This window comes from Anastrepha obliqua, chromosome 3 (assembly GCF_027943255.1).
Source record: "Anastrepha obliqua isolate idAnaObli1 chromosome 3, idAnaObli1_1.0, whole genome shotgun sequence".
In the NCBI taxonomy this organism is placed as follows: Eukaryota; Metazoa; Arthropoda; class Insecta; order Diptera; family Tephritidae; genus Anastrepha; species Anastrepha obliqua.
The window spans coordinates 93,091,156-93,235,334 of NC_072894.1; the positions used below are offsets into that span (position 1 = coordinate 93,091,156).

The following is a 144,179-nucleotide window of genomic DNA, read 5'->3' on the forward strand; positions in this document are numbered from 1 at the left end:
ATGGAAGGAAAGGGAAAAGAAATAAGGGTTTCTGAGAGGAAAATAATTATAAAAATGTGGAAAGACGGAAAAAGTTTCCGAAATATTGGAAAATCTATTGGGAGAACGTATTCCTCTATTCAGCGAGTTGTAACAAATTTTCGGCAAACTGGAATTTTTACATCTAAGCCCAGGTCAGGGCGTCCGAAAAAATTATCGACCCGGGAATAGCGTTCTATAATCAACTTGGCAAAGGTTAACCTCCGGAATACATCCTCAAAATTAGTTGAAATCATAAATCAAACATTTTAAAAAAGTACAGGGTGGCGCACGAATCGTGCTACAAAAACAAAACGTAATAACTTTTTTTCTAATCAATGTATTTAACTTTTTGTTTTTTTATTGTATAGATAATTCAATTTTATTTTATGTAACTAATTAGTTTTGAAAATAATAGAACGTAAATGACCTCCATGCTCATTCACGCATATGCGACACCTGATGAGAAAATTGTTCATTGCGCACTGAAGGGTTGAAGTCGGGATCGCCTCAATTATTGTTGTGATGGACTGCTTCAATTCAGTCAAATTACTTGGTTTTGCTTTATACACCTCTTGTTTGAGATAACCCCATAAAAAAAAATCTGGTGCAGTGAGGTCAGGTGACCTTGGGGGCCAGCAGAAAGTGGAATTTCTGGATATCAATTTATTTCTAAATTTTCGTTGGAGCTCCTCCATAACCGGTCTGGCTATATGTGCAGTCGCTCCATCTTGCTGGAACCAAATGCTGTTAAAAGGGATACGTCTTCGCCGCAGTTCTGGATAAAAAAACTCCTTCAACATGTTTAAATAACGGTCCCCATTTACAGTCGCTGTTACACCGTTTTCTTCGAAGAAGTATGGCCCGACAATGCACCTTGATGAAACTGCGCACCACACTGTGACTCGTTCTGGGTGCAATTCCATCTCATGGGGTATTTGCGGATTTGATTGACTCCATATACGGCAATTTTGCTTGTTTACATTGCCGTTTAGATCAAAATGGGCCTCATCAGACATAAACAAGCAATTTATGAAGTTGTTGTCTTCTTCGGCCATTTCAATAATTTTTTGGCAAAATTCCAGGCGAATAGGCAAATCCAGAGGGTTTAATTTGCTTGTGATTTGAACTTTGTACGGAAACAAGTTTAAGTCATCATGAACTATCCGCTGCAATGACCGTCTGCTAACTCCAATTTGCGCCGACAAGATACGAGTCGAAACTCTTGGATTTGCTTGAATTGACGATGCTACAGCCGCGATTGTGGCTTCGACCCGAACATGGGGATCTCGATGGTACGGTCTGCGTGCGATGCTTCCAGATTCAGCAAACATGTTCACCAGCCTCATAATGGTCCATCTGCTCGGGGGAGTGCCGCCAAACTCCCGCCTAAATTCCCTTTGGACGGAAATGATGGACTGCAAAGCATGGTACCGCTGCACTATCCAAATCCTATTTTCGGTATCCCAAGCCTCCATTTTTTGTAAATATAAATACTAAATTGCAAAATAAAAAAAAATAAAAAGCCGATTACTCACACAGAAAAAAAGTTATTACGTTTTGTTTTTGTAGCACGATTCGTGCGCCACCCTGTATTTGCGCTGAAACTGCCAGAAAAGTTCTACGTCAAGCTGGATACCATGGTAGAGTCGCCCGAAGAAAGCTTTTCATTTCTCTTATGAACAGACGTAAACGCATTGAGTTTGCTAATGAGTACATAAATAAGCCTTCCGAGTTCTGAAAAAAAGTAATATTTTCAGACGAAAGTAAATTTTGTATATTCGGAATAAAAGGCCGTCAAATTGTTTGGCGAAAACCTGGAACTGCTCTTGAAAAGCAAAATCTTGTTGGCACGGTTAAGCACGGAGGTGGCGGGGTTATGGTTTGGGGCTGCATGGCGGCAAATGGGGTGGGTCAGTTAGTATTTATTGATTCGACGATGGATAAATGGGAATACTTGAACATAATAAAACGGAATTTAAAGCAAAGTGCAGAAAATCTCGGCTTATTAAGAACAATTTGGTTTCAACAAGATAACGACCTGAAGCACACAGCCGAGATCGTACAACGACCCAAAACAGCTTAAAACACCGCCACAGTCCCTAGATCTTAACCCCATCAAGCATCTGTGGGATCTATTGGAAAAAAGAATTCGTCAGCAAGTGATTACTAGTAAAGAGGTTTTGCGGAGTGTCATGCAGGCAGAATGGAGGAAGATAACGGCAGAGGAAACAGCGAAACTAGTAAGTTTAATGCCAAATAGGCTGAGTGAAGTCCTGAAGCAACGTGGATATCCAACTAAATATTAGATTTAATTTCCGCACATAGCATATAACGTTTTTATATTAGACTTTAAGACTGAACACAGACTTTATGGTCGCTTTATTTACTTGTTACAGCATTTATTCACCGTTATCTAAAAACTTACGCAGACTTTGTGGGGCATGTGTATATGTAACTGGCACTTACTCCCTTTTTAGGTGTTTGGCCGAGCTCCTCCTCCTATTTGTGGTGTGCGTCTTGATATTGTCCAACAGGTAGAGGACCTACAGTTTTAAGCTGCAGATATTTTTATGAGGAGCTTTTTCATGGCAGAAATATGCGCGGAGGTTTGCCATTGCCTTACGCACCAACCCATTTGGCTACGCCGGCCGCCATGTAGTGAATATGGCATTAACCCATTTTCGGCAGCTGGTCGATTTTTCGACCACCAACTTCGGACTCCAATATCTCAGAAACTAAATGTAAATTTATTGATCAGTTTTCACAAGTTTTAAATTTGGAATTTAATTAATTTCCAGAGCATAATTTTTTAAGAAAAAAAGCTTTAGGGCAGATTTTTGTAAAAGAATGAAATTATCACTATTTTTACGTGTTTTTTGTGCAGATGAAAAAATAATGAAAAACAAAAAAACAAATAATTGTTACTAATTTATTGTGAAGAGAAAAGATGAAATTGAGAGAAGCAAAAAAGTAACATATCGATATTGCAATAATTTTTACTGTTTCATGGACGTAAACTTTAGTGGTCGAGAAATCGACCGCTGGCCAGGAACTGTCATGTAGGTTAAAACAAAATCTAGCAATATTTTTTTCTTATTAAAAGAGATGGAAGTGATTATCTTTGTGGTATAGGAAAGGTACTACCCCTGCAGGGAAAATCACTACTAGTGAACCAAAATTCTAGTTCAGCACTAGTACCTTACCTCCAAAATCGAACCTGTCCTATATTGGATGGTACGGGACTATTAGAAAATACCTACAAATCGAACTAGTTCTCATTCGTCTAATATCGAACTAGGGCGGAACTATCCTAAAAGGGATGCAGCGGTGGAATGTTGGCATTCCGCTAAGATTTTTAGTTCTAGAGTTTTTCGCTTGAGTAAGTCGGATTTTGCCCGTCCCATATGGCGAAAACCCAGAGATTTTCAATACACAAGGACCGCAATTAATGTGGAAGCAATCAAATTGGAAGAAATGTTTTCAGAAGTTGGTAAGCAATCAATCCTTTTTGTAAACGTATATATAATTGCACTATTTTGTAGGCTCAAAATCCCCCTATGATCTCTTTACATTGTTTTTTGATCACAAATATTACCACTTTCACAAATGAGTATGCAAACCAACACAATGCTCCAATTAACATCACGCCAATCGAATAAGTAGGTTTATTGGAATATTGTACCTATCGGGGTACCATACTTTGCCACACATTGACCACTACTGGTCTGTTCGACCGGGCATGGGAGTTCCAATTGTGAAGCAGGCTGTGAGTCGTAATTGGTTTAAAAAAGTTAAGCAGTTTTTCCATCTCGCTGATAACACGAATTTAAACGCAGCAGACCGTTTTGCGAAAGTTCGTCCTATTACTGACGCTCTCAACAAAAAGTTTATGCAGTTTGGAGTCTTTAGCCATAATCTCTCTATAGACGAACAGATGATTCCATACTTTGGACGCCACACCTGCAAAATGTTTATCAAGGGAAAGCCAATCCGGTTTGGGTTTAAAACATGGTGCTTGTGCTCTGAAAGTGGGTACTTATTTTCTAGTTCATTTTACGGGGGAGCAGCAACCCCTCACGATAAAACTATTGGTCTAGGCGCACAAACAGTCTTAGACTTGCTTGCCAACGTATCTGACACTGAGTGCCACATCATTTTCTTTGATAATTTTTTTCTCTTCATACCATCTAATGTGCCCTCTGAACGAACGTCGATTTTTTGCAGCTCGTACTATACGCGATTCTCCTTTAAAAAAAGAAATACGAGGAACATTTGACCAACTACTCGATCATCAGCAAGAAATATTTACTGTTCGGTGGAATGATAATGCTGTAGTCAATGTTATAACTAATAACTCCACAGTCAATCCAATTATTAGCACTAAAAGATATTGTCGGAAGAAAAAACAAACTTTCACTATCCCGCAGCCAAAAGCTATTCAAGAGTATAATTATGGCATGGGTGGTGTGGATCTCCATGATAATGCGGTGGCAAATTATAGAATAAAGTCACAACAGAATTATTGAATTACGACAAGGACGAGGACGAGTATGAAAACGAACATGGAGATGAAGGTCCATCGAACCTTCCTCGGATCAATGAAAGGGTACACGCCGTCATGAGAAGCATTGAAAACAAATTTTGGCGGTTTAAATTTTGCAAGAAACATACTATTTTTACTTGCAAAAAATGCAATATTCCTTTACATACTAAATGTTTTGATGATTATCATAAAAATTTGTAAGCTGACTTTTCTATCAATAAAACAACAAAAAAATATTTGTATTTGAAATAAAATGAAATAAATTGACTTCGTGTGCTAAATTTTTTTCATAAATGTTGCATTTTTTTTAAATATATTTGTCGGTTTTTGGCCAGTGGTCGATTTTTCGACCAGTCCATATCTAAAACACCGATGGTCAGAATTTTTTTTTTTTTTTAATTTTTCTTGATTATGGTCCTATAAGCACTGACTAAAAAGGAATTGGAAAAATTATGTCGAATTCTTGTAGCGGCCGAAGATGGGTTAAAGAGTGTATTCCTATAAAGACAAGCAACTGCAAATGTAGATAATGAAAGCTTTTGCGAGTAAAGACCGTTCAGAGTAAGAAGCAGCCTTCTTCTTGGATTCTAGATAAAATATCTAACCAAGAGTTGAAAACAGTCGAATGGTTTCAGGTAGAAAGACAAATCTAAATGATGAAATTAGTAAAAAAGATTTTATATAAGTAATTCTACAAGAGCCTAGAGAATGCATGAATAAAATATTGATAATTGTAAGGTTCCATACAATTAATTACATGAAATCCATGTGAAGAGAAACGAATAACATGATTAGAGCAAGCACATGACGTAAGCTTATTGCTCGTAATGTTAATGTAAATAAATTTAAATTAGCCAATATACATTTTGCGGGCTACGTATAATTTTTTTTGTGTTGGTACACTCGTCTCGAAGATAATATATGTTAACGGTTTTAGCCATATACTCGTAGCATGTGGAGTGTACTTCACTTTAGTTTATTAGAGGAATAATATAACAAGTGTTTTGCGTGCTCGGCGATTTTCTGCTATCGACTCTTGGCTCTCTTCCATATACTCGTACCAATGATTCGTTACCCGTTATGACCCTTTTAAGCAAATCTGGATCATCGTTGACGTCATTCAACAATTCCTGAGCGATGCTCATGCGTGGTTGTTTTTGGTCAAAATCCAGCAATTCTGGAACGAACTTCGCTGCCACACACTTCATGCCCAAAAATTCCAAAGAGATTGCATGGCATGAACCAACCGATATGCCGAAATGCCAACATCCTCAGCAACTACTTAATTGTGGCTCGATAATTCTCCATAACAATTTTCTTCACTTTCTCAACATTTTCACCGGTTGTTGATGTGCTGGGCCATCCAGAACGAGCGTCGTCATTCACATCTTCTCAACCTTCTGCGAAAAGCTTGCACTACTTGCAAACATTTTTTTGACTCAGAGTACTTTCACCGTATGCCATAGTCAATATCTGAAATATTTTGAAGAAAATTGAAGTCTTCATCTTATTTTGTGACCAAATTGTTAAACAACATACTTAATGTCAATGAACAGATGTATAAAATAAGTGGGGACAAATAAAAAAAAACAATTTTTTTTAACACACCTCGTATGCATGTTTCATGGCATTGTGATACATCTGACAAAATATATATTATTTTTTTTTTATTTTAGTGGAATCGGATAAATAATACAAAAACAAAACAAATATTAAATACTAAATAGGCCATCATATATGTATAAAGGATATAAGTGGCTTAAAATTGGAGGGTAACTAGCATTTATACTAGAATTAATACATACATCTGCCATGAAAAAGCTCCTCATAAAAAATATCTGCCGTTCGGAGTCGGCTTAAAACTTCAGGACCCTCCATTTGTGAAACAACATCAAGCCGCACACCACAAATACGAGGAGGAGCCCGGCCAAACACCCAAAAAGAGTATACGCGCTAATTATAATATATGTATATATATGTATATAATACCTACATACAATACCTTACATAAACTTGATTCATTAATGAAATTTTGATATCAACCCTAGAAAAAAACTGTAAAAATCTAAAAGTACATAAATTAATATTGGGTAGTCGAAAAAGTCTTTTCGTATTTCTAATCAAACTTCAACTCATTTTTTTTATATTTATAAAGAACTTTATTAAACCGAATATGTACCATTTTGGTCGACCACTTTTTGCCATTTTTCTTCTAGAGACATCATTCCATCAGTGTAAAACTTTTGTGGTTTTTCGGCGAAAAACTGCGACAAGAAATTTCCACAGGCTTCTCTTGAAGCCAACTTTACTCCATTAAGGGAGTTCTGCATTGACCGAAACAAATGGTAGTCCAATGGTGCAAGGTCAGGGCTATATGGTGGATGCATCAAAACTTCCCAGCCCAGCTCTCCCAGTTTTTGCCGAGTCATCAAAGATGTGTGTGGCCTAGCGTTGTCCTGATGGAAGACGACGCCCTTTCTGCTGATCAGTTCTGGCCGTTTTTTTCGATTGCTTGCTTCAATCTCATCAGTTGTCAAGTGTAGAATCAATCGTTCGAGCAGGCTGGAGCAGCTCATAGTGGATGATTCCTTTCCAATCCCACCATTTACACAGCATAACCTTTCGAGGCGTCAATCCTGGCTTTGCGACCATTTGTTGAGCTTCACCACCCTTGCACCATGATCTTTTTCACACATTATTGTCGTATTCGATCCACTTTTCGTCTCCTGTTACCATTCGCTTCAGAAATGCTTCGATTTCATTTCGTTTCAGCAAAGAATCGCAGATGTTAATTCGGTCCATTAAATTTTTCACAGACAATTCATGTGATACCCAAACATCGAGCTTCTTTTTGTAACCAGCCTTTTTTAAATGGTTCAAAACCGTTTGATGATGAATGTTTAGTGCCTTGGCAATGTCATGGCAGCTTATGTGACGGTCCTGGTCAATCTTTTCCATAATTTCATCGACTTTTTCAAAGATAGGTCGACCGGAGCGAGGTGCATCTTTCACATCGAAATTTCCAGAACGAAAGCGAGCGAACCATTGTTATGCTACACGAACTGATACAGCATCGTCTCCGTAAACTTCACAAATTTCATTGGTGGTTTGCGTGGCATTCTTCCCTTTTCTATACAAAAATTTCAAAATATAGCGAACTTCTTCATTATTTTCACGCATTTTTGAACAGCTATAACTTTTTTTCAACTTCTCGGAATTTAATTTTTTTTGGTTAAATGAAGCTTAAAATGTCACCTTTCTAACACCATATGATATGACACAATGGTAGCACTGGAGATAGATGACTCCAACGACATCTATTGACAAAATACGAAAAGACTTTTTCGACTACCCAATAGAACAAGATTCTATTTTACCTCTTTAAATTCGGCTACCCTCTTGAAGCTTTCGGGCCAAAAAATTTAAATTGACTTATTCATATTTTTTATTAAGAGCTTTTTCGTGGCAGAAATACACCCGGAGGTTTGCCACTGAATTAATAAAAATTTACTTCATAATAAATAATAATAATAGTAGCGAAATTACCGTTTTCTTGTATCAGGGTTCAATTCCTTTTTTTGTATAAATATCATGGAATCCATAAATATTTCTTCGTAACCCTGTTTCACACACATTGTTCATTATTGCTTTCCTACCTAATTTGCCTATATTTTAATGAAAAAAAATGTTTGAGTAAAATGTTTGTTTTAAGTCAAATACAAAAAGTTCTAAAAAATGTCAACAAAATTATTATTGATTTTTAATTGTACTTTGTTAGCCTCTCATACTGGTCCTAACTTCCAATTTTCATCCAACTTGCATCGCCCATCTTGGCGTTCATTTCACGCTTGTATTTCTGTCCATCAACATCAACGCAAAAATGTATTGGCTTTTGTCAGGCCATCTACCATTCAAGGCAAGAACAGATCAAACTCCAACAATTGGCAAAATAATATGAAACGCAGCAATGAAGAGCGCAAAACTATACCGAAGTTAGTATATTTGCATAATCCCTGGAAATATTTTTTGACGAAATTCAATTTGTGGAAATTACGTCTGCTTTGGGATCGCCAGTTTAAAGAGCAGGAATTCCTTCACGGATCAAAGCAGGTAATAAATACTTTAAGCCGTTTAAGTACTAATATATTAACTGCTTTGAATATTTTGAAATAATTATAATTAAATTATAATACACAAGCAATGGATTGTTGTGGCAACCACGCTTAATATCACTGTAATTGCATACAGATTTGCCAAAAAAAGCTCTACATGTTACTGGAGTCGGAGTCTTTGGCTGAATATAATTAATACCGGGTGTCCAGTAGCAGAATTTAGTTTTAAGTTTAAAGTCTCCCAAGTCTCTGTGGTTATTTAGTGAAGGTGTCGCAGGCGACGGGTGAAAAACCTGCGTTCACAACCGAAGCGTTATTCAAGGCCAATGATTTGTGTGCAACTATTCGTCGTAGATTTCGTTCACGTTACAATATTCGACGTTTAACTGATGTTTTAGGTAAAGTTTTGTTTCGTTCGTGAGTGCGCAGGTTTCGAGCAACAAGTTCGCGGGCAAACATCTCACGGCCGTGCCCAGCCGGGCATCGAGGGCAAATGAAAATATTGAAATCGACGCTTTAAGTTTGACGATAATCAGCGTCAGTCCATGCGCAAGAGAGCGATGGCCCTGGAACTTCCGAAAACAGAATATGAAATATTGGGAAAGAATCTTAGTAGGGATTATTCACAATTCAAATCATGCACGAATACGATTTGCGTAAAAGTTTCTGCGAGACAATGTCGGAGCCATTTCGTACTGTAAACACTATCTTTTGAAGTGAGGAAGCGCATTTTCGCTCAAATGGATTGGCGTTATTGGTTACCTAAATTACAGAACCCACTACTAAAACATGAACAGCCACTTTACAGTCCCAAAGTGACAGTTTGCTGTGCATTGGCAAGCATTGAAATGATTGAAGCATATTGTTTTTTTTGAAAATTGTCGAGAGAAAGCAATTTCTGTACGCATTCTGAACGATTATTTCCTGCCAATAATAAGAGAACATCCTTTCTTTAGCACACTCCCATGGTTCCAGCAAAATAACGTTACGCCGAATACGGCCAGAGGGACCATGGCGATACTGGGTGATTTCTTCCCGAACAAACTGATTAGCCCTTTCGGTGGCATACCCTGGTTACCCAGCTCGCCCGATCTTACCACCATGGACTTTTTTCTGTGGGAGTACCTTAAAAGTAAAGTCTATGAAACAAATCCAGCGGCCATCTTAGTACTAAAGGAAAATCTCGTTCTCGATTTTAATGACATCCCGACATCACCTCTCCAGCAAGTGGCACTGAAAACGTAGGCCAGATTCCAAGGGCATATCGGATGTAAGGGTAAACATTTAGAGGAAATCGTTAAACAAATAAAAATAGAGTCCCCACTTTTATTCTTTGTCATAGTTATTGATATAAACTTTATCATTAGTAATTATTTTTAATTCAGTTTTTTTTTGTGCCACCGCACATCCTGTATGTGTGTACGTATGGATCACAAGACATGTAGGTATGTGCATATTTCTAGGTTATTTCGGTAGCGTAGCGTTCCTTGCCTATGGGCAAACGATTTCCTATAACTCCTTATAATTAAGTCGTGGGTGTTTAGTCTTCCAATCTATATTCCATCTCTTCACTTACATGGACTTGTTGGTTAACCTCGTGCAAGTATCCACGGTTAGAGATTTCTCGGCTGTTCTGTTCTACCAGATGAATATTAAGGTGTGATTAGCTTTTTTAAAGAACTTGAAAATTGAACGGGTTAAAGCATTTAAATCTTGTTTACATGATGCCCTCTTCGTCAACTGAAGCGCCCTTCTGCTCAAAATTGGTTTAAGTTGAAATTCTCTGCACGCGACCAGTTTTTTGACAAAGTCTTAAATTTATTGGATGACGCGATTTTAAGTCGCCGAATTGCGACTAAGTTTTTTTCACACCACCACTTGTGATTTAGAGAACACTTTCGATTGCTCAAAGGTGCAAAACAAGAAAACACACTTACAACCCAGATGCTTGGGCTTACTCCCGTTACTATGTTACTTAACCTAAATACTGCGAACATTTTGCGCGATTAACATTTGCTCGAGACGAGATTTTAGTAATGAATATTTGGGTAAAATTAACACATTAATAAATTTTAAATCAGAAACAGTGGCTAGTTACTAAAATATACTTTCTTCCTTCATCACTCAATTTGTTCATGTCGGGTTTTCACAGTTTTTCGCGAAGGAAACGTCAAAATTTTAATTGCTCGAACGCTTGTATGTAATATCTATTTTACCTCCTCTAAATTGATTTTGTACGCCAATGATCCGAAAATGTATAATACTGACTTATTCTGACTCTGTCGACTTTCCCACGGGTAGCGAAAACATTGCACCTTCTCCAGTAAACCTAAAAAAAAAAAACAAAAAAGACCATTTTATAATTAACGAAGTTGATATCATTCCACAAGCAACGTTTCATAATAGTTAACACCCTGTGACAGAGAATCTCCAACACTGGTTGTTGCCCTAGTTTACATCCCACATATCTCCAGTTATGAGTCACCATGGTTAGTCATTACACAAACCAAAGAGGTGAGTTTACACACACACACACACACACGCTCACTCACAATGGAAAGGCATACAAGCCAGTTCACCTCAATGCCTATACTTCACAGCTCAACTGCAACTTTTATACTCGGAAGCAGTTGTATTGTATTGGGTATTATAATTTTGTTCGCTATTGAAACTTTTGTGCGCTATTTGAACATTTTAACTAAATTTTATTAAGTCATTAATTTAGCATTTCAGACTCTGAAAATCAAAGAGTTAGTACCATTTTTAATTTTTTGTTCGACAATTGTTCGTCATTATTGATTTTTAATTTCGGGTTACAATGTGTTTCATATAAGAAGTCTAATGTTACCCGAATAAAATTTGGCAAACCAATCAGCAAAATACACTAAGACACTTAATGTTTCACCCTGTCTGCAATGGCATAGTTCCATGCTCGAACTCGTAAATAGGAGAATTTCAGATTGTTCCATTTTTGAAAAAGTGTATTTTTAAAAAGATTCCTATATAAATATTTTAGAGAGATTCACGGTTTTCGATGCGAGTAAATATTTGAACAATGGCAAATAATTACACTGTGCGACAGTGAAATTATACTTTTATGGAGACTTGTAGGCATAGTAAAGCTAAGAAAAATGGTATAGGAGAAATTTCGAATACACCCCCAAAATCTCATTTTATGGCCATAAAACCGTTTTTCAGTAGGTTGATGTGAAGAATAACTCCTAACTTCGCCAATTTCCATCCGATTTCGAATTTGCTTTTTTAGTTCGAAAGAACAAAAACAAGTCTTTTTGACAGTGTGTTGACAATTTTTCTGAAATGACAGCTGACGAGACTGTAGGCGGAAGTATTTGGATTTTTTTTATTTTTTCTCTATTTTTTCAATTTTGACATAATTTTTACGATATTATCCGATATTGAGGATTTTTTTTAGTACCCTACTGTTATAGTAAATTTAATTTTGCGTCAAATGAGCTATATTTGACTGTAATTGAATTAAAATTAATAGAGTTGTGTGAGTTTTAAGATTTTATTTTTTTTTTTTTACTAATTTGGTATGTAGGTATAGCTTACGCTAAATGGGAATAAGGATGTGTTTTGATGCGTTATTATAGATACGTAATATTTATTTATTAATTTTAATTCAATTACAGTCAAATATAGCTCATTTGACGCAAAATTAAATTTACTATAACAGTAGGGTACTAAAAAAAATCCTCAATATCGGATAATATCGTAAAAATTATGTCAAAATTGAAAAAATAGAGAAAAAATAAAAAAATTCCAAATACTTCCGCCTACAGTCTCGTCAGCTGTCATTTCAGAAAAATTGTCAACACACTGTCAAAAAGGCTTGTTTTTGTTCTTTCGAACTAAAAAAGCAAATTCGAAATCGGATGGAAATTGGCGAAGTTAGGAGTTATTCTTCACATCAACCTACTGAAAACGGTTTTATGGCCATAAAATGAGATTTTGAGTGTGTATTGGAAATTTCTCCTATACCATAAAAGTATATTTAATTTTTTTTTTGTCACACAGTGTTATCTATTAAACTTGGCGATATTACATAAAAAATGTTTTCACCAGAGTATCTTAAGTTCCTAATAAATTTTCTTTCTGTCTGCTCTTTAGGCTGCCATTGTGATCACGGATATTATTCGCACTCAGAATACAGAAAAAATTAACAAATTTACGACACCTGTTGGTTTTCAACAAATTACACGTGATATGTTGCTCTCCAGAAATGACACACGGCTGAAATTGGTGAGATTCGAAATGGAGCACTTACGCAGAGCGATACCAATGAAGGTGTCGATACGAAAAAATTTCGGTAAAAACAAAAAAAAAAAAAACAAACAAACAAAAAATCTTTGGTTGGCAATTTTCACGAATTTTTGCCCTCACCAGAGTTTGTTGGGGCTTTGGGGTATGGCAACCGGTCCAGAGCTGTGTGGAAGCTCAACTGGTGGTAGTCTTGGCTACGACATCTGGCTGAAATCTGACTTAATTCTGGTGCCACGAGGAACAGGAGTCCTCGGACTTTGCTCCGACCTGTTGGTGAGGAGGGCCCCTCGGGGAGTATCGTGGTTGTTGTGGTCTAACACCCAAACGCGGGTAAAGCCTTTTTGGCTCGATGTGGAGTTTCGACAGAAGTTTAGATAGGTTCCGAGCCCCACCAAGCTAGTATATCCATTCCACACTACCAATTGGCAACGTACATGCTTTGAGCGTTTTGGGGCGCTAATCAACGCTGTGATTTGATCCCCTGTGCTTTTGAGCACCTTAGGGTAAGGCCGACGTCGGCAGGTGCCCACGTAAATTACACCGGATGTTTACGAGAGTTTTGGACAGACTCGTAACATTTCCTCATAGTCAGTCATAGTCGTTTCTAGCTTTCAGCAAAGATGAGCGAAAATGAAGATTTTTTTATTGATTAAATTTTTGCTAATAAGTGGTAGGAAAATAGAAAATGCTGGCAGTGTTGCTAGCTTTTGTGTTTCAAAACGCACTGAAAATTGGAAAAAAAGTTATGCTAATCATAAATAGAATATTTTTTTCATAACAATTTGTGTTTAAGCGAAGTAGAAAAAAAACTTGTAATGTATTATGATTCAATAGTAAAAGGTTTGCCCAGTCAGCAGCTTTCTCGTTCGCTCTTAACAAATCGACTCCCGTAGCAAGACACTGTGTTGCGAAATCTAGAGATTTTGAGTAAAAGTGGATAAAAAGTAAAATTTGAAAAAGCGTATTTCATTCTCAAAATCGTGTGCTTACGAGCAACAACTCGCTCAAGAGTTTGTATTTGTATATCCAGAACTATTATGATATGAAATACATCCAGGCATACTGGTTATGTCAGAACATCGTAGAGTCATTGGGGCAATGGGCGCGAGAAGTGGACTTTTTGACCATCCGAAACATATGCATTTGGTGCGCTTAGCAATATGTAATTCATCACAGTGCGCAATACCACATGTTTTGCTACCCATGGTAAGGTACAAACTAATGAAACGAAGTGGCTTGTGTTTTTTTGCATTCTAAGTTTCAAAAAGCAATAAGTTGACAACCACGCATGCTGAGCACTGATTTTCCACAAGCCTCACATTGAAATATGTTATTTACATTCAACTTCATATTTCGTGGTTATACATACATATACATATACTAGCTGACCCGGCGAACTTTTTTCCGCCCTAGAGGCAATAAAAAAGCAGATTTTTGATTTTATTAAGTTAATTTTTTATGAAGTCTTTTAAACTCAAACGGAAGGTCGGTTAAGATCATCGGGATCCTCGGAATGAAAACTTCTTCACCTTCGAATTTTCCTTTGAGTATCGTCGCATAAATCACATTGTTCATCAATTTATTTACCACCAAACGCCTACCGTTGCAAAGTTTTGGTGGGCTTATGTTTCGAAGCATGATTACTACAGAGCCAACTTTTAGGCGTAAATTGTGCGGTGGTAAGCCAGACACATCCAAGGAGTTTAAAAATTCAATTGGATAGTTGGTGGCTTCATCTTATTTGTTACACAGTCAATGGATTTGAATGAATGCATTGTTCCAATGATATCATTTTGAATTATGTAGTTTAGGTCATCTACATCTTTATTCTTAGCCGCTAAAATTGCTCGCTCACTCAACCATTCATTATTTTTGTAGTTATTAATGATGTTTGGGAAAACTTTATTGATAAGTTCGTCTTTCGATGAGACAAAGTTACAGACATTCTGAGGAAATGAAATCAATCCGCTCGATTCGTCGACAGGTACTCGACCATTACCGATAGTCAGTAATTGCTCAGAGAAATCTTCAGTAGATGTATCATTAAGTAATGCAACTCTCATGTTTGTCGTCAGCTGAAGTTTCTTCACATAGCGCCATAGATTCGATGATTTGAGGCAAGCAGCCGTTGATCTTGGAATCACTGGCAGGGTTTGGCGGAAGTCGATAGACAGTAAAATCATTGCACCTCCAAAAAAGTCAATAATGGCAATTTCACTCTTCTACTAAGGCAGCACAATCCGGGCGTTTCTCCGGAAAACTTCAATGCGCCACAATACTCGCAAACAACGTTCATTGGCCCAATGCAAACGCTAGGATGCAAGCAGTAATCAGTGTTGCAATCATATCGAAACGCTGCTCGATTCAAATCAGTACTTGATAATTCTCTTCTTGTGTGTCGAAAATGATCTACTTGTTGATCTCTGTTATTCGCTCGACGATTTCGCATTACCAACCTAGCCGTTTCACGGGCTGCCTCGCTTTGCTCTTGTGATTGAGAAGCACAAAGTCGAGCTATACTAACGCGGCGCTCTTCACGGGCAATACCTTGCGCTTCTTCAGTCGTTTCATTCGCAATGTTTCGTATACTTTTCGCATTACGGCTTTGTCGGGAAAGATTCGATCGTCTTGGTCGCGGCATTGATAATGATGACTCAAAGAGAATACAAATTACTGTGATTATATATTACTGACAAAATTTATATTATCTAATTTTCTACTTAACCATAGACAAAATTACGTTTAGCTGCCATTTGCGTTTTGTTATTCGATATCAGATGCGTTTTTGTTATACCACATTTTATAGTGACTTCACGGAAACGCGTTCGAATGGGATAAAAAGTATCCTATGTTCGTCTCCTGGTTCTAAGCTACCTCTCCACCAATTTTCAGCAAATCGGTTCAGCTGTTCTCGAGTTATAAATAGTGTATCTAACATGGCTTTCTTTTATATATATATTTATCGTGCTGGTATATATTTATCGTTCGCAGTTTGTTTCCATTTAAGTAAAAAGCGCTCGTTAGCTACTATTTTTGCAAAAAGGGATTTCATTTTTCCACTTTCTTCGCCCCTCTTAAGGGGGACCGCTCCTCCAGCACTTTAAAATTTTTAATCTTTTTTTTTTTGCTATAAAAATTCATTTAGAATCTAAAGAATATCTTTTCAATGTTTTCCGCCCTGTCAAATATAACTCAAAAAGAAATCAAGATATCAACTTAAAATTTTACGACGATATTCTTAAACATATTGGTTTGTGCATGTCACTTAAATATTGTATTAATTATCCCTAAAAATATTGTTTTGATTAATTTGTTTGTAAAAAAAATATGAAAAATTCTTTATTTTTCTTTCTTTTTCGTTAAAAACAGATAAGTGCAAAGCGGAATAGCTTATTTTAATAAAAAAATGTTGAGTGGCTGATTTCAGTTGATAACAAGAGGCTGTACATTTCACGGCGCAAATTAAAGAATTATATATTCATTTATATATTCATTTAAGCATGAATATCAATATGCAATTTATTTTAAGATAATGAATACTCTCAGTTTTTCACAAAGAAATGATTGATAAACTCGTTGTTTGGAGGACATGCCCCCTTACTTTTTGTAAGAGAGTGTCAAAATTCTTATGTCACAAGTGAGCAAATCTGTAATAATTGAGTCATGGTAACGTATCACATAATTCAATAACACAAAATCTATGCGTCTGTAATACAGTCTGCTTCAGAAAAAAGGAACCGCGATTATTCATGAAGTATAAAATATATAGGTATAGTTAAAATTTGTTTACATGAAAGTATGTATTAGCTGCGCAACTAAGTTTTCACTGTTTTTATTATGAAAATACAACTTTATTTTGAAAAAATGGTTACAAGTGAATCATTGAAAGTATTGCTTATCGCTGGCTACTACTTTTTCCCATCTTTCTGGTAGATCTCGTATACCGTCGCGGTAAAACTGTTAATTTTTGAGGCTATCCACGGGTCAAGCCGTTTTTTGATGTCTTCATATGAATGGAACTGCTGGTCAGCTAGACCATGTGCCTTCGATCGGAACAGGTGATAATCAAACGACGTAATATCTGGAGAATATGGCGGGTGGGGTAGGATTTCCCATTTTAGTGTTTCCAGGTAGGTTTTAACGGGTTTGGCAACGTGAGGTCGAGCATTGTCATGCTGCAGAATGATTTTTGCATGCCTTTCCCCGTATTTAGACCGTTTCTAGCGCAGTGCTCGGCTCAATCGCATCAATTAAAGTCGATACAGATCTCCAGTGATGGTTTCGCTTGGTTTTAATAGTTCATAATAAATAACACCAACTTGGTCTCACCAAATACATGGCATAACCTTCGCAGAGTTAATATTCAGCCGAGGCAACGACGTAGAAGCATGACCGGGCCGTCCTCATGACTTTCTTTCTTTGGATTGCTGTAATGAATCCATTTTTCATCATCCGTCACGATGCGATGAAGAAAACCTTTTTTGCCGCTAGAGCAGTTGTTCACAGGCGAAAAAACGATGTTCAACATGCCTTGGTTTTAATTCATAAGGAACCCAAGTCCCCTGTTTGTGAATCATTCCCAAAGCATGCAATCGCTTGGAAATGGATTGGCGGGTAACTCCTTATACTGCACCAAGCTCTACTTGCGTTTGACACAGATCCTCATTGAGCAATGCCTCCAATTCAGAATCTTCGAAGGTTTTTGGCTTTCCTTCACGCGGACGGTCGTTAACATTAAAATCACCGTCTTTGAAGCGACGGAACCAATCTCGGATTGTTGTTTCACTTTAAGCAGCATCTCCATAAACTTTTTGTAGCTCTCGATGCGCTTCAGCCGCCGTTTTTTTTCGAATGAAAGAGGAAAATCAACACTTCCCTCAAATGACGATAATTCGGCACAAAATGAGATATTTTCACAAAACCAAAAGTGTATGATACCAAAACAAAATCTGTAATGTGTCGAAGCAGTTTGTTTACCATATGTCTAAGCTTGGTTTATGACGTTTAAGTTATGTTAGAATCGAATAGCACACACCACTGACGGCATCTATTGACTATTGACAAATAGCAGGAACTTAGTTGCTGACCATTACAAAACTACGAGCCGCAATTACTCAATAAGCCGTGTAGTCCTCATCGTTGTCGAGTATTGCCTGGCATCTTCTTCATGCTTTGAACCAGCTTTTCTGTGTAGCTCGTCGACAAATAGGACCAGATTTTGCTTTAAATCAGGAACTGGCCTTCCGGCAATAGGCGTTATAATTGTCACAACAACATTTTTTTTTCTAATCCGTTTTTATGTGGAGAGATCGGCTACGAACTTACGTTCTTAAAAGTATTCAACGAGCTTAACTTCTGCATTTGAGTTCAGAAAAAGCACTAAAAAGGGCACAAAGCACTAAATCATTTTGTTGGCATTTTAATTTTCAAAAAGCACTAAGTTGACAACTATGCCTGCTGAGCACGGTTTTCTACAAGAACGATAAAGCAAATACCTATTACTCCAAGAATTGTCTGAAAACTCCAAAACAGGATTTAGATTATATAATGAAGAGGATAGAAAAAACTACAAACCAGCGAGAAGATTCAGACCGTACTTTATTATTATTAATATTTACGCACGAGCAATTAAGGCTATTGGTTTTCGAGCTTACAATACAAACTGTTGTAGAGTTCATTATGTGTTAATATTATTTGATATTTACTATATGTACATAAGTAAGTTTAGATACAATACTTAAGATTAATTCTGTTTATAACATGTAAATAATATTGATATGATAGTCACTAGGTTTGCTCAGAATAGAGAGTGGGGATGGATTTTGAAAGATGGCAGAGAATGCTTGTGTAAGACTGGGGCACAAGGATAGGAAGTGGGTGATGTTTAGTGGGGAGATAATACAAAAACGACAGATCGGCTGCAGTTCTCGTTTTATGATGCAATTGAAGGTAGCCTTAGAGGAATTCCATTGGGGTTTATTTGCTTCTAACACTGATTGTAGTCGAATCAGTCAGAGGCAATTTTTTGTTTAAATTTATTAAGAGAGTTGCTGGTAAACAGCTCTTTAGAATTGATACCAAAGTTATGAACAAGCTGCAGGTATTTGAGTTTGGTTGTTCGATCGGCGTTTGCATCCCCTTGACCATTTGATTATCCAGGAATCCACATAAGATTGGTTTTGCAATATTTGCGATTAGTTTATCTTTTATGTCCGGATGTTATCCGGATGTTTTGGCTTCGTGTTATGGCATATATTTAATGCACAGAAGGCAATTTTGTCTCGGCATTAAAAACTGATTGAGAGGCGATTAATATGTATACCATGAGAAGTTGTGTTGCAATTGCTATCTACTACCGTTAAAGTGAAATATAAGTACATAAAACTCTAATTTTCATTTTTAAAAGGGTGTATTGCTTCCAAAAAGTGTTGGGCGTATGATGATGCAGTAGTTTCCGGTTTTTTTTTTTATTTATATTAGTAAAAACATTAATGAATGAGGTTTCAGTTAGTTTTCGTGGTGGGTGAATCTGCTTTTTTGACTGATGTTAGTAAGATAAATTTAAACTTTATAGAGAAGAAATAAGAAGTGAGATTGCTGAAGATTTTTTCATGCGGCTGGTTCTCTTATTAGTAGTAGTACCCAGTTATAGAGAAGACTTGGGATGGGGTGAACTTTATATATCCGCGCAAAATCAATTATTATTATTTTGGGCTGGTTGTTAATTTTTGGAATCAAACAAACTTTTAACCAATGAGAGTTACAATTTTTTTTTTTTCAATGGAAATACTTTATTTGCAATCTATCTTAGAGTACAGATATTCAGCAAAGAAGATCTTATTACCTAATGACAGCATAGTATTTACACTGGTGCAAAACTACATAGAAAACTATAGATTTTTTTCTTTTTACAATTCTTTTGCATATTTTATGTCATTAGATTTAATTTTTAATCGAAAATTGTATAACTTACTTCATGTATAACTTATATTAGAATTTTAAAATTTATTGGAGCATTTTAACAATTTCATATTTAGCTCTTTTTTTTTGTTTTTTTTTCTTTTTTTTGGCTTGTTTTTTTATTATTATTATTAAATTGACAAATTTAAAGGAATGGCAAGTCTAAGACATGATTGCGCTTTAATCGTCTAATTTCATTGGTTGTGTCCAACAAGCAAATAGGATTTGTGTTTACATGATTTGACAATCGTTCAATGTATCTCTTAGAATATACTGAGATTTCTCTCTTAACAAATGGAATAGCTAGATCCATGTGCATGGCTTCGTTTGTGATAAACCAAGGTGCATTAACAAGTGTTCGTAAGGTCTTTGACTGGTAGCGTTGCAAAATCTCCACATTGGACTTACTAGCAGTTCCCCAAAGCTGTATACCGTAGGCCCATATAGGCTTCAATATAGCTTTATACAATCTAACCTTGTTTTCTAGACTAAGTTGAGATTTGCCTCCAAGTAGCCAGTACATTCTTTCGGTTTTATTTTTAAGCTGTTGATGCTTAGCTTTAATATGACTTCCATGTGAGGCGTCCATCAAGATGCATTCCCAAGTAGTTGACTGTGTCGCTAGTAGGAATTTGATGACCATTTAAATACACTGGAGGACATTGTTCTCTTCTTAGTGTAAATGTAACATGAATAGACTTTTCATGATTAATATTAATTCTCCATTTATTGAGCCAAGTTTCCAAAGTGTGTAAGTGATTTTGTAGCAGGGAGGAGGCCTCTGCAGGGGACTCACTAGATGCGATGAAGGCTGTATCATCAGCAAAAGTCGCCACTTCTACCTTTTCTGTTGTCGGCATGTCGTAAGTAAATATCGTATACAAGACTGGGCCTAAAACGCTACCCTGAGGCACACCTGCGTTGATACTATATACTTCAGAGTTATATATAAATATTCAATTCAATTCAGTTTATTCCCCCATGACATTAATTAGTCTTACGGACTAAATGCACAGAATGATAATTCTAAGTAAATTATAAAGAGACTTCCGCCATAACATACATATTTACATATTCTCTAGTCAAATGACTACTTAACGCCTAATGCAAATTGACGACACATTCAATTGCGGATTTAAATACAAATCTTGGTAATGAAAAATCAATATAACCTTTTCTTAATTTTTTTTCTATAATTCTGAAAGTACTTTAAAGTTTGGAACTATTGTAAAATAATTAGTCTGGGCAACTTAGAGATAAAATGGATGGACGTCATGTTTCATCGTTTCTATCGTGTAAAATTGTACATAAGTCTACTTCACAAAAGGTCAAAGATGACATGAAAAAAGGTGCCACTTTTGAAAGACCCTTAATTTTTCGTATTTTCATTTTGTGATCTCAAGGCTGGCATGGATTAGGTTAAGGTGGTTGCCACTCTCCATGAGAATGTATTGCAGGCCAGTTAGATCTGGAGGTGGATGTTTGGCCTCATATTAATTATGTGCGTCTTGATATTTTTGAACGAGTGGAGAGACCTACAGTTGTATACTCAGGATAGCAGATGGTTTTCTATGAATTTTTTCATGACAGAAATGCATGCGGAGGCTTCCCATTGCCTTGCGAAGAGCGAACTCTTTTAGAAAAAACTTTTTCTATCATTTGGTGTTTTATACCTGATTAACTTATTATATTAACTTATTTCAACGCTCGAACTATTCTGATGGGATTGCGCTTGCTCTGGCACGCCCTTTGCTGCCAAATTACAATATTATCTCTCGCTGTGAAACAGTTGAGATCAGCATTTTGTCAAAATTCACTTACACCGTAATCCATTTATATGATTGATTTCTATATTATTTTTCCTTTCACACTTTAGGACGCCGTTATTGTTTCATTGATATGTTATTTGTTGGCCTGCGAAACACCAAGGACTTTGAATCTACAGAGGAGTTGGTGGAAATTAACGAAGTGTTGCGTAAACTTGACACGGATATGCGCACACCCATGGAAGTTATGGCAGTGCCACATCGCATTGTTTTTGCTGAGATTTTTATGCGCTTCCGCCGGGACTACACACCTCCCACGGACAATCCATCGAACAATGTGCGAGACAAGGACTGGTCGGTGTCATTCTACAAAATCCTAACATTCGATGTACTGAACTATAGTCCTAAGTCATAATCAATGCAATACTAATATTATTTTCCAATACATAAAGAAATAAACTAGGCTGAGAGTTTCCAAAATTACTAATATATTTTTCGAAAATAAAGAACGAAATTGTCTATTTAAGACTTCTATGTGAGACATATGCATGCAAACACTTATCCGGGGTTCCAGGTAATAAAGGAGTCACAGTCAAGGCTTTCAACATATCTTCAATATTTTCCCGTTTGCTCATTAGCTTTATAAAATCTATATATTTTTTATTTTCTTCTAGTAATTCACGCTTTTCCTTGGTTAGAACAAGATTTTCGGTGGTGGCAAGCGCCTGACGATGCCAAAAATTGTGCATGAGCTCCATTTGCCTTAAAAGTTCCTACGAAATACATATGTATATAGAAAATATATTGATAAGCTTTGTATTCCTTTTTATTTTTAAATCTAGTAATCACACTAGTGAAAATGGTAAAATTATAAAAATTAATTCTTTACGCCAACAGACTAATTGTTTTTCGAATAAGACAAATACTACTTTATATCTACCTCTTCGGTCATGTCCACATGCGATTCTAAGTTCAGCGCTTGCAACTGGAATGCCATTTGCTCCTCGGAGATTCTCTTCTCATCCGTGGGTGCTACAACTTTTTCTGATTCTGTTTGTAATTTACGGCAATTGGCAGTGAGCGAAAGCAGCAACTCGCCATACTTCAAAAGCTTCTGATAGTCCTATGCATTAACAAAATAATTAGAGAAATAACAAATGAGTGGCTATTGCAACATAACCACTGCTTCACAAACCTTCAGCATGCCATAGCATTCGCCAGACACAGTTTGCAACTTCTCGAATGTTACGCGCCTATCGCGTTGGATGCTTCGTTCGATTCCCTTGCGCACCTGCATAAAATATTCCTGCTCTAGTCGTAAGTCGGTGAGTCGTCGCTGCGCCTCAATTTCACTGTGCAACATATCGCGTTGCAGGTCGCTAAATGTGCGCGTCAGATGGAATTCTACGTCATTTAGTTTCCTCGATTCGATGACGAAATTACGCTGTCGCTCCATTAGCATATGTATGTGCTCATACTTTTTTGGATCCAACGAGGTATTCATCTGTGAGTTAATAAAGTCAATGAGCTGTTTGTGTAATGCCTTCATTTTTGCAATGACGCTGTCTCGTATTTGAAAACGTTTCTCAATCTCGGTATTCACTCTACTATCTTGTTTGTCCACAAATATATCATAGTCGGTGAGCATTTGATTTTCCACTACTAAATTTGTGGCATGCATGATATTTTCGCAATTGCTTCGAAAGCCATTTTCGATCTCTTTTCGGGAGTTTAGTTCTTCCTGGAAATCTTCAATAACTTGCTGTGCCTCTGTCTCATAAAGTTGCTTAGAAACTTCAATTAAGGTGTGGTAACAACCTTTTTGGGAGAAAGTTATTTTTAAGTAATACTTGCAGCTTTCAGGTTGCGTATGTGTGTTAAACTTACTAATGGTAAAATCCAGCACCTGTAGATGACGCTCGAAATTTCTTTTGTGCATCTCTTGTGTGGAATCAATGTCTGCCAAAAGACTTTGAACTTTTTCATCTTTTTGTTGCATCACACGTTGGGCTTTCGTCTGCCACTCCTAGGCAAGAGGAACAAGAAAAAGGAATTGAAGTTGAAGTTTTTTTCGAGTTACTCTGACACTTGAAGTTCTATACATACCAGTACTTCTGTTTTTAGTTCTTCTATTTTGATCGTCTGGCATATTTCTTCCCAATCCTCTTTGCCTCTTCTTGCAGATCGCTTGGATAATTCGAGCTCCCGTTTTAAATGTTGCTAAATTTAAAGTTTCATTTATTACCCATGTATAAATTTATTTGCTTAAAAATCTGCCGTCTGCGATACATACAGTTAACTGTAATTTCTTAAACTCGATCTCTTTTTTCAATCTTAACTCTTTCTTTTCAGCTTTGGTTAACTTCTTCTTCTTCTTTTTGGGTGGAGCTACCGGCGGTTGTGACAACTCAGCTTCAATATTAGCCAGGTAATTGTCATCAAGTACCGTTACACGGGGGCCTTCTGGACCAATTTCCATGTTTGGTTTATATAGTCTTTGCAAATACTCGTTAGGGTGGATAAGAAATAATTAAGAAATTGAGAAATATTTTTATACGAAAACTGTGACAAATGTTGTATGAACAATGAAAAATTTTCAAAAAGGTATTGATGTATGTGTGCGTGAAAGTGTTATCTTTGTTTGCTTGATTAATCAGAACTGTACTCGTATACTCTTTCTGTAAAAAATTCAATAATATCGATCCCAACCGTGGTGGAAAACTATATACGAGTATGTAGAGGAAGTTGGGGAATTGTGGGACATGGGGAATTCGTCCACGTATATGACGCGAAAGATCGAGTCGCTGTCATCGTTTTGTCTCATTAATATCTTAATTTTCAATTGATGACATATGTGCATGCATTGGTTGCGCTCTTCAAACATCACGTAAAATTTTTTTCGCAAAAAATGTTTTCGGCTATTTAATTTTAAGTATCATTACTGGACAGGAATCGTATATGAACATTCGTCGTGTTTCCAATTCGTATTCTCAATTGCGAAATTAGAATTCTAATACTCCCTTGCAAAAGATTGCATTTAAAAAGGTTGGAGAAAGGCGAACACTCTCGTTTACTTAGGTTAGGTTAACCTTGCTGGCATTAAGCTACGCATAGACCTTTTGGGCCCTAGTGATACCAGATGGAGGGCGACCTCTATGAATACTGCAAGTAGACATCGTGCAGGATGTCACCGTTTTTGGCGAATCTAAGCAGAACTGGGAGATCCGCTTTTGAGACGTCCTCCAGACCCTCAAACAGTGGGGCGCCCAGGCATTTTGAACGCGTTTTTAATAATGCTGGCCAAGCGCACTGAAGGGGTTCTAAAGTTTCCTCAACATCCTCTCTGCATTTCCTGCATTTGTCCGTGTTAACAATCACTATCTTGTACACATGTGCAGCCAATAGATTATGGCCCGACAGCATACCTATGATAGTTCTGCAGTCCTTTCGCGAGATCGTAAGTACGAATTGAGTCAGTTTTTTGTCGTTAGTTCTACACATAACTTTTGCTGTTTGGCATGTGGTCAGATAAGAGCACCTAGCTTCCACTCGCTTTGTCATATAGTCGTCCATTTCATTGTATACAGTATTTAGCTGGTTTTGTATGTCACTTTTTGCCATCTCATCTACTATTTCGTTTCGCAGCACTCACTAACCTCCCAACCTTCGCTGCCAGATTTTCCGTTATAAGGTCAATAGATGGTATACTGAGTATCATTTCCAGCGCCGCTGTTGGAGTGGCGAGCCGAGCAACGAGCCGCTGAATCCTTTCCAGTGCCATTAAGTATGCCAGTTTTCTTGTCGCAGTCCACCATACTAAGGCCACATACAGAAATATCGGTCTAACTACTTTCTTGTAGCACCAATGCATCAGTGAGGGTGATAGACCACAAGTAACGCCTATCATTCTATTACATGCATACAGCGCATTACTGGCCTTTTTCACCCATTCCTCAACCTTGTGCTTCCACAGCAATTTACTCTCTAGTATTACTCCGAGGTACCTCTCATGATCTTTGAGAAGTAGTTCATTGTTGCCTAGCTTCCGGAGGTTCCACGCCAGGACCTTATGCTTCCTGGTAAAAAGTATCATGTCCGCATTTATCCCTAGCCCTGCGCGAGATGTCCATTGGTGTACAGTACTAAGAGTGTTGTTCATCACATTACTGATGGTGTCCAGGCACTTTCCCGTAACTACTATAGCTATGTTATCTGCATATGCCACTAGTTTTGGTGCCCCTCCTTCAAATTTCTTGAGCAGTTCATTTGCTACAAGTAATCATAATGGCGGCGATAGTACTCCACCTTGCGGAGTACCTCTGCATGCATATTTGGTAACGCTCGTATCGTTCCATTCCTCCTTTTTCCTCAGAAATCCTAAGGAATCTTAACGCACTTTTATTAATACATAGATCCATATGTATCTTGGGACTGCCTCAAGTCCTTTCTGCAGAAGCTGTCTGGAGCATGAGGTAGAATCATCTCAGCAGCGCTGCTTTCGTTGGGCTAAAATTCAGACATCTGGGCTCTCACTTTTTTGTTACAGCTGCGGATAGAGCAGGTTTAAACATTACGCACCTAGTGAATTTCTTCAGCAGATTGAAGAGGTTAACGCCATGTAATTAGCCGCCATATGGTCGTCACCCTCCATTCGGGTTGCCATCTGTTTGTTCCTATATATGGGATTACAATTTACGAATTTGACTCTCTATCTAAGTGAGCCCTCGCTTAGGAAGCCACATACGTGCGATTATAATGCAACTCCGTTCAAACTTCAAGCTATTTTCAAAAATTCACTTACACTCGTCCATGTACAAAACTATTCTTATATATTGAAAAATCAATATATTTATTGTAGATATTATAGAAAGAAGATAAAACTAGCCGTATTAATACAGCAAAACAGGCTTCTGGCTCTCTCAAAGCTGTCTGTGATACAACAAAACTAAAATCTTCAATTCGAATGAGAAGTTCAAGTTACTGTATGACTGCAAAACTAAAAATCTTGTACTCTGCTTCCAACCCCATATCCAACCAAAATCTATGGGTTAGCACAAACTAAAATCCAGTGCGAACGGAAGTACTCAAAAAAAAGTGGCGGTGGCGTGATCACATTTCAAGAAGAAAGCCGAACGACATCATTTGTACTTCAATCGACTAGAACCTGCAAGAAAACCGGCACAGGGGTGGATCCTCATTAACCTGTAGAAGAGCCTTAGAAACGGCGAAAGCAAGAACAAACAAAAGTTGGAATGAATTTAGGTGTTGGCCTCTGATAGAAGTGAAGAGACCACTTTAGAGAAAGTGTAATATATACACAAAGTTGCATTGAAACTAACTTGGGAACTAATTTGTATTTAGTCAGTATTTTTGGAATTTTAAAATTACCGATAAATAATAAAAAAAAAATTCTGAGTTTAATTGCATTGTTCAGAAAATATAATCATATACCGAGTTTTTTTTTTTTTTTGATTTTGTTTCGAGTGTAATTGTTTTTTGTGCGATAAAAATATTTCATTATTTGTTTAATTTCATATTTTGTATCTAAATAAATTACTACAATATTTTTTAGTTTTTTTCCTTTGATCGAACAGAAAACTCATTTCCTGGGCACTATTTTTCTCTCAGTCCAATTTTTTTTATTTTTTTGGCAGATCGAGAAACTGAAAATGCCAAACCTCATCTAAGCTCACCTCGAATTTCAAAGTCGTTTTCTTCAAGCACTTATTTTGCAACTGGATTCTTTTTAGGGAGTATTTTGAATTCGGCTAAGTAGCTCATCCCTGAATAAAATGCCGAATATAAATAAATAACTTATTAACAAGGATTTTTTTTAAATTGTACTTTGAATTGGCAACTATTCGCTTTGATTCAAGGGTAAGGAAGATCTTGGATAGCAATTATTTGTGAAAGATTTTTTTTTATGTTTTAAACAATTGAGGCTTACAGGCATTGGGAAACTTAATCATGCAGCCATACTCAGTTGATAAAAGAAAAAGTAATCCCATTGTCCGTTGTCCAGAGTTGAAGAACGAACGAATTAGACCAAACAGTCGTGAAAAATTTTGATATGCGCTTCCTGCGTTGCTAGAAGAGTCGTAGTGGTCAATTAACAGACTAGAAAACCTTTTGAAATAAAAACAATAGCAATTTCATCAAATTTTATTGTGTTATTGATAAAAGAAAATCTGTAGACGTATTGATTCACGCTGCATATTTTTTTCAGGCTTGTGTTTGCAAACGTACTCGTACAACACGCGACAAAACGACAGCACATCAACATTTTGACTAATTTTACTATTTTCTTTACTTTTTTCAACTTTCATTTTTTTTTAATGTAGCTGATTGCCTAACAGAAACCACATAAACTCAGTTTTGAAATTTTTTTCAAAAATTAGAAACATTTCTCGAACTTTTCATTCCAACTTTACAGTTTTTATTTTGCATTACTAGAAACATTTTTAGTACGCAGTTTTATTGCATTTTAGTATAAAAACTATCTTTAATTTTTTATAATTTTTTTTCCTGAAGATTTTGCGCATTTCCTCCATATAAAAAATATCGTCAATTTATTAAGTGGGTAAAAGCGCAACATCGTGAAGTAAAAAAATGTATCAAAAACCAGCAAGAATTCTGAGACACTCGAAACTTGCTATACCTTAATTTAAAGGGGCGGTAAAACTGCGTAACCATTTTTCTTATTCTAATTAAAAAGTTTGAAGTTTTGCTGAAAATTTGTTGAATTTTAACGAATCTTGTTCAAAATTATAATATTATGAACACGATTATAATATCACAAATACGCGCCGATATAAAAAATTAAACCGACTTTTCTGTTGGTACGAATTCAACACTTATTTTGCCATATGTAGAGTCATAGAAAAAGGCGAGAAGGAAGAAAGCTAGTAAAAGGGATATTTTTTTACCAACCTCATGTTTTATTGGCCATCCCGCAGAAATGTATGTATGTATATATAAGTATATGTCATATAATATTAATTTGTATATTAATTTTAGTCCAATACCTTAAATCCAAATAGGCAGAGTTTCATGTAAAGTAGAATTTTTTTATTCTTGTGGCATTTCCTATACGAATCGCGCTATTTTATCATCTTGGTTTGTGGACAGAATTAACCGAGGCGCATGAATTCTATAAAACACTAATCTGTTTATCGTGAACAATTCATACCTTCCTCCATTCAAGTATTTTTTAGCAATAAACCGTCAGGGGGTAAATATCTAAGATTTGTTTTACTATTATAAGAGTATAAACCAAATATCTACAATGCACTCGTACACACTTCGACACTTTCACCCTTTTCAACACTTCAACCTTTATGATCGCAATTAGTTAATAATCAGTTAATACCGAACGTGTGCGTCTGCTGATAAGGCTCATACGCCGTGGCCTTCTTGACACACTAGAACATTTACTTACTAGGATAAATTCTGATAAGCTTTACGAACACATTTTGCTCTGTATCAGATTGTAAAACTAGCATAAAGAGATTACTTATGGTAATGAGTATCAATAAAAGTGGTTGTGGGGAGTTCAAGCACAAACCGACATGGCGAAAAGAAAGTTGAAGGCAATAGTTTGATACGCCCGTCAGTCGATTTTGTAGACTCAACTGCTAAAGGCTGTGTGGCGCGGCGGTAACTGCTGATACAAATTGTAACTTGTAAGACAAGTCCGCAGCACATATTCATTTCATAGTGGTAAAAAAGTGAACGCAACCGGAATTTAATATTAAATAAAATAAGTCATAACAGCACTGTGAACGGTCTGCAGCGAAGACCATCAATTGTTGGGTAATTTCGGAGATTGGTTGCCATACACAGGTATATTTACATTCGCGACTACGCTTGTACTGCTTGGAGTGCCTGTGGCTTTTTACACTCCGGCTCATTTAGAAATTTTTCGCGAGTGTAGCTTGGCCGATGGCAAGTATGCTTTTTCAGCAATCAGTGCACTCGCACAGCTGAGCCGTGGCAAACGTGTTTCGTTTCAAACAACAGCAGTTTAGTCTACAGAAACAACGATTACGACCATTTGATTATTGCAATGCGCTCGCGGTTTGACTTTGTTTGAATCGAGTTTGGCGGAAAAGTAACTGCTCAGTCGGATTCGCGTGTGCTTATTTTCTTTAAAGACTTGAAAAACGAGTTGTATGCAAAGGAAATATATTTAAAACAAGGTCTTAAATCAATATTTGAGTATAAAGTATTTAGCTGAATTAAGGAAAGAATATTGTGCTTAAAGTGCTTGCAAAATGCGTATGTATATGTATTGGGGGACGTTTTGAATTATTAGTGAAAAGAAATTAACTTTGCGTAAATTCAGGCTAATTTGGGAGAGAAAAGTAAGCATAAATACAAATTGTTTTACAGAAATTTCTGTCATAGAGAAAGAAACAATTTTAATCAAATCGATAAATAATCTCATGCATATAATATGATGTATTATATGTACTAAATTATCGTATTATATTAAGGTAGGTGTAGCCTAGTGATTTTGATGGTGCTTATATACATTAGCGGCCGCCGTAGCTGAATGCGTTCGTGTGTGACATACTAGCAAGAGTTCTGCGTTTGATCCTCGCTGTGGGGAAAATATACTAAAAAGTTCCTCTTACATAACTTGCAAAGCTTTACTTAAGAATAAATCAGCTTTCGTTCGGAAGAAGCATCGACAGAGGGTCTTTCTATTTATAGAGCAACGTTAAAGTACACACCACAAATTGGAGGAGAAGATCGCTCATAAAATGCCGTTTAAAAGACGCATAAAAGAGGTGTTAATTAAATGAATGGTTTTAAAAGTGACATTTAAATAAACATAATAATCGGATAAACTTCGGGGACTAAAATTATTGAGATTTGTGGTGACCATATAAGGGCGTTGGCCAAGATCTTTGTCGAAATGCGCCACAATATGGGCATTCCTGTGAATGGCATGAAATTTACTGACTGCTTACTTCTGCAAAAACATTTAAAAGTGAAACTGTTATTAATGCGCTGTAACAGTTATGAGCAGCCCACCTGGTAGGTGGATTATTACGACCGACTTAAGAGGTCCCGGTGGTCTAGAGCTCGAAAATTTAGGGTAGTTTCAGGATTTTTTTTTACAATAAAAAAATTAAAAATGTCATTTAGACTTTTTATTTAACTTCTTTTACATTCAGATATGAAGACTAAATTTTTTTTTATTTTAATAATTTAAAAAATCGCGCTGAAGAAGACACTCCCGAAAAATTGGACCTGGACGGTGTTGCCCTTCTATTTATCTGAGACAACAAAAAAATTAGTAATCAGTATGACTGTAGCTAGCGGGGCATAACTATAATAGAATAAAAAAAAATTGGCAAAATGGAGCGGTTTTGAAATTCACACTCTAAAAATCGGGTTATTTTTCAGCTTTTTAATCGAAAAAATTGGAAATAATTGAAATAATAATGTAATTCTAGTACGGGCGATAGCCATTGATTATGTGAACAACATTTTTTTTGACAACTCCAGACCGAAAAAAAATCGTTTCCAGAAAAATGAGTTTAAAATTTGAGGCACAGGAGCGTGCGGACCGCTCTCTACCTAGTTAATGGGCTGTAGAAGCTATAACATTGGGAATTTCCGCATGAAAATTTCACAGTATATTCTAAAGATACTATACTTTCGAAATATCGAAAAAACAAAAAATCAATTTTTTGAAATTTCTAGATCAACGGGTCCTCTTAAACAAGTTAAGTTGGGAGTCACCGACTCAAAATTTTGGTAGTAGTTTTAATAATTTCCAAACGTTGCTCACTACAAGGTGGGCAAAATTTATCATCCAACTTTGTACTTGGATAACTTTTTTATTAAATAAAAAAAAATGATTAGTGATGGATACCTTTATTTTGACTTTGGCGCGCTCCATACCGCAGCTATCGAGTTTACAAGGGTCAACTATGATTGGCGTATGACGCCATTTGCAAAAATTATAAATCTTTCGATAGGGTCATTAATTTTGTGTCATCTTGTATATTTATAATTGGCGCTTACACCCTTTTTCAAGTGTTTGACCCTGCCACTCCTTCTATTTGTAGGAACAAAAAAAACTAACGTTTTTGCAAAACAAAAAAAAAATTAAAGTTTTATGTTAGAACATTTTTTTAAAAAGTAATATACCTTTTTTTTAAATAAAATAAAAGATATTTAAGATTTTAAATATGTATATCTGAAGATGTTTCACTTCACCTGAAAATAATATAACACATTTTTTTAAATGCTCTTAGTTATTCTTCTTCTTATCACACTCAAGCCTACAAATAAAGTCGTTTTCAGACAAATGTCCAAAATACTTAAATCACTTGGCATGGAACAGCTCTTGTGCTAAAAATTTAAATTTAGAGCCTTCCGATTTTACAACTTAACGTGTGCTATATAAATACGAGTATGTAGGCAAATATAACTGTACAACTAATATAATTTACACCAGTTGTCTGAAGTTTATTGGTAGCAGCTTGTATTTATTGACATTTCTCGGCAAGCAATGAACTTTGGTGCATTTTGATACTCGATTTGCTTGTATATATATTGTAAATTGTAGGCATGTGTGCGTAAAATAAATTTAAATTTACTTTATACTCATATGAATGTTTAAAGCTTTTATAAAGCTATACGACAATAAAGATGAAATTTTCAGAATTCGCGCGAGCTCATATTAAAAATTAAGCAAAAATCTTAGCCAGAAACGTTAAAACTTCTTGGAGTAAATAATATATTTATGTACGAGTATATGGTATATAAAAGGTGCGTACGGTATTTGAGGACAACTTTAGAGCAAAACTAATTAGCTTTTATTTTGAATAAAATTTAGTGAAACTTCACAAATTTTTTACACAACATTAACTTATATTATATTCTACAAAATCATGAAATAAAATTGCCATTAGCAGCAATTATGATGATGCTTATTAGTTTCACGCTCAACTACGCCCCATACTTAGTAATCCGGGGGATAAAAGTCTAGGGAGTTCGGCGGCCATTAGTTCAGTTTTATGTGATCATTGAAATTTTCAGCCACACAATTTGTTGCTCACAACACTTAAACCTATAATTGGAAACTCTCTCTACCACTTTTGCGGTTGGTCTTTTGGTGTTGGTCAAAACTTTTTTCGTCAGAAGAAGTCGTTCAGAGGATGTTTTGTTCGGATAACTCGCTTTTTCGTGCTTGCTTCGAAATAAATTGTGTTCTGCGCATAACGTAGGACTTATACTAGAGATCTTCATGTGCAATGGATAAGACTTTAGAAAGAATAATCTCCCTCGCAAGGGTTCTCATTGATTTTGAAGGGTTTATGTCAATTGTCGTGTTGTCCCGACAATTGGCGGCCCGCAATAAAACCATATTTAAGTCCTTTCTAAGGGTAGTGGTGGTTTAAATCTTTATTTAATACAATTGTGCGCTCTTGAACAATCCAGAAATCAAATGGAATAAATTTGTACTTGCGAATGAGGGAATGACAAATATAAGAGTGCGATGGGTTGCCACTTTTTGCAACAAGCGTCAATGTAAAAAATTATGAATGAAAATTGAACTGTATCATACTAAAACTTAATAAACTTTAAAACTTCATAGCGAAAATCTTCCAAGAAATTCTTATTCAAAACGCGGAATTGTAATGAATTAATAATCGCAACATGCCGCTTGCAATTGTTGAATAAATTCTGCAGATCGGACAATGTCAGAACTTTGCTCGTGTATTTTACGTATGGTGTGATTTGCGCGTATGGCAACGATAACTCCATGTCTTATCTGAAAAAGAGCAAAAAGAAAAATAATATAAATAAATAATTGCCACATATATGTATGTCCTAACTAACACACACACCCTGTATATTACTGATACTTGTACTCTCTATTTGGTGTTTGGCCGAGCTCCTCCTCCCATTTTTGGTAAGTGACTTAATATTTTTCCCAAAATGGAGAAACCTACAGTTTCAAGCCGACTCAGAACGGCAGCTGGTTTTTTACGAGGCAAAAATGGCAAAAATACACTCGGAGGTTTACCATTACCTGTCGAGGAGCGACCGCTACTAAAAAATCTTTTTCCATCATTTGGCATTTCATAGATTTGAAACTATGCACTTCCGAATGTTAGTTAGTAAATAAGAAGTACTTAAATTCAAACTTTAGTACTTGAAGTAGTATTGTACCTCTTAAGCCTTTGAAACTGAGCTTTTCAATTCCACCTATCAGCTAACAAATTTAACTAAAGTAACTTTTAATATTTAAACACTGCACTGGGATTGATCGAAATTAAAAAAGGTATAATTGGATTTGTTATATATGTATTCATACATGTATTATAATTTAGTTTAAAAATAGTAGCAAATATGTACAAAAGTGCTTCGGCTGAACCGAATTCTATCTACCCCACATTTATATACCATTTAAAATGTCAAGGTTAAAGATCAGTTGATAAACTGTGTAAGCTTTCCTTGCACCACTTCCTTTATCTCTTTTTAAAGGTACCAGAGTCTTTAAATCAAAGCTCTTATTAGAAAAGGCCAAGTTCTATGCATATTATTTAAAATTTTAAAGAAATAAATCTAGTGTGAAAAAAGTTCCTTCTTGATTACTGAGATCCAAGGATTAGCTATTGAGTGCTACCTTTCCGGTGCTAGTTGAACTGTGTGTATTTGTAAACTAAGTGTGATCCCGCAAATGAGGCGGTCAAGCTTAGTTTAATTGGAGCGTAGTTAAACTAGCACTGGCCTAAACTAAAACTGGTCACAAATAACGGCATTTTCGATGTTATAGAAGATGTAGCCATGCACCAAATGCCAGCGGCGACTAGCTGTTTCGTACTCACATGAGGTTTTTTTTCCGAAAATAAATAAAAATAAAAAATATATTTTTTGTTGGATTAGCCATGAAATTCTCACGCTCACAAGAATTTCGCAAAATATATGTACCTATTAACAAATGGAATACCGTTGAAAATGAGTCGAACTTACTTGAAAGTGTAGAGAACTTCCGAGGAGCCAGCACTTTTGTACTTAAATGCATATAGCCCTGAAACGAAAAGTCAATCGTGCAATTTCACGTGAGCTAAAACAGCTCCAAAGAGAGAAAAAATAGTTATGATTATATTTCTTTGATATTCACTTACCAAAAATAGTTCATTCGGCATTATCTGCCAAGTGGCTTCCAGCTTACGGCCTATACCCTGAATCTCCTTAGGGTGAAGTCTGCATTAAGTAAAACAATAAGGGGGTTTGTCCTAGCAGTGAAAGGCAAAGTGGCATAGGTTTTGAAGGAGCTAGAAGTAGACGACTTCCAGCATAGTTCAGATGAAGCGCTGTCGGGGTAAACGAGCGATGTATATTGAAGTTGATAGTTGAATTAAATATTTATGCAATCGAAATAAATAATAACTGCACCTCATTACGATTTAAAAAATTAAATCAATAAATAAATAAAATAAATACAGCCAGATTTTGTTTCATTTAATTTAAAGTGTCTGATGCTGATATGGTTTTTCAAGAATTTTTGTAGAACTTCGAAGTTTACCTACTTAAATATCGTACTTTTAGCATATTTCAAAATTAGTTCATATATCCTAAGTTATCTGAATTCCTACCTGAGCTATCCCAGGTACCACAGATGTGGCCAAAACTATCCTATCGGCCAATCTATGGTAAACATCTCGATTATGTTAGACAACCCTAGTGTAGCTGTTGTAACGAGTTTTCAAATAGATATTAGAAAAATAAAAATTTATTACGATATAAATTTAGTGTTGCTGGTGAAGTAAAGAGTGATATACTGTAAATCAAACAATAAAATACATACATATAGTAGTGTATCTGAGTCATCGCTATGACAGGACATGCATTTTATAGCGCTCATGCGCAAAACTTCAAAAAAAAAAAGTGAGTTTAAGAGGTTCGACGATGGGTACTACCTGGTTAAACCTCCAATTTTATGAGAACCTCTTTCTTTGGCAGAAGTGACTGGGAGATTTGCCATTGCTTGCCAAAAGATTATTCTATCAACCAAATGGTAGTAATGCGCTACGACAGCCAAACGAAACTTTACCGTGACTTTGAACGTAGTGGAATTGTGGATGGCCGCAACTTTTTCAAAGCACTAAGTAAATATTGGCATTACACTTAAGGCCAAGCGATAAAATTTAAAGGAGTAGGGTGGGGATGCAGATTATTTTATGAATCCTAGCAGTTCCGCTCTCAATACATCCTGCTCCAAAAATATACCATGTAAGTCTGGGAAAAGCTAGACAGTGGCATAAAGAATGTTCTGTACTATCTTCATACTCCAACTAAGATTTACACAATGATCGTCAATGGTAACCACATGAAATTCCCATAGATGGTGGCTCGTAATTAGCTCACTCATCCTCAATCAAGGGTTCCCTTTATTATTATCATTATCACTGATGCGTACGACTATTCCCGCTATAATTGCTCCTAAAATTGATTCTTGCCCCAATTGAACACTCCAAGAACAGCAGTTTGCTATGTCAGTTTGTCAGCCAGTTCGCTGAATTATAAATCACAATGTCCCGGTACCCACATCTGTTCGAGCTTATTTCGGCTTCTAATAGAGTTTAGCCTCCACATACAATCCAGAACAATTTATGAAGCGGGCGAGTTGTTTCTAAGCCGTACATACCCTGTTTTAATACCCCGCCACTTTTTGTCAGTTATCCCGTTTCCTACTTAAAGTATGGCAAAGGCTTCTGGTTTAAAGACCGTTGTCATCATACCTAAGGCAGTAAAACATCTGTAGAGTGACTGGATCTTTCTTTGGGCATGAAATTCTTCCACAAGAAATTCCAGAAATTCCAAAAACTGCTCGTGCAACCTTTAAAATAACTCCCTTTGTAAAGCCATCATATCGTTTTCATTGCCTGATATTAAATCGGTATTCTCAAAACTTATAGCTAAGTACAGTAGAAAGTAAGATAAATAAGTAATTATATCAGGTAGATTGCTCACAGATGTGATATATTATATTATGAATTTTTAAGTCCAAATAAAACCTATACCATCTCTGAAGTAAAAATGGCCACAATATCAAGAGAGGCACGTCAACGTTATTCTCTAGAGTGATAACGTGCTGGTTCTCATGTTCAAAAACGGTTAAAGACGCAATTAGACGTACTAAAATGTTAGGTTTTAGGTCATACGCTACTTCCTCTAACTATCAGCATTTCTAATGATGGTTCATGGATAATCGCAGCTATCGCTATTGCTGCATGTTTCTATAAGTAACTATTATCGAGAGGGCACTGTATTTATAAACGATACAAATCTTCAACTTTTACAATTCGAAATTATGATTAACGAGTTTTATAATTTCTATTATGGCTAACGTCGCACGATTAGCTGTTTGATAAGATTTTCCCAATCGCTTGAAAATAAGTAAGCAAATATGGCTTTTTGCATTTACAAAACAGTGCATTAGTAATTTTTTGAAATTTCCAAAACCTTCAGCACAATTTCGATTTGATTATTGGATTTCCGGGCACACTTTTATAAACTTTGTTTTTGCGATAAAGGGTGAAATAAAAAAACTATTACATTAGAAGATTTCTTATCATGGCAGAGAGTAATAGAAATAAATTGAAGGTTTGCCTGCCAGATTTGAAGAGAAAATAGGTCCCTTATCTTAGATATACTTAATAAGACGGCGATATTGATTTAAAAAGGCTGATGAAATTCAAGAGAAACTAGCGAAGGCTGCAACGTTTGCAACCTAAATCAACTTTTGACTTTAAATTAAAATAATTGAACAAACATGTAATGAAGGCTAAATTCGGTACGGACCGAACTTTATATACCCGCGCTCATTTTAGCAAAATAAGTTTGTGCTGGTTGTTAATTTTGGAATCAAACAAACTCATAAGCATTGAGAGTTATAACTTGTACAATAACATCAGAGGGACGGATGGAAATTAAGTCTTGCATATAAAAGAATGGGACCATCTTAATAATAATTCTGGCCAAATGAGATGGGGTGCAATACGTGTCCTCATTTTGGGTGAGTCCTTTTAAGTCGTTATCGAGATACACGCATTTACCCAAAAGTGTAGTACTATTTATTTCTTCTAATTTTATTTGCGTCGTCTTGTTTTGTTTTGGTTCATAATTTGCACCAAATTTGAGAAAGTGTGCTTCTTGAAAATTATCGCTATGTGACAGGCGGGCTTAGCTACTGACCATTTTCTATACCAAACTACCTTAGATAAAGAGTAATGTGTGTACCAAGTCTCATCGAAATATGCAAGGTTGCGCAAAATTATTGACTCTATTGGAAGATTTATAATTTGGAAATGGCGTCGTGAGCTTCACAGCTGCAGATTTCCATCACTCTAAATATTTTTATATATTTAGTAAAAATGTTATTCAAAAACAAAGTGTATAAATTTTTGCAAAATTTTTCGCGCACGGATAACAGACGAACAGACATGGTCATATATAGTGGTACATATTATATATATCTATATGTGTCTTAATTCCTTTACAACTTTACATACAGCCGCTAGTGAACAAAATTGTAATACCCTTGTGTACAAGTGCTAGGAAATAATAACATAATACAGTCACCTCCTGCAACGGAGGAAATGGAACCTGAGACAACGTCAGAAGAACGGCGTATATCACTTAAACGTATGAAAAGTACCAAGGCCCGGAGAAGGCGGTCTTACTGTTGAGTTACTAAAAACCTTATGTGACTATGAGTTGCAAGTTGCAGGAGTGCCATTTTAAAATGTCATGCAGGGTCAAGGCGATACCGTATCCACGTCGGTCTTCAACTTTTTATTACATTTTGCTATAAAAAGGTAAATAAAATCGGGAAACATTTTTAGCAGATCAGCTCGCAATAAAAAATACCTTTCCGAAATCTTCGAGGATATCGAACTAAGCACAAACAATGTCAGTCTGAAGATAAATGAAAGTAAAATGATGCACCTAAATCTTTCCCGATGCGAAAGGAATCACCGTCCGGCAAATATACTATCGGCATCTATTGTTTTGAAAAAGTTCAGCAACTTAAATACCTCTGTGTTTTACTAAAAAACGACAACAATATTCACGATGCAAGACTAAATTGTGGCCTCAAATAAAAGTTACTTTGCCAATATATTTAAATATTCTAAAATCAAAAGTTCCTACACGTGGGTGTAAGCTAAGCAATTTCCAAGCGGTAATAAACCTCGTTCTTATTTATGGTTGCAAATCATGGACACGTACCAAAGTAGATTAGCAATGGCCAAACATTTTCGAACGTAAAATAGTCAGAAAGATCTTTGGACCACCCCGGGAAAGTCATGGCACTTATAGAATACGATACAACGACGAACTTTTGTCTTTTGGTAGTGTTTTGGTTGGTAGTAACGCACCAACCCATTCCGCTACTGCGGCCGCCTGAAAGATGCCTGGAAGAAAACTGTGAATGAAGCTAAAGCTCACCCCGAGCTATAACGCTGCCTGATGATGATGATGTTTGCTTATTTGTTTAGCTGCTGCGGATGACCCGTTGATGTGAATTTTATCGTTCGAACCAATGGCGTTGTGATTTCTTGCGTCCTGCATTTTAAAATTTTATAAAATTAGTGACTTAAGAATGTTAGAATTAAAATACTCATAAAAAATATTAATTCGAACCATTCAAGAGAACTTTCTATAATTGGGTAATGAAATTAAGTCATTTGATGAAAGCAGCCCTTAGGTGAGTAGTGAAAGCTAAGATTTTCTGGAATAGAGGAAAACTATCAATTGTAGTATGACCCAAAGAATATAGAATATACGAGTATAAATAGATATGGTTAGAAAAATATACTCGCCTTACTTTCAACACTACTTTGGCTTTTTGGTATAACAAATCGATGTGAATTTTCAACGAGTGACTCTAATTAAAAGCAATAGACTTTCTAAGGGGTATTTAAGTTGATTACTGTGTTCAATCTAATTTAACTCACACTCATCACCCCCCAAAGTTTGCTTGCATGAATATCTGGTTTTAATTTTGTGGACTTTTCATCATATGCAAAATAAAGTAAAATTCCATTAATATATACATACATATGTGTGTGTCTCACACACGTTTCAAGTTAATTTTAAATAATTTTATAAACAAATATTTGTTTTTCTAATGAACACAAGGTGCACATACATGCATATGTATATGCATGTTTTTATATAAACTTAGTGTATTAGGCTTCGAATTATACGAATTTCTGTTCATTATTTTAAAACAATTTTATAAGGAAGATGAATGCGGTTGGGTAATAGTTTCAGTATGCATACTTAAATTTTTTTACCTATAAATAAGTAGAGAAATTAGTGAAATGGGACATATGTAAGTACGATTGTAAACGCTTGCAAACAAATTACACACAAATTAAATACATATGCACATTTTATACAACAATGGCTTAAGTGGCATTTGTGTTTGTTATTTGTTTTTTTGTTCCTGCTGAGCACTTAATGAAATTGCACTAACTATGTGAATGCGAGTGAGGCTGTGAGTGTTCGTGAAATGAACTAACTGACTGCACTTGCAGTCGTAATCGCTCTCATCCTTATAATATTTTATCTACGTATTGTGATTTGCGAGCAAAATGTCAATAGCGATGTTATAATTTCGAAAGACATGCAAATTTATGTATTTAATTTGTTTGTGCGCGCGTGTCGTTGGTTGTTTTTTTCTGTTTTCTTTTTTTTTTTTTTGTTTGTTCTACTATCTTGCGTGATTTTAGTGTTAAATTTCGTTTACTTACTGATAAGTACTACGAGGCTTAAGTTAAACACAATCGGCTGAAGGAAAATTTTAATTTACAGTAGCAAAATATTTCCGTAATTCAGATTGGGAGAGTTGGCAATAGTAATACTTTCAAATAAGCATACTGGTTAGTACAGCTTTAAATATTTGTTTACGCACAAATTTAGTGCAGTAAAGATATGAGAAATTAGGTCTGTGCTGTTGGAAATATCCATCACGAAACTCGGTGCCAGCGAACTGACTAATTTTATTTGCCCCGCAGTTGTTATCGGAATCGTAGCAGATATTGACCAAATTTCCCGAAATGGAGATATATAGGGTCCGCCATCTATCGTTACGGATTTGAACTTAGCTGTCATCTGATTTGACAGAAAATTAGTTTTATTCTTCCGCTGAACGAAAATGGTTGTGTATACGCTCAAAGAATGCTGAGAAATATTGCGACATTACTTTGAAAATCATGGTAATGTTGCAGAATGTGTACGAAAATTACGTACGGTAATGGGAAGAAGAAAAGCACCGAATGAAGCGTATGTGCGTTACTTTGCGAAAAAAGTAAGAGAAACTAGATTGCTTATTGACAAACCAACACGTGACCGACCAGAAACCGTGCGTACACCCGAAAATATTGCTGCTGTGGCCGCGAGTGTTCGTGAATCACCAGGAACATCAGTTCACCGTCGTTCTCAACAATTGGACATTCGGAGACATCATTGAGACGAAGTTTGCGTAAAGACCTTGGTATGATGCCGTACAAAGTCCAAGCCAGGAGCCATATGAATGAAGTTGTGTTCCATTATTAACCGGAAGGATTGTACTTCAAAATAAAAAAAAAACAGTTTGGAAAAATATTGAGTAGTTTCTTTTTTATAGCATTTTTAATTCCGTAAAGTTATATGGCGGACCCTGTATAAGTTTAGTACCTATGTAAACCGATATAGAGAAGCAGAAAAAACGTCAACACCCCGTTCGTGCAGTTGTAAGGTGTAGTTGTAATAATTGATTTGTAAATACAAAAGCTTTAAAAAACATCACTGAAAAGAAGATTCTTACATATATGTACATATAAAATAATAAAAAATAAAAACCACTGAATTATACCACTGAATTATTTGGGGATAGGGGGTTGTAAAACCAGTTGGAATCCTACATCCATTAACTTTCCGACCACAACTGCTGAGGTGAGAGATGGTGCGTGATCGTGATGAAAAAGGGAAATGACTTGACTTTCTCGGTTCATACGAATGACAAACACAAAGAAATAGACCGATATGGCTGAAACTTGGTGCATGTTCTTTTAAGATATGCTACTAACTAAACATAGCCTCGATATGCGCCAGTATCCTCGTATGCACATAAATATGTTGTTCTATTGGTATCTACCGAATTGCTCACACATATTCCGATTGAGCTATTGCATATTACAGCAGCCACTTTTAGGTAGTTTTAGTGTAATTTGGTCCTCAACATTTACGATGGGACTTGCATCAGGTGCTTGTGATGGTTGTTGCAAATTGATTACGTCAATTATTCTCGTTTTGGTGTACCATATTCCCACTAAAAATTCTACGAAATTTTGTAAGTTTCTCTGATATTTCACTCAAATACCTTCGAAATATTCTAACATGTTTTTGAAGACTTACACCGAGTTAACGCCAGATTTTTCTTACGCATTGCGTTGAATATCGAGTGCGAGATTCATTTCATCAGATCATCTTAGGTATTTTCTGATTTAGATTTTTTGCACTGCTTTTTTTTTTAATTATATTCAGAAATAACATTTTCCTCTAAATGAGAGAGTTACCTACAACGCATTACTTAGCCTATTTTCGGTAACTGTAACAAAGAAACCACATAAACATCAACGTAAATTCCATCAAGAAAAACGCAAGCATTCCAAAATAGGACAATTTCAGCGACAAACTTTGCTTTCTTGCCGGTGAGTATTTTTCTTTGATCTGCGAACAACCAGTACTCATTGAGAGCCAAATCTAGTGAATATGGTGGATGTGGGACGAACTCGAAGTTCAACACATTCATGTTTGAACAGAGCTTTCTCATAGTCAAATGCTCATGCAATATAAAGCCAATACGTCCCACATACCGGTATTTTGATTATCTAGGGTGTATTTTGTCGCGCGTATCGGAGAGTTTTGAATGTCTTTTAATACTTTAGAAGCATCTCTCTTTCCACTTTTGATTAATTCTACTGAAGCAGCATGCATAATCAAGTTTTTGTCCTTTACTGTAGATCTGAGTTCTGCAGTTTTGCGTCTTTTAGAACTTTCACCTGAGTCACTGAAATGTTTCTGAGGACGGCCACATCGTTTCGGTATTGCTGCAACAGTTAATTCAAAACCTCCTTCCAACCAAGACTTGTACTTTGATAGGAAAACATCTTCCTTTTTATGTACTTGTAGCCACTTTTTCTTGATTTGTGATTTAAAATGTGAAAAATTGTGCTTGAGAGCTGATATCTATTCGTCAGAGTATTTTTCACTTGACAAAAGCTCCTGTTGTAAAGAGTTTAATTTTTCGTCCAAATTTGGTAAATTCTGAGCTTGCATGCGGTCGAATAGGTATTTTCGAGTTACAATTCGAACCCCTGAAGTGCCTTGAGAACCTTAAACAAACCAAAAAATAACAAGTATAGAAAACGCTTTTAAAAAAACTTGTCCCATGAAACTTTTGAAAATCCACAATTAATTAATCTGCGGTTTTCTGCGGCTAATTCTACTTTATTCTATATCTCAAAGCATATGTACACAATCTGAAAAAAACAAAAAATTCAAGCTTGGACGGACTTGGAAGTATCACTTTCAGCTTAACAAATAAAAAAAAAATATGTGAAAAAATGCACTATTTCTCCTTGTACGGAATTCAATAAATTACGTTATTAATGAACAAAATCTATAAAATATTTATTAAATTTGAAAAAAACATATCTGAAGCTTCAATTTCCATCATTAAAACGAGACATATAACTTTAAATAAGTTAACTTAACTTTTTTGAAGATTTGTTGCTTGCCGAACGCCGAGCGAGATATGTGTAGTGTGATCAGCAATGAACTTTTGACTGCCAATAGAATACTCTATTGTGTTATCTCTCTATTTTATTCATTATTAAAATCAATTAAAGCATTTTACAAAATTGATTTTTGGCCGCCTAGATTATCGAAATACCGGTATGTGCGTCCGTTCGATATCTTTACGATATCATCTAACTCACGCAACTTCACGCAACACGATCATTCAAATCGATTTTATGGATTTTTTGATGCTTTCTGGTATGACCATCATCTGGTTGTGCATCATCGGTGTCTCTACGATCACGTTTGAAGTCACCAAAGTATCGTTTTATTGTTGTTTATGATGGAGTGGAGTCCCCATAATACTTTTCAGACCATTGCTTCACTTGAACGGTATTTTTCCCCACCAAGAAGCAGTGTAAAATTAAAACACGAAATTCTTTTTGATCCATTGTTTTGAAAATAACAAAAGTAGCATCACTCTTAGCGCAATAACTCACGAACTAATGAATAGAATATCGTGGAATTTTAGCAGCTGTCTTTTTATGGTTAGTACTAACTAAAAAGGGGGGAATGCAATACAACTAGTGCCATATATGTGTTAGGCCGCTACTGTTTAGCCCACGTGCTAGTGCAATTTTCTCCATTGTTCGTTTGCGGGGAACTAATTATAAAAAAACATTACTTGGCGGTAAAAGTTAATTTTATGGGAAATTAAAGTAAAGTTCATCCCACTTTACATTTTTGAAGAATGTAGGACAGATAAGCACAGTAACAGAGACCAAACTAGTTAAACTTATTCTAAAAATGAGAGGGAGAGTGAAACTGAAAGTTACAAATACATAACTTATATGCAATATTTCACTTATATGTAAGTCATCCCAACATCCCTCATGTGAGATTTCGTACACATTTTTATAGTACAACAACAACAATTAAATAATTGTTATGAATTAGTTAATTACTCACACACGCCTGTTATATGTAGACGCAAATAACACTAAATAAAAAAAAAAACTTCGCAACGGAGATAAATATAAAGAGACAGGGTTACAGGCAATTAGTGAAAGTTATAGCACGTGCACAAGTATAAATTACAGAAAATATGGTTTTACTAAAACTGCTGCTCATTCGACTGTTGTGGTAATTTGTAACTTTTAGTAGGAGGGCGACACCAAAGGCAGGGGCAACACGCTTTGTTTTCTCATTCTTCTCAATGTTGTTGTAGACTAAAAACAAAAACAAACGCAAGCAACTCGATTAGCCGTATCTTACTAGTACTCATTAAGTGCTTCAGCAGCAAAAATTAAAATAACAGACCTTATACAGGGTGGGCCATAAGGCGTTTGTTTTTTGAACCACCTATTTTTTTGAGAATGGTAACACAAATGACTTGCTAAATGTATTCATAATTTATTTAAAGGTTTGACATTTACGAAATAGGACACTATACGCTTGAACAAAATTGGGAAATATTGAAAACCTATTTCCAAAGTGTGAGTCTTCTACTCAAACTGTGAAAAAAAAAATCAAAAAAAAAGGTTTGCCAACAAGACAGTTTGTGGATCAATTTGTTAATCGTGTTCGTGAAAGTGGATCGTTAATGGATAAAACAACATGTGACCGTGCTCCTACAGTGCGTACACCCGAAAACATTGCTGCTGTACCCGAAAATGTGCGTAAACAACCAACAACCTCAACTCGTCATCGTTCTCAAGAATTGAACATTTCACGCACTTCTTTGAGGAGAATTTTGCATAAAGACCTCGGTATGAAGGCTTACAAAGCTCAATTGGTGCAAGAACTGAAGCCTAATGACCATCCAATGCGTTTTCGGTTCACTCCATGGGCAGAAAATCGTTTGACCGAAGATGAGCAATTTTACCGAAAAATCATCTTTTCTGATGAAGCTCATTTTCACATCGGTGGCTACGTCAATAAGCAAAATTGTCCGATTTGTGGCTCAGAAAATCCACATGTTACGGTAAAGAAGCAAATGCATCCACAACGAGTCACTGTGTGGTGCTGTTTTTGGTCTGGCGGCATCATCGGGCCATTTTTTTTTCGAAAATGAGCGAGGAGCCGCGGTTACAGTAAATGGCGAGCGTTACCGTGACATGCTCAACGAGTTTTTGTTTCCAAAAATTGAAGAGGATGACATGGACGATATTTGGTTTCAACAGGACGGTGCAACTTGTCACACTGTCAAAGTTACACTCGAACTTTTGGCTACCGTTTTTGAAAACCGAATAATCAGCGGAAATTCCCATATCAATTGGCCGCCTCGGAGCTGTAATTTAAGCCCGTTGGACTATTTTTTGTGAGGAGCCGTTAAGGACAAATGCTATGCGAACCATCCAGACACTTTGATGCTTTAAAACACGAAATCGAAGTTGCCATTCGTGATTGTAGCCCAAACAATCGAAAATGTGCTTAAAAATTGGGTTGATCGAATGGCCTACTGTAAAGCCAATCGTGGCAGTCATTTGAACGATATTATTTTTTATTAATAAATGACAATATTCAATCTTCAAAATAAAAAAAAAGTTTGAAAAAATATTAATTAGTTTTTTATTTTTATAGCCGATTCAAAAAGCAAATTTTACATGGCCCACCCTTTATTAAGTGCACACTTCGTTTATCTAAACTTAATACGAAAATTTTGAAAATAAAAGATGAAGGCTTTATGGATGCATATACACTTACACGTTCTTACACTAAGATCCATTTATAAAAACTTTGTATTTCTTTTTTCAGTTTGTTACCAACAACGCACATTTAACAGTCATAATATCTCGTGCTCGTAAATATTATATTTGTCAAGCATATCCGCTACTTTTGATATTGTTTTGATTAAAATCTGTTTCGCAAAATAATGAGAATTTTTCCAATTAATGAATAAAAAACAAATATTTTCCAATAAAAATGCACTAATGATTAGTTTGTTACCTGAAAACAGCTGTGCAAAGATAAGTCACGCGGTAAGTATTTATTGCATTGAAGCAAACGTTCAGTAAGCAACAGCAATACATGGGCGATTCCAAGTAAAACTTACACTTAATTTTGTTTTTTGCACGTTTTTGCAACTTTTTTCCAAACACTCTAAAAAGGATGTAAGTGCCAATTATATATATGTATGTATATACATATGGTATATGCAACTCATTTTCAACAGTATTTCAAGACGTTTACAAATTGATGTACAAATATCACCATCCTCATAAAAAATATTGTATACAAATTGCCATTTAATATCGATTCTTAAATTATTTATTATAATTTTTAATTGTTTATGAGGGTACGCAATTGTCGTAAGCCTGATTCGACCGGGTCCAAATAATATAAACTGTGAACAGAGAGCGAGAACTATACTTACATTTTTTTTATGGAACAATTTTTAACGCCCCTTTTGCAAACTAATATAGTAATGATTGCAGAGACTGAACAAATTTTGTCAACAAAAATTATGGTAGTTCCAAATTAAAAAAAAAAAACATATTTATCATTTGGGAAGGTTTAAAAATACTCCTAGCGACATATAATACGACTAATAGCTGAAAATCTCATTTCGTAGGTATCTACCTGGTATATATTTTTTATAAATTTAATAGTTTTTTATTTTTTATTTAGGGAGTCAAATTAATTTATTGTAGTGCTAATTTAAACGCTGAGAAAAAGTTTTAACTTTTTTGTGGTTAATTATTTTTTTATAAAGTATTTGTTTATTTTCTTACTAAAAGTACATCAGAGGTGCATATTTATATTTTGGACGTGTAGAGTTTGAGAACTCACAACTCAGAAATTTTCCATAACACGTCGAAATAAAAAATGTTCGGGGATCAGTTTTAGATGAAATCATTTGTACATTATTACATTATGGGTATATGGTTTGAATGGGAGTATAGTTACATTTGAAACTGCAATTAGTCATTTATGCATGTTTGTTTTCAAAAAATGTAATTACAATTGTTTTCTTTTTGTTTCCAAATGCGAAGTAATTAGGAATAAACTTTGCTGTACACTCAGCAATGTAACATATTTTCATTTAGAGAAAATTATCTGATCACATTATAAACATCCTTCAGTCTCTCATAAGAAATGTTTCTATTTTGAATTTTACTGTCTGGCGAAAAAAAGAATTTCAGCAAAGAATACTCCGATTCACACATATGTACTTTTTTATGTGTGTATTATAATTTATGGCGGCCGCCGTAGCCGAATGGGTTGGTGCGTGATTACCATTCGGAATTCACAGAGAGGTCGTTGGTTCGAATCTCGGTGAAAGCAAAATTAATAAAAACATTTTTCTAATAGCGGTCGCCCTTCGGCAGGCAATGGCAAACCTCCCAGTGTATTTCTGCCATGAAAAAGCTCCTCATAAAAATATCTGCCGTTCGGAGTCGGCTTGAAACTGTAGGTCCCTCCATTTGTGGAGCAACATCAAAACGCACACCACAAATAGGAGGAGGAGCTCGGCCAAACACATAACAGAAGTGGACGCGCCAATTATATATATATATATATTATAATTTGTTTATTGTAAAAGTATAACTCATCATCATCAGGCAGCGTTACAGCTCGGAGCCAGCTTTAGCTTCATTCACAATTTTCTTCCAGGCGTTACGATTTTTGGCTGTTTCCCTCCAGTTATTTACAAGCATCCTTTTCAGGTCAATGATGACTTGGTCTAGCCAGTGCACTTTTAGGCACATTTATCATCTAACCATTAACATCTATGAAGTATTAAAAACTCAAAACTCAAGACTACTTTCAATATAAAGCGTCTCCATTTTAAAGCATTACATAGTGAATGTCATTGAAAATCGTTATTATTTCCAATGTTTTGAAAGATTTTCCCTTTTAATCTTATATACGTATGTACTTATGCGTATGGATGTAAAGAATAAAAAACGTAGACAATTTCTTCGAAAGAGCATCGGTCTATAACTACTAATCCAATGTTAACTTGCCGTTGGAATGGCTATTAGCCGTTGATGGTTCGCGTGCAACACTTATTTTAGCTAGGTATTGCCACCTATTTGTATCAAAAAACACTTAATACTTAGGTGCAGCATGGATATTCGGCAAATATTTTTTAGAAAAATATATTCAAAAAACAAAAACAAAAAAATTTTGGTAGCGTTGCCAGCTAATTTTTTTTTTGCAAAAATATCAATTTATTACATTTTTCAGTTCCCTATTAAGATATGGATACCAAATGAAGAATGATCAAGCAACGGTAATTAAAAAAAGATTGGGTGGTGTTGCCACTTATTTTTTGAATTTAAGTAATTGATTGCAGTAATATATTAATTGTAAAAAAATATACATATACCAAAGCTAATTCTCTTATATTTTTAAAAACGTTGCCAACTTATTTTAATAAAATATTTAAATTAAATGCAAAATATAGTTGGAGATTAGGGTATGGGTGTCAAACAAAATGTGTTCAAGAGAATGTAAAAAACTTTAATTAAAATTGTCTTCTAAGTCTTAGGTATAAATAAAAAACAGTACAGATTAATTAAATATTAGGAAGTAAACATGGGTATTTTAAAACGTATTGCAGTTGCCTTATAAGGAAAAGTATGCATCGGGTGTTTTTAACAGCTTGAGAATTTGAAATGATTATTGTTGGAATGGAATTTTTTTATATTATAATCTGGTAGATAATTTCGTAACACTTATTTTCTGAATATGATATCCGTCATATGTTTGCCCCGGCTACGAGTTAGATGGTCCATTCGATCAGGCCAATTTTTGACAACTTTTTCAATAAATTTGACAGTATGGCGTGGACAATGGTTTGAGTATTACAATAAATCCATTGTTAAGCGCGTTGAATAGCGAGTTGCCTCGTCTTGTTGGAATCAAATGTCGTCGATGTTCAGTTGATTAATTTTTGGAGACAAAAATTCATTCAGTATGGCTCGATAGCGCTCGCCATTCATCGTGACGGTAGCTTCTTTCTTATTTCGAAAGAAATAAGTACCGATGATTCTGCCACGGTACTCTACGAACTTCGCGAATAGATGTATGTTTTTTTAAGTAAATTTCCCCAATTTGAAAGCGTTGTTCTAGCGTTTATCGATTCATAATGCCTTTCCAAACCTTACTGAACTGAAATGTCAAGCTATAGTTATCAATATCGATAGTTCTCATGCAACTAAAAAAAACCCAAAACATTAAATAAAAAATGTCATCTAAAAATAGAAATTATTTGCCTTTAACTTTCAAAACAAAACTGCTGTTAAGTGTTTATGTATATATAAAAACGCGACATCAAAAACTTTAGTTCTTTTATATATATATATATTAATATATATATATTACACCCTTTTTGGGTGTTTGGCCCAGCTCCTTCTCCCATTTTTGGTGTGCGTCTCAATGTTGTTCCACAAATGGAGGGACCTACAGTTTCAAGCCGATTCCGAACGGCAGATATTTTTTATGAGGAGATTTGCCATTGCCTGCCGAGGGGCGACCGCTATTACAATTTTTTTTCTTTATTGTGGTGTTTAAATACAATAGTAAGCAACTGAACTTAAACTTTTTACAAAGTTATATTTAGATAGAGTAAAACAAGACTAGAATTGTATAATTAATTATAGTCTCTAAGTGCGCGAGCAATGGATGCGTAACTCGCAAATTTAGTCTTAAAGTTTTACCCATAAAAAGGGAAAACATTGCGAAGATTTCTTTGTGGAACATTAAAGTTTATCCCCTCCTATAGAACTGGACAGTGAACAATGCCACTGACAACACTGAAAATAAATGAAAGTGAAAGGCGGCCGCCGTAGCCGAATGGGTTGGTGCGCGACTACCATTCGGAATTCACAGAGAGAACGTCGGTTCGAATCTCGGTGAAAACAGCAAAATTAAGAAAAACATTTTTCTAATAGCGGTCGCCCCTCGGCAGGCAATGGGTGTATTTCTGCCATGAAAAAGCTCCTCAAAAAAATATCTGCCGTTCAAAGTCGGCTTGAAACTGTAGGTCCCTCCATTTGTGGAACAACATCAAGGCGCACACCACAAATAAGAGGAGGAGCTATATATTATATATAATATATAAAGGTCTGTTATTCTCTTTTCTAGAGACTCTAGTTAAATTAGCTTTTGCCGAGCATTATAGGTAGAGAGCGTAATGCGAGCTTAAGAAATAAGGAAATTATTTAAATAACTATTTTATATATTTTATTTTCTTGCAAATAAAAATTGTCCATTGCATTCATTTTTACTTTGCAGATTCATTTATATTCAGATATCTTAGAGTAATTCTGAATATGAAACAAATGTGCTCATAGATGGATTTCTGCCGAATATCTAGCGTTTATTACCAACACTTTTAACACAGAATGTGCACAGCTGATTTGTTGAACTATTTGTTCGTTGTTTGCTAGACAAGCGTTACTCAATATACATTTTGATTTTTTATGAATGAATGCTAAAATAATTATCTTGAAATCATATGAAAAGAAGCGTATGAAAAAAAAAAATCAATAAATACCTACTTTATGTTCGCCGGTGACAATGCCGTTATAATTGGCATATTGACAATTACGTGAAAAATAGAAGCACTCCCTTGACTTATACATTTGATACTGGGAACTCCAAACTTCTAAAGTGTGTTTAAAAATTGACCCAAAGCTATTTAAGAACAGCCATTACATCCATTAAAAAGATGAGGCTGGCACCAATATATCAGTGAATGGCGAACGCTATCGTCCCATGATAAAGTGGTTCACATCGGTTTTTAATCTCCTTAGCCTTGGTGTCTATTACTATTTTTATATTGTTATAGATAACTTGGACCAACTTATCAATATTTTTGTCGATTCTTCTCTTCTTAAGGGGTTAGGGGTAGTCAGAGGCCCGAAAAATGATGATTTTCAATAATTTTTTTTGCTGGTCAATTGCTTTATTTTATAAAAATAAAAACATAGCATTAATACACCATGTTTCAACTTGACTTTAGCAAAATTTAAAAAAAGAATTATAATTGTAAAAGCTATCGCTGTTTGTGTGAATCCCGTTTCTCCAGAAGTCCCTTGCGATGATCATATCAAGTCCTTGCAGATTCATCTAAAATCAATCGGACAAGAGAAATTAGTTTTATTAATAGACAATATTGTGCCTGATCGGAGCTTTTTTTTCAAAATTAACAATATGGTTGCCTCAGGAAATATTTTTCAGATTTTCAAGAAAAACCCGACAATTACTTGTTAAAAAAAAATCGAAATTAAAAAAAAAAAACTTCGATCAGGCATGAATTTATTATGTTTTTCAAAAGCAGTATACATTTTATGCTTCTAAGCGGTTTTTAAGTTACAGTGATCACCAGTTCAAAAAACATAGTTTTGAGAAAAACGCATTTAAAGTTTTGCTATCGGCAGCGGAGCGCCCGAGCGCCCTTTGTTAATTGTTGACTAACTCGAAAACTATTTGTCGGATTCACTTCAAATTTTCACTCAATATTTTTAAGATATTATACTTTAAGATACTGCAAAAAAATCAATTTTTTTGAAAATTCTGACTACCCCTAGCCCCTTAAACCAATCAACTAATGTTTTTAGCTCTAGTTGTCAATATATGTATATACTCGTATATAATTGGCGCGTACACCCTTTTTGGGTGCTCCGAGCTCCTCCTCGTATTTGTGGTGTGCGTCTTGATGTTGTTCCGCAAATGGAGGGACCTACAGTTTCAAGCTAACTCCGAACGGCAGATATTTTTATGAGGAGCTTTTTCATGGCAGGTTTGCCATTGCCTGCCGAGGGGCGACCGCTAAATATGTTTCTGGTTTTTATTAATTTTGGTTTCACCGAGATTCAAACCAACGTTCTCTTTGTGAATGCCGAATGGTAATCACGCACCAACCCATTCGGCTACGGCGGCCGCCAGTATATGATTTGTAAATAAGCAAAACCGCACTTTATCTTCTAAAAAATTATATCACATGTTTCGATTGAAAGATATGCAGTTGTTTCTTACCTGCTGCTTTTTTAGTGATTATCGTTGTTGTTTTTGTTTTTCCATTTAATACATGGTGAGATGTAATCCGCCTTTATAGTAGCTAAAATTAAAGATGTGAGTTTTTAGCATATTAGCCTTTTAATCATAAAACGAGCTTGTTATTTGTTAGCAATAAATAACTTTGGTAAGTCACTAGCAGAAAATTAGGCAAATCGCATAGTTCATGTTTTGTTTCGCCATCCATCCATCAATTACATTTTATAATGTTTTGTTTATTTTTGCCATTTTGCAGGAAATGCATTTTAAATGAATAACTAAGTAAAACTTAAAACTCGCGCATCAACGTTTGCCAATTGCTGAATATCTTCAGTTCTAAAGCGCCAATAAAGATAAACCACAAATTCAGTTGAACTAATCCAGGCCATTGAACTACAATGGAGGGCGGTTTAAAAAGTGAAAAATTCAATGGACACAAGATGGAGATAGCGCACCATGACCCGTAAGTATAACTCATAAATCTCTTTTATAAAGTATATATTACATTAAGCTTATATGTATTTATGAATGTATGCATGTATTCTGTGACTCCACACATCAGCCGATCTTCAACCACATTTTCCACTTTCATAATAATTTTATTATTACTTAATATCTGCTCATTTGAATTCCGCAACCTAACCATTAATTTTTAATTTTAAAAGTTGTTTGACGAGAAAACCAACTTATCTCAACACACCTTCCAATGAACCACAAAAAAAAAAACAGACACAATGTTGACCAACATTTGCTTTGCACAGTGTATTAATTATGGAATTTTGTAAGAAACATTGATAATTCCATTCCTTTTCCCTTCTATTGTTTTTTCCTTATAACTGACTTTATTATTTAATATTCTACTTTTGTGTCTTAAGCCATTGCCCCCTGTGGTCTTCAATTATGGGTATTTCTCCTTTTCGCTTTATTCTTGTTTGAGCCCAGTAAGCTTGTAAGATATTTTATAAAGTGTATTTATGCTATTAAAACAATGGAAATGTGTTTCCGGGGCCTTTGAAGTTTGAAGAAAGAGCCAACATTACTTCTCCGGCATTGATAAATGTTTTCCCTCGAATCCCTTTCATTCTTTGAATCTAAAGTAGCCAAATAAGTCCACGTACTACTACAGTAAAGGTGTTTACGCAGCCACACTTGTGAAGAAAAGTGGTACCTTTGGTGCCAAAGGCTATCTATCTTAAAGAATGCTCAAATGCCAACAAATTCACTTTCAAATGTACATCTTTCAAGGTTTGCGACTTTTTCAACAACTTTAGAGGATGATGACGCAATCAGCCATGCGCTGATCGTCTCCAATTGACTCTCCACTTTGCTTGAATAGACGCCACTTATTAGTAATTTTATTTTCTAAAAAAGAGACCCCATAAACCCTTGGGGTGTGTTTCTTTGCTAGATGAATAACTAAATCAAAGTTCGAAACTCAATTTTCTCGATTGGTGTTATTTTCTTCCCGACGGACTCGGTTATTCAGCGGTCTCTCAAAGATTAGTTATAATAAGACGACAAGTATACGTATGCACATGGTGGACATATTCTTTGTTACATGTTTGGCCCAGCTTCTGCTTCTGTTGATTTTTTTATGGTAGTGTACACTCGAAGATTTTATGTTGCCTGTGGAGGTGCGACCGCTAGTGGAAAAACCATTTTCTATGATTTGTTGTTTCATGTCCGCTTTTTCATGGCAGAAATACACTCGGGGGCTTGCCATTGCCTGCCGAGGGGCGACCGCTATTAGAAAAATGTTTTTCTTAGCCAACGTTCTCTTTGTGAATTCCGAATGGTAATCACGCACCAACCCTTTCGGCTACGGCGGCCGCTAAGTAATTAAAGTAAAATTCCCCCTGCCCTTTCCAAACCCACCATTCTTAGCCATTTTTGATCACCCCTCGTTGGTATACCACATCCCTGGTCTCGAAGTAGTAAATCTGATTCACAATAATTACGTTTTATGTAACTTAAATCAGCATTCCTATTTGTGACTTGCCAAACAGTTTTGTTTGTTCAATCGAACTTTAAAATAAATATCTGGGTATGATTGTAGCACTATTTCTTAGCTTTATTTTAAGTCACGATTTTTGTTGTAGATAAATGATTACATGGCAGCTGCGGAAATTCACATTTTCTGTTACATCACCGATAGAACTCAAATAACGGTATTAATACACTGTGCTTTGAAAATGTATCTACATATGTAAGCAAAGAGCTATGTGATGTTTGTACGAAACAAAACAATTTAATGGGAGCTTGTGTAAAAGTAGTTAGATAGTACATACATATGTACAGGGTGGTCCATACGGTGTGCTTTTTTTTTAATCATATAGTATGTTATTTTGACAGTGACAGCTCTTTCCCGATGAAAGATTTGAAAGTCAATATAATGTCTCTGCCGAACGAAATAAATCGCTTTACGCTTAAACAACGTAAAGGAAATATTGCAAACTTAATTCCTAATCAATGTATACCCTATACAGGCGTTTATTGATAGGAAGTCAAAATTATCATATCTGGTTGGTTAGTTAGTTGGTTAAAGTGGTGATTCTTACAGAATCCAACTAGCGCCATCATATTTGACTTAGCATACTTTTATTTCGGTGGGTATATGAACAAGGAAAAATTCGCACTTGATCGTCTAGATCAATACATCAATACATCTTCAGAGAGTGGCACATCACACTAAAGTGTGAATTTTGGAGTGGTTTCAGCTTTGACCCATTTTTCTTTGATAAAGCTGATGGAAACGCCGATTCGATTCGATTATTTGTGGCCGGAAATTGAAGACGTGGTTTTGAACGACCTTTAGTTTCTGCATGATGGCGCGACATACGACATAGCCCATGCCACAATCGATATTATGCGCGCCTAGTTAGGTAATCATGTAATCCGCTGCCTTGGCAAAGTCAATTATCCACCTCGCAGCTGCAATTTGGCGCCTTTAGATTTTCAAAAATCGTTACCAAGGTGTTTAAACCGGGATATGCTACTTCGAAGCCAGCCGATTGGGGAATGTTTATTCTTTTAAATAAACTAATAAAGTACCAAAAAAAAAATGTGTTTGCTTATATATTTTTTTTAAAGAAACCATTGCATGCACCCTGTATTTTCAGGTACACATATACTAATGTTTAGAAAATGCAAGTGGAAAAATCGAAGAAAACCAGTTAATACTCGAAAACTAGGCTTGAGCTTGAGTGAGAGATACCCATTGTCTTGACGAAAGCGAAAGTTAAACACATTTACTATTTTAACTATTGACGACAGCAAATAAACAGTGAAGTCTGCAAGCAAAAAAAGAAAAAACAAAATGTAAGTGTAGCGTGCGGTAGGCAGTCGGCCTTGAGTGCCGTTCCTGCTGATTAAACTGGGTTGCTTGGTATGCGCTCAATTGACTTCACCATCACGTAACAAAAGCGGCTGGCACATATTTATTGGATATTTACACATTTGTTCTTTGACTCAGCTGTTCTGATGCTTTGTACATATCTGTGTGTATTTAACAGAACACCTTAAATCGAAAAAAAAAATTTTAGAAAAGTTCTCAATCCAGAGAACTCATAAAAGGTTATCAATTTAGAGGTGTCGCATTATAAAGTGAAATAAAACAACAAAAATTCACCTACGTATAAAACGCTAAAATTTTGTTTTCTTTCAACAGCACTGAAATAGTTGAAGCTGAGCCACTCTCTTGGAAATTTTGGAAGAAACGTCGTTATGTTGTTGTATTGTTGGCCTTCTTGGGATTCTTTAATGTTTACTCGCTGCGCGTAAATCTTAGTGTGGCCATTGTGGCTATGACGGAAAATCGCACAGTCATCGATGATGCTGGTAATGTCTCATATGAACAAGATTTTCCATGGGACTCCAAGCAAAAAGGTCTCATATTGAGCTCATTCTTCTATGGTTACATAACGACACAATTTATTGGTGGTTTCATTGGCGCAAAAATTGGTGGTAACATTGTGAGTGAAGACGCTAAGTTATTGAGTGGAACATAAATGTAATCGCATTTGTCTCTTTTTTAGGTCTTCGGTTTGGGAATCGGCACAACTGCATTACTAACACTACTCACGCCATTGGCGGCTAAACACAGTCTTGAAATGTTTCTCGCCGTGCGCATCATCGAAGGTGTTTTTGAGGTAAATTTGTGGTTTTGCAGGAATGTTAGTAATTAATCACTGTAAATCACTATAATTTAAAAAATTGAAGCAACATGATAAAATAACTTTTTGTGGTTAATTTTAGATATTATTGTATCCAATTTCATAAAATTAAGTAATTAGCAATTAGTATCGTCTGCAAATACAAGTTTCCATAAATTCGTTGCTATTTGTAGTTATTGTTGCTGTGGCAACATAAACATTTCCCATACATATTTTAGGAATTCTGCTGCAGTGAGATTCTTGGCCGGATATAAATCCGGGTGATTCCGATTACGTAGAACCGGTGGCCGTGGGGACTGCGCACCATATCATGTGCCGCAAAGAGCTGTTAGAGATGTGTCGAAGATGCATTCCAAAAGCCAAGTTGAGTACAATGAAAGCCATCGGTAGCTTCGCTTGAAAGGGAATCTGCCTAAACCTTGCGACCAAGACAAAATTACTGTGTACTAATTTTGAACTGAAATGATTACGTAGCGCTCAGTGATATACCTCCTATGGATGGAGGCTAAGAGTAGAGACTAAAACTCGGACAACGCATTGATAGCACCTTATTCCCAATATAAGCTCTTAAGCAAGACGGCTAACCATAATTTACTGTCTTAAATACAAATATCTAACTTGCCTCGAGAGGGTAACAGGAGTTGATATGTGACTGAATATAGTCCCAATTGTGATAAATAAGAGTTGAACAAATATTTATTCGCAAATATTTTTCCATTTCTGAAAACTTCATACAAGCTTTGCACATTCTTTGGATAGTAATATGTTTATTTCAATAACCTTAAGACAGTCTTCACCCAAATCTATGTTTGTATATCAGACCGTACGTAGTGAACTTATCTACAATTCGAAAATTTCCTATGGAAAGATAGTGCAGTAAAGAATTGACTTAAGGCGTTAAATACACACAAATTTTTTACATTGTTCATTAGTACTTAAACTTTATAAAAAAAATTTGTTTCTATTTTTCTTTACAAAAATTAGTATATATGTACAAAATTACGTGACCCAAAGTACAATAAAAAAAAGTTGCTCCACGGTATCCATCATTTCTCCTTGAGATATTAATGGATCTGTACAAGTTAAAAAAATTCTTGTAAAATAAGGTTGTAGTTACAGTCTGTCGAGCGAGATTTTAGAATTTTGAAAAATTTTGCAATTTACGGCATTTAAAAAAAATGCGTTTTACGTCATACGTCACACTTTAATTATGTTTATAAAATGTTTTAATAAAAATATCAAAAATCCGGTTCGACAACTATAGAGAAAACACTTTCGAATTAAAAAAAACCGTATCAAAAAATGTTAAAAACTGTATGAGTTATCATGCAGACTGTGCCGGAAAAAGTAGTTTTGAGGAAAAACTAGTTTAAACTTTCAAGTGCATTTCGCTCGACGGCTACCTGTGCGCATGAAACTCTCGTCGGGCAGTTACATTTTCTACCACAACTTTGTATCTATGGGGAATTTTTACAATCGACTTCCACAGAAATACGCCTAAAACTATAAAGAATAAAACTCTGTAATAAATTTTTTGAAAATTGTGGACGTACATATGTAACCCCTTAACTAGTGAAAATGACGTTATGAAAATATATACCATGGAGGGAACGGCCTTTGAACTTCTCTACTTCTGGTAATGCTGAGCCGCCGGTAGTGTTAAAATTTCTTTGGTTGTCAGCTATCTATCCGACTCGAAGGCCAGTCCAAATCTATGGATAAAATCGTACAAGGAATTTCATATGTATTTGTATTTCGAACTCGTAATCGAAAGTAACAGGCATTAACGAGCTCGTATCGGGCTCACACTCACCTTTTTCCATTGAACACCACGCCTTTGCGGAGATCCAAACGCATTCAAGGGGTGAGAGCTTTTCAACTCCTCAGGTGAGAGTTTTTCAGCCCCGAATACAGGAGCGCCTCTTACCAGGTTTGGCTGAGCCTCCAATTCTCTAACCAGCATCCCAAATTGTGTGTTAATAGTTTCTTTAACACTGAAAAAAGCGCATTTTATTAACACGAAAAAAAATATTTCTTGAAATTTTTGTTGTATTAGGGCCTCCGCACACGGGTCGTATCATCATCGTAGCGTATGCGACAAAATGTGCGCGAGGCGTACGCTTCGTTGTCGCACACTTGTGTTCAAATGGAGCACCGCATACGGGTCGTCAGCTACTCGTACTCGTCACAGCAAGCATGCAGCACGACGCTTATCGTACAGCAGAGTCGTCAAATATCCTGTACGCGTGTAATTTGTTTTTGATTTTCAGTGTTAGTATTTTGTTTTAGAATAGTCGGCTTCAAAATTTCTACATATAAGGAAATTGAGGAACTTTAAAGAAAGATTGAAAATGTGTAACCAATTTTTTGTGAAACGATTTAATATACATATGTACGACTCTGTTTTTGTCTATTTGCAGGGCGTCACATTCCCGTGCATACACGCTGTCTGGGCACGCTGGGCTCCTCCACTTGAGCGCTCGCGCATGGCTTCCATTGCTTTTGCTGGCAACTACGCTGGCACTGTTGTAGCGATGCCTTCATCGGGTCTATTGGCTTCGGCTTATGGTTGGGAGAGTGTCTTCTACGTTTTTGGAACTATTGGTTTAATATGGTTTATTGTGTGGATGTTGATGGTGCGTTCAGGGCCAGATCGTGATCGTTATTGCTCGGACGACGAACGTGAATATATACAGAAGAAGATTGGATATACTGGCAGTATGACAATCAAACATCCATGGAGAGCGATATTTACCTCCAAGCCATTCTATGCAATCGTAGCATCGCACTTCTCCGAAAATTGGGGCTTCTATACGCTGCTTACTCAACTGCCAACGTTTTTAAAGGGTACGGAAATCTCACATTGATTATGACTACAAACTTGTAATTATGTCCCTGAACCCTAGTGTACTATAGTATTATGCAATAACTTTGGCCATTACGGTTGTTTATAACACCATAATGGAGTGTGAAAATTGGTGGAGTGGAGAGATGTATCGGTTCAGACGTACCTGTCTACATACATTTTCACACGATAACTCTATTAGAATTTTAGATAAATTAAAAAAGTAGTTCTTGCTCTAAATGAGGTTAACTTTGAAGATAGGTAGCTCAGTTTCATGCCAATTCTATATAACGGTAATTTCTCAACTTACACAAAAAATACGATACGATCTGTATATAATGAAGGTAGTTTGCAATAATTTTGTATAGGCGAGGATATCAAATCAAATTTAAAATTCGCGATAAATAAGCGTATCGTCACCTTTTTTGAGTATATTGAATTATTTCAGAAACAACGACACCCCATTGTAAGATTTATAATTTTTGCAAATAGCGCCATACGTCAAACATATTTGACACTTGTGAACTAAACAGCTGCAGGATACAAACACACAAGCCATAGAGCGCGTCAAGGCCAAAAAACGATTTACATCGCCGGAAATAATTTTTTTTATTTAGTAAAGATGTTATTCAAAAACAAAATTGGATGATTGATTGTGCGCCACCTTATACTTCAAACTATATACTAGTGCATATGAGTACAAATAACTCCCAAATAGAGGAATACTCAATTTTCCGTTCCCTCGTAACTTGCTCGTTTTAGACACTTCTTAATTGCTTTAAGTAATTCCATTTTTCAATTCCAGATACCCTGAACTTTAACTTGGATAAAACTGGTTTCATCTCTGCTGTTCCATATCTTGCCATGGGTATCCTCCTGGGTGTCTCCGGTTACTTAGCCGACTGGTTGCAGATAAAAAAAATACTGACCACATCACAAGTTCGCCGGTACTTCAATTGTGGCGCTTTCCTCGCGCAGACCACTTTTATGATTCTGACCGCCTACCTCCTGGACCCAACATGGTCGGTAGTTTGTATTACTACTGCTGTAGGCTTAGGCGCCTTCGCGTGGTCCGGCTTTGCGTGAGTACCTTGAGTGTCAACCAAAATTCTCTCTTGCAAATTAATATTTTTTTCCTTTAGTGTGAACCACCTTGACATTGCACCCCAACATGCCAGCGTTTTGATGGGCATCGGCAATACATTTGCCACTATTCCCGGTATTGTCAGTCCCTTGCTAACTGGATACCTGGTGACAAACCAAACCGCGGAAGAGTGGAAAGTGGTGTTCTTCATTTCTGCTGGTGTTTACCTTATTGGCTGTCTCATCTATTGGTTCTGGGCGTCGGGTGAGCTGCAAGAATGGGCCAAATTACCGGAACAAAAAGCTATAGAGGCGGAGCAAAAACAAGGTGCTCTAATGACAAATGCCACTGGAAGGGAAGGCTATGTGAATGCTGCAGTCGATCTGAAAGACCAGTAGCATAATTAGCCTCCGTTCGGAATTTCACAGGGTTTATATACACACAGATATACACTAAAAATCCATGCATAGGTATAAATAAGAATAAAGTTGTGATACAAAGCGTTAGCAGCATAGTGACGGATATTCAAAATCCCTTCCCGTATTTTGCCGTGTTGTTGTAGTTTTATTTATATTTAGTTAAGTACAGTATTTAAATGAACAATTAAAATATGAACGGATTTAAAAACTATTTTTAACAAAAAGTTTTGTATAATTTATTTAAAAGCCAAAAAGTATGCAACCAAAAACTGTTTCTGACGTACTTTATTTATTTGTGTTTTTTACACATGCACATAAACATCTGTCTATGGCTCTGTACTCTCTTTGCTGTGAAAAGTCTCATTACTGAGCACACATCCCGGCTACCCAAGCAGAGAGCATTTCGAATTTCTTTTGGTGTTTTTGTTTTGTTATCTCTTTCACATTTTTTTCGACGATTTTTGGAGTGTTGAGCGTTATTGCTTATTTACGGGCGCAGTTTTTGAGTATTCATCTAACGGAGCCTTAGGTGGATTTGCAGCAGCGTTTTGTCAAGTGAACTTTATATGAATAGATTACCCCTCTATGGGCCCTACGTAACTTTCAAGTCACAAGCGACATCCACTTTTTTCAGTTATTTTTCTGTTTTTTCTCACAAGGTAATGTATTATACAATGCTTTTGAAATAAGCAAGACCAATATTGACGGCGGTTGGCAGCACCATCAACTTAAAATGCCAAAATCAATACCTTGCAAGTTATCTGCAAATAGAAACCAAAGGGACAAACTTATGCAATTAAGATTATTTGAACTTTTGTCAGTGTTTACTAAATAAAAAAACGTTCGTAACAGCTCTGGGTTCATACGATACTCTTTTGTATGTTTCAGGTTACATTGAGCTATTGTGGCAGATTTGCGCACACTTCGGATAATTGTTTAGTCGTGTGCTTGCTAAGCAGTGAAATCAAGCGCCGCCTCCCAAAGAAAACTACTGATGCTTAGTGATCCCGCTGAAATCTTTATTAAATTTTAGTTTATTTATTTATTATACAAAAATATAGAAATATGCTTACATTGGTAGCGTTGTATCGAATAAAAATTCGATCAAGAAAATGGCACCATCGTATAATGTTTCATCTAGTAGATTTAACGGTAGTGAATGCGTGGCTTTTATATAGGAGAGATTGTTCAACGCTTTCTATGAGCCCCAAGTGTCAATATTCTTTATTAGAATTGAAAACTGATAGTGCATAGGAGCACAAGGAACTCGTAGGAAAAGAAGACGTCCTTATGTAGATAAGCAATTAGAAGAAAAATAAAGGACACCGAACGCAATACTTCCAGCACAAAACGCGCAAAAACATAAAGTAGCACATAGGCCAATTTTTTTTTTTGGATAACAGAAGGCGCTCCAAGAAGCCGTGATGTAAAGGAGTTACAAAAGTAAAATGTTCCAAATGCAACGCACATCTACATATGTTTTACGCCAAATTCAAACTGTTTTATGGAGTTTCACGCTTAAGGATTTATGCACGGAAGTGGAAATATTGACATTCTATTCCTTATTTCTTGAATTACTGTGCTAAGAGAGACGCTATTTTTGTTATTTTCAAAACAATGGATCAAAAAGAATTTCGTGTTTTAATTTTACACTGCCTTTTGATAGGAAAAATACCATTCAAGCGAAGCAATGGTGTGAAAAGTATTATGGGGGCTCTGCTCCCTCAGAAACAACAATAAAACGATGGTTCGGGGACTTCAAATGTGGTCGTAGAGACACCGATGATGCGTATGTCCAAATGAGGCAGTCATACCAGAAAACATCAAACAAATCCTCAAAGTCGTTTTGAATGATCGAAAAGTTCCGTGAGTTAGCTGACATCGTAAAGATATCAAAAGCTCGTGTCACCTTTATATTGCATGCGCATTTTACTATGAGAAAGATCTGTTCCAAGTGGGTGCCTCGTTTTCTCAAAAACAAGAGCATGTTGATGATTCTGAACAATGGCAAAATTACATGAATTGAACTTCCAACTGCTCCCACATCCACCATATTCGACAGATTTGGCGACTACTGGCTGTTCACAAACCAAAAAAAAAAATACGCGCTGAAAATATGGCCTATTTTGAGGTAAATCGTTCTACAAAAGTTGTATTGAAATGACTGCGATGTTCTTGATGGAAATTACACTAATGAATAAAGCTAATTTTGAACAAAAAAACATGTTTTCTTTGTTAGACTCGGCACATTTCAGTCCATGCTAGGCTTTATAATAATAGATTTTTCGTTGCCCATTCAGCCCATAGAGGGTTAAATCAATCCCTGCGTGTTCCAAGCGCTTTCTTTTTTATTGTGAAAAAAAAAAACAATTGAATAACTATATTTTAAAAGATTTCATTTAATGTTATGAATTTATAAATTTATATTTTCATAACTTGAAGTTTGCAATGGTTTTTTCTTAAGCCAATTTCGGTAAATTTTTCATAGGAATGGTTATATTTTATTTTTCATTTTACGCATTTATTCAAAAGAGTACACATACATATGCACATATATAGAATACATTTTATTACTTTCTATTTATAATTCATTTTTTATTGAGGATAAAGGGATGCCCACGGGCAGCATTGACTGATTCTGCCATAAGTTCCAGCTAATTCGCGATGCAGTTTCCAAGAATGTCTCTGCGTTCAAGAAACTGTTAAGGTGTAAGGCGCACTATTTAGTGGGCTCATTTAGAATAGCTCTACATTCAACTGTTTCTTTAAATTAAGTATTTTTGCACTGTACATATTTTATAGCAGCTTGAGTGTCAGAGTAGATCGTTTTTGTTGTGCTGGAACAGGCGAGCCCGTAACCAACATTGCAGCTTCTTTTAAAGCTATAGGGCTTTTATTAAGTTACTAATCATAATTTTACTAAAAATGGATACTAAGCATAAACTTCATGTTGGTTGGAAGATCTAACTATACATTTTACGGCATGATCGGATTCAGTAAGACGAAAGTACTATGAACCAAAAGTTGTATTCATAAACATTCCCCCTACATGTAGTACGTAGAATGCTGCAGGAGTGCCAGTCTTTGGCCGGATATAAATCGGGGCCGTTCCGGTAACTTAGAACCGACTGTCGTGGGAACGTAAATTGGAGAAGTTCTTCCAAATTTCCGCTTTAAACATTGCCTTTTTGACCACTGTGAGTCGGTTAAAGACCACTTAAGGAGTAGGGGTAGTCAGAATTTTCAAAATAATTTCTTAAAGCATAATATCTAAAAAATATTGTGTGAAAAGTTGAAGTGAATCCGATAAATATTTTTTGAGTTATTCAACAATAAACAAAGGGCGCTCCGGAGCGTTCGAGGGCAAGTAGCTAAACTTAAAATGCGTTTTTATCAAACTATGTTTTTTACGCTGATGATTACTGTATCTTAAAAACCGCTTTGTAGATTTCAATAAAATTTATACTGCTTTTGAAAAACATACACAACCTAAAAACATAAAAGGCCTGATCAGAGGATTTTTTTTTTCAAAAATTTCGATATTTTTAAACCATTAATTGTCGATTTTTTTCTCGAAAATCTGAAAAATACTTCCTGAGTCCGCCATATTGTTACTTTTCTCTAAGGACTTGTGATGATCACCGCTAGGGATTTCTGGGGAAACGGGCTCCACACAAACAGCGATAACTTTTACAATTATTACTTTTTTTGTTTGAAATTTTGCTAGAGTCAAGTCGAAATATTATGTATTAATGCTATGTTTTTATTTTTTGGAAAATATAGCAATTGACTAGCAAAAAAAATTATAGAAAACCGTCATTTTTTCGGGCCTCTGACTACCCCTAACCCCATAAGAGGAAAAAAGTAAGGAGTTTAAAATCTGAGTTAAAGGAATTTTTTTCGCCCTCTACTGGGCCAAAATACTGTTACTCTTACCGTTTGCATTGCATATTTTATATGTCCAGACTTATAAAGTACACAAATTCGACAAAGAGCCGAAGATATTAAATATAATACGAATTTTAATTTTCTTTTAATTCATGCCGATTGTCAATAAATATGAAAAATACCATTTGGATCGCAGTGGTTTTAAGACTTATTTTCAAATTAGACACTTAAACATCAGCAAGAATAAAAAATCAACAGCCCATATTAACGATTTGAGTGGAAATAGCCAATAACAAAAGCAAGAAGGTAAATGAAATCGCACAAAAACAAAACTAGTATTATACATACATACATACATATATATGTACGTGTATAACAACAAATCACAAAGGCCAATACACTCGGTTGGCGCGAAAATGCCGTAAAAAAGAGTTCATATTTACAAATTCAAGAAAATTTAAGCGCAGCTAATAAAAGTTCTTACTACACATAAACATATGTACGTGCACATGCTACGTTTACAAAAATACAATACGCACATCTATATTTGTATACACATACCGATATACTACAAGTACGAGTATAAATAAAAATTTAAGTCCAAAACAATTCGGTATGCGGATGGTTTTTGGCGCATTGCCAACATTTGCAACAACAAACATTTTTATTGAAATTAATTGGGAAATTTTTGGAATTCCGATGCAAAATGAGCGAAACAGTGAGATACATATCATCAGCTGAAATGAGTTGGAACAACATAATAGACCCAAAAGGTATGTACATACACACATATGAAGGGTGTTGAAGGGTGGGAATGTGTTGACGGACATTGTAATCTTGTAATGTACAAAATTAATTTATTTTTGCCAATTTGTGTGGGATGCTTATGGGGGACTTTGAGATAATAATATTTATAAATAAGTGTGTAATAATAGCACCATCACTAAAGTGGACCGATGCTTTCAAAAAATAACATAGTTTTATTGACACTTTATTATATACTCGTATGTAGTTCAAATGAGTACTGGCAAAAGAATAGCTAAAAGGCCAAAAGGAATGCCAATGCTTCGCCTACGATATAAATATTTACAGAGTAAAAAGATTAGCGCAAGGTTAGGCTAGAAGGGCAGTTTTAATTGCGCCTTCATGGCCGATACGGCGTTTATGCAGAAAAACGTCCACCAGCAGCCACTTTATAGATACATATGTACCTAAATACATATATACGTATGCATTTTACATTAACATGTAATTATTCGCATACTGAATGGTTCACACCATATTTACTTGAAATCTGGTATAGGTATAGGTCAAATACGAGTATGAGTATTGAAATAGTAGTATATGAAATACTCAAATAGTTATAATACGAAGTGGAAACACCTCATAATGAGGACTTGAATATTGACGGTTGTATGCACTGAATTTTCCAAATACGTAGTTTGTAAAAGTTCCTTTCGAAATCACAGGCCGTTAGTACTAAGAGCTTTTTTCCGGTTCAATTAATCGCTTTATACTGTGGGCAAAAAGTAAGGTGAATTTGGTTGTAAAATGAAAAATCTTTATTTATTCTTGTAAATCAATTTCATCCCCTTCAAGATAATCCCCTCTCGATGAAATACACTTATACCAACGATTTTTCCAATGCCCGAAACATGCCAAATAGTCCATTTCCGGTATAGCCATCAGCACCTTCTTCGATTAAGCTTTTATCTCCTCAATCGACTCGAAACGCGTTCCCCGGGCTGATCTCTTGAGTTTTGGGAATAGCCAGAAGTCACACGGAGCCAAATCAGGCGAATACGGTGGTTGCGGAACGATATGCGTGGAATTTTTGGGGAAATGGTCACGAAGAACGAGTGCAGTGTGAGACGGTGCATTATCGTGATGCAAAAACCAAGAGTTGTTGGCCCATAATTCTGGTCTTTTTAGACGAATTGCTTCACGTAAACGACGCATAAAGCTCAAATAATATTCCTTATTAACAGTTTGGCCAGGTGGAAGGAATTCATAGTGCACCACACCACGAAAATCGAAAAAACTGTCATCATGACCTTTATTTTTGAACGATTTTGACGTACTTTTTTCGGTCTGGCCTCTTCTTTAGCACGATATTCTCTTGATTGGTCGGTTGTTTCAGGGTCGTAAGCATAAGGCCAAGTCTCATCTCCCGTAATGATGCATTTGAGCTTGTCCTGATAGTCTCAAAGCATTGTTTTAGACACATCAACGCGACGACTTTTTTCCAAGAAATTGGGAGTTTTCGGTACCAAACGAGATTTGACTTTTCGTAGGCCCAAATGGTCTTTCAAAATGGTTTTCACAGATCCTTCTGATATTCCGATCATATCAGTAAGGTCTTTAACAGTCAACCGACGATTTTTGAGCACTAACTCCTTCACTTTATTGACGTGTTGGTCATCTGTTGACGTCGATGGTCGTCCGGAGTGCTCCAAGTCATCAACACGTTCTCGACCCTCTTTGAAGTCTTTGTACCACTTATAAACATTTTTCTGCGACATGGTCGAATCACCAAATGCCTTCTGCAACATGCTAAACGTTTCCGCAGCCGAAATTTCATTCCGCAAACTAAATTTGATGGCACTTCTCTGCTCAATCAAATCAGACATTGTAAAAATCGAAAAATGCACTCTTGGTCGTTTGGTAAACACAAGCGTAAATATATTACTGATAATGACATTCACATGAAAGTTGGCCCAGATGTTATTAAAAGTGCTGCCAACTCATGAAAAGAATAACTAGAGCGAAATTTTAAAATATATCCTTGATCCGACCAAGCCACATGCTTCGGTTGAAAAGAGTGGAGTTCAGTCTGATGAAAATGAGGGGGAGGAGATGATGGAGTTTGAGTTTGTAAAATCTTCGAAAGACTCCGTAAAAATGCATAATATTTGCAATGCTGAAACTGGTACAGTTAAAAAAAAGGAAATGGCAAAAAAATTCAGACTGATAGCTCCGTTGACTATACATCCAATTTTATTGGCTAACCTTTTCATTTGGTAGACACCTCAGAGTGTGACCTATTTAAAAATATTAAAATTAGAAATGGCATGAGTCTATATCAGCATATCCGCCACTTAAAAATACAGGATATCGATATCATTGAAGCATTTGGTGTCACCTTATATATAAGGTGTTCTTCTTCAATCCCAGATCGGCAAACAATTTCGTCACCAATAATGACATTCTAAAAATGAAACTAAAGCCTTTCATTCCCAAAACGGCCTTTAAAACGTATGGCGTAATTCGAGGAGTTGCCCTTTAATTTTCAAATGAAAAAATCCTGAAAGAGTTAAAGTCTACTAGCAAGGTAAACTTCGTACAACGTTTCCTTAGACGCGATCCGGAGTATTCAAACAAATTTCTCCCAACCTTCTCAGTTAAGCTGGGATTTTTGGGCAACAGCCTACCTAAGGATGTCAAGCTTGAATGTACAAATTTTCAAGTAGAACATTACTTTCCGTCTGTTAGACAATGCTACAACTGTGGAAGATTGGGACACACACAAAAACGTAGTAAAGTAGTAAACGCTGCTTGCTCTGTGGTAGTACAGAAGTCTGTATACCACCCTGCAACATAAGTCAATGCATTCTATGCAAAGCTAAGGACCATAAATACTCGGAGAGAGAGAAGTGTCCAGTACAGAAGAAGTAAAATGAAATAAATAAACTGAAAACCGTAAAAAAGTTATCTCGAAAAGAAGTGCTCAATACCTTCAACAACATGATCGACTCTAATGAGGTCATAAATCCTTCCTTGACCAAAAAGAAATATAGTTCAGTTGTCAAGAAGGGTGCAATTCCCAAACAGTCTTCTCTCAAGCCTGATAAGGAGCTAGTGAAGATAGCTAAAGCTACTTGTGTCAGACTTAATGATACTGAGACCCTTGCCTAGGTCACCAAACAGAGCAGTATGAGGGATCAGGTTTTGGCTAATCGAGACGTAGCACTTTTTAAGTGCGGTTCGTCATCAGTAAATTCTTGGTTTTATAAAGCTTCCTTTTCCATATTCCGGCACTCTTACACTTCGAGTGTTCAAGACTTTTCCATGACCAAGTTCAGACTTTTCCATGACCGAAATACTCTCGAAGGTTTGCTATTATCTGCCGAGGAGCGATTGGCATTAGAAAAAACGAAGATTTGAGCCTGAGCACTCCTGAATTCTAGTAACGCACCAACCCATTCGGCTACGACGATCGCCGTAATTTGCCTCAATTACGTGTCTGGAAAATGTAGTAGGTTAAATTCTTACTTATCCAGAATCAATCTTGGCATACTCAATATATCATATATCCGGCATGTCAAGGTACCCCGCACTATACTAACGACCTATTCAATGCTCTCTTAAACCCACTCTCCTAACACACTTCTCCCCCTGTGCCCAACCCGTCAACAGCATGTTTCTTCAACGGTGACTTCAAGGCACTGGCAGGACTTTATAAACTGCTACAACTAAAACAAAGACCTAATCTGAAATTACACGACATCTAATGGCATACTCAAATCCTACAACCTGCTCTTGCAACCCAAACATAACAATCACCATCCTCCGTATCCTCCAAATCGGTATGCTATGCATTACGACATTTTTATCAAACCCTTCCGCTAATTCTATGTATTCACTCATTATCCGAATTTCTAATATGGACCAACTTTTACCACCAGATACAGTCCAGATACAATATTTATATTTTTATTATTATTTATATATTTATTATTATAATAAATCAGAGAAAAATTAGGGTATTTATTTCAAAATTTTAGATCTTTTTAAGAAATTTCTCAGAAAAACAAGCTAAAAATTACTCTAAAGAAAATAGATATTTTTTTATTACAATAATATTTTCATTTATAAAAAAACATAGCAATACAACCAACGGGAAGGCGTTACAAACAAATTAATTGTGCAAAAGAAACCGCAATGCAGAAAATATTGGCAACCACTGCTGTTTTGCATTATGCATTAGACATTTCTTATACGCCACGTAACACCGGCATATGGCACGGCGCCTGCATGCTGAAAACTTCAAAGAAACCTGTGAAAAAGCATTTACGAAACATTGTCGCTTTAATGCACAAGAGCCAAAGTAATTGGTAGTCATCGCAAATAAAAATATAAAAATGGCAAAATGAAAAATTAAAACTCTGAATAAACACCAGCAACACCCTTTCGTTCATCAACAGTTTGGCTAACAGCAACTAAGAAAAACTTCTCGCTACAGTAAATCATGCAAGTGGCGCCAGCTGCCTCAAATATTACATTGCAACAGATGCGTTGCAATCACATGTGGTTATTGGACACAGATCTATGCGGTGCAAAACGAATGGCAGATTGCATAGAGAAAATTTCTGAAGTGTGTCATTCACTCAAAAAATGTCGCAGCAACAGCATAGCGCCAACTATGCCTCTAAGTTGTTGTTTTTATTAAAAACAGAAAACAACAACAAGCACCGCGCTAATGCAACAAAATGAAGCGAGTAATGGGTGTCACCCGAGAGTTGTCAACAGCAACGCCTGTGCACTCTATGATGTTGCTGATAGTTTTGTCGCCTGTGGATTGACATTAAAAAGAAAACACAACAGCTGGCTCTTCTGAGGTAAATTTGTCGAACAAAAATGTGTGTTTCGCTTTTTTCATATAAACCATTATTTTCTGTTCTGTATTTAATTTACAAATTTGTTGGGACATGTGAAATGTAATGTGCCAATGCTAATAGTTTTCAGCCCCCCAGAGCAATGAAAAAATTCCAAAAATTTGGTTTTAGTTCCGTCGCGCCTACAACTATTTAGAATGCAAGAAAAACAAAACTCCACATTCCAAACTTGCCGAAACACATATATGTACATACATTACATACATAATGTGTTAATTTTCATGTGCATTAGCATTGGTAATATTGGCATCTCTCCCAGAAATTCCGATGCCATTCGAATGTTCCTTCACTGATTCTGCACAGTGGTTTGATTTTCTATAAATAATGCATTGATTTATTTTTATTCTAGGAATTTGCAAAACTATATTATTTAATAATTCATTAATCAAATTGTAACAAGGTGATAACTCTATACTTTCTTAAAAGAAAATAACCGAAGTTTTTGAAGTTATTTGCCAAATGTTCTCAATAAACAAACCCCAAGCCAAATCAATAAAAGTCAATGAATTAAATAATTAAAGTTTTTTTTTTTTTGTTTTTTTTTTTTTTTTGTATTGAAACGTTATAAATATTTAAATACATTTCATCTATTACACCTAGTTCACAGCTATCAAGTAATATTAATTTATTAAATTCGACAGTATTTACAGGAAATACGTATATAACTGGAAGACAGCTGGCAGATTAATTCTGGAGAAACCGTAGTTTGCGAATGGTCATATATACATACATACATATGTATATAGTAAGTTACCAATTATAGAGTAAGTTGTACAGAGTGCATCCCAAAGTGATTGAATTAATTATTCATTAAATATAGGGAATAACTTTATTTGAACGGCACTAGAGATCGGGCCCGGCATTTTTGCTTATTTTTAAATAAATAACAAATTGGTTTTTGTTGTTGTAAATTTTAAAAAGCCCAATTTATTTTGGAACGAAATGTGTGAAATTAGCGAGTTGATTCCAATTATAAGCGTTCTCTCTAGGCTTTATATACTTATTTGACCATTGATCTGGTGAACAGACAGGAAAACCTTTTAAGCGGCGCCAATTAAACGGGGATTACTGTGTACTCTTTGCTGACCCACTGACCGCTCTCGTCATTCCACATGCCAAAAAATCACAAACGCTCTGTGATCTATTTGCACACATACATATCTCAATTGCTCATTCTCTTTACCCTTCGAGATTTCCTTCCTCTTGAAAGAGTAAACGAAGAAATATTTCACTTAAAGCGATCAGGCGACCTTCGGTCAGCGATACTGATTCAATGATAATAAAATTAGAAATACAAAAATAATCGATTACAAAATTGTGGTTTTTTTGTGTCTCTTTTTTTTCTTTTTTTGAGCATTTTTTATACAGTTTCCATTTTAAAAGCGACTGCGTGTATAAAATTTATTCGCATTTTGGCAATGAATTAAAAGAAGAAAATGCGGTAATCGTGTTGAATTGTTGACTAACAGCTTAACAAATTTGGGTGGCACTAGTTGGCAAACGCAAAGATAAACCACTAAGTTGACAAACAAACAGAAACTTTGTTGATTGAAATGCATGAAATTTCCTTTGTTGTAGGCAACACCTGGCTCTCTACTCAGGCGACATAGTTCTTAAGCTCAAAAATAACAGGGTGGTACTTTGCTGGCTGGAAAGTAAATTGCTCTAGTGACGGTCTCAAGCCCTGAGTTTTTAAGGAGAAGGTTTAACTACTGAGCAGCCACAGAGATAGCAAAGGAGAAGTCAAGCAGCTATGGCGAGGCCACTCTGGAGAGCAAAAGTATATAGTCCGGGAGCCAGGGGTCGATTTTGGACTGCGTTTTTATACCGTTAATTTCTTGACTATACTTGTGATTTAGCATTCATGAATAACGAAAGTGAACATCAGCTGGCGCACCCGCGGTGGGTGTGATTGTGGGAGGGTATGAAACGTGTCGAAAAATAATTTCTACCAACTCATTTAATACCGGCTAAAATTTTTGTTGCGTATTGTTGACATTTATATATATGTATATATATAATTAGCGCGTACACCCTTTTTTGGGTGTTTGGCCGAGCTCCTCCTCCTATTTGTGGTGTGCGTGTTGATGTTGTTCCACAAATGGAGGGACCTACAGTTTCAAGCCGACTTTGAACGGCAGATATTTTTATGAGAAGCTTTTTCATGGCAGAAATACACTCGGAGGTTTGCCATTGCGTGCCGAGGGGTGACCGCTATTAGAGAGATGTTTTTCTTAATTTTGGTGTTTCACCGAGATTCGAACCAACGTTCTCTCTGTCAATTCCGAATGGTAATCATGCACCAACCCATTCGGCTACGGCGGCCGCCGAAGCAAGAATGTATCATTGCGTTCATACATCTCGGCGGCGCGCGCAATTTTCAATGCTTCGGCTGACGGTCTTTCCACCGCTATAAACGCAGCTGACTATCATTATTATATTTTGATATGTGTCCAAAATTATGTAAAAAAAAATTCAATCGGCATAAAGTAGTTTTACTCTTTAATTTATTTTACAAGTTCGCCAGTTCAGCTGACATATTTTCCCCCCTCTACGGCGCAGCTAATTATTTTTTTTATTCTACTAAATGTCAACAATACACAAAAAAAATTTCAGCCGGTATTAAATGAGTTGTTAAACAATTTTTTTCGACACGTTTCGCAGCATCCCACGCACGTACCCACCGCTACTGGACCAGCTAACGGTTGGTTTCGTCATCCATTGGATGGCGTCTGCCTTCAGTATTAAAATCAGTCGGCATGGAATGATGAAGTCAAAATCACTCCTGGCTCCCGGACTAATACGAATACGTCTGAAATGAGCGGGCACAATTCTGCTATCAAATCCGTTATGACACGGCAGCCGAAGTTACTATCACAATTTTGCTTCGGATGGCCAAACCTGTAATCCATCTCGGCAAATGTAAAACTGATATCGAGGCAATAAAAACTTTGACCCACTAGCAAGAACATGGTCGGTGGACGCCTGGATGTGATTTGATTTTTTAGAAACATACTGCTTAGAGTTATGTCAACGGTCTAAAATGCACCATGACGTCCCAGAATTAGTCAGAACCAATGAAGTTTAATAAATAGTTTGATCACGGGGTTTATGCCTCTAAATGAGTACCTTCACAGTGCATTGGTTACAGACTCGGCTTTGCATGACACATGCCACTTCTTATATGTACATTTGGTCGGTTTGGGTATGCATAAGTACTTCAGAAGGATTATTGTCTGGAACTCGGATTTTATGGAGCTCAACCTAGAGGATCTAAGGAAATCTGCATTTAGCCGAAATGCAAGCATTAAAAATGTAGTAGCTTTCGTCTCTATTCCCCTCCCGCTTGCCTTAAGGGATTGTGCTGACAACAGCAATGCTTGTATCGCAAGAGAAACATGCAAGGCGAATTTATTATTTGAATCCGTCTTAGGGAGACTTCTCTCAATGCGCCTTCGAGTTTTGTCTTTAACGTCATTTACGAGCAAATCCTTGTATTGTCAGCTTTTTTGTTTACTGTAATCTCCACTGAAATTTAATAGTTTTATTTGATATTTAATAATCAAATATTATATTTAAAAGGGCTTTTTCAACCGTTAAAAAGGAAAATATTCTGTTTATTATGACGCACGGAGTAAAAACTTGAGCAAACATACGCACAACGCAGCGAATTATGAACACTACAGAAATGCAAACTCTATGTACTCGTTCTACATATATCAGGGTACATCAGACTCGATCACCCGAAACGGAGAGATAAGGCGCATATACGAAATTGAAGATGTAGCTGATTGGATCCGACAACGCCGAAAAAGGTGAAACCGACATGTCAAAATAATGTGTGATAAGCGTTAAAACGATTAATTTCAAAGTCCAAGCGCTCTTAGGGCCAAATCTAACTTTACTGCGATTAGTTTGTATAAATTTGGTATGTTCGAAGTCGTACAATTCATTCGATTTCATTCAAACACAAAAATATATTTAAAATTTGAAAAATATGCATTAATATATACTCGCAATGAAAATCATTTCTTGAGAATATTCAGCAGAAATGTTTTTGGCACTAAAATCAGAAATCAGCAAGGCGAGAAGAAAAACACACCTGAAAAAGCAGAAAATTCGCTGGCAAAAAATATCAAAAGTGTGAAAATATGAACATTCAAACAAAGGCGCGCTTATGTAGTAAAAATTATTGTAACTGAAAAAAAAAATGAAAAAAAAACAACTCTCTCACATGAATACCATGGGAAAGAATTTCCTACATCCATTTATTGAAGTAGCGTGGAGTGGGTGGTTGTCGGCTGGCAAGACAAGTGGTGAGTTTAATGTGTGATACACACAACCACTTACAAGCTATTGACCGAAAATGCAACAACGCAATTTTCCACCTTTAAATGCCAAAGCGAATGATTCACTGCCACCGCGTAGCAGCTACATATTTGTGCATATACGAATATGTTTTTCGGAGGGAAATCGCCGTCGGTGGAATTTATTGTGTGACGACTGTGATGATTCGCTGTTCTGTTCACCACAGTGGGCGATATATCTAAACCACAAGAATTCACCTCTACCATTGGCAAAGCGCTGCTGTTTGATGGATGAATGAATATGATTGTTTGAGGTAAAAATTTAGTTTTCTGGTCGGCTGTGCGAAGTAACACATTCAGTCAGTTGCTAGACATCGACAGTGAATAAAGTCCAAGTCTTTTAAATTATAATTATAATTTTTTTAAATAATAAATTTCGCATTGCGCTAAACAAATTAAAAAACGCAAATGTAAAATAGTACAATACTTACTGAAAAAGTATACAACAAATATTATTTGTGAAAATTTGCGGACTTAAAAAAATTAAAATTTGCTGAAATCAGTTTTAGACGTTATAAAAACTTCAATAAAATACTTTAAAATGCAAGTGTTATTGCCTGATCAAAAGTTGTCTAAGACCCTGCCAGAGGCGGTGGTTGAAAAGTTTAAAATTGTCGATGAAATACAAAGTTTGTTAAAGGCTGCGAAAATATGTGGCGCCAACATAACGGATGATGGTAATAAAGAAAATGTTGAGAAATCACCAAATGACAATAAAAACAAGAGCGTTGTTAAACAGGACAACAATAACAACAGTAATGACAAGAGGTGTTTGAATAGCGACATTGCAGCGCAAAGGTAAAAAAACAATAATGTTGCTTGTTTTGGGGAAATATTCGATTTTAAAAGGGAAACAGAGGACATAATAATTTAATTTCAAATCAGTGTCGAATAATGTAAATAAGAAAATAATGCAAAAAATATAAGCAGCAGCTTAAAGTAAAAGTTTTAATTAGAAATCATGGATGATTTCTTCTTATCGCTGGTATCAGTTCTTATCTTATTCGGCAATTTATTAAAAATAGGCTGAAGATTATTATACGATAACGATGTATTCAATATCTCGGTACGCTTGTACGGGGAATGTCTGTTGCCAATTATAAAGCTATAGGTTCAATACAAAAATTGTCGGATAAGGAATACAAAAGCAGATAGAAAGGGTTTTATCTGATAGTCAGGGTGACTTGTAATAGAAAACATTCGAGTCCATTTCAGTCATAAAAAACTTCTTATACTCTTATCACTCTTTACTGTTGAGAAATGTGACCAAGTGTTAGATATTTCAAATTAAAGAAAAAATAGCACATCATTATTTTTGCTATCATTAATATACTACATATTTGCAAAATATAAAGAACGAATTTCGGTTATCAGTCAGATCTGATTAACATTGCAAGAACAGCAACAGCAAACGGAATCAAAATCGCAAAAGTACGACTCGAATATGAATTGCCAATTCCACAATGCATTTCAGATTATATTGTTCCTTTAAGTAGCCATCATACATTTAAATATTGAATATTTTGCAGTGTACGTTATAGAGAATGTTTTCTAATTGCCGCAAGCAATGGCAAACCTCCTAGGGCACTTCTGTCATGAAAAAGCTCCTCATAAAAAACCATCTGCCTCTCGGAGACGGCATAAAATTGTAGCTCCCTCCACTTTTAGAACAACATTAAGACCAAAACCATATTAAAAAAATCATTTAAAAAAAAAGAATAAAACATTTAAACTTTTATGAGAAATGTTTAGTCAGTAATTTTTCTACAATTTCTATACATTTTTTCCTAAGTACATCTTTAAAATTTAAATTTTACAAATCAAAAACAAAAAACTTCACTTCAACGAAGCAGAAAAAGTATTCGTACATTGCAAAATGCGGTTAAAGTATTCATATTTAACAGAATTGTGTGCCCTCCTTTCCGCTTGAGGACGTCCGCAAGTCGATGTGGCATAAAATGGGCCAATTTAGAAGTATTTGGTAATTTTGCTCCATCCATTAATTATTACATTTTTAAGCACATATTCTTATATTATATTAATTTTCAAAATTATTTTTTTAGAAATTAACAATTTTTTCACATTTTAGACACGATTCAGTTTTCTTTTAAATTTCAAGTAAATCATACATGAGAGAGCTGACAACCTTCTAATTTATATCTGTGGTTACCGAATCTCTTCTCAATATCCATGATGGGAATACCAGACATGGATTAAAATACCATCAAATGCCTATATACATCGGGCTTTCCATTAATGGTTAGTTTAACTACCTTTATCGAATACCTGTTTTAGGTTTAGGTTTAACACCAACATCTTCGAATATAAATAGAGCTGCGACCCTTGCCACGCATTGATCAAATGCTATACTTGAAATGCCAAATGCGCCGTAATCCAATTTCGAGTAAGCCAGCGGATTTTCACTTTCGAGTTCCTAACTTTTGCTATAATGAATAATCATATTAGTTCAGTTGAGCGCAGACTTTAATCACTTTAGCTCCTGTAATTCACTGAGAATATCAAAAAAATTGCTGTCTGAACTAAGAGCTGACAACCTTCTAATTTATATCTGTGGTTACCGAATCTCTTCTCAATATCCATGATGGGAATACCAGACATGGATTAAAATACCATCAAATGCCTATATACATCGGGCTTTCCATTAATGGTTAGTTTAACTACCTTTATCGAATACCTGTTTTAGGTTTAGGTTTAACACCAACATCTTCGAATATAAATAGAGCTGCGACCCTTGCCACGCATTGATCAAATGCTATACTTGAAATGCCAAATGCGCCGTAATCCAATTTCGAGTAAGCCAGCGGATTTTCACTTTCGAGTTCCTAACTTTTGCTATAATGAATAATCATATTAGTTCAGTTGAGCGCAGACTTTAATCACTTTAGCTCCTGTAATTCACTGAGAATATCAAAAAAATTGCTGTCTGAACTAAGACCGTCAATTTAATTTTTCATTAATCATTTTAATTAATTCTATGGTTGCAAAACTTTACAGACTAGAGGTACAATATGATTTAAAGATAAGATAAAAGTCCGTAGATACATATGACTTTGTAATCGAAATGACATTTCTTGGTACGTTTTTCAAAAATATGGACCAACAATGTCACCCTCCAAATAAGATCCCTCGGAAGCTTTGGGTTCTCGACAATCACGCGCGGACAACCCAACATGCACTTTGAAAGTAAGTTTTCAATATTTCGAAAGTTTGCCCAAGCGTAATGTGATCATTTTCCATCCACTGAAATACGACGCTGAGCTTCAGCTACAATACCTGACACTAACTAGAATTCCATAGTCTACGTATCTTGTAACTAAGTTCCGTTAATCAGTCCGTGGCATCTTCCAAAAACTCCATGCTTCTATATATTTTTCTATTCTCATATGTGCCTTTGAACCACTCACAGTTTTAACCAAAATAAAAGTTGAGGGAAATATCTTAAAAATTTAGGATTGTTTTTTGACGTTACTTATAAATAAGTGAATGCATTTCTCCCCACGAAGTTCAAGAACTTTAATTTAATTTAATTTTTTTTTAATTTAATTTAAATATCGACAAGCCAATTGACAACCTAGCGGCGCCTGTGCACAGCCATGTATGTATGTATGTACATATATGAATGTGTGTGCATTCGATTTGTATCGTAATTTGCCGGCTTGTAGGTGTGAGAATAAGCGCGACTACCTCAATGAACTTTGTTTTTACGATGCTCCAGTGAATTCGCTGCCAAGGCCAAATGGCGTCATTCGTTGTGGTGCGACAGCTTAAACAAAAACAATAACAAAAAATTTAAATGTTATTATTGCGAACACGCAAACCAAATGAACTATTACACTGTTGGAAAAGCTTAAGCTTGGTAAACAGTGGGGTGTCCCTTTAAGGCTGTCTAATTTTAAATTTTCAAAGCACTATTTAAACAGTTCTAATCACGGACCCGATTTACAAGTATTTTTACTGCTATTAAAAAAGTGGGTGAAAATTTTTCTTGTAAAAAAATGATCAATGTTCCTTTGATCCTCGGGACCTACTCTACCTAGATCTTTTTTAATTTTCGAGCTTATTGGGAAAAAGTCTGATTTTAACTGAAAAAGAGATTTAAACAGTTAAACTTGAGAAAGGCCTTAATTTATTTTTATGTTAAAAAAATGTATTTATTCAGATGAATGTAAGCTTTTTTCCGAATTTTACAAAATTAAATTTTTCAAAATAAATCAATGCACAAAAATTTAAAAATTTGATTTAAAATTCAGGTTTCAACTCTTGACTATAAGTATGTGCTAAAATTTTTTAGACCAGGTCACCCATTTGTACACAATAACCCGAAATCATTAGGTAATTAACTAAACCATACCCTATTTTTTTTCTAAAGGCCTTTATTTTAAAAGTTATGAAAGTCCGCGTCCTTGATTCAAATATTTTTTATTGTATTTCGTCCTTAAATAAAGGAATCGACACACAAGGTGCCTTTCGAAAGCAAGAAATCCAACCGCATTATGCTCGTGGTGGTAAATTCACATTGCGCGTGACAATGATAATGAGATTTTATTTTCGCCTCCTCAAAACTCTCACTCTCTGAAAAAGTGACTTTTCAATGTTTTAAGCGTTGTGTTACAGTTTGATTGTCCTTAACTATGTAAACTTTCATGTTCATATAGGCGGAGCACAAACATTTCGCTGAACTAAAATGGGTGATCTTAAGGGGGAATGCCACTGTGAAAATTAAAAAAAATCGATTTTTTTTTTGCATGAATTGTTAGTATAACTACTCAAGAAAATGTGGTAAACATTTTAAAGCGAAATTCGCTTTATTCCCGATTCTGTGAGCACTTAAGTGAGCGCCCGTCGGTTCGGCCCCGTAGCGCTTACGATACGATGCTTTATTTCAAACGCGTTTTTCTCGAAACGACTTTTTTGAGATGGTGGCAAAGATTTCTCGAGGACTAATGAACCTATTTTAATTTTCTTTGTTTCAAAATTTTTGTTATTGCATTGGCTATCGTTCTACGTAGCGAATTTTCAAACATTTTCAAAATAACTATTTTTTTGGGCCTGTTGAAAATCAAAAAAATGGGGAAAAACATACATCAAATTCAAATCAGCACCATTTTGTCACAAAACAAAAAACAAAAAAACCGGCTACGAGCAACGATATTGTGTAGATTAATAAAATTTTTGGTGTTTTGATTTCAGATGATTATTCATTGCTGTATCGCTGCCACCAGATGACGCCATTTTTTATTTACATAAATTTGTCACTTTTCAATATTTTTTAATACAAATTTACATCAACATAGTTTAATACATATATAATAAATTGCCTTTTGTCCGATTCTCGAGTAATCATTCCTGGCGTTCCCCTTTAATGGGACACCTTTTGTATATGCAACTCTCTTATTACGCGGTATTTTTTTACACGATTTCGAAATAACACGGTTCACTAAACATTTTTTTTAAACGAAATTATCGTTCTTGCACGAATCTCAAAACAAAAATGTTTTGACGTGATAACGTCTTATAATTCGATGTAGCCGGCTGCACGCACCAGAAAATGCGACGTTACCTTGCTCATTTACTTGAAGAATTTGAAATAAACCAATTGTATCATCATCATCCTTACCGAATGTATAATTAGTGACGACTAGTTGTTAATAATACCTGTTGTTTTAATGTTTTTATTATTAATTTATAGGATAGAATAGGACGATTATAGGTAAAGTAGGAAATGAAAGGGAGTGTTTCGAGTATAAAGTGTCTTGAAAAAGTCAAATCGATGATGGTGCCTCTTAGTGTTGTTGACTTATTAACGTCTGTTTCGTCATTTTTCACGTTTGTGTAAATGTAACTTGATCAATTCCATTGCGATTCTATTTACCTCCTTCTCTCTATCCATACAAAATATGTATCAAACAAATAAAATTTGAATTTTCTTTTGAAAAATGCAACCATTCCAACAGTATTTTCTTGTGACGTTGTCATGTTAAACTATCGTCAGAAAACCGACTTTAGAGACAATCTCTTTTTTTTATAAACAAAACATGATTCCTAAAAGGATGTTTTTTTGGGTAAGAGCAATTAAAACATTTTAGAACTAACGAAGACCAACTGTGAGTTAAAACTTCAATGTAATATTTAGGTCGCGTGTAGCTGGATAACAAGTATTGTACAATATGGCGCAAAATTAACCATCCAATTTTGTTTTTGAATCATTTTTTTACTGCTTATTTGACCTTTACATCTTCCACTGCTTGTCTGTTTGTATACTGCAGCCGTCTAGTTCATAACAATCAAATATATCTAACGTACGACGCCATTTGCAAAAATTATAATTTTCCGAGAGGATGATTAATTTTGTTCCAGCTTCCAGAAATAACTCGAGAAACCAGTCGCTAATAACAGACTTAGTTGGAACGAAAAAACCAACAGAAGTCGTTAATAATGTGAATAAAGCCCGACAGATGGGCTGTATATTAGGGCGGGTCGATTTAAAAATCGCTCATTGCTCTATGAAAATCGTAGGGATCAAAATAAGAAACTTTGTCGAAGAAACCATACCTCTAAAACGAATTCTGATGCCCCCCAATTTGGGTCGAACGAAAAATCCCACTTTGACCCATTTAGAGTGCTCCAATCGAGTCCAAATGTATGACCGACCCCCACTAACTTTGGGCGGTCGATCCACCCATGGCAGTGGCACACCCCCTGGAACTCCCCTGGGGGGTTCCCCATACAATCATTTCAAAATATCACAATTCTTGACCTTTACATGAGAAAAGAAACTAAAAAGTTCGACCCAAATTCGACATCAGAATTCGTTTTAGAAGTATGGTTCCTTCGGCAAAGTTTCTTATTTTGATCCCTAGAATATGATTTTCATAGAGCAATGGTCTATTTTTTTGCCTCCCCACAAAAGACACTCAAAGTTCGACCCAAATTGGGGGGCATCAGAATTCGTTTTAGAGGTATGGTTCCTTCGGCAAAGTTTCTTACTTTGATCCCTAGAATATGATTTTCATAGAGCAATGGGCGAATTTTTGCCTCCCCACAAATCGACCCGGCCTACTGTATATGTATATCTGAGCAAATATTATTACACTTTCATATTAACTACACTATGTAGACGTTACTATAGTTAGGAATTGCCACATACATGAAATGAACTTTAGAAAAGTGAGTGAGTTTTATAAAAAAACAATTAAAAAAGAGTAAAAATAATAAAAATGATAAGTGGAAACTATAAAAATTGCCGAGTTTAAGGCAATTACGACTAAATTGAAATGGATAGGGAAATTACAAGTGACGGAATGCCACAGTCGATTAGCTGAGGAGTGAGTGGCGCGTGGTTGGCAGTCGACCACGAGACTTGACTACCTCGTGTAGTTTTAATTATTGCAATTATGCACGCTAAGCTCAAACTCAGAATTTCATAGTGGCAATTTGACAAGTGTGATATTATAGATGAGGGGAATTACTTAAATGCAGTAATAGCAATTGAAGCAGTGTCCAATTAAATACATACATGCATGCATTATATGCAATTGTGTCACCATGATCATTTACAGGGTGTTAGTCAATAGCATACCATAAGGAAACGAAGAGGGTAGCAATCAATTTGATTATATCAGAAATAGTTTTTTGACTTGATAAAGCCTTATCGGTATTCATAGGCCAAAATTGCTCAAAATTGATAAAAGTGGTTTTTAACAATGAATATTTCTTTAAAACTTTCTTATCAGCAGATGCAACTTTTTTATTTTTTAATATTTCTTAAATCTAAATTTGAAAAGCGTTTTTTGTTAAATTTTCGATTTTCGCGCTGGGCAAAAATAATTACGTATGCTGTACGAGTATAGCTCATCAAAACCTGAAAAATAGGGTATTAAAATCTGAGTATTGTGCAACAGCCAATATCGAAATTATAAACCTATATATAAAAAAAACAGGGACGTCGTGTTGTACTTGATCTAGGAAAAGATGCACAAGGCTGCAACATCACATACAATTTTTTTAAATCTCACGATTAGGGGATTGAGTGAGTTATTTAAAAGTAAGAATAAAGCACTCTTGTCTGTAAAAATTAAAAAAATAAGCAATTATTTTGGCAATTCCTATTCCATTTCCCAAAATGTTACTAGGAGCACCATTTAAATCAATGGCTTGACTGGCTGGGTTGGTGTATGGCTAGCACTTACTTAGTTGTTAAGAAAATGTATTTATAATACAATGAAGTTGTCCTTCGGTAGGAAATGGAACAACTAAAGCTATCGAAAGCTCTCATAAGAACTATCTTCTACACGGATGTGGCACAGAACTGCAGAGCGCTCCATTTGTAGGGGCTACATATACCGAAAAACGAGGAAGAATCTAGACTTGTTGCGCCATTTTGTGGATCTCAAAGAAAGAAAAAACGTCGATTTTGTTATCAAACGGTCAATTGAGCTACGACTTAGAACTTTAAGAAAAATATCAGGCGAGTTATTCGTGAGATAGACTCAAAAAGCGTCTACTACTGCATGGAAATTCGAATTGAGAAATTGCCATATCAGTGAAATCGTTTTGCCTAAATAATTGAAACTTTTAAATTTGCTGAAAAAATTATCCTGGTTTTATTTTATTTTTAAGTAGAAAAGTGCATTCAATATATGAGTTTGTAAATATCTCTAAAGTGTGTAAACATGAATTTAGCCATTGATTTTTAACTTTTTAATTTTCACACCATTTTCATCAAATCAGTCACTGCACTCGATTTTTCCATAAAACTTTTCGCACTCACACAAATTTCTAGGCATTTGTTATGCCAACACGTTGCATGTTTATGTGCACCAATTCTACAAAATGCATCAAATGTGTGCACGGCCTTTTTGCTTATTTTCATTCCTCGAAGAGCGCGTAGTTTTTACGGCTCATTTCGTTGTTATGGTAGCTGTTTACTTTACGACTCAAATAGCTGAGGTGAAAAATCTGCAGCGACATTTATGACAACATCAATTATACGTTGGTAGTGATGTGAAAAGTGTGTCAGTATTTATTTATATACATATATACATACATAAGAGTTTTTGCGCTATTACTAGCGGAAGTATGTGAAAAATGCGAACAAATATTCGTATTATTTTTTTGTAGCTGAAAGTATTCGCTTTTGCTACAGAATTTGTCATTTCGGTAGTAATGAATATTGGCATGCCTTCAAAAGTTATGTCACCTATTTTTGCAATAGTGTGTTTGTTTCAACAAACTGAATAAAACTAACGCGACCAAGTCTTAAATTAAACAAAACGAAATAAGTTTCCATGCTATAGAAAACTATGTGTGTATGCATAATAAGATTAAGTGTTTCGTTGCGAAAAGAAAATCGAAGTGCCCTCCAAAGAGACAGAGGTCTCGTGTAGCAATCACTCATACGCACCATCGGACACCGCCGCATATTTGACGCCACTGCAGCTAAACAATTTTATATACAACTCAACTGAATTGTTCTGTGCAGATGTATTCATTTTAGTTTTTTCACGCATTTCATTAAAAAACATTCACAATGATTTTTTCATAATTTAGAGATCCAATGGAAGGCATTGTTGGCGACAACCTTGACTATGGCAAAGAAAACTCAAAGCAAGGAAATGAAAATCAAAATTTGCAATGTCAAAACCAAAAGGCCGCAAAGTGCTAATATTTTAGTTAGTGTTAAAAATATTTTCGCTTATATAAAAATTCTATGATGGCCTTGTCAGCAAGTAGTCATGTTGGATTTCCTTAATTAATGATGATTTTTGGTCACTTGGGTAGAAAATTGTCCGCATAAATTCTAAAACAATTTTTGGCGAGACGCTAATTATCTTTTTAAGCCATCTAAAATAAAAAAACTTAGTATGTTCATGGGGAACTGTGTAACTGACACTCCCGCGAAAATAATGTATGCATGGCCAATGGCTGAATTAAATTTGAGTATTTCCATTGCTTTGTAAGAAAATTGCTTTTAAGTATGAGATTTTCATTTGAAGTCAACAAAATTAGTAGCAGATTTAAAATGTTTAATATTTTTATAAGATTTTAAGGAAATAAACCAAATTTTCTCAAATAATCGAGAATTTTGTACAATTTGGTTTGCGTTATTTGCATTTACAATTGACGCGTGCATCCTTTGTTGGGTGTTTGGCCGAGCTCTTCTTCCCATTCGTGGTGTGCATCTTAATGTTTTTCTATATAAGTCCGTCTAGTTTCTCCGAACGGCAGATGGTTTTTATGTAGAGGTTTTTTCAAGGAAGAAATACACTCGGAAGTTTGCCATTACCAGCCGTTTGGCGACCGCTATTAGAAAAAACGTGTTTCTATCATTTAATATTTTCCTTCCAACAGCGGGTTTTAAACATGGGTGTCAAACCATTCGTCTAGTATGGCCGTCAGCTTCTAATGAAATTTATTAAAAACCAATGCAATTTTTGTACAACATGTCCTTAAAGACCATCTCATTTAGTAATCCTGCTATTTGTAAGAACCTATTTAGGTACGTCTTTTGTTTGAAGTGGAATCTAACAATTAAAAAAAATCATTTACTATTTGATTTTCGTTTTTTTCTAATAGCCTAAACCTCTTGTAGGCATAATTGACCCAAGGTGGGCAAAGAAAATGAAACATTGTGTTAAGATTACAAAACGATTTTCTTCGATCGGGAAATAGGAGTTATGGCAATGCGACCTTTCTACGCATCATCCGCATTGCGCTGCTTAGGATAAGAAGGGTAAAGGGTGCATCGAGTAGGATAAGAAAGTTAATACTTTGAGTAGAAACGAATAACCAATGCAGCTCAATCTAAATACATGGGACAGTGTCAGCTTCCACTTTCAAGAGACTTAAATTAATACCGTACAGAGCAAATTTGGAGAAACATCTTTTGTTGGCCAGTTGGGTTAATAGAAAAATGGTAATGACCAGCTTACTTAAACCGAAGAAAATCAGCAAATAGTAATGTCAAGGGTATGTGAAGATTGAGCTATTTCGTGGCAAAGTGGATGGTTAGCAATTTAATTTTTGAAATTCTGGATTTTGCGGTCAGCAAGATAGAAATATTATTTAATGGGGCATCACGCTGGATCCTAAATTAGAGCTTAAATGCCAAAAAAGCTTACACGAATTGGGCCAAGAAGATCTTGACTTTCCTCAAACGGTAGTCTTAAAGACTAGATTTAATGCTAGTTTTTTGAATAATTTCAATCCAATTCGTGGTATGCATCTTAATATTGTCTCACAAATGGTCGAACGTTGAGTTTTATGACGCCACCGAAGGCAGATGGTTTTGATCGGAAACTTCTTCGATACTCTGAAATTTACCATTGCCTATAGAAGTAGTCCCTGTCGTGCGGATTAAACTAGGACACTCTGGTCGTTTCCCACGACTGTCGGTTCGACGTTACCGCAATGACACGGATTTGTAGTCGGCCAAGGAATGTCACTCTAGTAACATTCCACGTGCATGTGTGGGGAGTGTTTATGCTGCTACAACATCAAAAATAACAATACTGCAGTCACCGTTCATGGGTTGGAATACACATCGGTAGTGTAAAGTCATAGATTTAATTCAGTATAAAAATATTTTCATTTTAAATATCTTACAAAAAGCATTTGCAAAACTAAGTCTTGTAACTAATTCGATACTTCTGTATCTGTATGGGTTTGTGAACCAAGCGTAAGCCATATATGACCTTGCTCCGCAGTTGTTCCGAAATCAAAAATCTATTAAACTTTCAGCTAATTTACTAATATTTTGCTCTCTACATTTTACCTTATTTTCTACTGAAAGGGTTGGTCGACGTATTCAATTATTCGCTAATAACCTTATAAAATAATCAAAGAATTTATGTATTTAAATAATCGTCATAATTTAACAATGATAAAATTTAAATATTTTCAAATATTGTTGCTAACCCATGTCTGTGGAAATATTCAAATTATTTTAAGTCACGTATGCACTGTCATGAGCAAAACGATAGCACTACGCTACGAATATACTCGTATTTGAAGGCATTTCTTGCATGAGCCATTCCAATATAAAAGTTCAACGATTATTGAGAAACAAAGTGGGTTGGAAACACTTTATAAAATTTGAATATGGCAACAAAAACAAGATACATATTCAGAATTTAAATACATTTTCTATTTATAATTTCGTGAGTTTTTGCGTGCAAATTTAGTTATTCAGTATAATCTCAATATCGATTTTTTTTTAATTTTTGTAACCTAAACTTTATGTATTTTATATTGAAATATTATATTATGCTGTTACACTAACCCGTACTAGTATCAATTGTAAGAAAACTTACGTGTCCCTTACACAATGTGTTAATATACTTTGTTTATAGCAAACGTTTTACCAATAATGGCAATTACCATTCCTATTTTTGTTATAAAATTATGTAAATAAAAATTTATTTTAATTTGGAAGAATTGAAATAGTGCTTGGTGTTTACCGCTATTGCATTGATTCTAATATTACACTCCACAAATAAATCTGATAATGGAGGTTACTCCCGTATTATAAAATGTTTGGCCTCATAAAGTCTTCTGATGCACTTTTCAGGGATTCTATGGCAAGCTATCCAAGTACTATATTTTGGATATTGTCGTCAATGCTTTTCAAAATTGGTTTACTTGGATTGAGTGTAATAAGGAGTGAACTGAAGAAATTTTGAGATTTATTCAATGTTGAAAATTTTGGTATAGAGTTTCTTAAAGTGATATATCTTCAGCTCGTTGTAGTATTTTTATAACTATACCCGAATTTTTTAGGATAAAATATACTTAAAATAAAAGTTTTTTTGTTCGAAAAAATAATATAATATTTTTTGTTAAATTTTTTTTAACTTTAAAAACTCTTTATAAAAATTTTCAACATTGAATAAATCTTAATTTTAAACCTTTTTTCAAAAGAAAAGTTTCTTTGTTCGAAACAGTTCTATTTTTTTGTTAAATGTTTTTTTTTTGAAAATTATTATTATTTTTTAAATACCTCCCTAATTGTTTTAAACTTTAACAGAAAATATTTCACTTTAAAAACTCTTTACAAAAATTTTCAGCATTGATTATATCTCACAACTAAACATTTTTTGAGAATTTTTTTAGTTTACGCTAGCCTACAAATAAATTAATTTTTAAAAGAATTGGTGCAATGTCCAAAATACTTGAACCACTTCACATGGAAGCGTTCTGCTATTTTAATGCACACAGCTGTATGTAAAAGCATACATAAGCATATATTTATGTGATCTCGCATGTTCATACATACTCGTACATATGTATGGAGGAAATTTTTTTGGAATATTTAGTTCCTTTTTTCATCGCTTAATTTATTCTTATCGGCTAACCTTATTTCAGAAGACTGTTCGTATATTTCCTTGGTATTTTTGTATGCCAAATAAAACACAATTTGCTTTCATGTGACTTCATTCGTAAAATGAAATTTTATTTAATTCTAGACCGTAAATTAAAATGAAATATCCCATTTTAATGATGTGACACGCGGCCGAATCGCTTAAGCGGTTAACGCGCTGTTCAAGAAGAAGAATAATGAGGGGAGTAAACTAGTAAATCGCTTTCTAGAATCCTTGAGATTTAGGTTCTACGAGTATAATTTAAAATGTTATAAAAACTATAGAAACTTAAAGACAAAAAGACACCGGGATATGACCAAATAAATGGACAAATACTAAAGGAGATACCCGATACTATAATAAAATACATCGAGACCAACGGAATAATTAGGCAACAATACTTTTCAAAAGCATGGAAAGTTGCACAAGTTATAGCGAACCCCAAGCAAACAAGAACGCCACTGTTTCTAGCTCGTACAGACCAATTAGTTTGCTGCCTATCCTCTCAAATTGTTTGAGAAAATACTGCTTGATAGAATTGACCCGATTCTAAAGCAAAAAGACGCTATCCCCTCACAGCAGTTTGGTTTCCGAAAACAACATTCAACTGTGCAACAGATTCACAGAGTAGTAAACAAAATTACAGACGGCTTTGATAAGAAGAAATATTGCATTGTCGTGTATTTGGACATCGCAAAAGCTTTTGACAGAGTATGGCACAAAGGCTTCTATATAAGCTAAAAAAAATTTTACCACTCAACATATTTAATATCCTTAAAAGCTGCATGACTGATAGACACTTCTTCATAAAATACGACGATGAGTGCTCTGTTATCTTGACGGCGTAAGCTGGAGTACCTCAAGGAAGCGTATTGGGCCCCATACTATACTTGGTATACACAGCAGATATACCAACGCCAACTACTCGAGGATCAATGATTCCAACATTTGCAGACGACACAGTTTTAATGTCAGCTAACCACAACGACGAAGCAGCAACAAAAACACTGCAAGATAAGAAAAATGGGGCATTGAGGTCAATAAAGACAAAACACAACATGTAATAATATACGCGAAGAGAAAATATGCAAGACATCCAATCCAAATTAACGGAGAAGACATAAAAATACACTCAAGTGCAAAATATTGAACAAGAGAAACGAAATGTAAAACAAATTCCGACAACTCAACTGGCTACTAGGAAAACAATCAACCCAAAGCTTATTTAATAAACAAATGATATACAAATCAATAATCAGACAGACATGGTGCTACGGACTAGAAATTTGGTGGACTGCCAGTAAATCAAACCTACAAATCATACAGAGAAGTCAATCTAAGATGCTAAGGACAATCACAAATCCAAATTGGGACATAAAAAATGACGGTATTCACCGCGACCTCGGCATAGACACTGTCACTGAAACAGTAAAAAGAAGCAGCAGTAAACACATCTTGCGACTATTAGAGCACAAAAACCATGAAATGAGACTGACACCAGAAATGGATCTTAAACCAAGAAGACTAAAGCGCAAAACACCCACAGATCTTGCTCGTACTGTAATATAAATAAAATTATACATAGAAAACTATGTTGTGCTAGTAAAATTGTAACTAAATGCTACCAAAGACAATAATGTTCTCTCCCAAAGGGAAGGGACATTTTAATTCCAAACCCTAACACCAATTACTTGATGTTGTTCCACAAATGGAGGGACCTACAGTTTCAAGCCGACTCCGAACGGCAGATATTTTTATGAGGAGCTGTTTCATGGCAGAAATACACTCGGAGGCTTGCAATTGCCTGGCTGCTATTAGAAAAAACTTTTTCTTAATTTTTTGATCTTTCACCGAGACTCGAACCGACGCTCACTCTCTGAATTGCTCACAACAAAAAATTGTTTATATTTTTTAGGGACAAACACTGCATATTCAGCCCAATAACTTACGAGTACACCCATTTTTGTACCTACTTAGTGCGTAGTATGCGGTATACTTTACCACCTTTTCAACATAGTTCAGTGGCTTGTATATGTACATATGTATGGTGTGTGCGTATGTAAAGGGAATCGGAAAATGATGTCAAGTATGTTGATATTAAGTATCAAAAACAAACATATAAATCAAATGCAATAATTATCCAATGACACACACATACATACATACTTGCATAGCAAATAACTGTGTGATAAAAAAAGTGAAATTCATAAACTCCAACAACACCAAATAATATTCATACAGTATATATATGTACATGTAGGTATGTATTAAAATAAAATCTGAAGACCGCAAAATATTAATTTTTTTATTAGTTTTGTTTTGGGTTTGTCGTCTAGTGAAAGTGTTGATGATGATTAAATTTGGCCGCAAGCCAAAGGAATTTCGCGCATAATATTTGCTCGCCAAGCAAACGTACAAACAACGACAAAAGTTTTGTTTCTTTGTTTTTGCAAATAAATATTTGTTATTTGATTACTAGAAAGATATGCATACATACATACATGGGCATGCACATTAAATATTCGTCATATGACCAGGTATATGTGTTGCATATACATAAACACACAAGTTGCTGCCACCAAGCTGCAATTTAGTGTACGGCATGTTTTCGCTTTTTTGTTGTGCTTTTTGATGTGTGAATGACAATTAAATTGCAGCAGCAACACAAATTTGGTTAATTTATAAAAAATTTATTTTATTGCTTTCTTGACTATTTATCATTTTAGCGATTTCGCGCGAGTATTTACTGTATTTATTTTTTCATTGGTCTCGGGCTAATGAACCATGATTTTACAACCGATATACAAGAATGCATTTACACACACATGCGTATGTATAAAAAAGAAAGTATTTACATATCCACTTACTGGTGCATCGCCTTTAAGCAAAATATAGGATGATTTTGAAAGTTAAATACGAAATGGTAAATGAAGAAATCTATGTACGTCCGAATATATTCATTATTATTTACATAATTGCTGCTTGTAAGTTTTATTTTTGGGAAAAATGCTTTATTTTTTTTGTTAACCAAAACAAATAAAAGCGTAAGAAAACAAACTGTTAAAAAGGGACGAAAAATAAATGAAATCTTTTGTGAAAATTCACCAAAATAGAAGGCAGGAAATTTAAGAGCTTGCAGCACTCTAGCGGCCAAAAGGAAGCTCAATTAGGACAATTTACTTTAGTAGTGGAAAAAAATAATTTATATTTCAAGTTCGTATAATACAAATTTGTCGTAAAGTGTAAGATCTGGAACAATATCAGGTGATGTGGTGATGATATATTTCAATCTGCTGAAAAAATCAAAGCTATTGCGGTTGTTTTCTATGCACGTTTTACATTTTTTTAATAAATAGACTACTTTCTATCAAACGCGTACTCTTTTGGCTTTTTTGGTAAAAAGGAATTACTCGAAATGTGAGGACCCTTATACACCTTAGTTGCTGTTTACTGCATTTGTGCGATGTACATTAGAATATGCAGTGTTTAATTGGAGACCGTGCCACCAATTCTCTATTGATAAAATTGAACGAATATAAAAATTTGTTCTTAAGTATGCTCTCTTTTCCCTGAGTTCCTCTGATCCTGTCCCATCATAAAAATCCATTTTTATTTGGGTTATTTTTTATTAATTTGGTTATATGACATGATGTCCAAAATTTAACCTCCTTCGAGATATTCGATTTTAAAGATTATTAACCATTTTTTTTTTGCAGTATGTTCACTTTATCTAAATAGCTCGTTGAACCGTGTGATTTTTTTCTATTAAAGGGTATGTCGATTACTAAAAATACTATTTGAACAAAGCACTGGCAGTTAAAAATTAAAAATACTTTTGAACTTACAATTTTTTAGTAAAAAAAATGTTACGAAAAAAATGTTTTATGGAAACTATTCTGTATATTAATTCCAAAAGTAGTATATTATTTTAGCTATGAGAAATCACCAAAATAATAATATCTTTAAGTATCTAGAACGACTTTCCCGGTAGCCCTGTATAAATTTTTTGTAGCGTTGCTATTGTGATTTGCAAATCATATAATTCAAGTTATTTGCACTTAAAAGTGGACTGCCCGTATTACCTGTGGAAGTGCATATGCAGATATACGAGGTGTGTTCAAAAAGTATCGCGAATTTTGTGTTTTTTCAAAAATTATCTATTTATTTATTAATATCTATTTTGTCCCCTTCAAAGTAATCCCTATGAGATATTATGCACTTGTGCCAACGTTTTTTCCAATCTTTGAAGCACTTCAAAAATCATTTTTTAAATTGTTCAGCTCCTCCTTTGATGCCGTCTTTATCTCGTCAATCGTAGCGTAGCGGCCTTTCATTGGCCTCTTCAGTTTCGGGAACAAGAACTAGTCAAAGGGGGCCACATCTGGGGAATACGGTAGCTGTGGCATCATTAGTGTGTTGTTTTTGGCCAAAAAGTCGCTCACAAGCAACGATGTGTGAGCAGGGGCGTTATCGTGATGCAATACCCAATTTTTGTTCTTCCATAAATCCGGGCGTTTCTGGCGGATTGGTTCGTGCAAATTGCGCATAACTTGCAGGTATTATTCCTTTTTGACCGTTTTACCCTGTGGCAATCGAAGAAAGTGGTAAGCAAAACTTTTACATTCGACCGAACATGGCGCGCTTTTTTCGGTCTTGGTTCCTGCGGCAGCTTCAATTGAGATGATTGAGCTTTGGTTTTCACGTCATAACCATAAACCCACGATTCGTCACCAGTTATGACCCTCTGGAGCTAATTTGGGTCGTCGCGGATAGGGCCCAACATCTCATTAGCAATGTTCATGCGATGCTGCTTTTGGTCGAAATTGAGCAGTTTTGGTACGAATTTTGCCACGATCCGTCTCATGCCTAAATCACTGAAAAAAAATCGAATGGCGCTAGCCAATCGATATGTCTAGATGCTGAGGATCTTCCCTTACGGTGATTCGACGATTGGCCAATACCATTTTCTTCACTTCATCAATTTTTGCGTCTGTTGTTGAAGTGCTCGGGCGTCCGACACGCTTTTCGTCGTTCACTCTTCTCGACCTTCTGAGAACATATTGTACCCCTGATAACCGTTGCTTTGATCCAAAGTAGCTTCTCCGTATGACACAGTCAACATTCGGAATGCATCCGTGCCCTTAATTTCGTTTTTCACAATACAGGTTCTTTGATCCATCTTTTTGAATAGGTAAAAGTCGAACACGAGCCGAAACACGTGGAAGCAAAGCAGCTGTGAACAATTAACTGATTATTCAAAATGGCCGAACTCGTCGACATGAGTGATAGACATGAGTACCAACATATCACCACAAAAAAATCGAAATTCGAATATACGTAACCTGCGAAAATTCAAAATTCGCGATACTTTTTGAACACACTTCGCATACAGAAATTTTCATAAGAAATATAAAATTCCAAAAATTTGATATCACTTTTGCACGGGCTTAGTGGAAGTACCCAGTGGAACTTAGTAGAAAGCGTAATTGATTTACTTAGTCAGAAGCTGCACAATTTTGGCCGGCAATGAAAGAAATCTTGCTTACGTGCATACAGGCCCCTACATGCCCCTAAACAACTGAAGTCTATATGCGGGCGAAACCGTAGGTAGCATCTATGTATGTAGGCTGCAAGAGAAGTAATCCTACATCAACCTTTTGACGCTTTCATTAAATATTCAAATCCAGCTATTTTGTTAAACCACTTGACTTAAATTCGACTAATTTCACATACTCATCGCAAAAAACGCTGCATATCTGTCAAATTGATTTTGCGGGAATTCAAATCAAAAAATGTTAGAAATTGGGAAATATCAGGAATGGTTAGTATTCAGGAAGGCATTCATATTTTTAAAATATTTAGTAAGATTTTATACAATTGTTTATCAAATGAAGCGTTCATGTTTTGTGTAGGAAGAACAAAGCATAAAAAGTTTAGGTTGGACTCAGTGTTTTCAATTCAATTTCGTTCGTAGAGTATTGAAAATTAGAATATCTGCACGAAACAGAATGTGGGAAGACAACACTTTTTAATAACTTAAAAACCAAAACTATCTTAATGTTTATATAATATTAAAAAAATGTTTCCTGCGAGGGCGTTTTTCTGTCGCGAACTCCATTATGCCTGCAGACATTTCCGGCACCGACGAATTTCATAAGTATTTCTTGTTGCCTTATTTTTAGTTTCAATTTGGTAAAAATAGCAAAATTTAAAAAATAAAGAAATCTCATACATTTAAACCAAATCGACCATCACACACACAAATGTATACGCAATGATTTTTAAGCTGTCTGAAGCGTCATGATTCTTATAAGTACATATAACACAGTACACTCTCTCCTAACGAACATCTCTCTTAAGCGGGCAATTTCTTTAAGCAGAGGAATTAAACTTTTTTTCTCTTGAGCGGACAACCCAAATATCATAGATTACAAGGCTTGAGCAAAATTGTGAGAGTAACTTTCGCTGTTACGTCATGGGCGATTTGACAGAGAGAGAGGCGAATGAAATGAATACAAAATGTGTAAAGTGAGGTTAGTCGTTGTTCAGATGATTTCATTTCATTCATTTCATTTCATTTATTGCCCAAAATCATTTTAACATAGGAGTTTACAAAGTTATGTTAAAATTAGATTATTTAGCACTATCCTAACATACATTTCTATTTATCTAGGAGTTTAAAACTTATTTTTCTTTTGATTATACAATAGGTTATGATTATTATTTAGAATGTCTTTGGCTTAATTTTAAAATAACAATAACGAGGTAACTGCGTTGGTTTTTTCGTCATTCACTAAAACAATCACAGTTTTTGAAATCGCTGGCCAACTATTCGGAACATAAACTATTGCAGAAAATGAGATTGACGGCAACTTGACTTCCTATAACAAGGTTTATTTAGTTCTAAGAAAACTAAATGATTTTTCTTTATATCATCGAATTCAAAGAGTGTAATTGTCTACTGATCTTCAAATAGAAATTCAAGATATTGAAATTGAAGGAAAAACTCGCTAAGGTAAAATTTCCAACTTTTTTAAATTTATTTGAATTTATCTTTTATATTTTTCATTTTTCTCTATATTAATTAAAATTCTGTTTATTTTGTCAAATATTTAGGTTTAAAAATAAAATTTATTAAAGATTAAAGATCATCTCAAATTACTTTTAACACGCCTCCTATAAGCCGACAAATTTTCCAGTCCCTTAGGTGTCCGTTTAAGAGAGAGTACACTGTATATAGTACAGACTTATGCAAGTTAACACAATAGCTTACAACAGTCGGTCAATAACTCCGCACGAGCAACCGAAGAATTGCTGACGATTCATGAGCTGTTGACAAAAGCCAAGTAAACAACAGTCAGCAGCAATTGCCAAAATATAAGTCAGCAATAACCAATTAATAAGGCACATGCAAGTGCAACGTGACCTGTAGACCATAATAGGTATAATTTTAAGTTAAAGGAATGAATGTAATTAATCTTAAGTTTCATTTAAACCAATAAAGACTAAAGCGGACGCAAGTCCGCCGTTTTTTTTAAAATAAAAATTAGTAAATGAAACTTTAACTGGCGCCCAACGTGGGGCCCAGCAGGATAATCATATTAAAAAATAGTAATTTTTTAAGAAAGAAATTAAAAAGTGAGTGTGTAAAATAAAAACCTCCATAGGAGCCATTACATCCGACTACACTTAAAAATTTGTTCCTGACTGGGTTCCAACAAACACCACCAATAACCCATCGCCGTCCTTTTCTTGTGAAGTGTGTACCGAAGGCCTGAGTCACCCGTTCGTGGGATAAAAAGGAACAACTGGAGTCACCAACCAATCACAAATTAGGAGAACGCGATGCTGATGTTATTGTAAGTTTACATTTAAGTATATTTAAAAAAAAAAAACAAAAAAAAGGAAAAGGAAATTAAAAAGTTGTTTTTTGAAAAAAAAAGAAAGTGAATTAAAATATTATTATTGAAGAAATTAATTAAAACAAGGAAAAAGATAAGTTCAAAAACTGTTTTTTGATAAAAGTGAATATAAATTAAATAATAAATACAAATAAAATATATAAAGTTATTTTAAAAAAAAAAAAAAAGAGAAAGTAATTGAAGATAAAGAATATTATAAAATTAAAAAAATTAATTAACGAAAGATTAATGTGAAGTAAATTTTTTATTATTATTCAAAAATAAAGAAATTTAAATTTATAACTGAAATTTACAAGAAGATTACAATCAATAGCATACACATTTTCATTGAAGTTCTTGTGTGTTTGTTTGCCTCGTTTGTTTTGTTGTTTTGTTTATTTGTGCCTGTTCGGGAAACCTTTTAACTCATTTGCATACAAATTACAAAATAAGTTCTGCAAAAACATTTTTTTACGGAAATATTTGTTTTGACGAACATAGTGAGGTCCTTGTTAAATTTAATAATGTCAAACCCAAACAACCTTGTTAGGCCATCTGTCTTGAATGCGCCACAGAATCAGGGAGTTAATATGGCAGAGTTACAACAAGAAATTAGGAGGATAATAACTGAGACTATTCAGGAGCAGGCTAGGATTTCTGCTGCCGAAATTAATCAGGATCAAGTGATTGACCCTCAACACAGGGGAACTTTGAGTGACTTGGATAAGATACCAGACGTCGTTAGATGTCTTAGGGACTTTTCTGGTCAACCAGGGGAATACAGTTCCTGGAGAAAATCTGTTGATAGAATACTAGGCATATACCAACATCTTAAGGGTACACCAAAGTATTTTGGCATATTGAATACTATAAGGAATGAGGTCATTGGCAATGCGGACGCTATACTTGAGTCATATAACACACCTCTCAACTGGGACAGTATCTCACGTTGCCTTACTATGCATTATGCAGACAAGAGGGACGTCAGCACTTTGGAATATCAGATGACTTCTCTGATTCAAGGTGCAGAAACAATACAAGATTTTTATCAAAGAGTGTATAATCATTTGTCCTTGATATTAAATAAAATAAGTTCAATGGATGTAGGACATGAATCTATGTGTCTACTTACTCAGACGTATAGGGACAAAGCTTTGGACACCTTTGTTCGAGGCCTAAAAGGCGATTTACCAAGACTTCTCGCAATAAAGGAACCTACAGATTTGCCCAATGCTTTGCACTTATGTTTAAAGTTAGAGAATCAGAATTTTAGGACAAATTATGCTCATAACTTGAGATCAAATAGGAACTTTAGTACCATTCCTTCAAGGAATCAATCTACTCTATATTCTTCGAGACACCAACTTCCTTCTTATTCTTCACGAAATCAATCTGCTTTACGAAATCAGAATAATTTTCATCCTGAGTTGGCATACATTCCATCGCCACCTCGACCTAATAGAATTCCAGATACAATTCAAGGAAGAGATATGTTCAACCAAGGACAGAGAAATTATCAGCATCAAGGTGCTATTCCTAAATATAACCAATATCAAAATTATATACCACCAAGACCTTTTGCACCGAAACCACCACCAAGGCCTGAGCCCATGGACGTGGACCAAAGTATTAGGACGAAAAATATTAATTACATGAACAGACCTTCAAACAATGGATTCCTTGGCAAACGACCACCACCACTACAGAATACAGAAGCCCGGAAACAAAGCAGAAACTTTCACTTAAGATCCGAGATTGACCATACTACGGAAAAACAGGACACGGACGAAATTTACCAGGAACCAACAGAAGACATTTCTCATGAACAAACATTACATGATTACGACTATGACAACGTTGACGAGATTCATTTTTTAGACTAAATTCGTCCACTCTTCCATATTTTGAGTATAAGAGGGACAACGGACAAATCCTTAAAATTCTAATCGATACGGGCTCGAACAAAAATTATATACGACCAGATCTTGTAAAAAATCCCATTCCAAACAAAAAAAACTTTTATGCAAATTCAATTGCAGGTAAAGTAGACATTAAATTTCACACGAACGCCACATTATTCGGAAGAACGGACGTACCAATTAAGTTTTTTTTACTTCCAGAACTAAGGACTTTTCATGGCATCCTTGGTAATGACACTCTCAAAACCTTTGACGCCATAATTTATACCAAACATAGCTATATGAAATTAGGAAACGATAAGAAAATTTTTTTGAAACAATTTCCAACAGATAGCATTAATATGACTTCAATTCGGACTAACCACATGACACAACGACAAAAAACCATGCTTAATAAAGCTGTATCGACTTACGCTAATCTTTTTTCTACTCCGGACGAAAAACTAACTTATACCACAAAAATAATAGGAGAAATTCGGACGAAGACTGAAGACCCAATTTACTCTAAGACATACCCTTATCCTATGGGCTTGAAAGACGAAATAGAAGATCAGGTGAGAGCTTTATTGGAAGATGGAATTATTAGGCCATCAAAATCCCCATACAATTCACCGGTGTGGATTGTTCCAAAAAAAATAGACGCTAGTGGGGAAAAGAAATTTCGTATGGTCATCGACTATCGTAAGTTAAATGCAATTACCATAGCGGATAAATACCCTTTACCAGAAATCAATGAGGTATTAGCACAATTGGGAAGAAGTAAATATTTTACAGTGTTAGATTTGAAAAGTGGCTTTCACCAAATACCATTACGGCCAAAGGATATAGAAAAAACAGCATTCTCCATTAATAATGGTAAATACGAGTTCACTCGGTTACCCTTTGGACTCAAGAATGCTCCGGCAATATTTCAGCGTGCACTGGATGAAATTCTGCGCCCTCATATTGGAGTTAGGTGTTATGTCTACATTGATGACATAATCATTTTCAGCCCTAGTGAGGATCAACATAGCAGTGATATCAATAAGATTTTTCAAACCTTACATCAAGCTAACATGAAAGTTCAGCTTGACAAATGTGAGTTTTTTAAAACCAAGGTAGAATTTCTAGGATTTGTCGTTTCCCAGGAAGGGGTACAGTCAAACCCGAAAAAAGTAGAAGCCATAGCAAATTTTCCCTATCCCAATACATTGAAAGACCTTCGATCTTTTCTTGGTTTATCCGGTTATTACCGCCGTTTTGTCAAGGATTATGCTAAAATAGCAAAACCTCTGACAAACCTTTTAAGAGGGGAAGAGGGCCGTGTGTCCCGAAACCAATCCAGCAAAAAAAAGATAGAACTCGATACGTCTGCAAAAGAAGCTTTTGATAAACTGAAGGCTATATTGTCATCCAGGGACGTGATCTTGACATTCCCAGATTTTAATAAAACTTTTGAACTTACAACTGATGCATCTAGCTACGCTATAGGAGCCGTTCTTAGCCAGGAAAATAGGCCAATCACTTTCATTTCAAGATCCCTCAATAAGACCGAAGAAAACTATGCGGCCAATGAAAGGGAAATGTTGGCCATTATTTCGTCTTTAAATCAGCTGAGGAACTATTTGTATGGCCGCGCTAAGGTAATCATATATACCGATCATCAGCCACTAACGTACGCTTTAAGCAATAAAAATAACAACGCAAAAATGAAGCGTTGGAAAGCAATACTGGAGGAGTACAACTACGAACTCCAGTATAAACCCGGAAAGGGTAATGTGGTAGCAGATGCCCTTTCGAGGCCTCCATGTAATAGGGATGCAGATGTAAATGTTTTAACAGCCACGGTACATAGTGACGAAAGTTCAGGCGAAAACCTGATTCCTTCAGTGGAATGTCCTATTAACGCATTTAAGAACCAAATTTTAATTCTTTTAAACCAGTCAAATGAATACCAATTTAAGTTACCATTTCCAACATACCATAGACATGTTATAACAGCTCCAAATTTCACAGATGATGAACTAGTAAGGATCCTGAAGAAATACCTTAATCCATCTATTGTAAACGGGTTGTTTACTTGTGAGGGTATACTGGGGAGAATTCAGGCGATATATCCACTTCATTTTTTAAAGTATAGGGTCAGACATACGCAGACAAAAGTAGAAGATTTAACTGACACTGAAAGGCAGGAAGAAGAGATAATCAGAGTTCATAATAGAGCACACCGTAATGCTAGGGAGAATAAAATGCAGCTGATAGAAACTTTCTACTTTCCAAAAATGAGTGAAAAACTTAACAGAATAATAAGCCAGTGTAAAATATGTAAAGAAGCAAAATATGACCGTCATCCTAATAAATTCAATATATCACCAACTCCAGTTCCTCAATATGCGGGAGAAATACTTTATGTAGATATTTGGACTACCGAAAAAAACTTTATACTCACTGCGATAGATAAACTCACAAAGTATGTTCAGGCAACGCCCATAAAATCAAGATCAATCGGGGATATTCGGGAACCACTGAGGAAAATACTTTTTAATTTTGGAGTACCTAGAATTGTTGTGCTAGACAACGAAAAATCACTAAATTCCGATTCAATCCAATTTATGCTAGAAGACCAACTAAACATACTAATATACAAAACTCCACCATACAAGAGTTCAGTAAACGGCCAGGTGGAGCGCTTCCATTCGACCTTAGGAGAAATTATGCGTTGTTTAAAAACAGAGAAAATACATAGAAACTTTGAAGAATTGTTAGATAGAGCAGTCTATGAGTACAACTACACCATTCACTCCACTACGGGAAAAAAGCCAATTGAACTTTTCTTTGGAAGAAGAGTATCTACTAGTCCAGAGCAATATGAAAGAGCTAGGAGAGAGAATATAGTGGCAATTGTAAAAAAACAACAGAAAGACATTAGGGTTCATAACAAAAGCAGGAAACCATTTAAAGATTATCCAAAAGGACAAAAAAATATATGTTAGGATCAATAGAAGACTGGGTACGAAATTGTCACCTCGATATAAGGAGGAAATCGTTTTAGAAAACAGAAAAAGTACTGTGTTAACAGAATCAAACAGAATTGTACATAAAGATCTTATAAAGAGCTAGGATAGACAAAAGGCAAAGAAAGAATAAATTTATATTTTAATTTTGGCTTTTTAGATTGCTGTTGCCAATGCTGAGGGCAGAGGTTCAAATACATAACTACACTGACTCCTACGTTGTAACTATAGCCAACGGCTACGGGAAAATTCAGGACGGAAGTTTTAAATTCATACATCCAATTAATCTTGAATCATATTATGACTGTTTGTATAACACAAAAAAATACGTTGATAAAAATATTTTAAAGACAAATCCATTATATCCAACCATGTATCTTGAACTAAATCAAAGCTTGGATCTGTTGGCGACTCTTAGGATCATGACACCACAAAGAAACGTCAGATCAATAGATACTTTAGGAAAAATTTGGAAACTCATTGCAGGATCACCCGACCATGATGACGCTGAACTTATTTATAAGACACTAAACGAAATAGCTGACAATACTGAGAAGCAAATGATAATAAATACGGATTTCGCTAACAGACTGAACAACATTACAGGCTTGGTAAATGATTTTTCAAATGCAATAAGAAAGGACGAAGCATTTATTAATGAAGAAATAGAAATTTTAAGAAATAAAGTAAGATTGATAAAAGAAACAATTGTTAATATAAAGTATGCCATACAATGGGCTAAAAATAATATTATAAATTCATTCCTATTAAATAAAGAAGAGATGACTTTTGCTATAGAAAAATTGAAAAAAGAAAACATGCCCTTTAACAATATAGAGGAAGCTTTAGAATTGGCAAATGTTAATATATTAAGTAATAACAGAAACCTCTTATACATAATTAAAATTCCTTTGACAAATCCTATTTTATATAATAATATTATTGTAAAACCAATTATTAAAAATGATTCTATTATAAATTTAACTTTTAAACAAATGTTTGTAAGTGAAAACGAAATATATGCAATAAATAATAATTGCTTAAAATATAATAAAATTGAAATTTGTAAAAGAAACCAAATTATAGATCTAAGTAAAGATAAATGTATTAAAAATATCATGACTAATCAAAGACCAACTTGCACAACCAGTAATATTCACCATGTTCAACGCATTGAAGAAATATCAGAAGGACTTATTCTTCTCAATAATGTAAACGAAACTATAAGAACAGAATCCATGAGATATGAGCTAAGTGGAACCTTCCTTATAAGATTTGACAACACTACAATAAAAATCAACGAAAAAGTATATAAGAATCTGGAAGCATCTTATATGACGCCTATACCCGCCATAATACAAGAATCTCCAATAGAAGAGAAGAGACTTAACCTATTATCTCTAGAGTCACTTCAAGAACTACATTTAAAGAACATAAAAATAATTCATAGAATACGAAGAGAAACATGGGTATCTAATGCTACTATCTTTATTGCTTTTCTTTTTACACTTAGTTTAACACTTTTGGCTATTAGGAAAGCAAAAAATAAAAAATTATTAACCACAGTAATCGTGAATCCCGAAACAGAGATACCAGCCCCAAAAGATATTAGTCCAACATAATCTACCCTACTTTTAGAGCGCTCGTGGACGAACGCATTTAAGGATGGGAGAGTTAACACAATAGCTTACAACAGTCGGTCAATAACTCCGCACGAGCAACCGAAGAATTGCTGACGATTCATGAGCTGTTGACAAAAGCCAAGTAAACAACAGTCAGCAGCAATTGCCAAAATATAAGTCAGCAATAACCAATTAATAAGGCACATGCAAGTGCAACGTGACCTGTAGACCATAATAGGTATAATTTTAAGTTAAAGGAATGAATGTAATTAATCTTAAGTTTCATTTAAACCAATAAAGACTAAAGCGGACGCAAGTCCGCCGTTTTTTTTTAAATAAAAATTAGTAAATGAAACTTTAACTTGCATACGTGAAGTATATACATATTACATATATGTATGTATGATGATGAGCCATCCATGTATTTTTGAAGACAACTGAAGCGAAGCAGATAAACAAAAAGTCCAGTGACGTCAATTAGGAAATTGAAATGAAAAATAATGAGAACTATGATGGAATAGCAGAAAATATTCGTAAACAAATAAATTTTCATTCAAAAATTTTACCAAACACAAAAAAAGAAGAAAGTGTAAATACTTGTTTCGCTCCGGCTACAAAAGAAGAAAAATGGTGGCGTACAAAAACTGAAGTAAAGTAAAAAGGACAAAAAGGAAATGGGTTGTTTAATGTTTACGCAGACTTATTTTGAAATTTTTTTAATATCTTTTACTCAACACTTTTAAATTTGTTTACCTCACTTTTTTCGCATACTAGAGGAAGCCTATTTCTGTTTATCTTCAAAAATAGCTTTAATTATATTTTAAATAAAAATGTATGCGTACACTATTTTTATTGCATTGTTATATTTGTTTATAACTATTCATTTTTACGTCATCTACTAATGTGGTAAACATTTAGTCGCACCATAGATTCTCCCACGGCTCCAACGTCATTCCTGATCTATGTTTATACTTGAATTCTAATGTTGAAATATTTGTATATTTTTTTGTTTTGCTTGTTGGAATCAGTAGGACTGAGTAGGAACTACTCGTATATACGTATGGACGTAGTTCAATTGTTTTTATCACACCACATTGTTTATATTATTTATTGAACACTTAGCCCACAGCTTTGAGAAATAGCAAATATTTGCAAAATTGCGGACTGTTAGCAAAATTAAATAAAACAATTTTTAAGGTTGAAGGGAAGCAAAATTGATGAAGACCGTTGGTACAAGTACTTGTCTCAAGCTAAATTGGAATTCGCATATTAAATATACATACATACATATGCATTTATGTACATACATAGAATCGCCGACGGCCTAAACATCCGTGCAACCGTATAACAAAATGCATGAGCAAGAAGTACCTGGTTGCGTTTAGCCAAGTTGCTCATAGTGCACTGTAAAAGCACGTTAGAGAAAGGCGGGAACTTTATAACCAACTGCTTTCCTTTAAACAAATATGTATATACATAAATGTACATATATATATACATACATACGTACAAATACTTGGCTACAAATAACTGGCTACAATAAGCATCAGCTTTGGCTACTTGGAATCAAATGTATCGAGTGGGTTCCCCTGTTTTGGGGTATCACAGTGCATATATGCATATGTACGTGTATCTTGTTATCAACCACGATAATAAGGGAACAACTTTTACAACTATTGGGAATAATTTTTTTTACGCTATAAAAATTGACTATAAACAAGTAAACAACTGGTAAATTCGATCCGGAGCGAACTTTATGTAGCCGCGTGCATTTAAGTAAACTTTTATTTGAGCTTGCTGCTAATTTGTGGAATCAACCAAACTCATAAACGAGAGGTAAAAGAGCCGATTTACACACGAGGACATCTCGAAGGGAGACACTGGAAATTCTCTTTTAATGTTTCATTCGCGGTCACATGGGCAAATTTATTTTCGGCAACATTTTGACATTTAATACTTTAGCATCGTCTGGTTCGGATATACCCTAGAACCCGCTTACATGTAAGGCAGAGAGCATTCGACAACAGTTTCTTAAATATTTCAATGAGGAATGCAAACTGGTTAAATAATTTAAATAATCTTTTTCGCTTGGCGTTGTCGTACGTGATCCACTTTTCATCACCAGTAACCATCCGCTTCAAAAATGGGTCGATTCGTTCCGTTTTAGCAGAGAATCGCAAGCGCTTATTCGGTCCTAGAGATTTTTTTGCGTCAAGACGTGTGGCACCCAAACATCCAGCTTTTTTTTAATCCAATCTTCTAAAAATGGTTCCAAACGGTTTTGTGGTCTACACCTAGTTCCTGACTAATCGAGCGAATGCTCACATGCCGGTATCTTTGGATAATTTCAACGATTATATCAGTCTCTATGACGATTGGCCTACCAGTACGGGGTGCATCTTCGACATCTACTACACCAGAACGAAATCGATCGAACCGACGCTGTGATGTGCGAATTGTTACAGTATCAAGCACATAAACTTCACAAATTTTTGCCGCCGCCTTCGTTCCATTTTTACCACTAAGGTAGTAAAAACGTAAAATATGACGAATTTCTTGCTTGGTGGACTCCATCTTTGACGCGCTATAACTTAAGACTGAAACGTATGATCACAACACTGTCAAAGAGACACTTGTAGTACAGATTGTCGTCTTCAAATCGCCGTTTAGTGTGACTCGATGCAATAAGTACAACGCAAGATATGTTTAAATGTCGCACTCAATTGACAAAATACGACATTACTTTTCCCCAACCCAATACACGTACATATATATTATATATATTAAATTTTTGCACTTCAATAAAAAAAATTAAATTAAAAATACTTCATATATAAATAATTAACTTCAAATTAACTTGAGTATCAAGAAATGGTGGGAAAAATTAGAATTCAACATAAAAATGTCCCATAACTTTTTTAAATTAAACCTACTTTACTAGCAAAAATAATCCTGCATTTCCCAAGCAGCGTTCGGATGTTTGTCATCGTTGATATCTTCCGTTTGATTGAAAACCAACATAGAACATACAACTTTCTCCCACAAAAGAAGAAAATGAATGAAGCAACTGTCAAAAATTGCTTTAAGATAAGAAATACGAATAAGAAGCACAAAGTGTGTCGCCAGTACAGGAGACAAATTCCCTTCTCTCTTCCGCGGCCGTCCTTCACCCCCGAACAAAATGTTTCCTTTCCAAATGTGTCCCTGTGTAAATGGGACATATCGCTGAGAGTTATCGCTTCAGGTACAGCATCAGACAGACGAACGCAAATTTGGTCTTAGCATTCAAAAAGTGGGCGTGGCTTTTATTCCAACTTCAATACTATTAAAGTCGAGTTTCAATGAGGTATACCAAGCTTGGATGAGGTTTTTTGAGTCGGTATCGCGATGCAAGCATTTAATGAAAATGGGCCCATTTATTTATCACTATTGATACCAACAACCATGAAAATCTTCGCGGATATTGAAGTACGAATTGAATTTCAAAAAACTTTTTTCGTACTTTTGGGAAGGATTGTTAAAAAAATGTTTTTTTTTAATTCTCTCGACGTTACCCTTTCATTTTATACACTTTGTCTATGACAAAAATTTCAAAATCATTTTTCACACTTTTGGCGAAAAAATAAATATGTACATGTATATTTTTGATTTCTCTTGACATTCTTATTTCATTTGATACGTCATATAATTTTATAAAATTAGGACAATTTTTTTAAATCTGGGTTCTACATATGTATGTATATGAAACTGAGGTCGTTTAAAAAAGATCTTGACCTGGTGGTGAAAAACTAACGAGTCAGATTTGCTATTTTCTGATGTGTGAGAAGTTCTGTTGCAGGGTTTAATACATGCATATGTACATATGTCTGTGTTATAATAAAGTAGTGGCTGCACAGTTTTCCTTTTCTACGAAGCCGTTTTGTAAAGGTGCGCAGTTGGACTAACAGCACCTGCAATTTTTAATTTACAGTGAAGCAGATATTTTATTTCGATTATATTGGGTGTTTTTTAGTTTTTTGATTTGACAGCTGAAAATTGCGAACGGTGTTGACATTTCTGTTCAGTAAGGTTTGGCAAGTCATCTTGAAGCTTTCAACGCCAGAAAAACGCTTCCAAGCTGTGGAAATTTAATTTGAAAAAAAAGAAGAAATAAATTAATCTGTTTGCGAAGTTCATGGAGTGAAATGTTGAAGAAGACGGCGAAATTTCGATTCGTCCTCGTTCTCCTTCGACTACGTGGAAAAGTTTACGAAAATATCTTGGCTTCCGTGCTTATAAAATACAGCTCGTGCAAGAACTGCTGGCAACTAAAATAGCCATCGTTTACGTCGCATTTTTGCTGATTGGGCTCATTTAGATTTATTAGTCCGATTTATTGAAAAAAGTAGTGAAAATTTGGATTGATCGATTGTTACTGGTAGCTGCGGTGGAGATATGCCGCATGCCCTACTCAAAAAATCATTTCCATTAAATTATCTACCAGATTATAATAAAAACAATTCATTCGAATAATATTTATGTTTTGTATTATTGTTTTACGTTCTCAAGCATTGTTGTTTATGACTATAGAAGACGTAAGATTCTTTTGATATTTTTGCAAAATTGGCGCTTCTCTTTAGCTAAAATTTTTTATAAGAATATGTAAATAAATATTGAAAAAATCCTTAAGCACTTCCATGTAGAATGCAAGTTTAAATATACAGTTGAAATTTCAAGCCATTCGATCAACTATTGCGACTCTGGCCGATTTTGAACCTAATTCTTTTTTTGAGAAAAACCGAGTTTTGGTGCCCTGTGGTGATATTAAAATGTTTTTTATCGAATTGAGAGTGGCTGCATGAAAACTTAAAACAACTGTATTTAAACATTTATCCCCCTTCAATTTTTTGATTAGCCAATTTTTAGTTATTGGTGCTTCTTTAAGCTAGAAAAATATTTATTTTTGGAAATTTCTTCAGCGACCTAACTTCTTAAGCTCTAAAAACTTAGCATTTTCGGTATAGTATTTGTAAGTAGGGTTTTTGAAAAATTTAACTATAAATTTGTTGAAAAGGTTGTGATCGCTTTTGGGAGTATGTATGTATGTATATCGCATTTCTCACCTAATTTGGAAATGAAAATTATAATATACGCAAAACAGATTGGAACTTGCACACTTTTTAATAAAAAAAATATTTATAATAATTTTGCTATACTTGCAAAGGTTCGATTTGTGCTCCAAAACATAATCTGTGGTTCACACTTCAGTGGGTACAAAGTGTCGATCTGCAATAATTACAAGTTTTTACAACGCAAATGTGATAAATAAATACTTAGTTCCTCCTACCTTGAACTTGTTTATTGAATTATTCTATTTATAAAATATTTTGTTTTTGCAAAATAAGTCTCATGTTTTCATTTCATTTCGACAGGTTGTTTTCGACTTGAAAATATGTATAAGTACATACATACATATCTATTATAAAAGTGCTGAAGAGCAACACAATAAAAACCTACATACATGTGGATATGTAGAAGTACATAAAGACATAAAAATTAGTGTATAAACTTATTTTTGGCAGCCAGTCAGTGAATTAAAATGTTGACAACAGATTTTTTTATATGTCGAAATTAAAAATGTGCATAGAAAAATTTTATTTATAATTATTCTCACCATATAATTCTCCTATAAACATTTTTGATTAAGTACTCTGCATTTTTGAAAGACAATTTTTCACAAATAGAGCAGGTTTTACGAGACAGAAAGAGCTTTGCGATCAAAAATGTATTCAACAAAAAGCAGCGACAAACTTATTGCGCAGTATTTTGTCTTAAGATGCTGAAATTATACAGCTCATTACAGAAATATTAAAATATAAAATTGTGGCTGGAAAATACAGATCAATTTTCATGAGCATTGAGTGGAATGAATCTTTTTGTAAATATTTTTATATTTAAGTTGTAATTTCTTCACTTCAACCTGTTCATATTTTGATAGATTTTTTTCTTTTTGTTCTTTTCTTTCAGTTCCTTACACGCCCCCATTATCACGCACACCCCTTTTCCGGGCATTTCACAATTGTTACCCAGCCTCTATCTATGTGGAGCAGGCGTTGCAATGCCAATGGTACTGGATAAGCTGCAGGTCCGTTTCATCATCAACGTTGCGCCCGAGTTGCCCGACACTCCGCTTTCCAGCGTCACTAAGCCCCTTTACTTGCGCATTTGTGTTCACGATCGTCCCACTTCGGACCTGTCGGTGCACTTCGACGAGGTGGCAGATATGATTGAAGAAGTGCGTCAACTTGGCGGCAAATCACTGGTACACTGCGTGGCGGGTGTAAGTCGGTCGACTACGCTGTGCTTGGCGTACCTTATGAAATATGGCGGTATGTCACTTCGTGCCGCTTACCACCACGTCAAGGCCATTCGACCACAAATACGTCCGAACACAGGATTTTTCCAGCAGTTGCGGCGCTATGAAGAACAGTTACGAGGCACATGCTCGGTCAATATGGTCTATTATGAATCGTTGAACAAGGAGATACCAGACGTTTACGAGCCGGAATATCGGGCGATGGAAGAGTTCTATCAACGGCAACGCAAAGCATTGAAGCGACATTAAATGAGAAATTTGTGAAGAAAGGGGATTGTGGGGGTAAAAAAGAAAACTGAATTCCAAAGGGTAGAATTAAAAGTCTATGATTCGGCGTTAAGTTGCATTTTTAATGTATGTATGTTTAGTGTGTGATGCGAAAGTTTTAACGACTTGTGAAGTATTGATGTGCCTTAGGCCCGATTAGTTTCTAGTATACATAATATAAATTTCCTATTGTAGTTTTACTGTTTCGATGTAGATTTCTAGATTTATATATATGTCTGTATATCAATATCGTTCCCAGAATGTCCTCATTCTATATACCTATGTATGTATATGTCCATATCTATGTACTTGTGAGAGCTTGTAGATTTTTGCTGAACTAAGTAAAAGTTGCAGTATTTTATTAGCACATACTTGTTATTATTTTTTCGAAGAATTTTAAGAAAAAACAACCAAATATAAAAATTTACAAAATTTATAATTTTGTGCAAAGTATTTCTCTCTATTGGAATATGGGTAAGTCAAGCCAAAAATTGGTAAAAAACACATCTTATCCTCAAAAGCACTAAAGAGAGTAAAAATAACTGAAATGCAATAGTTTTTGCCGAGAATGCTACCTAAAAAGTGCGTTCACATACGCAGTGATTAGCAATAAATTCACAAAAATTAATCTACCACTTCGCATATGGCAGATTAGCAGCAAAATTGACAATCAGCAGACAAGACTGTTTTGAAATGTTTTCCTTCACATAAATTGCTTTGGCAGAATATTTTGGAGTTTTTGGTTTGTTGAATTATTTATTATTGACAATATTGAAGAGAAGGTAAATAGAAGCAATAATGAATTTAATTGCGCAAATCGCTGACACTACTAAGTTTCGAAAAATAGCTCACTTTAAGATAATTATTCCCTTCAGCTTTCACTCTTAAAAAACGCCTCTAAATTAATAAAAACACAAAAAAATAGACATAGCCGGGTACTATCTTCGTAAAGAAATGCCAAAAGAGGATTGACCTTCCGGCATCTACTCTAATTGTAAATGCATAAAATATTCCCTATACATTTTAGGGGAATGCTGCCGATGGGACAGTCATTGAATATAAATTCGGGTCGGTCCAGTAACATTTTTCCACCATAAGTCTTAGGCATTTGCGAGGCCTGCTAAATCTTGAGAAATAAAGTCACCAATAGAAACGAAGAGGGAATTTATTGTCAAAGCCAAGTGGCACTATTAGCAATATTTTCTCCAGTGTATAGTAAAGAAATGCTAAAGGTAATGAGAGCGATGCACTTTCTTTCTAATGCAAAGAGGAGTTTACTTTAAATTTCTTTGTCCAGAAAGAAAAGGATGGTCATCCATCCAAGATGTACAATAGCAAGACAACTTTGGCCTTACTACTGCAGAAGAAGACAGTCTTCTAAAATTAAAGCAAATATCACGGTACTATGGCCACTAAGAAGGTGTTGCAGAAATAGCATGAGAACAATGCCTTAAAATTATTGAAATCTACAGGGTCCGGCACTCGAAGTGTAACCAAATAAAAAGGCAACAAATTTAGTTTGGAAAAAAGTAAAACATGTGTGAAAATAATACAAAATTAAGAATCAATTTACTTTTTCTCGATATGACCACCTTTTGCCTTGAGACGGTCCAGAAACGAGTGGCAAGCTGCCCGAATGTGACTTGCAGGTATTTTGGCCCACTCGCGGACAATGGCTTTTTTCAGCGCCTCGAGACTGGTAAATCTTTTAGTTCGATCTTTTCCCTCCAAAAGGGCCCAAAGAGAATAATTCATCGGATTTGCGGCTGGAGAATTTGAGAGCCATTGTGTGAATGTTATGAAGTTCAAAACGTGGTTTTTTAGCCTTTCTTGGTTAACCCGAGCTGTGTGAGACGGTGACGAGTCCTATTGAAAAGTCCATGGTCTACCACCGAAATGATTGTCTGCCTACGGCTTCAAAGCAACTTCCAGAATACTTTCCCGATAATATTTCGCATTTACCATGACGCCATGCTCGATGAAAACAATTGGAGAGCGTCCATCTGCGGTTACAGCGGCCCAAACCATTACCTATAGCGGGTGCTGTCTGATGGTGGCAAATCGATAACTAAAATTCTCGCATGAACGGTCGATTAAATAAACCCTATCGTTTTGGGAGTTTACGAATTGCTCAATTTGAAAAATTTTGTCGTTAGAAAACACAATGTTCGGAAATTGACCGCTTTCAACGAAGCGAAGCAACTGCTTCGCTCTCTCAAGTCTGACTTGCTTCTGCTTTGGTGTGAGATCATGCGCTTTTGGATGCTGTAAGGCTTTACTTTGGGAACATTTTAAAGTATGCAGCGGATGCTACGGTCAGATTTTTTCAGTTATTTTGCCATTTGATTGGCCCTTTGTCGGGGATTTCGCTCAAGACGCTTCTTCACTTTCACCAACCATTTCATGTGACGCTGCAGTCTTTTGATGACCACCTCCATGACGTTTCGCTATGCTACCAGTATCATTGTAACGAGTAATGGAACTTCATTTACTTTAAGATGCTCGAGCTCACAAACAATGGCTGGTTGTGATTTTCCAGCCAAATATAATGCAATTACACCATTACATTTTAAATCCATTAGTGACTTTCTTTTTTTGCGTTTACTCTAAGCAAAATGCTTCCACGCGCTTGTAATTAATACTCTGCACTGTCATTTAACCATCTAACAGTCCTGTATTATAGAAATGGTCGATCTTCAAGAACAAAATATCTCAAAATTCATGATTCTTTTCATCCGAATGAGTTGACAGTTCAAAGGTTGGTAAAAATTTTAAGAAATTGGCTCTGTCGAGGATAGACAAAGGATTAAAAAAGCAAAAAAGTGGACTTTCTTCTATGAATATTGGTGCTGTCTCAAAAATTAGGCATTCATGAATCGACTGCTTGGCGGATTTTACCTGTAGACGTGATCACGTCATTTAAATAATGTTATTTTTAAAATATTTTCACAATTGTTAAAAGCGTATTTTGAATAAAAATAGTGAAATCAGAAAGAATCTCAATTCTTCCATGTTTTATTTTAAAACTACATCTAGAATCGTCTTTTGAAATACCTCTTATTATGAATTATGGCGCAGCTACCACTTTTACAAAAGTGGAAACCTTCCATCGTTCCCAGTTCTAATATCCGAGCCAGGATGACCAGGACAAAGAAGGTTGCGTAGGTATGTAGATCTGCAATTGACAGACTTATTAGGTTCTAAAATAGGATTTTTAGCTTTATTCGTTTGGACAAGGTGGTGCAAATTAATCATCCAATTTTGTTTTTAGATAGTTTTTTTACTAAAGAAAAAAATGTTGTTAAGTGATGGACATCTTTAATTTGATATATATACTCTCCACTGTTTGTTTGTTTGTATATTGCAGCTGTCTGGCTCACAAGTGCCAAATATGATTGACGTACGCAGGTATTTGCAACAATTACTAATTTTCCAATTGGGTGCTTAATTTTGCGCCACCTTATATAATTCGATTAAGCTATGAAAATGTCCCTTCCATGCCTTAATTAGCTCTTAAAAAGTCCTTTGAGTAGCGCTGTAACCATCCGATTTTCAAAGCGACTTTTATTGAATCCAGCAAACTGCTGAGACTCAGCTTACGTTATGTCACACGAGATATTGAGGTTAAGAATTTCCTAACAGAGCCTGTAATTTTCAAAAAAATCTAAATGTATACTTTTGCAAAGAATTTAGAAAATTATTACCTCTCGATAATGGGTTGTAGAATATTTGCTAAAATCTTTTATTTCAATTAATCTGAAAAATTTCTATTTTTAATTAAAATTTTTGATATTGTTGAACTATCTTAAAATTATTCTAAGTGACTCGTTTATCATAAACACAGAAAACTTCTTTTAAAGATGCGCCTAAACGTCAGTGCTATGCTTATTGAGTTGTTAGAAAAAGTTATTTTCAAAGAATGTGACTTTGAGACTTCAGTTGGTTGAAGTGGTGTTTCATCCAGAATCCAGAATCCATTAGTGCTTTCGCACAGTTTTGTTGCGACATCCTCGTCACTGACTTGTTTAACGGTTATTTACAGCATGACTATTTGCAGTCTGTGCGGTTTAAGAGCTTTATTAGGTTGTTGACATCTAAGTCTCTAAGTTCGAGACTCTCGAACAACGGTTTGCCCAGGGTTGAAATTCTCTCCTTCCATAGGACAGGGCATTCACAGGAAATGGAAAAGCGTCTCCTTTTTCTCCGGTTGATAACAACTGTGACAGTGTGTGTTGTGAGGGATGTCCATTTTGGCTGCTTGTTCTCCAACAGACCAAAAGCCAGTTACGACTGCCGTGAGTCTCCAGACGGCCGGCGTTTCATGTTTATCAGTGTTGACATTTGTTTGAGGTTGTAGGTAGGCCATAACGATGAGGATTCATTGTCTACAAAACAAAAATAGTCCGCAAGCGATGTTGAATCCAAGGCAACGATTCTACGCTGACATCATCGTAAGTATCATAGAAGTATTTTACTCTCAACATTGTGGACAATTGGATAGATTGAAATAAATGAATTAGAAAAAAAGTTGTCTTGGCAATTGGTGCTTTTCTAGGAAGGCACCCACAGTACTCGCCTGACAGTGTGTTCAAACTTTTTAAGCAGATTAAAAAAAAATGTAAGTAAACATTTTCCAAAGGGTAAAATTTTACCAAAAATCAGCACGAATTTCGTGGCACTTCAAACTTGCACATTATTGCGCTATAATTAATTGGGTTATGAAAATCAAAATGTTTATTTAGATTCTGATTACAATGTGTAATATTGATAAAAAAAATTTTAAATTTAAAAAAAAATGTTTGAAACTTTGACTTATATCGTATTTGTTGTAAAATCAACTATATTTTTATAAAAAAATTATGGAAGTTAAAAGAACTATAGAAGAGACTGTTTACAATAATGCGTTGCTAATTAGATGCACGCAACTGTATGTTTATCAATACGTTTATCAACTGCCATACGTAATTACAAAATTTACGTGATTCATAAATACAAACGAAAATTGGTTTTTCACTCTGCTAGAACACTTTTCATTTGTACAGTACCTCCAACTGAACCGCATTTTTTCTCCATTATTGCATATTTCTAGGCGCTCATTTCTGTATGCCAGCAAACAGAGCCAAGGCAGAGCAGAGAATGTTACTGGAACTTTTTTTCATTTTTTTTATTTTTGTTTTTTTTAATGTAATCGAAAAAATATTTTGTAATCAATTTTACGTATTCGGTTATTATTTCAAAAACTTATGTAAGTAGTAATTATTTAATTGGTTTAATGTCGAGGTGAGAAATGAGTTGTGTGTTGAGGTGAAGATGTGTGGTGATTTCAAATTTTGTGTGGGCAAAACTCAGTTTGGTGTCTATGAAGTCGATGTTCTAAAATCCCTTGCTACAAATCTTTAATTAATTAATTAAATTTTACTAAAAAAAGTTACATTTGCACCTTCTCATTCCATTAACATTCTCTGCGGTATAGTCTTCTGACTTGTTTTTGTGGGAGGCAAAAGCTGTGCAATTTGGTGGAATGATGAAGTCTGAACTTAATTTTATTATTTATGTACTTGGAGTGGTTGGCAAACATTATTTTTTAATATTCTCCTTTTTCTTAAATGGCGCGATAACCGCTTACGCGATTTTGGCCGAGTTTAACAAAGCGCGCCAGTCGTTTCTTTCTCGTGCTAACCGGCGCCAATTGGACACACCAAGTGAAACCAAATCCTTCTCCACCTGATCTTTCCAACGCAGAGGAGGTCTTTCTCTTCCTCTGCTACCACCAGCTGGTACCGCATCGAATACTTTGAAAGCCGGAGCGTTTGCATCCATTCGGACGACATGACTCAGCCAACGCTGCTGGATCTTCATTCGCTGGGCTATGTCTACGTTGTCGTAAAACTCATATAGTACATCGTTCCATCGCCTGCGATATTCGCTATTGCCAACGTGCAAATGTTCAGAACCCTTCTCTCAAACACTCCAAGCGTCGCTTCATCGGATGTTTTCATCGACCAAGCTTCTGCGCCATACGTTAGGATGGGTATGATGAGAGCCTTGTAGAGTGTTGGTTTTGTTCGTCGAGAGAGGACTTTACTGCTCAGTTGCCTACTTAGTCCAAAGTAGCACTTGTTGGCAAGAGAGATTCTACGTTGGATTTCAATGCTGGTTGCTAACTAAACGAAATCTTTTACAACCTCGAAATTATAACTGTGACGTAACAGTGACGTGGGTGCCGATAAGCGAGTACGCTGACTGTATGAAGACAGGAGGTATTTCGTTTTGTCCTCGTTCACCACCAAACCCATTCGCTTTGCCCCTTTACCCAGTTTGGGGAAGGCAGAACTAACAGCGCGGTTGTTAAGGCCGATGATGTCAATATCATCGGCATACGTCAACAATTGCACGCTCTTATAAAAAATTGTGCCTGAGCGATTAAGTTCTGCGGCTCGTACGATGCTCTCCAACATCAGGTTAAAGAAGTCACACGACAGCGAGTCACCCTGTCTGAAACCTCGTTTGGTATCAAACGGCTCGGAGAGGTCCTTCCGAATTCTGATGGCGCTGCTGGTGTTGAGCAACGTCATCTTGCATAGCCGTATTAGTTTTGCGGGGATACCAAAGTCAGACATCGCGGCATACAGATAACTACTTTTCGTACTGTCGAATGTAGCTTTGAAATCGACGAAAAGATGGTGTGTGTCGATTCTCCTTTCGTGGGTATGTTCCAAGATTTGGCGTTTTGTGATATTATTGGTCGATGGTAGACTTTCCAGGTCTAAAGCCACACTGATAAGGTCCAATCAGTTGGTTGACGGATTGCAGATTGCAGGATCACCCTTCTTATGGATTGGGCAGAGCACACTTAAATTCCAATCGGCAGGCATGCTTACATCCGACCATATTTTGCATAGAAGCTGATGCATATACCTGACCAGAGGCATGTTTGGCAGTTTGGCTGCAACAAGGTAATGATCCGAGTCGATGTTGGTCCTCGGATCGTACGTACATCTAATACACCAGAAGCGTGTCTTCCATCTATCACAACATAATCGGATGGGATAAATATAATATCATCTTGTTCTTTGTAGATGGTTTTGATTACGTTTTTCCAGCAAATCCCATAGATGCTCGATGGAGTCCATGCCTAGAGATTGTGGGGGAATGTTTAGAGTATGAGGAGTATTGTATAAGATCCATTCCTTAACATTCCTGTTGGAAGTAATATTCCGAGGACAGACACAAGTTTTCAGCGCTGTGTATTAAATTTTTCTTCAAAATATCTGTCGATCGACTACAAGTTCTCTCACGTCGGATGCCGCCATATATCGTCTTACCGTAATCCCACCGCCACCGTGTTTGAATGGATATATGATTTTACGAAATCCAATCTTTTGTGCTGGTTTATTTTGCTTATACATACAATATGGTTTCTACCATGGAGCTCTTGCTCTGTAACCAGTCACCTCGGTGTCAAAACTTTTCTTAAGCGCGGCTGTGATTTACATATAGAAACGGTGAGACATTTATTGAGAAGCAATGGAATCCACAACCGTGTGCCCCGAAAGAAGCCATTCATCAGCAAAATAAATATGGAGAAATGAGTCGAATTTGCTAAGAAATATATTGATGCATACGAAGATTTTTGGACTAATGTTTTATTTAGTGACGAAAGCAAGTTCAATTTGTTTGGCTATGATGGCAAACAAAAAGTATGGCGTCGAAATAATGAAGCACTATTGCCCAAAAACTTGCTTCCTACGGTGACGCACGGTGGTGGCTCCATAATGGTTTGGTGCTACATGTCAGCGGCTGGGTGGGTAATTTAACATTTATTGATATTAATTTGGATCGCATGGTATATTTGGACATTCTCAAAGATAATTTGAAGCAATCCGCGAGTAAACTGGGTCTTACGGCGGGTTGGTACTTTCAGCAAGATAACGACCCAAAACATACCGCTGGTGTTGTCAAAGAATGGCTACTAAATATATAATGTGCCCCATCAACTTCATTCCCCACCCCAGTCACCGGATTTGAACCACATAGAGAATTTATGGGATGAATTGGATCGTCGCATTAGGAAAAGGACAATTAAAAATAAGCAGGACCTCAAAAATGCTTTACTTGAAGAGTGGAATTTAGTTTCGAATAATTACACAAAAGTATTGGTAAATTCCATGCAAAATAGATTAAATGCTGTTCTAGAAAGTCGTGGCGGACCCACCAAGTATTAATTCTGTTGTCTTTTTATTTCCTTTTAGGTGAAATACATTCTTTTTACAAAGTATGCAGACTTTTCTGTGTTGGGAAAATGAATTTTGTTTGTTTTTGTTAATAAATATTTTTGGATTAAAATTTATTGTTTGTTGTTAGATTGGATTTGTTTGGAATATATTCTACAATGTTCACAGAAATCTCCAAACCTCGCTTTTCAATGGGGTATGTAGACTTTACTGTGTAACTGTAGATCAAGAAGTCTTTGGTGATTTTTTTTCTAATTTTTATTAATTTTTAGCGCAATTTTTTTTCCTTTAAACAATTTTTAAAACAGAGTTGGCCTTAAACTGTATGATGAGCTTTTTCATGGTATAAATACACTCGGAGGTTTGCAACTGCCTGCCGAGCTCCGATCACTATTAGAAAAAACGTTTTCTCGCATTTTATATATAAAACTCAGTAATATTTGTTTGCAATTAATATAATATTTTTAAAAACTTTTCATCGACTTTATATTGTATGCGAAATTATTCTACTCATTCCAGTGACTCAGAGAAAATTCATAAATGATAGAATTTTCTCTGGGTCACTTCCATTAACATTTGTTCTTGAATATAGATTAAATACTTCCCTCATATTTATTAGTATTTTATATATACATAATAATAATAATATTAATAATAATAACAAATGTAATAAATGAAATAAATTAATATACGAGTACCAAAGTCAATTTAACCCATTGAAGATTTTATTTATCGTGAATGACTGCAGTTTTCCAGTGAGTGGCCATATGTACAGCTTCATAGGTTCACATTTTTTTTAAATATGAGTTGCTCATTTCATCTACTTCTCAATGCCAGAGGTAAAGGTCAGGGTGACCGTGACCATGATCATGACCGTTCTCATCGTCTCATTGTCCAAACGAAAAAAAGTAAGAATAAACAGCATTTAGCCAAAAAAAATTACTTTTATTCGACTTATCTAATGCGATGTGGCGGACAATGAACCAAAACACCGAGACGAGCAGTCACCCCATCAAAGCAACACACGGAGTTGAATAATAGTCACGCTGTCAAGTTTGGGAACTATTATTATGCAGGTATATGGTAAGCGAAATCGTGAGTTAACTTTTTCCTGAATTTATGGTACTTTTTCCCTTACTCCACCCTTCACCTGCTTCCTCTATACTCAAAGCGTGGCAAAATTAAGCGTGCGCACGCAATTTTATTTGCATTCCTATTTCTCTTCAACTCTCTCGGTTTTGGTTCAACGTTCGCTGTTATGTGTGTATGCATGTATATATGAGTCCACGTATATCCATAGACATGAATTAGCATAATGAAAATTTATTTATTTCGCATTTTCTCTGGGCCCTCAAATTAGACAGAATTATTGATGTTTCAAATCCACACCTACAGTAATGTGCAAAACTTAAGTAACTTTTTTTTTTTAAGTCATATATACTAATTTGTTTCACAATATGTGTCAAATAATTGCAAGAGTAAATATTAAAAACATATTTACTGATGTTAATAGAACTCAGTGTTTTTACTTTGAAATTTCTAAAAGGTCAATTACTAATTAGAAAATGGTTTTATAATACTGAAAATTATTAGGTATTACTTTTTTTTATTATAAACGGGAAGTAAGAATAATGCACTGAAACCGGCGTTGAAGAGGTTGGACAAACCCTTTTTTATTTATTTTTTGGTTTTTTGGTTGGGAGGTTAAAATCATAATGTCAGAAACATGATTAAAGGTGCCGTCACACTAGTAGGTATGTGGGGCATGCTCCTATTAACACGATAACATTTCACCTCTTCGGCTGATTTTCACTCTGGAGCCGCTTTAACTTTTCTTCTTTCCGCGTCCAGGTCGCACTTCTGTAGGTGTAGGGATACTTTAAGCCATCACTAGTATTCACTCCTCCCACTGAATTCATAATTCATGAAACATCGGAAAATGTATTATACAATAGTCCGATACTTACAAACTTGTCTTCTGTTTGATCCGGTAGTTAGGATTGACTCAAGCGTCTGTATTTATCTAAAACAGGTCATCTCCACTACCAAGCTGCTTACAGGGCTGCTGCCACTTTGTTTTTTTTTTTTGCTGCTGAAGTTGCACCTGCTGTTGTCGGCCCTAGGTTTTCCTTTCCCAGTCAATGTGGTTGAGCCTAATCACGACTGTAATCGCGAAAATTTTTACAGTGTCCCATTTAGTGATGGACGAGCATATATCCAGGACAAATCATGTGTGAGGCGGCAGTTGCTCGAGAGCCTTCTTCAGCTTTTCACTAAAACGTTTGCAGTGAAAGGCCACACATTCTGCGCTCTAAACTGTATTCGAGCAACTGGACTGTCGCAAAAAGGGCTGTAAGTTAGCTGGAAACGGTATACATATTCATAAAATTCAAGGGAGAATCAATCGCTCTTACAAAAAAGTATTAATTTTCACTGAGTAGGCAGTTCAGTAGTAAACTCCTCTATCGACGACCGAACTAACAATTTATAAGTCGTTCATCATATCCGAACTGTGTATACGGTGCAAGAACTGGAACGATGACAACATCCGAGGAGGCACCCTTTGAAGTGTTCGAGGGGAAGATTTTTGAACCTGGCGACCTTTATTATCGCAGACGATGGAATAATGAGCTTTCTGAGCATTAAAGCGACATAGACATAGTACAGCGAATAAAGATCCAGCGACTCCGCGGGTCAGTTTATGGACACAAACGCTTCGTTTCTGAAAGTATTCGACGCGGTACCAGTTGGTGTAGCAGAGGAAGTGGAAGGCCTCCTCTGTGTTGGATAGATCAGGTGGAGAAGGACGTGTCTTCACTTGGTGTGTCCAACTGGCGTAGATTAGCAAGAGTAGGAAACGACAAGCGCGCTTTGTTAAATTCGACCAAACCGCTTAAGCTGTTGTCGCGCCAATCAAGAAAAATAAAAGATTTCGGAAACTAATTGACAATTTTGGGTGAGAAAATATGTACATACCATAAATTAATACGTACAGGTATGATTCGAAACAAAGACCGATACTAATGCTTCGGCTATACACACTACTGTACGTATGTATGTATGTGCTGCTGATAGGCAATTTCTATTTATTTTAAAAGCTTTCGGCGGAAGGGAATACCTTAGCGACAAAGCGAGAGTGTTTTGCTCTTTAGACATTTTTTGATTCGTCTTTCTTTAAAGCCTGCTGCTACGTTGCGCACTCGCGGTAATAAGCTGTGGCCTTCAACTCGATATTCGCAGTGGCAGAGGCTAAATTATGTGTGTATCCATTGATGCCAAACCCATCAAATATCAAATATGATTAATGGTTTAGTTGCTTTTTTATTAGTACACTTTTTTTTACTTTAAATCATTACGAAATATAATAAGGTTTTGTGTGCTCGTAGATTTTATTAATTGCTTGAATATTTCTTTTATTTTTAATACCTACCTATCGAATTAAGTTCCCACATTTCTTCTCGGTAACCTCCCCCTCAAAGGCAATGGAATATTCGGCGTGAGTAGTTTAGTGGCGTTTCCAAGAAAAACCAAAAGATTTCAAGGTGGAATGAAGGTGTTCAAAAAAGTTTGCAAAAAGGGTTAATTCCTTTTTTTAAGTTAGGCTTACTTAGTATAATCATAGTTTTGAGTTAGTGGGCAAATTTATAAAGGGTGATTTTTTAAGAGCTATAGGAAAGGTTCTCAAAAAAACACACGTCAAATTTAGAAAATGCATGAAATTTTTCTTTAAATCGATAGTACCGTCCATACAATTTAATGTTTGAAGATTATTTCATGAAAATGTTGACCGCGACTGCGCTTCAAATAGTCAATCCTCTTAGTTCAATTTTAGCATACTCTTTCCAACGTTTCGGCCGGTATCTCACATATAAATGCTTTAATGTTGTCTTCCAATGCGTTAATTGAAGCAGGCTTGTCTGAATAGACATGAGCTTTAACAAAGCCCCACAAAAAATAATCTAAAGGCGTTATATCACACGATCTGGGTGGTCAGTTGACAGGTCCCGAACGTGAAATAAAATGTTCACCGAACTCACTTCACAACAAGTCCATTGTTACGCGTGCCGTGTGGCATGTGGCACCGTGTTGCTGAAACCACATATCATGCAAGTCAAGCTCTTGCATTTTGGGCAAAAAAAATTTGGATATCATTCCACGGTAGCGCTCACCATTCACAGTTACGTTACGATTCGCAGCATCTTTGAAGAAGTACGGTCCAATGATACCTTCAGCCCATAAACCGCACCAAACTGTGACCTTTTCTGGATACATTGGTAGCTCTTGAAATTCTTCTCCAAAATCGACAATTCTGCTTATTTACGTACCCATTGATCAAAAATGAGCTTCGTCGCTGAACACAATTTTTTGATAAAAAAGTGGATCTTAAACTTTCTTAACAGAACACGCATTTTTATAATAAAATTCAATGATTTGCAAGCGTTGTTCGTTTGTAAGACGATTCATGGTTAAATTATTGACCAAATTGAAGATGTTTGACAGTGAAACAAAACACGAAACGTGCGTCAGCTGTTTAAACCAACTGTTTAAAAAGACAATAGCTAAAAAATCACCCGTTACATTTGGAAGGAAAATACTTTTGTCACCTTTGCACCCTATCCTAGTTCAGTTGTAACTTAATAAAAAATCTGTATAATATACAGAACCCAAAATCTGTATAATATACAGATAATAGAAGTTAAAGTGGAATTTTTAGTGTATTTTTGGCGTATTATAGTTTTAGACGAACTATGAGAGATCTATGCGGCCGCCATAGCCGATTGGTTTGGTGCGTGACTACCATTCGGAATTCGAATCTCCTTGAAACCCCAAACGAAAAAAACGTTTTTTCTAATAGCGGTCGTCCTCGGCAGGCAATGGCAAACCTCCGAGTATATTTCTGCCATGAAAAAGCTCCTCATAAAAATATCTGCCGTTCGGAGTCAGCTTAAAACTGTAGGTCCCTCCATTTGTGAAACAACATCAAGACGCACGCCAAAAATGAGAGGAGGAGGAGCTCGGCCAAACACCCATAAAGGGTGTAAGCACCAATTATACATATATACATACATATGTATTGTATGTGAGAGGAAAGTGAGAATATAATTTCAAAAAATCTAGAGAAAGATCAAGAAAAAAAATCAAGAAAGATCATTGAAGCAAAGATAGAATGCAATGAATTGTTTGCAAATAAAATATTTTACGAAATCTCTAAATTGACTACAGCACAAAACTGAATTTTTCAAATTCAGTAAGAACCGCGAAATGAGCAATCTCCTGTATTCTCTTAATCAGGTAGCGAAACATAGTTGCATACACAACTGATGACAGCTGCAGTATAAATTATTCACAATTATTTGCGTAACTATGTTTAAGGAAGTGATCAGTAATAAGTCCTACACCAAAAGAGCTAAATCTGCAATGAGAGTCATCTGCGGATTGAAACCAAGTTATGAAAAGTTTAAAATCCCACAGCTGTTCGATATAAGACAGAGATTGCCATACGAGATTATAGTTGCACTGCGAGTTAAGCTATCTTTACATTATCCAAGATAATGCTCAGTTGGTTCACTTCACCAGAGAGCGGCAGAACTTCTATTATAACTCCTGGCATATAACTTCGTACTTGTTGATAAATGTTCCTAGTAAAATATAATCAAACAAGAAGGCATTTGGAACTTCAAAAATGTTTTGATAAAATTTATTCACATAATTTTTTGTATGTCTACGTAAATTATGAGTACTTAGCTTAGACTTTACATCCATTTCATTCGGAACTTGCTCATGAAGTTGAAAACATAAAAATACGAGTATGTACATACATACATATACATATACGTACTTTTTTGCTGAAAGGCCGGAATATCTATTCCCACTCTTTCCTTAACTTCTATTGCACGCTTGGCCATTAGTTTTAAGCATTACATCACCTTTGTTGAACATACCATATAATTTCGTTGCGAAAAAAAAAATGTATTTCTTATTCGCATATTCATACATAAGTATGTATGTATGTGCAGAAATAGTTTTTTATATTCCCTTTTTTCGCTGGAAGTTCTACGCCTCGTTGGCTGCGTGCCTCAATTAACGTCGGTGTCTATCAACTTCTAGCTAAATAATGACCGAAAACTTCCAAAATAGTTGAATGCCCGTTGGGCTCTATGGTTGCTCTTTGTGCTTGTAAATTTTTTCATGTGAATTTTTTGCTATTTTTTCGCTTTTTTCGTAACTTTTGTTTGCATAAATGCGTTTATTGAACTTTTCCGCTAAATGAAAAGAAAAAGTTTTGTTTGGTGTTGTTATGAAATTATCTCACCTTTCGCTTCGAGGTTTTTTTCGCTTTCTTTGCGACCTCCATTTAGTATTTCATAATGCGTAGTTACATATGGAATTGAATAATTTTGACTAAAGATTAGAAAGCTTCCGTCTCGGTTAAAGGTTCATTAAGTGGTCATTATTCCCGGAGAATTTTGTAAGCAACTAAACCCGTTTGACCCTCAGAGCTTGAAAGGGATTATTGTTTAATATTAATGTTTTAATTAATTACGTAATGTTCTTCCACCACTAAAATATAAATGATTTGAATAGGAAATGGAAACTGGTATGCCTGCCCTGTCTGGCATTGGAAAACAGAGAAGGCATGGACTTCGATCCAACGATTCTCTCCATGCCCCTTGACTCCATGCCATCAAGAGTCGTACTTGAAAAGAGATACAGAGGCTCAGTCGTGGTCAAAATCTGAAAATGAGCCCGGCAAACACTGTTTTCGCACTTTCACGGATGGCTCCAGGACAGAGCTTGGCTCCGGCTCTGGGGTCTACGTGGAATCCAGCAGGACAAAACTGAGCTTTGCTTTTAGAATGCATGCATCTGTGTTTCAGGCGGAGGTGTATGCGGTTCAAGAAGCGATGAATTTTTTTTATGAAAAATCGATTAATATGTATCTGCAGCGACAGCCAAGCTGCGCTCATGGCCTTAGACAGCCTCCCAACCACATCAGGGGTAGTCGAGTCCTGTAAATCTCGGCTGAATTATGTCGGTAGACATAACTGCCTGATGCTAACATTGGTCCCGAGACACGTGGGTATCGTGGGATACGAGACCTTTGACTCGTTAGCTAAGATGGTCTCTGAGGCCAACTTCTTTGGCCAAAAGATTCGATCGCAAATCGAATGGCGGCTTCATTCACAGACCTGGCAACGTACCAGTCCCGCCAAGAAGGTGTAACAGCCTCCCTAAACTTCTGCCAGTCTGTTTTCCTGGAGTTACTGGAGGGCAATGGCATTTGTGCCTCCTCGCCACACTGAAACTCGATATACCTGTGGCTCGAGCACGAATCATCGGCAAGGACTCTCCAGTTCCTGATTGACTACCTAAATTTTGAATTTGATAAGGTGAGATCAATCACTTCCTGCCTTCTAGCAGTAACAAACGTGGGCTGTCTGCCCTTGTCGTGTATATTTAGGCAAGAGGAAGCGATAAACTTAAATAGCCGAGAGCCCCGCTCATTGCATTTGCTGCTGCCCCAGATTGTATGCTGGGCATTAGCATCGCAGCAGAGAACGAGGCCCAGACTGCGCCGCTCACAGAACCTTACGAGACTGGTGACTCGAACTCCTGTCATATAATACCGTGACCCCTTTCAACGCGCTAAAATCACAGATGCGGCCCCTAAAGACCCAGGGCTCTTGCACTGTTGTTATATGGGGTAATGTGTGCAGTTGGATAAGCCATCTACTTAAGAGTGCAGTATCGGCTTTGGAATGTTCCAAGTTAATCTGTGTCACCGTCAGGGGACGGTAACTACAGGAACCACAGTCTGAGGCACTCATTTGGGATAGACATGGAAAGTGACAGTCCCAAAGAAGAGACTCAGACGGTTCCTGTACCGAGAGCTCATGACATCAACACTGGCCTCATCCACCCGCACCACAAGAGAAGCCCCTTCCTTTCCTTCCCGGTTGGTACTTTTGGTGTGCGAGTGGGTTCGCCAAAACGGTAGACCGCGAAGCGAGTGGTGCCCATGGGGGGCACGTTTTTGTGAGCGGTCCTGATCCACTCAAAGTTGGCCAGAGACGCGCACGTCACCCTTATGGTGCCGTGCTTTGTCTCATAGCCCTTCGCGTTGGCTTCAGGACCGGAGGAGGATCAGCCGGCTTTTGCAGAATTTAATTTCTGCTTCGGAACTCAGCTAAGCAAACCTTATTAATTTACATCTATCCCCTAAGATGAAATCTATTTATATTAGCACAAGCACATGATTTGAGTCCGTGGAAGCTATGAGAGACAAAGTGGCGCGCGTCTTGAAGCTGGCTTTGGATAGATATAAAGGTAAATTGATACCAGCTCGCAAATCTCAAATATAAGGTAGAATATTTGAGCAGTTTTAAATGGGCCTGATAATTATTTGTGATAGTACTATGATAGAATGACCGCTGTAGCCGAATGGGTTGGTGCGTGACTACCATTCGGGAGTGCGAAGGCTTGAATCTGCGTGCATGAAACTGCAAAATGATAGAAAGAGTTGTTTCTAATAGCGGTTTTTTATTATTGAAAACCTTTTTAAAGCTTCTGAAGAAAAACCCTCTGCGGCTCAGCGGAAAAAGGATCAAACCTTGACTTCTGCTGTAACACTTTTTGCACCGAATTTTGCAGGGGTTGTCTTTAGATATTAGAATTTTTTTCATGTAGTTGCCGTGGTCTAATGTGTCTATGCATGAAGGAATTGGTTCAAGGTTCGATGCCTTTTGCCGACTTAAAATATCAACTAAATTTTACTAGCAACGGTCACCCATCGGTTGGCAAGGGGCAAGAAAACTTTCGGATAAAAACCATCAGCAGAGGCGCTTAACACTAAACTTACCACGACGGTAAACTTTTTGTGAGAAGTTCTTGTGTAATTGGCGCGTACACCCTTTTTGGGTGTTTGGCCTAGCTCCTCCTCTTATTTGTGGTGTGCGTCTTGATGTTGTTCTACAAATGGAGGGACCTACAGTTTCAAGCCGACTCCGAAGGGTGGTCAGAAATAACACTGGTTCTTAGAAATAACATTATTAAATCCCCGTTTGCCACTCTTCCTAATTGTTATACCGAGAAATGTGTATATGTGATCTTAGGAATATATATAACGGGTCATTTGACCCACTTTGGTAGGAGTAGGAATACATAAAGTATCGGTAGGTTTAGTGTTAAAATTATGTAACACATCACCTAGTGCGCATCACAAATGGGAGTGGAAGACTGTCATAAACGCCAGTCGATGTGTACTCGTACCTATTACAATTTTTGCAATTCCATGAAATTGTGTTTGTACATATATATTTACGTGCACGTACACACATATATTTATAGGAATACGTAATTTCGTCAATGTTAATGACCACCTGCAGCAGCTTCAACGGCATTTGGTAACCGCTATCGAATATTTTCAAATATTTAATTTAAAATCACGCAGTGCGGCGAAATCATGGAGAGTGTGCATACATAAAAACATACATATGCAGATATTAACACGCATACACACTCGTACAGATGTACATGCAATTGTTGTTGTGCCGCATCATTTGACTTTCGACTTCATCGTTGAAAATGCTGCTAAGAAAAAAGTGTAAACAAACTTTATTCGACTTCACGTCAGTCAGTCGTGTGCTCGCGTCCCTTTCATTTTGCCTGCTTGACCAGCAGCGTAAATTATGACATAATCATCTGACTTGACATAACCACTGAGGCCGAACATGTGAAAGTTACGTGTAAGTACACCAACAAATTACCACAAAAATTTTATTACACTTTTTTGCGGCCTAAACAAAAACAAAAACAACTAAAACAAAAACAATCAAGAACAAAGTACTTTACCCGTAAAACACTGCTGTTTTATTATTATTTGCAAGAGTTATTTTCGTGCGCGTTGATGCGCTAAGACCAAATATATACCGCGTTGCAAATTATAGAGGCACCGCATATTAACAAGTTCTGACTATTTATTTATTTTTTTTTTTAATTCAATATTTTTTTATAAAAATATAGTTTATTCTATAACGAGTAACATATTAACCCAAGCTCCAAACTTTGCATAAGATTCATAAATATTCGACAAATTTTCATCAAAATATCACACTTTTTGAAAGGAATTTAAAAATTAAGGTACACAGTTTTATAGCCAATTAAATTCCAGTACAATAAAGTGCAAGTCTGAAGTGGCTCAACGTTTTCGTTGGTTTTTGATAATTTTTTCCCCGACGGTGTTATGCATTTTCGCCATATAACGAATGCAACGGGGTATAAATATTTGTACATATATACAATACAAATATGTGCAGTCATAAGCCGTCATAAGATGAGCAAAATTTTAATAAAATATATTACCACAATATCTGAAATATTTTCTCCTGACGTTTACTTTAAGGTGTGCCCCACAAATTTAGTTGATTCATTGCAATAATATTTTTAAACTTACTATACACATATATGCATACATAATTTCTTTATATAAAAAAGTATTGAAGGAACTCCCCAGTGTTTAAGTGCGTTAACAATTCGAACAAAAATATTTTCGCTGCTCTATTTTAATAAATTATAAATTTAGGCATGCCCTTCAAAGACATAAATGCATATTAATTTTGTTTTTGACTTTAAGGCATCGTCTAACATATTTACATATATACCACAATATTCAGAGCGATGTTGGAAGCCAATTTTCCGATGAATTCTTCCCCCCAATCATTTTGTGCTGTTTTTTACTTTCACTTAATTCGCCTAGAAATCGCCCAAAGAAAGCATTTGAGTATAAAATTAGTATACTTCGACTCTTCTCGATATTGTATAATAAAGGGATATCTGAAGAATATGTGCAGGATAATAAATTAATCAAACAAAAAACAAAAAATAACAGCGAAGATTTAAAGTTAAATTTAATTTGGGATAAGTGTTAATGTTTGGAATAAAAAAAATTAAAGAATAAGAAAGAAATAAAATAAAATTCGTTTAGGAGAGTTATCGCTTGACGTTGCCAGACGTGCGAGCGAAAATTTAGTTTTAACATATAAAAATGGGCGTGGTTTTTATCCAATAGCAATAATATTTATCTTGCATCTAACTGAGTTGTTTATTAAGTTTGGCCGAGTTTTATAATAATAATTACGAGTAGGTATAATCGATTAACCCGCATTTACCCAAAAATGCCATTTTTCATCGCATTTCTCAAAAAAAAAACAAAAAAAAAATATTTTTCTTATTTGAAAATGACCGTTATACCCACTTGCCACGTTTATAGTCCCATTTTTAATGCAGATAATTTTTATAAAATGTTATATTATATTTATATTTAGAGCATTTTCCTTCTGTAGTTGCCGCAATATATTATATTTTTCTTTGGATTTTTGATAGACCCATTATACGTTTACTAAGTTCCGTTGCAATAACTATATTTTTACTCGGATTATCGTGGAAACCACCGACTAAATTGGTTTCCCTCATCATTCTTAACATTTCAATATTTGTACACTTGTGCTCACATAATTAAGCCACTTTATCTGTTTGCAATATTCCCAATATTTCTCATGCTAAACTTTTTCGGCCGCCGTAGCCGAATGGGTTGGTGCGTGATTACCATTCGGAATTCACAGAGAGAACGTAGGTACGAATCTCGGTGAAACACCAAAATTAAGAAAAATCATATTTCTAATAGCGGCAAACCTCCGAGTATATTTCTGCCATAAAAAAGCTCCTCATAAAAATATCTGTCGTTCGGAGTCGGCTTGAAACTGTAGGTCCCTCCATCTGTGGAAGAACATCAAGACGCACACCATAAAGAGGAGGAGGAGCTCGGCCAAACACCCAAAAGGGTGAACGCACCAATTATTTATATATATATATATATATATGTATATGTATGTATATTTTAGTTAATTTTTATAAAAATATAAATTCATTGTTACCAAAAACTTTATAAATCAAATTTCCAAACTTTGTACAAAATTCACAAAAATTTAATTATAAACAAAAAAAAATTATTATATGCAGAAAGGGAACATTTGAGGTCCTCTGCTATATCTCCTGGATATACACGACTTACCTAGCAAGTAGTTGCAGCACTTCTGAATGACACTGCCATACTTGATAACACTATCGAAAACGCAACGAATAAGCTATTGGATGTTGTCTTAGCTGCAAAAGAACTATTAATATGGATAACTATGGTTTGACAGCTGAGAATAGCAAACTGTGTTGCCATTTCTGCTTTATTCATTAAGGTTTCACAAGTCATCATGAATCGTTTAACGCCAGAACAACGATTCAGGATTGTGAAAATTTATGTTGAAAAAAATAAATCTGTTCGCGAAGTTCATAGAGCACTGGCGGCTTCATCGGTACCCATTTCTTTCGAAATGAGCAAGGTGCTACCGTTAGGGTGAATGGTGAGCGCTATCGAGCCCTCTTGACTGAATTTTTGTTTCCAAAAATGAATCTGCTAAACATCGATGCCATTTGGTCCCAACAAAATGGCGCAACTTGCCATGATGCGCGCTTAGCAATCGATTTATTGGACTGATTGAATGGACCATGTAACACGTAGGCGCAGTGGACATATTCCTCATATTATATTCAAAAAGTAAATGCCAAGAAAGTATCTACCAGATTAGAAAAAAACAACAACAAAAAATTAATTCCAACAAAATTTCTGTTTTGTATTATCATTTTAAGTTCTCTAGCTGTCACCCTTTTCTCTACATGGGCAAACGAATGTAATGTTTCCCTAAAAAAGCTACATACAATCAGTATCGATGCGTCGATAATCCCAAATATATGGATATCACGCTTGATATCAAACTGCGCTGGAAAGCACACATGAAGAAAAAACAAGAAACGCGCGACAGAAATTAAATAAGCTATATTACCTGAATGGCAAGAGCTCAAACTAGTCAATCTGCAACAAATTAGTTATTTACAAAGAAACACAAAGACTGGTTTGGGCTTACGGTACAAAATTCTGGGGATGCGCTATTCAAAACTACCTTAATCCACGCCCTTCATCGTAATGTTGGCATACCAACTGTGACTGAAGTAATGAAGCGAGTAGCGAGTAAGGAGAGCGAGTAGCGATTATCTTGTAAAATGCTTTCTTAAATCAAGTTAAATTATCAAATAAAAATTGCTTATTACTATCCTTTTATATATAAGTATACTAATTGTAATTGTCTCTTAATAAAAAAAAATTTAAGTCGCTCAAAAATCCAGTTGATTTGTGAATAGAGCGATGTTGAGCATCTTATTCCATATTTATTTATTCTTAGTGAATTAGGGTCGAATAGAAAGTTTTAAAGGACCCAAGTAATAGTACTTATACAAGGTGAAGTCCAAAATAAATAAGACAGACGTGATAAAAAGGTTTTTGTTGGCGCCATATTTTAAGTGAGTTAGTGCGTTGGAAATTACATCCCTAGTTGACTTACAATGAAAGCTTGGTGACATGCGCTTCAGTGGAAGCGTAGTTACTGCGTCTAAAGTGTTTGGAATTTGTGTCAACAAAGAGCTAATACCAAATTTTGTTTTAAAATCGGAAAAATGTTTACCGAGACATTTGAATTGATGAAAACAAGTTTATGGCGATGATTGTCTATCTCGTGCCAGAGTTCATGAGTGGTTTATACGTTCCAGAGATGGTTGTGAGGTAATAAATGGCAATGAACATACGGGCCGCCCAAAATCAGTAATCAACGAAAACTCCAACGAAATTGTTCGTAAATTTATCAAAAATGGACCGAAATCATCGTTGAAATTCATAGAATTGGAGTTGAATATCTCAGGAACATCGAACAAATCGCATTTTAACTAATCATTTGGCATAAGTTAACCGAGGACCAAAAATTCCTCTGAATTCAACATTCGAAAGACCTCATTAAAGAGGCGAGAAAAGACGATAACTTCCTTTACAACATTGTAACTGGGGATGAAACGTGGTATGTGCAACATGAACCTGAAACTAAGCGTCAAGGGTCAAATGGAAGGCCCCAGACGAGCCACCAGCCAAAAAATCGCGTTTGGAGAAGTCACAAATCAAGTCGATGCTCATTTATTTTTACCATTCCAAGGGAATTGCCCACAAGCAGTTCGTGCCAACGGGCCAAACCGTCAATGCAATTTTCTATATTGGTGTTTTGAAGCGTTTGTTTTATCACATTCGTGGAATTCTCCCTGACTAATTTTTTGACTAGAAATCGCATTTTTAGCGTCAATCACTCACCGTATTCGTCTGAATATGGAAAGGAAAACGTTTTGTGTCCGTGAGGTCATCCAAAAGACTTGTACGGACATCCTGAAGGACATTCCGATCAATGACCCGAAACACTCTTTCGAAAAGCTTTTAAATCGCGCAAAACAGTGTATCGAGGCCAGAGGGGACTATTTTGAATAAATAAACTGGAAGTTATTAGAACGAAGCTGCTGCCATTTCTATTTTAGCTTAGTCTTGTTTATTTTGACCCTAAGCAATAAGCAAGCAATCATTTTTTAAAAATCCAGTATTATTAGTAAAAAAATGCAAAAAAAAGTTTGAATTATTTTAATTTTGGCTCAAAACAAGCATACATATGTACATATGTATGTATATTTATTTTTGTAAAATTAACAAAAAAAATTCTCTACAAGTGCTCATGTAGCACAAGTGTATGAATCTCTTATCTCAATCAATTTAGGTGCTTTTGTTAAACCGTTACCATTAACTGTTAGGTATGTGAAAAAAAAAATTGCAATAACCTTGGGCAATAGTTCGCACGGTAATAAAATCAGCTGATTGCATACTGCAATAAAAATCTTGATGCCGCTTCAATATCAACCTCGGACATTTAGATTTTTCTTCTATTTCCTATCAATGGAAGAATTGCACAAATTTACTTATTCTCAATAGAAAGATTGTGGCTACGTTATTGGCCATCTCGCTACACTTTAGCTTTACGAGCATTGCTATTTACCTTATAATGCGGCTGCTACAGTCAATGAACTCTCCACTTTTGATGAATATCCATTTGTCACATACCTTCCTCAAATCACACGAACCTTTCCCAATAAAGACAATGACATCAGAACTGATTTGAAAGCCGGCTTATAATGCGCTCATACAAGGCGAATGGGAATTTAATTGAGCAAACGGTATAACAAACGAGACAATGATCAAGCGATCAGCTGATTGAGCGACAAAACCATTCAGCGCATAAGAAGAGCGAACATAAAAAGAAAAAGTCAGTCAACTTAAGAGCATGTGCAGCAGAAAACGAATGAATGATGATGACCGAAAATACTGCACATGTGTGCGAATAAACAAGTGAAAGAGGCCAATGAACTTTTAGCCACGAGATAAAAGTACAGCAAAGGACGGGAAGTGAGATATTAAAATAATGCAATCAATGGACACATAAAACAGAATCTGCAGGTAAAATAGTTAATATTACGCATTACCGTTTTCGGATTAATGGAATTTTTATTCCTGATGATGATTAATGAAACCGTTGTCAAAGGAAGTCAAACCAGGACATATAGGATTTCATATTAGACGGTTTTTCTTTTTTGTAATGCAACGAAAAGAATAATTCTGTCACACAAAGCGAGCTTTTAGAATTGCATAAAAGTACACGAATATTTTTCTTCAGCAAAAAAGAGTGCAGAAAAGTGATGAAACAAGGTGCTATGGTCTCAAAAAATGTATCCATGAAGTGGTTACTAACTGTAGTCAAGTTAAGTTATCTAACACAAAATATTTGGACTTAAACTCGTCACACAATATAACACGCATAGCGCATGTAGCGCAAGTAGTATGCATAAGGGCTTCTAGTCTCTCCGTCTAGTTGAAAAGGTTCGACCAGCGCAGTGAAGAAGAACCAATAATCATCCTATTAAAATAAGAGATGGTGGGCTTTTGTTAAAAGACTCTTCTATTAAAACCCAAATAAATACAAATTGAGATAAAAGTAAAAAAACCTCATACAATGTTACAAAATAAGTATAAAAATTGCTTTTAAAAAGCGTTACACAAAAGTTGTACGAAGAGTTCACTGACATCATTTTACACATTAAAGTACAATGTGTGTATAATGTAATACAAAAAGCAAGACAATAATTAACGAAAAAGCAGGAAATGGAATCCGTTCTCTACCATGGCCCTTTCTCGCTTATTAAACCACACGAAATGATGTGCAAACCCAAAATACGAACCAAAAGTCAAAAATAGTTATCACACGAGCACATACAACCACGCCCTTTACCGCCATACTTGTACACTTACTCGTATTTATTTAGACTCCCAGCCAAATTGCTCTCTTTAATGCTGAAGCGCGACGTTGACTGCGTCGTCGACACATTTCACTTTTACCGGCCGGCTTTGAAGGCCAAAAAGATAACAAATACAAGTGGTTATCAACCGAGTTCCCATAACAGTACACATTAATATACACGTACATTTATCCGTAGAAGGAAGCTCCATTAAAACAACCATTCCAATGGCTCTCTCAAACACATATACATACATATGTAAGTACGTATCTCTTGGGGTCATTGACCAAATTCGTTTTCCCAAAGCATGTAAGCAAGAAAAAAAATGTTAAAAATTGTTCACACATATACACAGACGCTTGCTAGATGGAGTGCTGGTGCTTTGCGGTGAGCGATTGTGCAGGGAAAGGCGTAAACTGAACGAGTGCGTGAGATTGAGTGTGTTAGCGTTGAGCGGAATTAGTAGAGTTGTCGTATTGAAAACTTAAATATTTTGTTTATTGAAAACTAGGGTTTTAATTGAGAATTACAATCCGTTCAACATAGAACGATAGCAACGGAGACCTAACATAAATGCTTACAAATGTATTTACGAGTTCATAAGTGCATATGCTAAAGTTCATAGTATTCATATAGGTATGTGTCTTCTTGACCCTAAACTACTAAACTCAAATCAGTGTTACTCTGTCACTAATCATTCGTCTTACAGACTACAAGTTAGAAACAAGTATATTTTTATATATCCTTCTTTATTTCAGTTATTGAGTTATTTTTGTATGACCCTACCTTAAACGCTTACATTTGGTTATGTGCCTTGCCTTGTCCTCGGTGTTTTGAATTCCTTTGGAAATGATTTGTGAGTGTTAGCTTTTAGATGCCTCGCTGGTGTATGGTATGTGTGATTGAATATTGTTGTATGTTTGCTTTTTTATATGCGTAATGCTTTTAGGGTTGTAATTAGGCGCCTTTGATTCGTATGTGAAAGCAACAACAAAGTTAAGCCATAATAAAACTGGTATAACCCACTATTTTCACAAACAAATGTAATTTTTGGCAGCACTTTTCCAGTGCTATCATCTATTTACCATTGCTTCATCTACTCGCCACTTCCTAACTGACTGTGAAGTCATTCCCAGGAATTGAAACGTGGCCTGGCACCAAAAGTAGTATTGTTTGGGTGATAATTTATGAACTGATTTCTAATAGCAGTAATATGGTATAATATCTTTTGCTGTTTTAATTTTATATGACAGTAAGAGCAGAAAGAGGGTCAGTGCAGATCTAAAGTTTACCACGTCAATTTTTTAATATTGAGATTGCTTCGAAGAAAGCAATGATTTCTGAGGTAAAAACAGATAGTCAGGTAATTATGAAGTTTGAATCATGGTGCTTAGGGGTTTTCAGTAAGAGCGCTTCAACTTTTGAACTTTTTTGAATAAAACACAAACGGTTTGACTTTTTTAACTAAGTTTTTTTTTATTATCGAGTTTGAACATATACATTTAAGTATGAAATTCGATTTCTTTTGCATGACCACCGCGTGCACGTTTTACAAAGTCTTGAACCCAATTTTCGACCACTCTTTTGCATAAATCGGCCGAAATTCCAGCAATTTCGCGTTCAATATTGGCTCTGAGCTCACAAATCGTCGCCGGCTTGTTACTGTAGACCAATGACTTCGCATAACCCCAAAACGGGACGGCTTGTTAAATGGACCGTAAAATGGCCGTAATGCTCTTAAAGTAGCAGCAACAGAACGATTATTTTTATAAAAAATTTGCACGATTTGCAATCGTTGCTTAAGTGTGTAGCGTTCCATGATGAAATGTATACTAATGAAGTTTACAAATGACAAGCGAAAAATAAAAAATATTGCGTCGTTCGCCCTCCCTATCGGAAAAAAGTTGAAGCGCACCTATTCAATAACTCTGTAGTTTTACGCTGTAAGATGCTGTTAGATTAGTTTTGGATCCATCTGCGAAAGTAAATGTATATTCAGCAAATTTGCAAACCTTTGAAGAGGTTACGGAAGGTAACTGGTGGGGTACATTGTTTATCACATTTGTGGATACTAGTGTTTATAGAAGATTCATTTAGGAATCACAATGGGCCGGAAGAAGTTATTTATATTTATTTGCAAACAGGCATTTATAGCTCTGCATGCTTATATTGGAAATATAATATGAGTATTAACGCGAACTATGTAATTATTTTGCAACATTAAAATAAGTAAAAAGAGCATCCGCTGTATGCCTTTAGTAGCGGTGGAACACTAGCAATAGTTTCATTATTTCTGGAAAGACTATCGCTGTTATCGCCGTAATATCATTAATGTCAGACTATGAAACGGTTAGCAAATTTGCGCAAAATTATAGCTGCCAACGATATAGTCTCGTTACAAAAATTAGCTAAATAAAATGTGTGTTATGAGAACTCGTTTTTAACGATTTTACACGAATTTCATTCTATTCAGTCAAGATGTTTCTAATTCAAATACATTTATTCAATACTTGCAAAAATTAATTACATTAATGAAAACGTTAATAAAAATTATTTACATAAATTGCATTTTTTAAATTTTATAACAGAAGTTCTTTATATTGTGATAATGTAGAAACATAAATACAGTCGCTCGCAGAAGTATTCCTCATTTAGATTTTACACAATATTCAAAAAATGTTCCGAAGGCGGCATAAAACTGTAGGTCTTTTATGGACAAATTTGATGTATATATATATATATATATAGGGTGTTATTTTAAGATTTATAGAACTTAAAATGATGATAGAAAACATAGGAATTGGAATGCGTTTCTTTTGATTATAATCTCATTTTCATAATGGACTATGAATAAGTTCGTGCGGTTTTACAACAGATGGCGTAACTTGATTATTATTCCATCGATCCACATTTCCAAACATTCATTGGAGAGCTACTGTCGTAAGGCACAAACGTCAGTATAAGTTTTTTATTTGAAGCGTAAACAACAATATTTTTACCACACTTGAAAATGTCGAATTTCGTGCCAAATAATGTGTTTTTGCGGGGAATTCTTCTTCATTATTTTAATATGAAGAAAAAAGCAGCCGAAAGTCATCGTATCTTGGTGGAAGTTTATGGTGAGCATGCTCTAGCTGAGCGAACGTGCCAGAAGTGGTTTGCACGCTTTAAAAGTGGTGATTTTGGCTTGGAAGACGAAGAACGCGAGGGTGCGCCGCCAAAGTTCATGGATACCGAATTGGAGGAATTGCTCGATCAAGATCCGGCTCAAACGCAAGAAGAGGTTGCAAAAACTTTGGGAGTTGATCAATCAACCATTTCCAAACGTTTAAAAGCCATGGGAATGATCCGAAAGGTAGGCCATTGGGTGCCGTATGAATTGAAGCCAAGAGACGTTGAACGCCGTTTTATGGCATGCGAACAACTGCTTCAACGGCACAAAAGAAAGGGTTTTTTGCATCGAATTGTGACTGGCGATGAAAAGTGGGTCCATTACGACAATCCAAAACGTCGGGCAACGTATGGATACCCTGGCCATGCTTCAACATCGACGTCGGCGCAGAATATTCATGGCCTGAAGGTTATGCTGTGTATCTGGTGGGACCAGTTGGGTGTTGTGTATTATGAGCTACTGAAACCGAATGAAACGATTACGGGGGATGTCTACCGACGACAATTGATGCGTTTGAGCCGAGCACTGCGAGAAAAACGGCCGCAATACGCCGATAGACACGACAAAGTTATTTTGCAACATGACAATGCTCGGCCACATGTTGCACAAGTGGTCAAAACATACTTAGAAACGCTCAAATGGGATGTCCTACCCCACCCGCCGTATAGTCCAGACCTTGCGCCATCCGATTACTATCTCTTCCGATCGATGCAACATGGCCTGGCTGACCAGCACTTCCGTAATTACGATGAAGTCAAAAAATGGATCGATTCGTGGATTGCGGCAAAACCGACCGAATTTTTCACAAAGGGAATCCGTGAATTGCCAGAAAGATGGGAAAAAGTAGTAGTAAGCGATGGACAATACTTTGAATATTAAATTTGTAACCATTTTACGTCAATAAAGTTTCAAATTTCGAAAAAAACCGCACGAACTTATTCATAGTCCTATTAATATAGCTTTTATATTTTGAATATGATATCCGGCATATATCTGCTGGGGCTACGAGCTACATCGTCCGTTCCATAAGTTCAATTGTGGCCACATGGCATCAATGATGGCTTGAATATTGTTATAAATCGATTGTTAGCACGCAGTATGGTAAATTGCGCCATCTTGTTGGAACCTAATGTTATCGATGTTTAGCAGATTCATTTTTGGACAAAAATTCAGTCAGCATGACTCGATAGAGCTTACCGTTCACCGTAACGGCAGCTACTTCCTCATTTCGAAAGAAATAAGTACCGATGTACGCCGGCGGCGCTCTATGAGTTTCATGACCAGATATATATAGTTTTTTTCAAAGTAAATTTCCACAATTTGGAAGCATTGTTCTGGCGTTAAACGATGCAGGATGACTTTCCAAATCTTAATGAACAAAACAGAACAGAAATGTCAACACAGTCTATCTTCTATCTTAAAGCGTCATTGAAATGAAATTGATTGGCAACTCTGTTGGCTTGTGCTTGTATTCGTAAGTTGAACTCAATATGAGTGAGTGCATAGTGTTCAAAAAAGTTAAAGTTATTTAAAAAATTCACTCAGCCATATTCGACTTTTAGGTCTCTTTCCTCCTCCGGATTTTTGTGACCATTAACGCGGTTATATCACCCATTTATCTCACATTGTGAACACGAACACTTCCTCTTGAGCGGCGAACTTTCTTTACAACATTTGTGGTTAAAATCACTTAAGTATTAAGATATATGTGTGTGGGTACTCACGCTTAAGAAATTCGAAAGTTCTGAGCCTCAAATCAAATAAAAAAGCGTCGTTTTTCGCTTCCCGATGGCTTATATCGCACCCCAAGCTGTACAGATGCACGTATGTGTGTAAGCTCGATTTTGTATGCTCTACGCATTAACGCGTAACTGAGTCAGTACACAGAATACGAACACACATACATACATACGTATTCACTTTCATAAGTAAATAGCGAAGAGCTTTGGTTCGTACTTATGCATTGTTCTATTTTTAAAGTTCTTTTTTAAATCTTTCGTTTTTATTTGTGGCTGCGGACGAGTCATTCTTTTCAGCTTTTTAAATACATATTTCGAAAGCGGGTTCATTAAACTCGCTTGTTACCTTTCTTGATGGCGTATTTAATTTTTAAATTTAATACATACATATATAAGTATATGTGTATGTATGTGAGTTGAATCAAGAAGCATGTTGGGTAATGCGGAGAAGCGAAATAGAAGAAACAATGATTTCACGCAGACGCATATCTCTCATTAATTGAGTTATGTAAAGCTTCGAAGGGTAAATTTTATAAAGATAGGATCTATTACAAGTATTACAAAATTACAAATATTTAAATTTGCTCCATATAACTCAAGGTTGGTCCTATGTTAGCCAAATATTTATAACTATATGGAACATAACCTGACTTGAATACATTTCCGTGATAGTGAGTGCTTGACTAGAAAAATATATATTTTTATCTTCCTGTCAGATTGCATATTTTTGGTTTTGTTTTCTCTTGTATTGTAAATAAAAACTTCTGCTGCAAACTCTTTCCTTTATGAAGTTGCTTCAGGTATTTATTTATTTATTGATTTACCAAATAAATAACTTTGAACCTTCTTATTATATCTTACCTATGCGGCCCATTGAGCTCGCATGCTCTCTGACTTTCGGTGCCCACCCGTAGGGGAAGGATTTTTTCCTACAACATTTTTTTACAATATCCATATTATCAGGATTGTACAGTTTATCATTCCATCATTTTCGATACCAATGGCCTGAATAGATCTCGCGAGCATAGATCTTGTCACTTTTCACGGTCCCCGTTTTTGAATTTTTTAAAAAGACCAAAAATGTGTATTGGATATTTTATTTGCCGAGAGAGGGTCCGGCCTTTTGAATCACATGGAAAGCGCTTCACACTCAACTTACAACTGCCAAGAGTGAAGTGGATCTTAATACATTGTTACTCTTTGTATGCATTGCCAGGCATAATTTATTTAGCCTCTATCTGCGCTAGTCCAACTCCTTTATTTACTCTTTCCTCAGCTACGGCGGGTTGATATCGCTGTTAGAGAGAAAGAAAGCATTTGGCGAACTTTTCAGAGTGCGGCTTTGGCGACTTGTGCAACATGGGGCCTGGCGTTGTCGTGAAAGAGTATGGTTTGACCATGACGATCAGGTCTTTTTAGTCGAGTAGCCCCATTCACGCGGTGTAGCTGGGTAATGGAGAACGGCTTGTTGGCCATGTCATTCTCTTCGAGCATTTTCCAGAGCACCATGCCCTCCCAGTCCCACCAAACATATATCATGATCGTTTTTGGATGAAGATCCGGCTTGACTCTTGGCTGGAGCCACCTTTCTTTGTTTCACATTGGCAGCATTTCCCATCTCCCGAGACGACTCGGTACAAAAATCGCTATTTATGGCCGCGTGTGGCTCGATGGCGAACGAGAGCTGAGAAGCAATTTGTAGCCGAATTTCTGTGTTCTTTCGTTGAGCTCGTGAGCCACCCAGGCTCCCAATTTTCCGGTAAATCCCATTGAATGAAGAATCGTTTTATGATAGCAGTTCATTTTTTCTGCCAATTCACGACTGGTTTGGCGATCGCTTTTCTTCAAACGTGATTTTAGACGTTCTTAATCGAATTCAGTAGGCCTCCGCTGCGGGACGTTTCATCGACATCTGAGGCAAATTTTTTAACTTTGCAAACCATTTCCGTGCTGAAGACTCGCCTACGACACCTTCTCCATACACGCCCAAATGTTCCGTGCTGCTTCTGCAGCTTTTTGACCTCGATAATTTGCATGATAGTGCTGTTAAAGCGGGACGCTAAGGGGTTTTTGTTTCAACAAGACAATGACCCAAAACATTCATTTTATCTCGTGCAAGAATGGTTTATTTTCCACCGTAAGCAGCTTAAAACTCGACGTCAATCACCGGATCTGAACCAATTGAGCTTGTCCAGGAGCTCTTAGAAAGGAGAACCAGAAAGCGCAAAATAACATCAAAAGCCGTCATTCAAGGTATTGGTAAAAAGTACTGCGTTTGGAAGCAGTTATTAAAGCTAAAGGCGGCCCAAAAAGTCCTGAATAATCGTTTTTCTAGTATTTTTTTACATAAAATATGCTTTATATGGTTATGTACGAATAAGATTTTTGCATGAAATTGTGTCTTATTTCGTTACTGCCTTAAGTTTTCAGAAATTAATTTGGAAGTTTTTGTACTTTAAATATTGAATAAATATTTTATTTTTTACGAATATATCCAAATTTTGTTCTTTCGTATAAATCGTGCTAAGTATCAGTATCATATATTTGTTTATAAACTGTGTTTATAATTGTGTGACCACTGTATGTGGATGTGGCTTAGAGCTCTACCAGATTGCACAAAACTTACCTGAATACCTTAAGGGGACCCGGTGGTCTAGAAATTAAAAAAAAATCGGTTTTTAGTTTTTTCGATATTTCGAAAGTATAGTATTTTACGAATATACTGTAAAATATCCATGCGGAAATTCCCAATATTATAGCTTCTATACCCCATTAAATGGGTAGAGAGCGGTGTGCGCGCTCCTGTACCTCAAATTTTAAACTCATTTATCTCGAAATGACTTTTTTCGGGCTGCTCTTGACAAAAAAAAAACAACTGTTCAACCGAATCGTCTGAAATTTTAATATGTTGTTCACAACATCAATGGCTATCGCCCGTACTAGAATCATTTTATTATTTCAACTACTTCGTATTTTTTTGATTAAAAAACTGAGTGTCAGATTCAAAACCGCGCCATTTTGTCAATTTTTATTTATTCTATTACGAGACTTAGCTATAGTCATACTGATTAATAATGCTTTTGGTTTTTGTGTTTCAGATAAATAGAAGAGCCAAAATGGCCAACACCATCCAGATCCAATTTTTCGATAGGGCCCACTTCAGCGCCATTTTTTTAATTATTAAAATTTAATATTTTTTAAATTATTAAAATTAAAAAAAAAAAAATTGTTTCCATTTTTGTATGTAAAATAAGTTAAATAAAAAGCCTAAAAATTTTAAATATCGTTTTTCATTTCTTTTATTGTAAAAAAAAAAAACTGAAAGTACCCAAAATTTTCGAGCTCTAGACCACTAGGACCTCTTAACATCACTGTCACTATATCTCTCTCACGATATCATTCTGAACGACTGCCTTATTGTTTTCGTCCCAATACTAGTTCTTCTGCCATTTGCAAAAATTATTAATTAAGCAGCCATGATTGATAACTTTTTTATTTTCAAATTACATGAGTATCTCATGTTTTCGCTTTGTTCGCGTTTCACTTCACACTACGAGCTTGGGCTTTTCGCTTTTTATTGGGTCAATAAACTCATAGCTGGAAAACTATCGCCAACAAAGTGCGCTGCCGAGCGGGTGCTGACTGATATAGCAATTGAATTGCTTTTTCGAAGGAAGAAAGTAAGAAAATGCATGCCTACTTTCGTTTGAAGGCACAGAAATCTCGCGGCAGAAATTTCTCCTAACTCAGTTTGCGCTTCTGCTTCATCTGGTTGCGGCACATATGACACGGTTTGTTTGTGGCAAGAATGTGTGTTTGCCGGCGTCTAGTTTGGAAAACTGATAAACTAAAGTAAGAAAAGTATGAAATGAAAATTCGAAAAGAAAGCAAAGCAAACTTTCATTTACAAGTATTTCTAAATATGTCGGCGTCTGTAAGCGAAACTGATTTGAGCCTGAAACTAAGATTTGCAAAAAAATAAAAAACGAAAGATTTCTGAAGAACGAGGCAAACGTAAGTGCAACGCGTGCAGTTAGTGTTTGTGAACAATAAGACGCGAGTGCCAATGCCGCTATGTGCGTTTTTTCTTATACTCATACACATACACACACACACATATGAATGTATGTACGTGCATATATATCAAGTCAACACTCGCTTGGCTACAATTTATGGCATAGACTGCAAACAGGCCTAAGAATTTAGAAAATGAAATGAAGTGCAATGCATTTTTTCCTAAGCCTGCTTCAATGCTTCTGCGTCGCGCTTTCGTGCATTGCCTTTGTTTACACACTTTAAACAAAACCAACAACTGAAAGTCAAGGCAGCCAAACATGCAGACACATAAAAACATAGGAGTTACGCTCACACCTATAAGAGTTGCGAATGTGGGGGCTTTTTGCTTTGACTTGACAAATGTGTACTTGTATGGGTGTCTGCCACTTGTGGCGTGCACCATTTATGTCATTCACTTTCGTAAATGCAATGCTTTGGTTGTGCTTGTGGCCAAACTTTCATTCTACGCATGCCCCAATGCCTTTGTGTGCTAAAGAGCCCAATATCGACATTAGATAAAAACTGCTGCAAAAAAAAACAAAAACAAGAAAAAAAACACCTACAATTCGCTTTAGCAAATAAAATAATGTTATGATTATCCTTTTTATTCTTTCTTCTCGCTCCATAAGCCATATTTCGAAATATACACTAAGTCTCTAATGGAAATTAATGAATCACTTAAAAAAATTGTTAGTGAAAAATATCAGCTATCAGTTTTCATTATCTGGTACCGTCTTGAGTTTTGTTTAAGTATTCTGAAAAAATGGGACACTTAACAGCTATCACGCCATTTATGGTTACTGTTTCTCGAGAGAAAATCATAATGCAATACATGCAATTAACCCTTACCAGGTAATCTGTTGCTCTTTTTTCATTCACTTGTTATCCTGGACTCTCGATTCTTTCTTGTTAAAGTTCATTATTGTTAAAAGTATATTAGTGTAGCAAATTTATATGTCAAATTTTTCATTTACAAATCGCTAATAAAAGGGCTTTGTCGATATCACGAATTTTACTTTTAGAATATGTAATAAAACGTTACCTTTTAAGAGTTAAAGGACAAAAAATTTTGCAGCTTGGGAATAAAAACGTCGATATGAAAATACATATTATATATTTATGGTCAAGCCGACAGCCTCGGCAGCTAATGCTAAATAATAATCGTATTTTTCTTTTAATAATAAAAATCAGGCTGGATCCCTCCATGATGAACTAATCTTAAATATTAGAGGATATTTTAACAAAAACTACCCCAGTCCAAACTGTACAGGGCTGTTAAAGCTGCGGATGATAATTACACCCCACTTCGAATGAG

At 35.7% G+C, this 144,179-nt stretch overlaps 4 protein-coding genes across 9 annotated transcripts; 3 read left to right on the plus strand and 1 right to left on the minus strand.

The window, feature by feature from the left end:
- The first annotated feature begins 8,248 nt into the window (after nucleotides 1–8,248).
- LOC129242718 (uncharacterized) lies at nucleotides 8,249–22,169 on the plus strand. The gene is made up of 3 exons (XM_054879514.1): nucleotides 8,249–8,674; nucleotides 12,808–13,006; nucleotides 21,797–22,169. Exons 1-3 carry the CDS (start codon nucleotides 8,300–8,302, stop codon nucleotides 22,099–22,101), a joined length of 879 nt encoding a protein of 292 aa, XP_054735489.1. The 5' UTR covers nucleotides 8,249–8,299; the 3' UTR covers nucleotides 22,102–22,169.
- Nucleotides 22,152–24,334, minus strand: LOC129242717 (interaptin). The gene is made up of 6 exons (XM_054879513.1): nucleotides 23,980–24,334; nucleotides 23,793–23,906; nucleotides 23,574–23,712; nucleotides 22,882–23,504; nucleotides 22,627–22,809; nucleotides 22,152–22,459 (listed from the first exon to the last, which is right to left on the minus strand). The coding sequence occupies exons 1-6, from the start codon at nucleotides 24,163–24,165 to the stop codon at nucleotides 22,205–22,207; spliced, it is 1,500 nt and encodes a 499-aa protein (XP_054735488.1). The 5' UTR covers nucleotides 24,166–24,334; the 3' UTR covers nucleotides 22,152–22,204.
- A 4,981-nt stretch (nucleotides 24,335–29,315) lies between these two features.
- On the plus strand, nucleotides 29,316–61,261 carry LOC129241705 (sialin). 6 transcript variants are annotated; one of them, XM_054878180.1, is made up of 7 exons: nucleotides 29,316–29,528; nucleotides 52,774–52,980; nucleotides 56,185–56,488; nucleotides 56,552–56,665; nucleotides 59,110–59,536; nucleotides 60,340–60,616; nucleotides 60,677–61,261. In XM_054878180.1, exons 2-7 carry the CDS (start codon nucleotides 52,916–52,918, stop codon nucleotides 61,014–61,016), a joined length of 1,527 nt encoding a protein of 508 aa, XP_054734155.1. In that variant the 5' UTR covers nucleotides 29,316–29,528; nucleotides 52,774–52,915; the 3' UTR covers nucleotides 61,017–61,261. The 6 variants fall into 6 exon arrangements, with proteins under 6 accessions (XP_054734155.1, XP_054734152.1, XP_054734156.1 ...); XM_054878177.1 differs by lacking the exon at nucleotides 29,316–29,528 and adding an exon at nucleotides 29,562–30,049; XM_054878181.1 differs by lacking the exon at nucleotides 29,316–29,528 and adding an exon at nucleotides 29,562–29,963.
- Nucleotides 61,262–75,253: 13,992 nt separating this feature from the next.
- On the plus strand, nucleotides 75,254–109,842 carry LOC129242537 (dual specificity protein phosphatase 18). The gene is made up of 2 exons (XM_054879228.1): nucleotides 75,254–75,765; nucleotides 108,788–109,842. Exons 1-2 carry the CDS (start codon nucleotides 75,509–75,511, stop codon nucleotides 109,383–109,385), a joined length of 855 nt encoding a protein of 284 aa, XP_054735203.1. The 5' UTR covers nucleotides 75,254–75,508; the 3' UTR covers nucleotides 109,386–109,842.
- Nucleotides 109,843–144,179: the final 34,337 nt, after the last annotated feature.

What these genes read in the sequence shown, in the direction of transcription:
- LOC129241705 (XM_054878180.1), top strand. Translation starts at nt 52,916, where the DNA reads ATGGAGGGCGGTTTAAAAAGTGAAAAATTCAATGGACACAAGATGGAG. An exon ending in GAGATAGCGCACCATGACCC is followed by an intron (nt 52,981 to 56,184) that starts GTAAGTATAACT and finishes TTCTTTCAACAG; the next exon opens with CACTGAAATAGTTGAAGCTG. An exon ending in TCATCGAAGGTGTTTTTGAG is followed by an intron (nt 56,666 to 59,109) that starts GTAAATTTGTGG and finishes GTCTATTTGCAG; the next exon opens with GGCGTCACATTCCCGTGCAT.
- LOC129242537 (XM_054879228.1), top strand. Translation starts at nt 75,509, where the DNA reads ATGCAAGTGTTATTGCCTGATCAAAAGTTGTCTAAGACCCTGCCAGAG. An exon ending in AGCGACATTGCAGCGCAAAG is followed by an intron (nt 75,766 to 108,787) that starts GTAAAAAAACAA and finishes CTTTTCTTTCAG; the next exon opens with TTCCTTACACGCCCCCATTA.
- LOC129242717 (XM_054879513.1), bottom strand. Translation starts at nt 24,165, where the DNA reads ATGGAAATTGGTCCAGAAGGCCCCCGTGTAACGGTACTTGATGACAAT. An exon ending in AACTAAAAACAGAAGTACTG is followed by an intron (nt 23,713 to 23,792) that starts GTATGTATAGAA and finishes CCTCTTGCCTAG; the next exon opens with GAGTGGCAGACGAAAGCCCA. An exon ending in GGTGCTGGATTTTACCATTA is followed by an intron (nt 23,505 to 23,573) that starts GTAAGTTTAACA and finishes TCTCCCAAAAAG; the next exon opens with GTTGTTACCACACCTTAATT.
- LOC129242718 (XM_054879514.1), top strand. Translation starts at nt 8,300, where the DNA reads ATGTCAACAAAATTATTATTGATTTTTAATTGTACTTTGTTAGCCTCT. An exon ending in TCCTTCACGGATCAAAGCAG is followed by an intron (nt 8,675 to 12,807) that starts GTAATAAATACT and finishes TCTGCTCTTTAG; the next exon opens with GCTGCCATTGTGATCACGGA. An exon ending in GTCGATACGAAAAAATTTCG is followed by an intron (nt 13,007 to 21,796) that starts GTAAAAACAAAA and finishes TTCACACTTTAG; the next exon opens with GACGCCGTTATTGTTTCATT.